Source organism: Protomyctophum parallelum (genome assembly GCF_964188405.1).
Source record: "Protomyctophum parallelum genome assembly, chromosome: 14".
NCBI classification, from domain to species: domain Eukaryota; kingdom Metazoa; phylum Chordata; class Actinopteri; order Myctophiformes; family Myctophidae; genus Protomyctophum; species Protomyctophum parallelum.
Window position 1 is genome coordinate 11,841,750 of NC_139709.1, and position 132,463 is coordinate 11,974,212.

Genomic DNA, 132,463 nt, shown 5'->3' on the forward strand with positions numbered 1-132,463 from the left:
GCCTCTCGTCTGTAGCGAAAATATAAAAAACGTTTTTGCTACTCACCAATACAATGGCGGCTTGTGTTATTAGAAAGGCTACTTTCCTTAGTGGACACATTCTGAGCCCCCCACCACACATATAAAATGCACTTTTTGGCCAGAAAGAGATTTTCTTTTCACCAGAAGAAAAATACTATATGTGTCTCCACTGCGCCCTCTACCAATACTGCCAATTAAGAGAAAACCTCATAGACAAGATGTTTCCTTTCGCTGAAAAAATGTAAACGCTATTTCTATGTACACATAGAAACGAAACATGAGGTGCAATTGTGTGAATAAATGGATGGATGGAGGCTAATCATTGCCCATCTCCATCTGGAGGCTAATCCAACATCTCATCATCATCATCATCATCTCATTATTTTAACCCATTTAGGCCTCATGTTGAAATTTCCTTATAGTTAAAACTGGTCAGCTGTGTGTGTGTCCCTGGAGTGGGTGCGGTCTAACTCTGACTGTGAGGGTCTCAGAGGTCAGAGCAACGGTCACCTATGCTGGACAGTCACCTGCTAACAGCTGCAGGTGCCAGACGGGTCCTCATGGATGTACACCAACATAAGCAACAACAACACTGGACTGGACTAAAACTCCAAGGGAATCTTCCATGTCTTCCCTATGCTGATCACTCCATCTCGCACGCATTCATTAGGAACACTGCACTCAATGAGGACATTATCACATTCACAGTTAAAGACAGACTACTAGTCCTTCCAACCAGACTCAATCTTTCCATCTGGTTCCCCAGCACTGAGGTTCCGCATTGTTTGCACCACACCACAGAACAGATCACTGAACCACTGTCAAAGGACAGCACGCCATGATAGAATAGTGGAACTCATAACCAAAGGACATATCAACATATCATGCATCCTCAGTGAGAATGTACAAACATTCCTGTGTCATTCCATCCATGTTCCAACTCTGTGTCATATATGGCAGAGACATGTTACATTATACCCCTAGAGTACTGATAGTGACATGCCTGTTGTGCCTTGGAAACACATATGCCATGATTTTGTAAATGTAACATCTCCTTTGTGTGGACCATAAATGGTTAAAGTGTGTGTGTGTGTGTGTGTGTGTGTGTGTGTGTGTGTGTGTGTGTGTGTGTGTGTGTGTGTGTGTGTGTGTGTGTGTGTGTGTGTGTGTGTGTGTGTGTGTGTGTGTGTGTGAGGGTGTGTGTGTGTGTGTGTCAATACTCTCAATAAGGACACCTGGCATGCCCTCTGGGTGTTTACTTTAGCACACACGCGCACACACACACACACACACACACACACACACACACACAGTGACCAGTGACCTTTGTATATTGATGTAATCCAGTTACTTTGTCTGTTGCTGTTGCTTCAGGCAACGCACTTTATCTGTATCAATCTAAACTCCATTAGCAAACACACACACACACACACACACACACACACACACACACACACACACACACAGCCAAATCAAACAGACACACCCGAGTCTTACTTGATTAGACTTCAGTGGAAAGACAGGAAAACACATAACACAGAGAGAGAGAGAGAGAGAGAGAGAGAGAGAGAGAGAGAGAGAGAGAGAGAGAGAGAGAGAGAGAGAGAGAGAGAGAGAGAGAGAGAGAGAGCGAGAGCTGGAGAAGGATGCCAAATGGAATACAACCACCTTTAGGAATACAAATCATTGTGTACCCCTGCGCTGTTTACACCAAATGACCTCGGTACATAGAAATACTGTTCATATAATCAGAGCAAGTTGCAACTAACTTTAATTAAATTATACTTGGATACATTGCTGCTACTTGGAGTAAATGTTTTTAGACTAAGTAAATGCAAAACACTGACATACTGCTGTTAACCCATTTAGGCCTGAGGCAGATTCTAAAAACGCCTCTATATCCTGACCTAAGTTTTCTGAAAAACTTCAAATATTTATATAGCAGCTCATTTTTTTAAATGCAAAACACTGAAATACTGCTGTTAACCCATTTAGGCCTGAGGCAGATTCTAAAAACGCCTCTATATCCTGACCTAAGTTTTCTGAAAAACTTCAAATATTTATATAGCAGCTCATTTTTTTAAATGCAAAACACTGAAATACTGCTGTTAACCCATTTAGGCCTGAGGCAGATTCTAAAAACGCCTCTATATCCTGACCTAAGTTTTCTGAAAAACTTCAAATATTTATATAGCAGCTCATTTTTTAAAACATTTTTGAATACTGTACATACTGTACAGAACCCAAAAATGGGCCCGGCCTGACGGGGTAAAACACCAAAAGGGGTTCCCAAAAACAAAAGGGCAGTCCATACTCTCTCCGACCACCGAACCTTTCGTCGGAAAGATCAGACTTAATTTTTTTCTCTGAAGTAGAGTTCGGAGAGTCACAACATCTGGGAGTGCAGCTTTCAGAACAAAAATTCGGAGGAATGCGTTTCAGAAGTTGCGAGTGACGTCATGTTGTAGTTGTACCGGAGCTTTCAGACGAAAAGTTCGGTGGTCGGAGACAGTATGGACTGCCCTAAAGTCTATAACAAGCTACAATCTCTGACAGCAAATGCACAATCCTTTTTTTGTTTTCACAAGAAAGCATTACTCAGTGTTAATGTAACACAGCTCTGTTTACACCTATATTTGATTTCTATTTACATCCAAAATGTATTGTACATGAATTGCTATATCTTCATCGTTTCGTTCCAGTTTTGCTTTCACTTTTGCTTTGGCAATGTAAATGTATACTTTCTCATGCCAATAAAGCTCCTTCAGGACTTCCTGCAGACCTTTATTTTGTGTTTTAAATATATCAAGTACTATTTATTGGACATAGTATTAAGCCGAAACCACACCAAAGGGTCGGGGTCCAGTGGTGTCATGCTCGTAGAACGCAGTAACACGCCATGGTACCAAAACAATAAGGGCCTTTCTCGGCCCCACTCCTTTCCCATTGTTTATATTGTGTTTAGTTTCCAAGATGGCCGCAGCGGGCGGAGGTGAGTGGGCTGGGTCGACATATGCCCTTACTGGGCTGCATTCAAAACACTTGCCTTGTGTCTGACACCTGACTTGTGTCTGACTTTGATGGATGTGTTCTGCCACCCCAACCCCCATCAAACAAAATGTTTGGTCAAACCATATGGGCTCCCATTGGAAATGCATTGGAGCGGCCATTAAACACAGACACAAGACAAACGCAAGACAGGTGTCTTGCGTTTGTGAATGCTGTCCAGTAAGGGCATATGTCGACCCGACCCGCTCACCTCCACTCCACCCCCTCCTGGTGCTACAGCCATCTTGGAAACTAAACACAATATAAACAATGGGAGAAGGGTGGGGCTGAGAAAGGCCCTTATTGTGACATGCACACGCAGGTAGGGAACGGAACGGTGCAGAGGGTGCACGCTACAACGCATATTCAAGAGAAGACGCACCTAACCTCGGGTCAAGGGACTTGACACTACAACATGCACCAAGTACCCAGTGCTGAGTGGTCTAGGTTTACTGGCAGGTTTACTGGTCTAGGTTTATCAATGCAACTCCTTGAGTTGCAAGAAGTTGCATTGGTGTGGTTGACCTTAAAAAATGTTTTGTCCCGAACACAACCCTTTGGCATGGTATACGGGCTTACCCAACGATCCAACAAACTATTATTCTCTTGGGTCTGAGAGGCCGAATGTCATCAAATGGTGGTCCGTGCCTCAAATGAAGAATAAACAATGGACCTTGATGTGAAAAGGACTGAAAACCACTGTGTTAGGGCGTTATCAACATTGTTTGGCTGGGAACCCCCGGAAATGACCCGCGTGTGTGCGTGCGTGCGCTCTCACCATCTCCGTAAAGGAACAGACCAAGTACCATGCACAGAGGGTGAATGTTGAACTGGTGGGCGGAGCCGTCCCAGGAGAAGCCTCCGCGGTATTGGCCCATCCACACGCCCGTCAACACCACCATGGACACGCCCAGAGCCTGGGACATGCCCACCAGCCAACCCAACGCTCCCAGACCTTCTGATTGGCTGACTGACTCCATGACGGTCTGGGAGAGAGAAATAGACAGAGAGAGAGAGAGAGAGAGAGAGAGTTATGAAGCTATTTCACTTAGTAAGAGACCACACATTCGCTCAAGATTAACGGTTTATTGAAACAGAATGAGATGAATGCATGGAGTGGAGTGAGGAACCCAAGGTAGGGCGAGACTCAGGGTGGGGGCGTAGTCTCTGGAGCTGACGGTCATCTTTGCTCTATACTCGGAATGAGCGGCTGGTCGTCTCTGCTCCGTCACTGCCCCCCCTGGATTCCTAGAGAATCGAGGCGGAAGGAGGAGGTTGGGGTGGAGGAGGATGGCGATTTTGAAGAGTAGTGAAAATAGCCGATCTACAAGTGCAGTACTCACAACCCATGTTTGGTCTGTCGTGGAGTAGAACAAACAACTTGGTTGAGAGATCGCAGGTGTATTTATGCTGTGGTGATTGCACCAGGGATTGGCTGGGTGATAATGAAAGGCAGGTGAGTTGATGAGGGAGGAGTTGTTGATAATGAGGGAGGAGTGGTTAAGGTCAAGCGGAAGGAGGTCTCTTCTCCCGAAACTACGTTGTATAAATACAACTTCCCTTAATCACCAGCACTGAGTGACTTCATGACCGTCTGGGAAAAGTAATTTAAAAAAAAGTTAACAAAAAAAAGTACATAAATTAAAAAAACGTATTTAACATATTCGTACCCACCAGCTATGGGACGTTATCAGCCAGGTATACGAACATGTCCGTACCCCCGTAAACTCCAAAGTGGTTGAGCCCTAGAGCAGAGCCATGAAGAGTTGCGATATTGAGGGGGCAGAAACCGAGCGATCGAGCGCTGCTCATGCAGCCTGAATTGAGACAAGCTGGAGTTGGAAATACATTGTTTTCAACGAGGACGGCGCAAATAAGAGCTATTTTAAGCACGTGTGCAACATGACAACTGTTTTAAAGTATTGTACAGTAGCAACTAAAGTTTATGTTGTACGATTACTACAAAACAATCTAAAATAAAGTGATTGAAGATAATTACAGCTGGGATGTGGCCTGGGTCCAATGCATTTCTGCCTACTTCCAGTCCAGGACTTGTCCTAGTTGGTTGTCCCCATTCTCAATAAAAGTCTATGTAGAAGAGCCGCCATTGCACTGGCCCCATGAACATGAAGTGAACGCAGTTTGCGTAACTCTGTCTATATCTAAGGCTCTTCCCCAGAGCAGCTTTTAACATTGATCCCGGTTGCTATGCAACGCCTCAACTACAACAGCTCTCCATTTACCTCCATGGTTACAAGCGGGATTTTCAAAACTCCATAACTCGGAATCTATATGAGCACTGTCCTTGGTGATCGTCATCCATCCAAGGTTCGGATGTCATTTGTGACTGTGCCTCGCATCGCTCCCGACATGTAAACGTTTCTGGCTAAAGGTAAACAGTGTGCGCTAATCAATGGTTGCAGTGAGCGTGTGCAGGGGGCGGGCTAGAGCTAGGGGGCTACAGCGGGGAGGAAACCGATCCTCTTAATTGAACGCAGGCGCTGGCACAGGTTATTTATTTATGCTACCAGCTAGCAGCACAGGAACAATTTAAATTGAGTTTAACTTTGAAGTTATAGGAAGGGGGTGGGGCAACAAAAAATAATATCAAATATTTAGAGCAGGGGTCCTCAACTAGAAATGATGAAGGTCCACAAATATTTTTTTGAATAAGACCGAGGTCCGGTCCCATGCGCGGCGTCCATCGGAGAGCGGGGCTCTATGCCCGTTTAGTATGGTCAAGCCAAGCTTAAACAACTCCAAATCAGGCCGGGAGTTATACGCCCTGGCAGGCCACACTGCGCGCAAGAATTTTGGGGGCCCTTGGGGGACATTTTGGGGGCCTTTGCAGAAATTTCACATGAGAAATGTACCATCTGATGTTATTTATATTATTAACTTCTTCCCTCCATTAACATAAGACACACAATGTAGATGTGCTGCAGCAACACTGCCTGAATTGAATTGAAATTGACTGTGGCTGGCCTGGCCTGAGCTTAGGAGAGTTTTTTTTTAAATATATAATTTGCCTAGGGTCCGCAGAGAGGTGGTCCGCGGTCCGGTCGTGGACCGCGGTCCGCCAGTTGAGTACCCCTGATTTAGAGCAACTTAAAAACGGTCTGGAGTGTTCACATAAGCTTGAGTAGACGGTAAAATGACCAAACTTGAAACCCTTTAAATAAATACTTTTTGAAATGTCTATGGGAAAAATGCATGGGGAATTATTTCCTGGACCTCTCGTCGTCATGAAAGGGGCGGGACTGCGAGTGCGACGCTCTATAAAAACATTTTGAGCTTTTATTTGGGTAAAGTGATGCAAATATAAGGTCCCCAGACCCCCTCGGGGTCTTGCCAGACCACAATTGAAACAAATGCCATTTGTCATGTTAATTAATGTTAAATAAAGTCCTTAAAGAACAAGTCTGCAGGGGTTGTGTGCATGCATGTGTGCGTGCGCGTGTGCGTGCGCGCCCCCACCCCCCTCTCTCAATTCAATTCAAAGGGCTCAAATTGGCATGAGAAAACATACGTTTACATTGCCAAAGCAGAAAGAACAATACAACAATACAGCAATACAATCAAAACAAAAATGATGTACTTTGTCAGAATCTTCAATAGATCAACTTCTATGTACCAAGATCACTCGATGCAGGTATAGTGCAGGAATATACACAATGATTAGTCTTTACGGTGGTTGTGTTCCATTTGATATCCTTCTCCTATCACAGCAACTCACAAATCTTGCTGCTGTGTTTGCACATTGTTGTACTTCGCCCAGCAGATATGGGAGTTTTTTGTCATTGGTCATGTTTTCAAAATCTCTCTCTCATAATGGGCGCGTTCGGAAATACCACACCGGAGCTCAGCGCACACGCCTATTAGTTTGCGTTGCACAGTGGGCTCAGTCTCAGTGCGCTATTTCCGAACGCGCCCTCATCATATATCATAGTATAATTGGTGACAGCCTGTCACCAATTATACTATTATTATGAGATGATAGATAACTCTCTAATAGTGTTTATAAGGTAACTGTCACTGACAGTTACCTTATAAACACTATTAGAGAGTTATCTATATAGCCTACTGACGCACGGAACGGGAGCAGGTTGGCGCGCTGCATGCGTGGAAAACACTATATAGGCGCTATAAATTAACATAACTTAACTGTTATAACAGCACAACTGGGTCTTGGTGACGTTCTGACGTACGACGTGTATATGCGGAACAAATGGACAGTAGTATAACATACAGTCATATAGGCTACGATACCGTTAAAAATATAAACAAACACACAGACCTGCTGTTGCTCTGATGTGTGCGAGACTCCACTCTGATAGATCCGCCTTCTGAGAGAGAGAGAGAGAGAGAGAGTGTGTGTGTGTGATAGAGAGAGAGAGAGAGAGAGAGAGAGAGAGAGAGGGGGGGGGGGGGGGGGGGCAAGAGAGAGAACGCAATCGATTTGGATGGAGAAAGTCAAGATACTGCTGCTGTTGCCTGCTGACGATACAATCACGTCACAATGACGTCTTGTGATTAAACGTCCTGTCTGTCTGTCTGTCTGTCTGTCTGTCTGTCTGTCTGTCTGTCTGTCTGTCTGTCTGACTGACTGACTGACTGACTGAACTTTAAATTAAAACATTGATCTAAATAAATAAATACTGTTCAGCACTGTCTTCAATGTTCTGGCTGACTTTGTTTATCTGTTTTTATTCAACAGCCTTTGATTGCCCTCATGTGGACAAACGTTTAAGTCGACAATTTGTTCACAAAATATTAACAAAGAAATCACACCCGTGTGAAGTGAGGGGCGCTCTTATCATATCGTACGTCATCATACATCATCTCATTTCGGCCAATCAGAATTTGCGCCCTCACCTTCGCGTCTTCAACGTTTGTGTTACACAATGTTTGTGTTTACACAAACACTCAAAATTGTCCGTTCATTGTCAATAGCATTTAATGTTTGTGTTAGAACAAAGTTTGTGTTAACACACACACACACACACACACACACACACACACACACACACACACACACACACACACACAAAAGATATCGCCCCTCAAAAACGAGATGACGTCACGCCGCTAGTCTATACCTTTAGCAGTCTATACAAATAAATATGCAAGCTCACATCACAGTGAGATCATTGAGATGCATGGCAAGCTTGTATATCTGCTATTTCTGGCACCCCATACTAAAGCATGCAGAGCATAAGATATTAAACTGTTTTATTGTTAAAGACGGAGCTGAAGCGCTCGCGTTGCAGTCAGTGTGAAGCATAGAAAAAATCACACCCTTGAGTGAGTGGCGCTCTTGTCATCGTACAAATGTATGTCATATTTGGCGGACATTTGACCCAATTGCTCCTTTCATTGTCAATGGCAAATATGAGACGTGTGGGGACAAGATTTATGTCATATTTGGCGGACATTAGACCCAATTTCTCCTTCCATTGTCAATGGCAAATATTGAGACGTGTGGGGACAAAAGCTGTATTTAGGAGGGGAAAAATCAAACCCGTGTGAAAAGCGAGGGACACTCAATTATTGACCTTGTACCAACCTTGAAACATACCGTAGTTGCATCAAGAATGGTGGTCCCTTATTGGCCAAGGGTTTCCACCGACATACCGACAGCCGATTTGCTCAGACACATGATATAAATTCTCCATTCATTGTCAATGGCATTTAATGTTTGTGTTAAGACAGAATCTACACTACAGCTGCTTATAGGAAAAAAATAGATGCCTCATTGGTCCCTGCAGTGCGTTGAAGCAACCGGTCTCCAGCGTGAGGCGGAAGTCTCATATGTAAAACATATGGATGGATCCACAGATTTATAGAACATGGGGATGGGCCTGTAAAAGTCCATTCCAGGAGCTCTGGTAATGTTGCTACAGGTCTGACATTCTCTGTTATCACCAAAAGATGGCAGCAAACCTATATTTTGGGTTGTATTGTACATTCGACCTCACGTAGAAACAATCACAGACATGTAAGTATTGCTATTATAGGTTGCAGATTACTATGAAAACCTGCAAAACATGTCAGTCAGTCTGTCCGTCCGTCCGTCACGCCTCGTAACACGCTCATAGGGCCGTCAGTCCATCACGCCTTTCACGCCTTTCACGTTGTTGAACGTCGTTCGAACGATGTTTGAACGACTGGGTAATTTACATTTTACTCAAAACACTATGACTTTAAAATGTGATGTCTACATTAATACTGCTGCTGTGAAGTTGTCCGATGAACACTAATTATATGTAAATGCATAAACAGTAAACAACCTAAGGCAACGGAATCCACACTAAACAGCATGAGATTATCTTAAAGTCACTTTATTGTTTATAAAACATGACATTTATATATTAATAAATACATTCAATATATGTATAGTATAAAATGTGACATTTATACTGTACTATTTATAAAATGTGACATTTATACAACATCAAAAGACAAAAATATCAAAATATATGTAAATACAAACAGTGGCTGATGTTCAGGTCGATATAGCCTAAAATGTTACTTTAATCATCATCACACTGACACGGAGAGAACAGCTGCAGAGTTGCAGACAACATGATGTTTAAATGTTTCTGTTTAAATGCTTATTGTATACTGTATCTGTGTTTAAAACCCGAATTTCAAATTACAGTTGTTGAGATATCATTAAGATGTTATATTTATTAATGCATTGATGTACTACATAACTACACCATATGATACGTGGTTGTGTGTGTTTACCGTTGTCACAGACAGACAGACAGACAGACAGACGGACAGACAATTGGCACTATATGGTAACTGAGGAATGTCCACTGGAAGCATGTTAGCATTTTGTAGCAATGCTAATGGAAATTAATGGGGTCAGGTCATGGGTTTGCGTAAATGGTCACTGCAGTCAGATATAGCATGTTAACATATAACATTATGTTTGTTGTTTCTTTTTTGTATGTGTGATTATACTCAGGATCGACATCCTTGCACAATAGAGTATGCTCTCAATGTTCTTCCCACATAAAATAAAGGTCAATAAATACATAAAAATGGAAATGAATGTGGTCAGATACTAGCATGTTAGCATTATGCAGCAATGCTAATGTGAATTAATGCGGGTAGCAGACCATACAGTATCATGATAAATAAAAATAAGGTTTATCGTCCCATAGCTCGATCTGTTGTCGGGCAGAAACCAACTAGGTATGTCCAACATATTAACTTTCCAGGAAATTATAAATAACACAAAACAGTAGGCCTAAAAACACTGCCTCAGTCATCAAAGGGTTAAAGCCCAAACCACACCAATGGGTTGCCATGCAACTCCTTGCAACCAAACGGTTGCGAGTAGACGCATGGAGACGCATGTAGTTGCAAGCAACCATTGCATTGAATCAGTTGGGTCAACATGCGCCACCATGCGCCGACGTGCAACAGGACATATCACACCGTCGGGGCGAACGCTAAAAACGTCTTTGTTGTGTCTCGACCCATTGGTGTGGTGTGGGCATTAAACGACACGATACTGCCTCATCAAAGTTCCTATGGTGACTTTATACATTGTCAGATGGTTTAATGTGTTTTTCCACCATTAGTGTGAACATGGTTGTTTTGACTAGAATGACAATGGCAGGTGTCAGACAGAGTATTGGAATGTGGCCGGTAAGTATATGTGTAATCAATCAGCTCTCAGACCAGGTGGTGATCCATTTGTTTTTCGTCCTGTTCCTGTTTGCGGAGGAAGTGATGTCATCCTGGATGAGGAAGCCGTCCGCGGTGCAATGACTCTTCTTCCTGTCCACCGTGCCCTGGTGATAGGCCACGCTCCTCTGGAAGAACCCACACTGACACGCGCACGTGTGCACACACACACACACACACACACACACACACACACACACACACACACACACACACACACACACACACACACACACACACACACACACACACACACACAGGATATTGACTAAACATTATGTCAATCTAGTGAGGTGATTCAGAGAAAACAAATGTGCTATCATGCTTTCTTAATGTCACGCTGGTGAACATGCAGTTATGGCCTATTCATACTACAGATGTGTTTGGGTGATATCACTCCCCAAGCTGATTTCACATGTAAAATGGGTGGCCAACCAAGATCTATTGCAGAGTTTGGCTAAAGCTTTGGGAGAGTGAGACCCCCACCTGCTGGAGCTTTAGTAAAAACAGAGAGATGTGTTTGGGTGAGTCCCTTATCACTGTGGCTCAGTGACTTCATAAAACTGGACTATGAATAGGCCTTTAATGTCACACTAGTGAACAGTTTTGTCAGACTAGTGAACATACTGTAGCAGTGAACATGGTGAACATACATAGCACTATAGCAGTGAACATAGCAGTGAACATATTATAGTAGAGCAGGCTGTTACGTTGGAAGAAAAAGATAAGGCAGTCGGTTAGAGTTAAACGGACAGTCAATCCAATGAGCTGGGAGCAGCTAGTGAGAGAGCAGCCAGCCAGCCAGCCAGCCAACTGCCCAGCCAGCCAGCCAATTGCCCAGCCAGCCAGCCAGCCAGCCAGCCAGCCAGCCAGCCAGCCAACCAGCCAGCCAGACAACCGCCCATCCAGTCAGCCAGCCAGCCAGTCAGCCAGCCAGACAGACAACCACCCAGCCAGCCAGCCAGCCAGTCAGTCATTAAAGCAGTGCTTCAGGCAGAAGGGTGAAATCAGACGCAAACGGCTTCTGACATACATATGGGGATGGGTAGGGGCATAGATATATATTAAAACAAAATAGTTGCCTCATAGGCCACTGCTGTTCGTTGGAGCCATGTGTGTCGAAGGAGGGGCGGAACAATTATTCAGATGGTATTTCTTTTAGAAAGGCAGTTACCAGACTGCTATTTACGTCAGAAATACATTTATCACACTGTATTTATGTCATAAATGCATTACTCACACTGTATTTATGTCAGAAATGCATTAATCAGATGGCAATTCTGTCAGAAAGACACTCAGAGTGAGAGCCGCCGTTAATGGCGGCTGATTTATTTCACCCCTGTGCGTCATTCAGTCCTTACAGCAGACGTCCAGTTCAGCCCAGCCTCAGTGCTCATTGGTCAGCTGCCAGCTGGTTCAGCCATTCAGCCAATGGGATGGCTGGCTCTTCAGTCTGGCTGTATGTTCATTGGCCTCGAACATCTCCCTGGTGTGGACTATCTTGAAGAACCCACACTGAACAACCAGGAAAAAAGACCTTGTGGATCAAGACAAGCACGTGCGTGTGTGTGTGTGTGTGTGTGTGTGTGTGTGTGTGTGTGTGTGTGTGTGTGTGTGTGTGTGTGTGTGTGTGTGTGTGTGTGTGTGTGCGTGCGTGCGTGCGTGCGTGTGTGTACCTTCCACAGCAGCCACCAGAGGGCAGCCAGCAGCAGAACTCCACACAGGACAGACAGCAGGTAGATCCACAGGGGGGCGCTATTCTCCACCACACCTCCACCCTCCGGCTCCAACAGTACACTGAACTGTGGAACAATATAACAATATAACTGTAACAATAAAACCATACACTGAACTGTAGAACAATAGAACAATAGAACTGTAACAATAGAACCATACACTGAACTGTAGAACAATAGAACAATAGAACTGTAACAATAGAACAATACACTGAACCGTAGAACAATGGAACTGTAACAATAGAACCATACACTGAACTGTAGAACAATAGTACAATAGAACTGTATTAATAGAACCATACACTGAACTGTAGAACAATAGTACAATAGAACTGTATTAATAGAACCATACACTGAACTGTAGAACAATAGTACAATAGAACTGTATTAATAGAACAATACACTGAACTGTAGATCAATATAACTGTAGCAATAGAACAATACACTGAGCTTTAGAACAATATAACAATATAACAATATAACGGTAACAATAGAACACTACACTGAACTGTAACAATAGAACACTACACTGAACTGTAGAACAATAGAACAATATAACTGTAACAATATAACAATATAACTAACAATAGAACAATACACTGAACTGTAGAACAATATAACTGTAACAATAGAACACTACACTGAACTGTAACAATAGAACACTACACTGAACTGTAGTAAGAGAAATCTATGAAAATCTGGGAACTAAATCGTTACCAAGAAATTTGTTCACCAACGTGTTTCGAAATGTGTCTAATAACATGTACTAAAAGTTTGAAATTCAACTCCTGTGGGGAATTGAGTTATTAGCATAATATGTGACCATACCCATAACATCCTATATAAGGCCAAAAAGTCAAAATTTCATCATTCTTTAAGTAGCATGACTGTGACATATGAAACTAGGGGTTTTTCATGATTCTGAATCCATTCCAAGCATTAGTTTTGCACAAAAAATACTTCTTGGGCTAAATTAGGCCATATCCACTTGACCAAAATGTGCTGACCTCATCACGTTTGTGATGACGGCTATAGCCGTTTTTTGTGCAAATGCTTGGAATGGATTCAGAATCATGAAAACCCCCTAGTTTCATATGTCACATGCTACTAAAAGAATGATGACATTTGGACTTTTTTTCTTTATATAGGATGTTATGGGTATGGTTCCACAAGCTGCGTCCAAAGTAGAGATATGCTCATGGACTCCGCTCTATGCTATGATCGAGGTCTGCTTCGGGAAACTGGACGACGTGGCATGAGGGAGGCAGGGAGAGAGGCAGGCAGGCAGGCAGGCAGGCAGGCAGGCAGGCAGGCAGGCAGGCAGGCATGCAGGCAGGCAGGCAGGCAGGCAGGCAGGCAGGCAGGCAGGCAGGCAGGCAGGCAGGGAGGCAGGGAGGGATGGTTACCTGTGTAGTAATGGTTTCCATGGTGATGGCAGGTTTGCGTGTGACCAGTTTAAGAGACGCCTGTCCTCCTATTGTCACCTTCCATGACTCAGCATAATCCTGCACACACAGACATGTCAGAGCAGGAGGGCATGGTGTTAGATATGGTAGTGGTCTGTTTGCAGTGACTCATTTATTACATAGGCATATATATATTACAAATAAATAGATGCCTCATTGGTCGCTGCAGTTCAGTTCTATGCTTCGCAAGGAATCTCGAGGTATGGTATAGGTATAGGTATGGTTGAAAACTAAAATAATTGAGGAGATTTTTTAATTATGTTACTATTGGGTATACTAAATAACATACTAACAATTTAGGAAGAAATAACTTCAGTCATAATTAGTCAAAAAGAAAGAAAGAAAGAAAGAAAGAAAGAGAGAAAGAAAGAAAGAAAGATGTGTGCAGACAGACAGACAGACAGACAGACAGACAGACAGACATACCTCTATTAGGGTAGAGTTCCAGAGTCGAGCGCTGACAGACAGGTTGGCTGAGTTCTTCATGTTGACGAGAGGACAGATAAACTTCACACACCTCACTGTCCCCTGAGCACAGTCCTACACACACACACACACACACACACACACACACATGCGCGAGCGCACATGCAGCGTATAGTTAGCACCTTTAGGTACCTATAGCCTAGCTATACGTTTATAAACGTAGATAGCAGCGAAAAGGTTTACCAATGTGCGCACGCACGCACGCACACAGGATAGATTAACTTCACACATTTATACACACAAAAGTCCACAGGTTTAGCTTCAATTTCCATTCGGGGATTAATAAAGTATATCTCATCTCATCTCAGGTTTGTGTACTTTTTTATTTGCATTGTAATCCTAATTTTACCTAATCACCTCATATGAATATGAAGATCAATCAACTGACTGTGAGAAAATGTTACTGCTGCCGAATTAGTATACATTTTCGCTAGAAACGGACTGTATCAAATATGACTGACGATACAGAGACACCTTCACGACAATATAGTTTATTTTTGGACCACAATTCTTATATGAGATGATTTTAAGATTACCTGATGTAATTCTCCATAGAGAAAAATGTGTGTGTGTGTGTGTGTGTGTGTGTGTGTGTGTGTGTGTGTGTGTGTGTGTGTGTGTGTGTGTACCAGTGTGTGTGTGCTCTTGGGTGCCCCCCGCAGGCTAACAGAAGACTTGGTTTTCCTCTTCTCTCTCCTCTCTTCCTCCATACTCCTTCTGACCCTGTTCTGTTGTTTGACCTCTGATGACCTCTGGTTGACCTCTGATGACCTCCGGTCGACTTCCGATGACCTCTGGTTGACCCTGCTCGGCCCCTCTTCTTCCAACACCTGGGGAGAAAAATATGCGCATTGATAAACTTTTACGTTTATAACCGTAGATATCGGCTACGTTTATAAACTACAGGTACCTATAACAAAATACATACATAAATGGATGCACCTGGGACGTATCCTCAGTGATGTATCCCAAGGTCATCGGGGTTTCGGGTCTCGCAACATCATACCCCTCACTCAGGTGACCCAGCCGGGAGTGATCAAGTCCCGACTTACGTCCCAGTAGCTACCCTCGATAAGTCCCATTAGGGAAAAACCAGGGCCACACAATCCGTTCCTCCTGAACTACTCTGCCGGGACTGGGAGGTACCATTCTGGCACATGGAAGGACTAGGCTCTGTGGGTTGACACCTGTCCGGGCCCCTCCTACGTCTCACCAGGTCCACTCCTGCTCTCACCAGGTCAGGCCCTGTGCGTTGCACCAGACTCCCAGCACCAGGCACTTTATTCAGGAATGGTGGATTCTCAAGCCGCAACGGTTCCGCAGGCTCCACCTTGCCCTTGGTGGTGCCGCAGGCTCCGCTTGAGGCTTGAATGGCCCTCCTAAAGGCCTCACCGTGGGTTTGTTGGGCTTCTTCCTCACGGAAGACACAGGCTGGGGCGCTAACCCATACTGCTCCCGGGTGCCGTCTAATTTCCGGCTGCCACCCGTCTCTCCGGTGGTCACCAGACTATTCCTGGTTGTCACTTAGTCTATTCCTATGAGTCACTATAAATAGAATAACTATAACAAAATACATACATAAATGGATGCACCTGGGACGTGTCCTCAGTGATGTATCCCAAGGTCATCGGGGTTTCGGGTCTCGCAACATCATACCCCTCACTCAGGTGACCCAGCCGGGAGTGATCAAGTCCCGACTTACGTCCCAGTAGCTACCCTCGATAAGTCCCATTAGGGAAAAACCAGGGCCACACAATCCGTTCAAGGTTAAAGGTGCTAACTATACAGTACGTATATGTTCGTAGACAACCCTATACTCCATATGAAAGTGGCGACCGTCAATTTACCTTTTAGCTTTGCTCCGGTTAATATGGAGAGCCTCCGTCCCCACCAGCTATGGGATTTCTTAATCCAGATCTATTGAGCCGCCATTATAACAGGATTCCCGCGCGCATCCCGACGATCGTAAATCATTTGTGAGTTTGTATCGCATCGCTGAGCACATGTAAATGTTAATGATAGCTAAGGGGTATGAGCTACTGCTAACGATGACTGTGCTCACAACAACAGCCCCCACCACCCTGAATAACCCGGAACTAACCCGGAAATGAAACAAAGATAGTAGAGTTAGAGCGGATGGGTGGCATTCAGTAGGTGTGCTTATGCTGCCAGTAATAGAATGATACATGTAATTGGCCGCCGACCCCCATCTGAAAATATGCCGTTCCAGGCACCCCCCCTCCCGAAACAACGTTCCTTGTGAAAGAATATATATTCAAAGATTTGTGCTACATTTTAGCAGATCTACAAACTCTAAGAGCTTGTAGATCTGCTATTTTTCAACAGCAGTGGTTAAACGCTAAATACACAGATATATAGCAGAGCTAGGCGGGTGCCAGCATTGGCACAGGGGAGGGTGATCAGTGATCACTGGCATTTGTGTGAGAGAGAGGATTGTTTTTTTCTTAAATCCGGTGGTGAGGTGACCACCGGAGCTGTAATAACGTGAAGCGGTGGTGAGTAAAAATAGAGAGAAGGGCTGGGGAGAGCAGTGGTTTGCTCTTCGCCGCGCCTTCAGTAATGTCATGTTGTAGTTTGGTGGTCACCTAACCACCGAAAATCCAGACTATGAATAACGCTTTACCAGCAGCTTCAGAGGGTTGATGATGTCACCCGGCGGGATGCAGCGCGGCTCCGACGTCCCGTCCAATCGTATCTCTGTCAGGTACAGCAGCCACTTCCCATTGGATGACTCCCATGGCCAATCAAATTCCACCTCCAGCTGGCCAAGGTCACCCAGCGGCTTCCCCGATAGGTCCACCTGACAGGAAACACAAGACACACCCATTTCCTGTTCATACAGGAAACATAAGCCACACCCACTAACTGTATCAGGACCTACTTCCCGTTTATACAGATACAAGACACAGCCACTTCCTCTTCATCAGTATCGCACCGGAAGTGACATGTATACAAAGCAGTGAATGGAGCAACCTGGACCAGCTAATAACAAACATTATTTATGAACCATTGAGACCTTTGTCATATAAAAGGTTCAGGCACATGAAAGAAGACTTATCACAGTTTGCTTTCAAATCAGTTGCTTTCCGATGTGCACAGAGTGCACAGTACAACATTTTATTTGAGGATTTAAACAGCAGCAGCTGGTATCGTTTCTGTTCCGAGGTCTCGCGAAATTTGGCTGCCAGACAGGAAACGGTGGCATACTTGGCAGGTTCAGAAACGTACTTTTTGCTCTTTAGATACCTGTATACAATTACACAGTAGGCTAGTGTACACATCGAAAAGCAGCCCAGCAGACAATAATGTGTTGCATGCCTTCTGTTATTTGCCAGAAGTGATTACTTTACAAAATATCTCATTCATTCAGAAATAATGTTTGTTCATGAGCTGGTCACTGAGCTCTCATTGACTCCAGTGCAATCTGCCGAACTTCCGGGTGCAGTTTGGTTCCAATGGGGCGACGAATCTGCCGTTTGGAATTGCCTGATATATCGAAAATGACGTTGGTGACCTTACCTCCATTTAATATACCTTGGTATCACCAGGGAACACTCTGTCTGTCTTAAAGGTGAAGTGCTGCAGAGTGCCCAAACTGCCCATCTTAAAGGTGAAGTGCAGCAGAGTGCCCACATCACATGGTGATGTTTTTACAATTTAGGCATTTCATCAGACACTAAATCCAGAGCGATTTACAGTAAGCAACAACCCATGATAATACATCAAAAAGAGGAAAAGACATTAAGAATCATAAGTAAGCTAAGAATATAACAGTATAATATCTATATAATGAAACTATGATGAGTATACACTAATAAACAGTATAGAGTGCTATGTCTAAAATAAATGCTATCTAAGTTAGTATAAGTTGAGCCTTTGCTTACGCCTGTAAGGTCATCGAGGCTATAAGGGCAAGTGCTATATGGCTAAGATTGAGTCTGAACTGGTCGGTTTTCAGACTTTTTGTTACAGAGTTACACATTTAAAGTCACAGTAACATGTTTAAAGGTACAGTCACACATTTAAAGGACCTTAAAGGTGAAGTCCAGCGGCGTTCCTACATCGCTGGTTGTCTTCATGGAAGACTCCCCGGTCACATGACCTCCGAAATGGGCGTGGCCTGGCTGCTTGATTCTAACAGCACAAAATAAAAGTAGGCCTAATTCATCAATCGAGCAGTTGAGACGAATAACTGGTACCATAGAATTTTAATGATCACGTGCACGCATGCGCGTGTGCATGTGCGCATTGTGGCATGCACACAGAACAGCTGCTATAGCCTAAGCCTATTGTTAAATAGTGTGTGAGAGTTTTAGACACAAACACAAAAGTAGACAATAGTCAGAGAAACAACTTTACTGCACACTAGCGAAACTAAATGTTTGCTTTGGACGAATGAATCTTAAGGAGGAGGAGGCATTCTTCTTGTGTGTAGCCTACTGCTGTAAGTGTGCATGCTTACTGACTTTAGACTGTTATTCGTCTCAACTGTCAATCATCCATCGATGAACCAATGAATAAACCAATCCGAAATAGAACATATTTAAGTAATATACACTTACAGGGTAAAAACAGGTTGCAGAGAATATTCCACCATCATGATGAGATGTAATGGAGAGAGATCTGACTGTTCACTGAGACTGAAAATACATTCATATAATCATCAATATTAAACACATCAATCTATAATTAATACATTAAATAAAATCATTATATCAATATGAAACATATGATACACATTCATACATTCATATTATGCGTGTGTGCGTGCGTGCGTGCATGCATTTACGTTGACAGTGACAACACGGTGTGAATCTCTCTGGTCTTCAGACTGATCTCTGATGCCTCAAAGATGATTGACAGTTCCACCTGAGGACAGACAGAGAGACATGAATTTTGCTTTAAGGAGTATTCTCATAGCATCATTATATGGAAATTGCAACCTTTGCATGTAGATTTCTTGTAAAATGACCACAGGTGGGATAGAGCGGTGTGCAATATGCCTTAAATAATGACACTTTCAGTTTAGTTGAACAAAACTTATAGGAAATAGTGTTTGCTTGAGCATACAACTTTCGACATTGTCTGTATATATCATCATCATCATCAGTCAGTCATTTGATCAGTAACAAAATGACCAAGATATATATTTTTTATTCCAGCCCTCAAGATTATTATAATTTGAACACAGGAAAGTTAAAGGAATATGTCCTCTTTGGTTCTACATAATTATTAGAACAGTGCTTTTTGCTGGTATCGTATTTTATGTCATGTTGCACGGGAGGCGGTCTTTTTTCCGACGGGATAATGGTCCGAAACTGTCGGACCATTGTCCCATCGGCTATTTAGGTGTCGGAAAAAAGACATGCACCCATGTTGCACACCATACAGAATAGAGAAAGGGTCGAGCGCCACCTTCTGGTTGTTTCTGAACGGTGCTCCCAGTTCACACAGCAGCACTCTGCCATCATCTGAGCATTCTACTGGAGGCCCCGGACCCTGTATAACAATATAATACATTATACCATTATCATCTGAGCATTCTACTGGAGGCCCCGGACCCTGTATAACAATAGAATACATTATACCATTATCATCTGAGCATTCTACTGGAGGCCCCGGACCCTGTATAACAATAGAATACATTATACCATTATCATCTGAGCATTCTACTGGATGCCCCGGACCCTGTATAACAATAGAATACATTATACCATTATCATCTGAGCATTCTACTGGAGGCCCCGGACCCTGTATAACAATAGAATACATTATACCAGTATAACATAATAATAAAGGTCCACTTCACCACTTTTCAACCTATCTTCATATAATAGGTCCTCACTAATAATCATGATAAAATGGCACGATTCTTTTCTACTCTGTGTCTGTGTCTCATAGGAGGGCTGTGGGCAGTTTAGAAACCGTCCTCCAGTTAAATCATCATTAGGCAGATTTTTTTTTTTAGGATGGTTTCTGAACTGCCCACAGCCCTATATGAGACACAGACCGAGTAGAAAAACATTGCGCCTTGTTTTCATGATTATTAGTGAGGACCTATTATATGAAGATAGGTTGAAAAGTGGTGAAGTGGTCCTTTAATCGTTGGACAACCCTAATATACACACACACACACACACACACACACACACACACACACACACACACACACACACACACACACACACACACACACACACACACACACCTTGGTCCTGACTCCAGAGTATTTGAGCGGTGCAGCGCCCTCTCTGGTGACGTTGATAACTGCAGCGTGAGCCTCTTCGGCCGGTCGCCCCGGCGATGCCTCGTTGGTTACCATGACGACCAGGAGAAGCTTCCTGACGGTGGCGCTGTAGCGGAACACCTGGACACCCTGACGACTGCACGCACGCACGCACGCACACACACACACACACACACACACACACACACACACACACACACACACACACACACACACACACACACACACATATATATATATATATATATATATATATATATATATACCAAATGTCCCACCTCCGGCTGCCGGACTATAATGATTTTTCTCTCCATTCCTCCTCAGGCTCATATAGGCCACAGCAGAGCAACTTAACTTTGGGTTTATGTTGTTAATAGTTGGGCAGCATGTTCCCTGCCACTTTGAGTTGGAACTTAAAATGCATTGATTAATTCTATTTCCTTAATTCCATGATATGTTAAAGCAGCTATAACATGCATTTTAAAACTGTTTTTTAATATAAAATATCATATTGTCTATGTCCCTCAAAGTTATTTCTAATGGTTTGAGCCTCAATCACCACTCTGATATAACCAGTTCTATAATAATTTCTTTCTGGACTTTGAAAGCAGTTTTAGCTGCAATACTGTTTAATAATGTCCTGAGGTGGTGGGGGTGCTGATATGCAGATTATTTTATATTTGAGTCATTATAATACTGATGCTAGATAAAACCAGGCTTGTCCATTCCATTCCAGCTTGGAAAATACACATTGTAAACAAAGTGGAAATGCAAATTTGGAACTGAAGACTGAAGAAGTAGGAAAACACAAAAGAATTTTATGTTATAGGTCCTTTAATAACGCGTTATGTTTGAGCTACCTCCGGTCTGGTCTCCCCCTTTTTTTGTTGTGGCCTCAGAGCCAGGCCATAACAGTACGGATCAAGTTCATCCGCACCCTTTGTTTTCATACTACATATTTTTGAGGCTGCTTTACAAATTGTGCTTCTGTGTGTTAACAGTCTCAGTGGAAAAACAGAACCTCTCCTTTTATTGTACGACTTAAGAGTGTGAAATGCCTTGTTATAATGCGCCAGCATAAGGCCAATCTGAAACATTTACTGGCCTACGGACGCACGTGCGCACACACACACACACACACACACACACACACACACACACACACACACACACACACACACACACACACACACACACACACACACACCTGGGGAAAGCTTGTCCATCCTGATTGGTGAACTGCGCCATCATCTGCAGGTTGCTATGGCAACGGTTATCAGAACCACACGCCTTACCAATATGGATCTGAAGAAAGAAAGAAAGAAAGAAAGAAAGAAAGAAAGGTTTGATGGACAGACAGACAGACAGACAGACAGACAGACAGACAGACAGACAGACAGACAGACAGACAGACAGACAGACAGACAGACAGACAGACAGACAGACAGACAGACAGACAGACAGACAGACAGACAGACAGACAGACCTGTGTGGTGTTGGTTCCATGTTGCCATGGTGATAGAACAACAGGTTGGTTCTCTTCCAGAGAAACAGACAGGACAAACTTCAACGGTTCAACCTGATCTTTAACTGGAGTCTGAATAATAGAGAGATATTATGGAGAGAGAGAGAGAGAGAGAGAGAGAGAGAGAGAGAGAGAGACACATAGCACACATTTATAACCTGATCTAACCTGAGCGTTTTGGGCATAACTGTACTAGTTATGATTGACAGACAGGTTTGCTTACGACAACATAGCCTGCCCCAGCATGTGTGATTTCTGGCCTAGAGGGGCGGATTCACAAAAGACCTGGTGGATCCTATTGGTTCACGTGCGGTATGTGCGTTACGTGCGTGCATTGCATGCGCGAGTGTGTGCATTACGTGCGTGCGTGCGTCTCACCAGCAGTCTCAGTCGGAGGATTCGACAGGAAGGCATGGACAGGAAACCGGTGTACACTTCCTGTCCGTTTTCTTGGAAATGGAGGCGGGGTTTCTGCCGCGTCACGTCGGCCTGTACGGTGAACCGCAGTCCTGCCATCATAAAAACACATCAACACTACATTAGGGTTAAAGTTAATAAAATAACGTTCAATACAAAATAAAAAAATGGCTGCTGGATGCAAGGGGTTAGGCTACGATGTCTGGAAGATATCGTTGGCTGATGATTTGTCCCGAGTGCGTTCTTTTTCCATATGCACCAAATCTCTTCACCCCCCAAAAATAGCAGATTTGTAGATCTGTTATTTTTTGTTGACTATATGGTTGCTGCGGTTCAAGTGGTTAACACACTCGGTGCTGTGAGTGCTGTCGCCAGAAGGTCCTGGGTTCGATTCCCGCTCGGGACGCTGTGGCTGCTGGTGCCGTGTTTCCTCCTCCGTGTCATCAGTGCCCATACCCGAGGCGGGGGTTGGCGAAATGGCCTTTCTGTGTGGAGTTTGCATGTTCTCCCCGTGTCCACTAGGTAGGTACCCTCACAAAAAATAGTAATCCTGGTCTCTAAACTGCCCCCCCCCCCCCGCAGTTTTTATCTAGCATCAGTATTATAATGACTCAAATATAAAATAATCTGCATATCAGCACCCCCACCTTGAGAGTACAAGAGTCCCTTCCCCTCCTGATGGAGGGGGAAGGAATAAAGTGTTCCTTCCACGCGCTACGTCCAACCAGGGAAACTCCCCCTGTCAGGTGTAAAGGAGCAACTTGGACACTCATGAATTCAAGTCCGTTGCTCTCCCCATGTCCCCCATATATGGGGACTAGGTTGGCGGAGGGTGTGTAGAGCCCGCAGGATCACATTTGATAATTGACACAGGGGTGAAAAATGGGTTACAAAATTGTGGGATAAAAATTATATAAAAAAAAAAACACACACTCGGTGCCATTGCCATAGATGTATGGCAATTAATAAATAGTATCACGCTCCCTCCCGTCCATTGACGTATAGATGTATACGGCAATTGGTCTTTTATTGTGCTTATAATCGATCAAGTCATAATGCTACTTACACATTAGCATTGGGTTGCTATAGGTGACGTTGTCAACAGCAATGGAGCGCACTTTGAATATTGAATCTTACCCGCAACAATTCTGGTCAAAACAAGGTTTATTCGGATCCGCAGCCCATAGCCGGTGCTCGTCAAGCGCTACATCCGGATGTGGTCCGACAACACACACAGTGTACGTAAGTAACAAAAGAAACATCCGGTCGCGGGTTTTAGCTCGGCACAGGTCTCCACCAGGGCAGGCTAAATCGGCCTCATGGTGGCGCTATAACATGCCGTTGAGGAATATTTGGGGCAGAGGTTCATCGTTGGCATCCAGGGAGTATGTGTACAAACTGCAAAGTTTGGCATGGATCGGGCCAACGGTCCTGGAGATTAGCTGATAACGGACGGAAGGACACACACACGGACGGACGGAAGGACACACGGACTGAGTGCAAAACATACTATCCCCCTAGGCCATCGGCCTGGTGGAGACAATTAATTAATTTATATGTCCTATACTAATGGACACTGATATTCTATACGTTTTCTTCGTGACATAAATTGACTGTATCTTAAATATTTACATATTTATTTATGTAGCGTAGAGACAAAACCTAAATAATAACTAGAACTGCACTCTGTCGAGTGCATACTTGCTTGTTGCACACTAGTAGGCCATAAATGGCCAACTAGTGCGCAAGCAGAGCGCGCAAGTCCTTTCGACCGCTGTAAACTGTCAAATCTCAGTATCTCTGTGAAGGAACGTTTGAAATGATTAATGTTTAGATGTAACTATTTGCTACCTACTTTATACATATAAACATCTAGTATTATTAAGTATGATTCAAGTTTCTATCTATATAAGAAATACTGTTTTATCGTTGTAGATATATTCTGGATCCCTTTTTAGTTTTTCTAGTCATACACATACACACCACGTACTCTGGTCCCAGCAGATTACTGATTATGTATATAGTATACGTATGACTAGCTCTAAAGATGACGTAAGAAATATATATAGTATATATATAGTATATAGGCATATACTATATACGTATACATATATACTCTATACTCTATACTGTATAAAGTGTGTAGTTGTAAGTTGATTAGCGGTATACTGTGGTTACTTTGCGCCAAAAACCGTGACAGCTGTTCCGCCATTTGAGGCTTACGCAGAAAAACATCAAATCTGTGCCTGTGTTGCTGGACCAAATGACCACAAATGACCATATTTCTTACGTCATCATTAAGAGCTAGTCATACACATACACACCACGTACTCTGGTCCCAGCAGATCAGGCACAATTTGCTATTTCATTTTTTACTGATTATGTATATAGTATACGTATGACTAGCCCTAAATGATGACGTAAGAAATATATATAGTATATATATAGTATATAGGCATACTATATACGTATATACTCTATACTGTATAAAGTGTGTAGTTGTAAGTTGATTAGCGGTATACTGTGGTTACTTTGCGCCAAAAACCGTGACAGCTGTTCCGCCATTTGAGGCTTTCGCAGAAAAACATCAAATCTGTGCCTGTGTTGCTGGACCAAATGACCACAAATGACCATATTTCTTACGTCATTATTAAGAGCTCGTCATACACATACACACCACGTACTCTGGTCCCAGCAGATCAGGCACAATTTGCTATTTTATTTTTTACTGATTATGTATATAGTATACGTATGACTAGCTCTAAATGATGACGTAAGAAATATATATAGTATATAGGCATATACTATATATGTATACATATATACTCTATACTCTATACTGTATAAAGTGTGTAGTTGTAAGTTGATTAGCGGTATACTGTGGTTACTTTGCGCCAAAAACCGTGACAGCTGTTCCGCCATTTGAGGCTTACGCAGAAAAACATCAAATCTGTGCCTGTGTTGCTGGACCAATGATGACGAAATGACCATATTTCTTACGTCATCATTTAGAGCTAGTCATACACATACACACCACGTACTCTGGTCCCAGCAGATCAGGCACAATTTGCTATTTTATTTTTTTACTGATTATGTATATAGTATACGTATGACTAGCTCTAAATGATGACGTAAGAAATATGGTCATTTCGTCATCATTGGTCCAGCAACACAGGCACAGATTTGATGTTTTTCTGCGTAAGCCTCGAATGGCGGAACAGCTGTCACGACGAAGGAGACCGGGCGAAAATATTACTTGCGCGCTCTGCTTGCGCAAGTAATAATTGTTGCGACTGTAGGTTGCAGATTATATGAAAACCTGCAAAATCTGCAGTCAGTCAGTCAATACGTCCGTCACGCCACTATATATGGCAGTCAGACCGTCACGCCTCGTGACACGTCACGCCACCATATATGGCAGTCAGACCGTCACGCCTCGTGACACGACATGCCACCATATATGGCAGTAAGACCGTCACGCCTCGTGACACGTCACGCCACCATATATGGCCGTCAGTCCGCCACGCCTCATGACACGTCACGCCACCATATATGGCCGTCAGTCCATCACGCCACCATATGGCCGTCTCCATATATGAAGATCACGACAATGACCTCATCAAACCCTGGATAGCCATACATGACTGGATCATCACCTAGATCTGCATATATGGAGCCGGCCAACAACTCTACATCTGACCTCAAACCTCAAACCCTTAGATCTCCATATATGGAGCTGACCTGTTCTGATATTCCATGTTGATCTGACCTCATCAAACCCTGTACACTCAAGACACACTCCATATATGGCCAGTACAGAATTAATTCCATATGTTGATCTGACCCCCCATGCCAAAGCGCCAGGGCTCGCCCAGCAGTCTGTCGTCACCCAGGCGGATGTGTGCATGCGACCTCGCTTCTCGCCTTCAGGTCATCTTACTGGTAATAATAATAATAACCATTTTCATCTTGTCATGTGGTTGCTATCGGTTACCAAAGACATCCTTCTTTAACCTCGATTCTGATTGGTCAATTACCAATGACACAAAAAAATAAGCTCTGTGTGTGTGGGGGGGGGGGGGGGGGTGAACAGTCAGACAGATGCTAGTAACATCACTTAATGTGATTTATCAATTTGAAGTACAAAGAACACACGCACGCACGCACGCATACATGCGCGCACACACAAACACACACACACACACATACACACACACACACACACACACACAAGGGCGGGAGGACACACAAGGACAAGGCATGATGTCATCTGACTACTGACACACATGTCTGGAGGTCTGGACGAGAGAGAGAGAGAGAGAGAGAGAGAGAGAGAGAGAGAGAGAGAGAGAGAGAGAGAGAGAGAGAGAGAGAGACAGACATGAGACAGACAGACAGACAGACAGACAGACAGACAGACAGACAGACAGACAGACAGACAGACAGACAGACAGACAGACAGACAGACAGACAGACAGACAGACAGACAGACAGACAGACAGACAGACAGACAGACAGACAGACAGACAGACAGACAGACAGACACCAGCACGAATATGACAACCTGTTGTTCTAGTTCATTTTGTCGACTAAAACTGTGACGGAAAATTTATGTTGGTCGACCTTTCTGCCTGATAGTGTACAGCAAACTAACAGGGAACAGGGGGAGAGGGACGAGGAGTGACACACATGCAGCAAAGGTCGTCGGGATTAGGAGTCGAACCCACGATACGCCGTCAGGCTGGAAGACTACGTTTTACTGTACACAAGATGGAGCAATAATTTACAACCTTGAACCTACAGAAAGCAATATGCAAGAGAATGAATGGAGAATGCAAAGCTGATATATAATGACTTGAGTCATGTCTTCTTTCACCAATAAGAGGCGAGCGACACAACACTATGATGAGACACACAGCCACAACACTAGGGGGCTGGTGTACGTACGCGAGTGTGTGTGCGTGCGTGTGTGAGTGCGTGTTAGTGAGTGTGTGAATGGGTGTGTGTGAGTGGGTGTGTGTGAGTGGGTGTGAGTGACTCACTGATGTTCTCCTTGAAGCCTCTGTCTCCAGTGCTGAGGATGTAGGACGCACACACCTCCACCTGCACACTGACATACAAACAGACACACGCACGCACGCACGCACGCACGCACGCACGCACGCACGCACGCACGCACGCACGCACGCACGCACGCACGCACGCACGCACGCACGCACGCACGCACATACAGTGAGTGAGGAGCCCCCACCGGGAGGCCGTACCTTTTATACTTTTATACCCTACTCACTGTGTGTGTGTGTGTGTGTGTGTGTGTGTGTGTGTGTGTGCGTGCGCGTGTGTGCGCATGTGCGTGCGCTCCAGTCTCACCAGTGACTACAGTTGGCGGGATCGATGACCTCTGGAGTGACGGTCAGATTTCTGGTGAGGTAGACGACACCATGTGACCTGAAATATATAATGGTTATTATTATGATATTTATGCGACTGTAGGTCGCATTTACTATGAAAACCTGCATATCCTGTCCGTCCGTCCGTCCGTCCGTTTGTTCGTTATAGTTAGTCACCCACGCCTCCATATGCCTCGTGACATCACCGGCCAGCAACTCTACATCTGACCTCAAACTTCAACCCTTAGATGTCCAAATATGGAGCTGACCTGTTCAAACATTCCATATGTTGATCTGACCCCCCCATGCCAAAGCGCCCCCTGCCAACACCCAGGCGGATGCGTGCTCGTGACCTCAGGGTGTCTTACTGGTATGATATAATATAATATGCTGTTACTGTCAATACAATATAATTACTGTTATTAAATACCATGTGACCTGAAATAAAACTGTTATAACATTTACAGGTGCTGCTGTAGAGCGCCCTCTATCGTAAAGCACTGGAAACACATTGTGATGAGAATCTCGTCATTGGCGGTCAATGAGTTTTAACACCTCCCCCTAGTGGTGGTGTGGTGTATATATTTATATTTACCTGAGCAGAGCCACCTGGTCGTCCAGGGAACCAATAAGAAGGTCAGGATATTTGTTGCCGTCAACGTCCGATCCTCCAGACAGAGAATAACCAAACGTGCGGAAGCCTGGCGCCACCTGGTGGCCGAATATCACCTGTTTTATATACACGCACGAACACACACAGACACACAAACACACACACACGCATACACATAAATGTACTGAAGCCTGGCACCAGCTGGTGGCCTTCTATCACCTACACTCACGCACATACTCAGAAAACATCAGAGGAGTAGGCGTACAACAGAACAGTTCTTCTGCAGAATCAAAACCAAAAACATTCAAGTGCGTGTGCAGATTGATTGTGCGTGCAGTGCGTGCGTGCGTGCGTGAACTCTGACCTGGCTAGGTTTCTCCGAGATTCCTTGGGCACTTCCTGTGTAGATCATCACACTTCCTGTTCCGTGGAAAGGAGCTCCTATCGCCACATCTGTCAATCAATCAATTCCACCATCACAATTGCACCAATCACCCACAGGTGTGTGCCATCAGCACTCTGGGCTGATTGCCAGTCAGTTCAGGTGTGCTCCCCTACACACACACACACACACACACACACACACACACACACACACACACTCCACACACAGTTCACTCACACAGTTCTCCACTACTCCAGACCCAAGCCATGTGTCACCGACCACATGTAAGCTCTTGTTTCTTTATTGTATTATTTACTTACTACTGTACATATATTATGCTATTGATATGCTCCATTTTTTGTGTCAGAAGAACCATTGTTTCTGGAAGTGTGGAAATAAAACACCAATATCACTTTGAACCTTGATGTCAACACTTTAACTGGAGAACTTTTGGGTGGTCAGCAATTTAACTGAACAACAAACAAACTTTTCAATAAATCACATTATAATGTGTTACAGTAGATCCCTCCATAATAATATACATTTATGTTGTAATTATTATTATTATTATTGTTATTGTGGTCAGGTTTGCACCTTGGAAGCCATCTTGGTCCAGGTCTCCGGCGGCGACCAGAGCCATGCCGAAGGCGGAGCCAGGAGGCCCTCGCAGTGTGCGATCGGCCCTGGCTCCGAACATCCCCCCTCTGTTCATGTACACATACACCCCTCCCCCCTCCTCTCTGGCCCTGTCAAAGTAGTATGGAGCTCCCACAAGCAGGTCATTCCACCTGGAGAAGATATGAGGAGAGGATAGAGGAGGGGAGGGGAGTTAAACAGCACTTCATTAATCTGATCCTAAACCAGGCTAAAACATCACACAAGTTAAACAGCACTTCATTAATCTGATCCTAAACCAGCCTAGGATAAACGGCACTTTATTGCGTCTCTCTTTTAGACGGGAGGCATACTTTGGTTAGACATAGCATTGGTCCGACTGGATTAAGGTTGGTGAGGGGTGCGTTATGACGACCGGATTAAGGTTGGTGAGGGGTGCATTAAAATTACCGGATTAAGGTTGGTGAGGGGTGTGTTAAAACGACCGGATTAAGGTTGGTGAGGGGTGTGTTAAAATGACCGGATTAAGGTTGGTGAGGGGTACGTTAAGGGTTGGGAGAGGGTTAAGGTTAGGTTTAGGGGTTACTATACTTTGGTCACACATACCATTGGTCCGATCGACTACCTACCCCAAACCCTCACCCTCACCCTAACCACAGAAGCACGGGGCAGCACACCTAAACCTAACCCCAACCCTCTCCCGAGTCGGACCAATGCTCCTTCGAACCAATGATATGTCGGACCAAAGTATGCCTCCCAGGTTTAGGTGTGCTGCCCAGTGGGAGGTTAGGATGAGGGTTTGAGATATCTGACCAATGGTATGTCTAACCTGGATTCCAGGCTTATTCGCTGCATTGCATGGATTGGTTTTGTCACTTCGCTATAGTCAGTCTGGAAAGGGTCCTATCTCCAAGGTAGGCGGGACATGTAAAAGGTATAAATCGACCCGTGACTTCTGATTGGTCTGTGGTGCGGGTTGGGACAAAAACACCAGTTTGACGTTGTATCAACGCTCACTGCACAGCTACTGCACTGCTGTTGCCCTGCAACGTCCCCTTATCATTGACGAAACTCTCCCCACACAGCCGTCAGTTTTTTTTCTTCTACTACTGAATCTGACAGTGGACTACTGAATATAGTGTTTACCTTTTACTGTAGGTTTTACTCTCGAGTCTCGAGTGAGAAAAGCATGGGCAGAGGGGCGCTGGCTGATGACGTATCAGCAACAGTGTGGCTATGTAACGGGTGACGTTATGAAATAGTCAAACAGGAGGCTGGTCAGAGAAAACCAAACCACGGAACGCATCGAATTAGGCTGGAACCCAGGCTATATACAGTACGTCTCTCACCAGTGTAGCGTTGTTGCGCCATGCACGGTCACACACATGGTCAGACAGTAATACGGGTCTTCTGGATCCACTCGGGCATTACACACAATGATAGATAGATGCCGAGTTCCGCAGGATTCAGATTCAGACATACGGCATCCAAACTTAGGCCCTAAGTGATTATGATAAAACACATACGGATCCGACCCGTACGGGTCTCGGGTCCTGCCGGGTATTTTATTTTTTATCGGTGGCCCGTGAAGATCTCTATAGTGTGCGTGCGTGTGTGCGTGTGTGTTTACCCATCGTTGTCGAGGTCGGTCACTGCCAGAGAGTTTCCGTAGTAGGATCCCATCTGCTCCCCTCGAAGCCTCAGCACCGGCTGCAAGGTGTGCGTGTGCGCGTGCACTGTATGCGCTGTGTGCTGCGCGTGTGTGTTGCGTGTGCGTCTGTTTGTCACGGCCAGAATCACCGACCCGCGGCCGTCCTCCTTGCTGTCTTTAGGAGCACCTGGTGAGATCAGATCAGATCAGATCAGATCAGATCAGATCAGATCCTCCCTATATACATATTACACTGAAATTCTCCCAATCAGGGGTCATCAACATGTCCTACAGAGGTCAGCGGTCACCAACATGTCCGTATACACGGACAACTGTGTCTGTGGCAATGTTTTTGATTTTCTGTTTTACACACCATTATAATGTTCTTGACCCACTTACTATCTTAATGTCACGTCCACTAATACTAGTGGTTCTCAAATGTTTTATTTGCAAGGACGCCTGGAACTCTGAGAGTGTTCAAATGGAACCAAGCGGACCCTTACAGACCTGTTATTCAGGCTATGTGTTGTCTATCTATGTGTTTTTGTTGATATTATTGTCATCTTGTATACTGTCCGTGGCAAAATAATTATGTTGACAATAATGTCCACCACAAGCCAACGATGATGACCCCTGCTCCCAATAGACGGCGATGGAGGGGCGCCGTCTCAACCGAACTTGAGCAACGAGAGCCACTCGCCGAGTGAGCTGAAGCGAGCGAGTTGCCGTGGCGAATGTTGCAATGTTCGATTGAGCCAACTCAGCTCCGTCCAAGTTGCAACCCTATAGGCACAGAATTGTATAAGTAATGTTGTGGGTTGAGCACATTTGCCCCAACTGAGATAATGGGGTGAAAGCCATGCCTCCGTTGTGGTCAAAACAGTAGTAGCAGTAATTACTGTATAATATGTAGGGATTTTTTCTCGTAGTGTATGTACAGAATTGCCAATCCGTGTCATTTCACCGTATTTGGGTGAGACCGGCTCTCCTACCTGTTACGATGGTCACAGAATCTTGGAACAGCAACCGCGTAGCTTGAGTCACAGAGTATCCTACACACGCACGCACACACACACACACACACACACACACACACACACACACACACACACACATACGCATACACGCACGCACGCCACACACGTAAGTGGAAAGCAAGATGCTGTCATAAACTGAAAGATTACACCAACCATCATATTAATAATAATAATAATAATAATAATAATAATCATAATAATCATAATAATACCTATATAAATATGTCGTTGGTTCAGGTTGGCGAAGGAGGTTCTCTGAGTGTCGTACAAAACATCTGGATTCATCCAGGATACGTGCACATTACCTGTACACACACACACACACACACACACACACACACACACACACACACACACACACACACACACACACACACACACACACACACACACACACACACACACACACACACACACACACACACACACACACACACACAGATCCTCTATAGATGTCTAGACCACATTTTAAATATGAATCGTATGTATAATATTGATTCTAAAATATTACCTTGCTTTAATAGTAATAATGATATATCATCATCATTATTATTATAAAACGTTACCTTGCCATTCATAGCTTCCCGGAGAGCCGACGATGATGTCATCATCCTGAGACATGAACGCTGAGATGCCCATGTTGCACATGACCTCACCGCTGACATCACCAAGATGGCTGTCCAATCACATTACATGTTACTGATGACATCACCAAGATGGCTGTCCAATCACATTACATGTTACTGAGGACATCACAAAGATGGCTGTCCAATCAGAACAGAGAACAAATGACCTCACCGCTGACATCACCAAGATGGTTGGAACAACAACCAATCAGAAAACACCTTACACACCTCAAAGAGCTATAGCATCTAGTGGGTAACAATGGTACGTGCATACGTGAATACCTGCAGACTTGCTCCATGTTCTGCCAGTGAGGGTCGTTGGGGTCATGCTCAAGGTCGTTGCCACGGAGATAACATCGTCCAATCATGTGTCTCAACTTCTGAACACCGTACAGCTTCATGAACCTGTGACCACACACCTGGTGCACGCACACACACACACACACACACACACACACACACACACACACACACGCACGCACGCACGCACGCACACACACACACACACACACACACACACACACACACACAAACGTCTTTGAGTTTGACTACCTTGACTAACCATACCTAACCCTAACCCTTTTGATTATTAACATCTGAATGTGAAAGTTATATTGAATGTGAATGACTCAAAATCTAATCAACGTCTGAATGTTGATTGACAGCAGAAAAGTCTGTTTTCACGCTCCATTGTTTGTGTGAGTGACTGACAGCTCTGCCGGCCAATGAGAAGAAAGGCTCACCAGCACACGCCCCCTGGGCTGCATCTGACTGGCTACGGTCACACCCAACCACATGTCCTCAACCAGATCTTCTGATTGGTCCAGGTCAGAATCTGAAACAACAGAGACGTAGTATTAATATCTGGATAGGAGGATAGGAGTGTGTGTGATGTTTGGAGGACAGGAGAACAACAGGAGGATAGGAGTGTGTGTGATGTTTGGAGGACAGGAGAACAACAGGAGGATAGGAGTGTGTGTGATGTTTGGAGGACAGGAGAACAACAGGAGGATAGGAGTGTGTGTGATGTTTGGAGGACAGGAGAACAACAGGAGGATAGGAGTGTGTGTGATGTTTGGAGGACAGGAGAACAACAGGAGGATAGGAGTGTGTGTGATGTTTGGAGGACAGGAGAACAACAGGAGGATAGGAGTGTGTGTGATGTTTGGAGGACAGGAGAACAACAGGAGGATAGGAGTGTGTGTGATGTTTGGAGGACAGGAGAACAACAGGAGGATAGGAGTGTGTGTGATGTTTGGAGGACAGGAGAACAACAGGAGGATAGGAGTGTGTGTGATGTTTGGAGGACAGGAGAACAACAGGAGGATAGGAGTGTGTGTGATGTTTGGAGGACAGGAGAACAACAGGAGGATAGGAGTGTGTGTGATGTTTGGAGGACAGGAGAACAACAGGAGGATAGGAGTGTGTGTGATGTTTGGAGGACAGGAGAACAACAGGAGGATAGGAGTGTGTGTGATGTTTGGAGGACAGGAGAACAACAGGAGGATAGGAGTGTGTGTGATGTTTGGCAGAATGTTTAGGAGTAATATAAACATGATTTGTTTTTGTTTTTTTTGTTTTTTGCAACAATTTTCTTCATTTTGTTGAGGAAATGCAGAGCCAGATCACTCATAGCATCTCTGAGGATAGAATTCTGGATGAGCAGCACATGTGCAGAATTCTGTTCAAAACGGGCCACTCCTGAAAACTTTGAAGGCAATCTTAGCCAATCAGTGTAGAATCTGAGAAGTCCAACAGACGCGTCTTGATCACATGACTACAGAGATCATGTGTACCGATTTGCGTGAGATTTGGATGAAATCTGTGCACTAATTTAAACAATGTGTTTTGCGGAAATCGTCCTCATGGTGGCGCTATAACCGGCAGATGTGGAGGGATGCAGGGAAAATGTTTTGCCATGGCCTCGAGGGAGTGAGCATACATACGTTATACAGATCGATGCAGTTATTAGGTAAAAACAGGAATTGCCCTCTCATAGCGCTACGGTGAGGCTGATTTGACGGACGGACGGAGGGATGGACGAACGGACGGAGTGCAAAACATACTCACTCCTAATATAGAATTAATTCCGTTCCACCCATCTGTCTGTGACGTTTTATGCCCATATATGGAGATTTCTGTATCTGTCTATCTGTGTCCCTCTATTCCTATATATGGAGTTCGGTGTCAGGCATGCCCAAATATGAAGTGTTGTGATGTCAGAAGAGGCCAGCTCCATATGGAGATCAGGTCCAGAGCGGGGCAGAGGCTTTTGTTCTGGACAACAGTGTATCCGACGGACTCGACACCATGGCACTGCACTCCCTGTGGTGGTGTGGAACGCGTGTGTCGAATTTGAAGCCGGTGGGGCGAACGGTTCTCGAGTTACGTGGATTACAGACGTACGTACACACACTTGTAGTAAGTACAGAGACTTGGTGAATTTATAGATAGATAAACATCTAATTAACATCAACAGTCATTTACATCTAATTTACATCAACGCTAATTAACATATAATTAAAATCTAATATATATAATGAATGTTACAGTCATTATATTCACATTAAATATCTAATTTATTAAAAGGCAGTTGTGTCTGGACTATGGGGGTGCGTTGGGATATAACGCACTGAGCACACTGTGCAACACAAAACAAATACGTGAGTTCGCTCCCGGCGCGCACATCACAACCGCACCCATTACGGATCAGTGCATGTGACATCATTTTCACCTGAGCCAATCAGGTTCATCCTGGAGCAAGCCGGTTGGTCGCCTTCGGTCGTGATGCGACAGCTGTACACACCTCCCGTTCGATTGGCCGACACGCCAGGCTCCGCCTTGTCCCTGGGAGCACCGACCAATAGCCTATGAGGAGAAAACGGGAACACGTGAACACGTGATCGATGTGTAATACTGTATGACACGCCCCCACATGTACTGAATTGTGCACAAAGTCAAGGTTTTGAATCATCCCGAAGGGAGTTAATTCTCAATGGCCATCAATTATCCCACTTATTTTACGGCTACTTTATTAATAAATACAACAAAAAACTAAAAAAAAACAACAAAACAAAGTATTTCCTTGGTCACGGTAATTGATTGTGGACCCCAGGAAGTCTACTTGTTTAGGGAACAGCTAATCCTACCAAATAATACAATACAATAATGAAAGTATTAAGTGTTGCGCTGGGCGGACGCGGCCACCTTGGGGCAAACAAGGAAGTGTTGATCAAAATATAATATATTTTGTGTTTACTGGATCGTCAGTTTCTCACTTCAAATGTTTTCGTTGAATTTTGTTGTCATTGTTCATGTCATGTTTATGAATTGAATGAATAGGACCCGAATGGAAACAAGACCGCAGGTACTTTTTTGTTGACTGACTGTCTGACTGTAGCCTACTCTGTTGCTGTTTACATTTGTCCTTTTATACCAAATGTCTGACTGTATTCTGTTGCTATTTACATTTCTGTCTAATAAACTATTCAATCAATCAATCATGCTAACATATGAAACGGTATCCATGGTAACCATGTTGTCAGTGTCATTGAAGGTTGACAACAGTAATGAACGAGGCACCGTTTGACCCCCATTTATAATGCACGCACGCATGCACGTACAAACACACACACACACACACACACACACACACACACACACACACACACACACACACACACACACACACACACACACACACACACACACACACACAGTATATTCAGTGAGGTCACAGACAAATAGAGGGGGGATGAAGGACAAAATGCAGACGAGACAGAAGGTCACCTTTCTATGTCTCTCTCTCTCTCTCTCTCCTGTCCTTCCTTCCCTCCATTAATCTACCCCCCCCCCCCCCCCCCTCTCTCTCTCTCTCTCTCGTCATCCAGTTTGGTTTGTAATTTAATTGAATTTGTCTCCTCCTCCAATAGTACACGACCCAAACCAGACCCGACCAGCTGTGTGTGTGTGTGTGTGTGTGTGTGTGTGTGTGTGTGTGTGTGTGTGTGTGTGTGTGGCTGGCTGCGTGAATGCTGGAAAGTAAAAGCTCTTAACCTAAACAAACCTTATTCCTAAACGTAACCTCAGTAAGACTATGTCTAAACCTTATTCCTAAACGTAACCTCAGTAAAACTATAAGCCTAACCTTATTCCTAACCTTATAACCTCAGTAAAACTATAACTGCTAAACTTTTTCTAACCTTATTCTCAGTTCAGTCAGATAACTCACAAATAGATTTACCAATATTTATTATAGAATGAGGATACAAGTGTGAAATGTGCATATAATATTTTATCTTTGCATTCGGCTCTGCTACATTTGACTCCCTGCTCGGCACAATTAAACACCATCATTAAACATATAAGAGCAGGGAGATAGATAGATATACAATAACAACCCCCCATGGGGATCATAAACACACCGGTGGTGCTGGGGTGGTGGTGCGAGCAAACATCACATAACAACAACCAGGAACGTGTGCAGAAGGAAGGCAGGCAGAAGCATGCAGTCTAGGTGAGCTTAAATACCTCACCCAATTGGTCAGATGACCTCCACATCAGTGAATGACATGTGGATCTTGCACACACTGAATACACCCACATATTAATGCTAATGATTTAATACGCAAATTACGTCTCTGTCCATAAGGGGGTTAACCCCTTGAGTATGCGTCCTTGAGCACAGCATGACACCACTCGAGTATATCTGACTGAACTACCTCCGCAAGCTCTTTTGTTGTTGTATATGTCACTTTCTTCCCTCCTACTGACTGACACATGGGTTAATGGGTAGTGGGTGCTCCCAGTGGCTTGGCACACAGTGCAATTGCCCAGCATTGACCAGCGCAATAACCGGCCCTGATGACCGGCCTTGGATGCATATGGGAGAACTTGAGAGTGTTTCACTCTCAAGAGTTAAATTATTGTTAACCATCTGCATTAACATTTGCCTGTTATCTCTCCTAATGGTATACCAACATCAATACAGCATGCAACTGTGGACCAAATCTTATCCAACGACAACAATGTCTTGGCTTTGGTGGTCCGTGGCTCAAATGCTGAATAAATAATGGACTTTGAAAACCACTGGTCTAAAGAGTTGGAGAACAATGGCTGATGCATTCATGACATACTTAAATTGCAGGTGGTGACGTTTGCAAGGTAAATGCACAATTATGACAGCACTAAAGTTTGCCCATTATGCAAGTATAAAGAAATTTGATATACATAATAGTGTGGGTTGAAAAACTAGGTCTACATGTAAGAGGTTATTTCAAGCGCGTACACGTCACACGCGACATAGCCCCATTAAAATCCACAGCACATCCCACCTTACAGGTAAACCAATAAACTAGCATGTGTCTGTGTGTGTGTGTGTGTGTGTGTGTGTGTGTCTCTGTGTGTGTGTGTGTGTGTGTGTGTGTGTGTGTGTGTGTGTGTGTGTGTGTGTGTGTGTGTGTGTGTGTGTGTGTGTGTGTGTGTGTGTGTATGTATGTATGTAATTGTATTAGCAGCAATAAGGAGGTCATGGCTGAATGGAGACGAGAGGAGACGAAGAATGTGAGTTGAAAAAGAAACTGTGACCTTTCACTGACCTCACAACCACACACACAGTGCACGCGCGCCAAGACGCTCTGGTTGGCTTATGATCAGCTGACATACAAGGCAAGACAAGACAAGACAAGACAAGACAAGACAAGACAGACAGACAGACAGACAGACAGACAGACAGACAGACAGACAGACAGACAGACAGACAGACAGACAGACAGACAGACAGACAGACAGGTGTCTTACATACATGTGTGAGTGGTCTCGTTGATGGAGAGAGACAGACAGTCCGAACAGACTTCCTGTCTGTCCTCGTCGGAGCATCAGGGGGCGTGGCTCCACGTTGAAGCCGCAGACAGACAGGCACAGCCAAGAGACAGACAGGCACAGGCAGATAGACAGGCAGGTGGCTGGCCGAGACATCGAGAGAGAGACGGGTAGATTCGATGAAAGTGTAAAAAAGAATGAAAAAAAAGAAAAATCTATAGATATATGGCCATAAAGATTACAAAAAACTCCTAGGCCTATTGATAAATATCGGAAACATCGAGACGCAGATCAGAGGAAAGTGTAAAAAAAAAGAAAAAGTAGAAGAAGAGAAACAAATATAAAAATAAAAAGTAGTTTGTCTGTCCCTGCTTCTCTATATCTCCTTTGTTTGTCTCAGGAAAAGAGAACTCTCTTTCTCTGTCTCTCTCCCTCTCTCTTCTCTCATATGCGTCTCTATGTCTCTAATTCCTCTCTCTCTGCTTCCTGCCGTTTAACAAAAATATGCTCTTTTGTCTCTTCTGTTCGTCCCTCCCACTGTTCAGTCTGTCTCTATATGTCTCTACCTCACCCCCCCCCCCCCCCCCCCCCTCTCTCTCTCTCTCTCTCTCTCTCTCTCTCTCTCTCTCTCTCTCTTCTGTTCTTCCCTCTGTTCAGTCTGTCTCTATATGTCTCTACCTCCCCCCCCCTCTCTCTCTGACTGTCTTTCTCATTTTCATTCTACTGTTGCTGCTCGTTCAGTTGTTCATAAATGAAATCATCCCCCTTTCACACACGTGGGCACGTGTTGCGTGCGCACACACACACACACACACACACACACACACACACACACACACACACACACACACACACACACACACACACACACACACACACACACACACACACACACACACACACACACACACACACACACACACACACACACACATGCACACGCGCACGCACACTATCAAAGTGTAGACCAGAAAGAAAACAGGCTTACAAGATTACTGCATTAATTGTCCACATTTATCATTCCATGGTGACTGTCTTTTACTTAGATTTACAGTAAGCAATGCGGACATGCGGTAATACATCAAATACATAGGAATATAGTCATCTAGGATCATACATAAGGTAAGAACCGTGATCAGTGGAATATCTATGAAACTATACGTATACAATATAGAGTGCTATGTCTACATATTAATGCTATAAAACTACATAATTTGAGCCTTTGCGTATATGCCTATACACACATTATTGCAACTGTAGCTCGCAGTTTACTATGAAAACCTGCACGAGGCATCTGTCACGCCTCGTGACACACTCCATATATGGCCAATACAGAATGAATTCCATACGTATGTTTATCTGACCTCATCAAACCCTGTAGAGCCAGCCATCCATCCATCCATCCATTCATCCATTCATTCATTCATTCATTCACTCACTCCATAAACGTTTATCTTATACCTACCAGGACCTGATGGTTTTATCTACCTCATAGGACCTCTAGTACTGATGGTTTTACCTACCAGGCCTTTGCTGTGACCTTGGTAGAGGTCGAGATCGTCAATTAATTGCATATTGTGTTTATGTGTGTGCACGCACGCACGCACGCACACACACACGCACACACACACACAACAAAACTGTGTGTCCTTCGCGTGTTAGTGTGTGCTTGCATATGTGCATTTGTGTGTAAATGCGTAGTGGCTGTAAAGAAATACTTAATTGTTTTAGCCTACTTAAGTAAAAGCATCAATATGTTAATGTAGAACAACTACAATATGTTAATGTAGAACAACTACAATATGTTAATGTAGAACAACTACAATATGTTAATGTGGAACTGCTACAATATGTTAATGTAGAACTACTAAAATATGTGAATGTGGAACTGCTACAATATGTTAATGTAGAACTACTACAATATGTTAATGTAGAACTGCTACAATATGTTAATGTGGAGCTACTGCAATATGTTAATGTCAAACAACTACAATATGTCAATGTAGAACTACTACAATATGTTAATGTAGAACTATTACAATATGTTAATGTAGAACTACTCCATTACAAGTAAAATTCTGGAATTCAAAAAGTACAAAAGTATTGGCATCAAAATGTAGCTTAAATTGCCAAAAGTACAATGTATTCATTGCATTGCGACACATTGCAACTTGCAAGCTTGTAGATCTGCTATTTTCAAATGGCTGAAATTGTATTGAGTGCGGTACTTAAGTAAATGTACTTATTTCTACTACTGTGTGCGTGCACGTGCACGTGCATGCTAGTGCGTGAGTGCGTGTGTATGCGACAAAGTGACATTTCCTGTTCTCATCAGGGAAGTCAGAGGAAGTGTACAGGAAGCACTGATTACTGTTTGTGCGTGCGTGCGATCGCGCGTGCCTGCGTGAGTGTGTGCGTACGTACGTGCGATCGTACGTGCGTGCGTTTCTTAGTAGAAAACAGAACCAGATTAACATTAATGGACTGTTTCTGTTTCTGAGACCAAAGAGGAGGCGAGTTTATGATGTTACAGCATCGCCATGGTAACACACACACACACACACACACACACACACACACACACACACACACACACACACACACACACACACACACACACACACACACCTTTAATGGCAAAATGGGCAGATCTTAGATACAGAGAGAGAGAGAGAGAGAGAGAGAGAGAGAGAGAGAGAGAGAGAGAGAGCAGAAACTCTCAATGTTTTGATCATAACAAGTTAAATATTCAGCCTGATGCATGAAATAATTAAACGCAAATCTCACTTGAATAATATAAATTCATTAATAATAATAATAATTATTAATAATAATAATAATAATAATAATATTGCAATATTTCTTTACAATTTCTTCATTAAATAAGTTGCCCCCCCATTACACATTTAAGTTGACAATTGACTGTCACACTATAGATTAACGATTTAATCATGTTTTTTTGCATTGCTTTTTTTGCAACTATTTATGCTGCACTTATATTGTCAGGACCTCTTCATAAATAACACTGCTAAGAAACTGGCACTTCTCTTCATCTCGAGCAAGAATACGCAGTCTGCTTGATTTGCCAACCCTACTGGCCGCCACATATAACTGGCCATGACTGAAGAAGTCTCTCGTGCAGAACACCCCAAGACGGTGTAGTGCAGTGGCGTTTCCAGGAATTACATTTTGGGCAGGCAAGAATACAATTTTGGACAGGCAATATGTGTTAATTGTCGTCTCCCCTAGCACAATCAGTAGCACTAAAGGTTTTCAAAGAGATATACCTGCCAGACAGTATAGGCTGAAAGGCCGATTGAGAAAACCGATTGAGAAACGCCACTAAAAATAAAATAAAACGCTCTGTGTGCGGGGACCTTTAAGGTCCTGCACACACAGAGCGCAAATTCTGATTTTTAAGCAGCGTTTCTCCATCGGTTTTCCGAAAAACGCGGCCGATGTGCAACCACCTTAACGCTCCGGTTCGGTCTCTATCCTTTTATTACTCTATGGTCTGTCCCTGAGACGTATTGACATGTCAGAAGTGATGTAAGCGTATACCCTTTTATGCCCATGTATAGAGTTCTTTGTCCGGCATGCCCAAATATGGAGTCTATATGCAGATGTCAGAAGTCGGTGGGACAAACCCGTATTTAGGCCTGCCCATATGTGCATATATGTGCTGTGGCCCGGGCAGAGGTCTTTTGTGGCTCCGACCAACTCGACACCGGGCACTGCACTCTCTGTGGGGGTGTGGAATGTGGAACCATGAATGCCTGTGTCGAATTAGATATAGGTGGGGCGAATGGTTCTCGAGTTACGTGGATTACAGACGTACAGACGCATGTACACACACACACACAGATCATTTATAGTTAGATATTCCACTGTTAGGTTCTTAGTTTACATAACGATTCATGATGGCTGACTATGTATTTGTCTATTTGAGGCATGCCTATTGCAGTGACGTAGAGTCTGTGGGGGCCGGGGGGCCAGGGCCCCCATGACGAATTGGACCAGGGATCTCGGCCCCCATGAGGAATTGGACCTGAATATATATATTCACATCGGTTCGTCCCGTTTGTGCCGCACCAGGTCGTGCCGCGCCCGTTGGCGCAATTCTCGTCTTGCATTGACTTTGTATGTAATCGCGCCGCTCTAACCATCCAAGTCTGCTGGGTCGGTTGGACGGGCCCCCTTGACGATTAACATTTCGTCTCTGGCTTATTGCCATGTTTTTTGTTCTTGCTTACTGTAAATCGTTCTGGATTAAGAGCGTCTGCTGAATGCCTAAATTGTATGACATCAAAATTGCTTTCAAAATTACAATTATGTTAAATAATCAGATTTGAACATAGTGCTATTTGCCATTGAAGCCAGCAAGAGCTGTATAAAGATATAACTACCATTAAATAAGATGGGTGTTTTTATTCTATGTTGCTGTCCCCATCTACTGGTGAAAGTGTTTCATTACAATTTGAGGAGCATGATATTTTTAATGACCACGCATTCACGCACGCACGCACAGACACGTAATTTGTCTAAAAACCCTCTCTCTCTCCATACGGTTAGGCCCCTCCCATCTGTGTTGACAGACAGACATCAGGACATTCTCTTGACTCTGGACGATACAGCAGACACAATAGACCTCCTGAGACACCGGCTGACACTGTAAGGTAGGCCAACAAACTATAGATCCAATAAATGTATACTTGTACACTGTGTTGACCCACATCACTTTTGTTTTGTGTTGATGGGTCAGTGACGTGACACCCCAAAAAAAGTGTTTTTTTAAAACCTTTAAATAACAGGGATAAAAATGATTTACTTTTGTTCTACTCACTCTCATCTTTATGGAAACATATTTAGTTTTTAGATATTTTATTGGAATCCGAATTTATTCAGCATTTTGTTGTACCTGTGCCTAAAATCTTCATATGGTGTGACATGACAATAATTGTTTATAAAATGAAAATGGAGTACACCTTTCTTAAGTTGCTCACTTTATCAAAGTCCTTTATCATAACTAACCAGTGATCCACTATAGTTTTGTGAAAATGTATTAAATCTGTATATTATTTCCGTAATCAACACTCAATGTGAGGCCCATGTTATCGGTCTTTCAATATATTTTGTATTTATTGTGACAAAACTTTCTCTAAAATTACACAAATATTTGTGACTATTTGCTACGTAATCCATGAACATTAATGGTTGCATCATTAATAAAGGTATTATTTTTTCACTATAACGTCACACCAAATGATCATATCTTCATTTTTCAAAGCAAACTTTAACCTACTTATTAGTGAGTACTGAACTTTACAGATTGATTTAACAATTACTCAGGAAAAACAGCAACAGGAAAATTGCTTTAACACTGAATAACATGGCAATGACTGAATAAAACTAAATTAAACACAATTTATTGTGGATAGTTGCAGATTTTAGGTGAAAATGTTTAAAACAAATGTTTAAATGGACAAAAGAAACATGGGACTTTGTTATTTATTGTTATATCTGTAGGAAAATACAGTTTGTATCATATGGCGTGACAGGAAAACAGTCACACCATTATGATAAAGTGTCACACCATCTGCACTTAACATAACATTGAGGCTACTAGCTACACATTAGCATGCTACCAACATGCTAGCTATAACAAAGCAACATAGATTTACATGTAAATATGACCAAAAAATCTAATACCTTTAGCTTTTTTAATGAAAAAGGTGTCACAGACACTTGGAAGAGTCGCATTGGTCAGCGTTCCAACAAGATCATATTTCATGAAAATGTTAAAATGATAATTCACCACAGACACCTGTCATGCTATTGTAATGCAAGTGCTGAACAGCCTTAATGAAGAAGTACCTCTCTATCCCAATGGGTGTCCAAACAATTGCCTTTTGAAATGTCCCAAAATGGTGTCACACAATATGATTTTGGTTTGGGGGACAAAATCTTTTTGATCAGAAATGACTGAAAACATTATGCTTGGACTTTGAAAAGATTAGGCTCACAAATAGACATCTATATTATATTTATGGAATTTTTAAAATAATTTTAGCATTTTTTTCCTTAGTTTTATTTAAGTTCCTACTTTGAGACCCACCCACATGCATACTGTATGTTCACTGCATTTTACTGGATTTTGATAATTGACATTCTCTTTACAATATGAATTTTGTTGCACACTAAGTAAGTGCACTGAATGATGTTTGTATGTAATCCTTTTACCATGAATTTTAAAAAAAATCAGAGTTTTTTTACATGATTCAAGAATGAGTCTCCTCAGTTCAAAATAGCAAGATGTATTGGCCATAATAATGTAGGGCAATATCAATATCAACTGTCCATTTTCAGGAACTCAACAGACAAATAATGCACTTTAACAGCCTGGCTGTCGCCCGCTGTTAAAATGTACTGTTATAATCTCTGTTGTAAACATTGAACACTTTACAAACCTTTACAAATGTAATTTCCAACAGTGATCAAAGACCGGGTCAAAGTTTAGGCTGTATTTTAATTTGTATTTGATATTTCTATTCTAACTCACGTTTCTATAGGCGACACAGATGTTGCTTTGCTGTAAACCAGTGGTCCTTGAGGGGGTTCCAGATATGATGAGTTGGTAACCATCTGGACCCCTTAAAATGAAACCAAACAAACTATCAATAATGCAATAATAATGCAGCTTCCGCCTATACCTTTTCGATCATGTCAAATGAGTTTAATACATGATTGTTCTTGTGATGTTCCAATGGCATAAGATCGAAATAAACCATTCAAACAAATATAGAAATACTCAACTTTGGTGGCAACAAAAACAAGTCAATGTAGTGCACGTCCAACTATGGCCAGAACATCTAGATCAGGGGTGTCCAAAAGGTACATGACATCCTAAAATATATATATAATTTAAAATAAGAGCTTTTCTCCTGTGTTGACACGCTGGTGTGGGAGCGTACCTATGTTCCCCAGGTTCTATATTCCCAACCATGCAAAAAAGGTTCTTTGTTCCCCAATTAGAATAAACATAATTCTAGTAAGACTAGAATAGACTAAAAGTATTTTAGCAACTTAGTCTTAGTGTTACTCTTTGAACAATTAATTTAACTTTAAGCCTGCCTAGGCTACTTAAACTATCCAGTCTTAGCCAACTAAATATGAACACTGGCATAAAATAATGTATTTCTATTCCTAACCCTAATCATAATGTATTTATACATACAATTGTATAGTACAAAACACTGAAGTCCTTAAACCAGAAACCTAACGCTAACCCTAAACCCTATAGGTAAGTGGGGAACATAGAACCTGGGGAACATAGGGATGACCCCGCTGGGGTCTGTTCACATTACTTGAATGCCAGAAACTCTTGTCACAATGTTTACACTGAAAAGGTTTTTCTCCGGTGTGGACTAGGGATGGAGCTCGTTCATTTTGTATTGATAATGAGCAGTTTATCGATCAGGCTCATCGAGCCCACTATCAAGCATGTTCTAGCAGCTATAGATCAGTTAATTCGTTATTTTCAGAGTATTTGTGCCAGGCGTGGATGATTACACTTATTTATTGATCACCTCCTGTCTTGATTGTTTAATGTTGCTTAATGTAAATCGCTCTGGATTAAGAGTGTCTGCTAAATGCCTAAATTGTAAACACAATGTCATGGGTCGCTATGCTCCATAACAGGCTTGATCAAGCTCAATCCCTAGTGTGGACATGCTGGTGTGTCTTCAGAATACTTGACCGACTGAAACTCTTGACACAATGTTTACACTGAAAAGGTTTTTCTCCAGTGTGGACATGCTGGTGTGTCTTCAGATGACATGACTGACTGTAACTCTTGTCACAATGTTTACACTGAAAAGGTTTTTCTCCAGTGTGGATACGCTGGTGTCTCTTCAAAATACTTGACAAAGTGAAACTCTTGTCACAATGGTGACAGTGGAAAGGTTTTTCTCCAGTGTGGCCACGTTCCCTTTTCTTCCCCCAATCATCACTGGCTTCAGTGAGTTCAGTGTCAGATTCAAGTTTAAGTTCAAGTTGGTGTGTCTTCAGCTCACCTGACTGACTGAAACTCTTGTCACAATGTTTACACTGAAAAGGTTTTTCTCCAGTGTGGATACGCTGGTGTGTCTTCAGATGACATGACTGACTGTAACTCTTGTCACAATGTTTACACTGAAAAGGTTTTTCTCCAGTGTGGATACGCTGGTGTCTCTTCAGGTTATTTAATAAATTGAAACTCTTGTCACAATGGTGACAGTGGAAAGGTTTTTCTCCAGTGTGGATAACCTGGTGCGTCATCAGGTTATTTAATACATTGAAACTCTTGTCACAATGTTTACACTGAAAAGGTTTTTCTCCAGTGTGGATACGCTGGTGTCTCTTCAGATCACCTGGCTGACTGAAACTCTTGTCACAATGTTTACACTGAAAAGGTTTTTCTCCAGTGTGGATAGGCTGGTGTCTCTTCAGGTTATTTAATAAATTGAAACTCTTGTCACAATGTTTACACTGAAAAGGTTTTTCTCCAGTGTGGATACGCTGGTGTCTCTTCAGATCACCTGGCTGACTGAAACTCTTGTCACAATGTTTACACTGAAAAGGTTTTTCTCCAGTGTGGATACGCTGGTGTGTCTTCAGATGACATGACTGACTGTAACTCTTGTCACAATGTTTACACTGAAAAGGTTTTTCTCCAGTGTGGACATGCTGGTGTGTCTTCAGATGACATGACTGACTGTAACTCTTGTCACAATGTTTACACTGAAAAGGTTTTTCTCCAGTGTGGATACGCTGGTGTCTCTTCAGGTTCTTTAATAAATTGAAACTCTTGTCACAATGTTTACATTGGAAAGGTTTTTCTCCAGTGTGGATATGCTGGTGTCTCTGCAGTTCACCTGACTGACTGAAACTCTTGTCACAATGTTTACACTGAAAAGGTTTAACTCCAGTGTGGATACGCTGGTGTCTGTTCAGATTACTTGACCGATTGAAACTCTTGTCACAATGTTTACACTGAAAAAGTTTTTCTCCAGTGTGGATACGTTGGTGTGTCTTCAGATCACCTGACTGACTGAAACTCTTGTCACAATGTTTACACTGAAAAGGTTTTTCTCCAGTGTGGATACGTTGGTGTGTCTTCAGATCACCTGACTGACTGAAACTCTTGTCACAATGTTTACACTGAAAAGGTTTTACTCCAGTGTGGACACGCTGGTGTGTCTGCAGTTCACCTGACTGACTGAAACTCTTGTCACAATGTTTACACTGAAAAGGTTTTTCTCCAGTGTGGATACGCTGGTGTCTGTTCAGATTACTTGAATTTTCGAAACTCTTGTCACAATGTTTACACTGAAAAGGTTTTTCTCCAGTGTGGATACGCTCGTGTGTCTTCAGATGACATGACTGACTGTAACTCTTGTCACAATGTTTACACTGAAAAGGTTTTTCTCCAGTGTGGATACGCTGGTGTCTCTTCAAAATACTTGACAAAGTGAAACTCTTGTCACAATGGTGACAGTGGAAAGGTTTTTCTCCAGTGTGGCCACGTTCCCTTTTCTTCCCCCAATCATCACTGGCTTCAGTGAGTTCAGTGTCAGATTCAAGTTTAACTTCAACTTCAGGGCAGTGTGAAGAGATGTCTTCATCAACTTCACTTTTCACTGCTAGTAATGTCAACATTGACCCAACAGGTTCCTCTGGTCTTTGAAGTAGTTCCTCCTGTTCCTCTTTAACGTGTGGAGGCTCTGGTTCCTCCTGGAGCAGACTGGAGCTCCTCTCCTGTTCAGGAGAAACTTCCTCTTTACACACAACCATGTGTTCAGTTGAGGTGCTGGCCAGAAGCGTCATTCTGTTTTCATCATCTTCATTTTTTACAGCAACTAATGTGAACATTGACCCATCACCCTCCTTTGGTCTTTGATATAGCATCTCCTGTTCCTCTTTAATCAGTGGAGCTTCTAGTTTCACCTGGACCAGACTGCAGCTCCTCTCCTGCTGTTCCTCTTTAATCTGTGGATGTTCTAGTTCCACTTGAACCAGACATGGGCTCCTCTCCTGCTGTTCAGGGGAAACCTCCTCGAAATCTGGAAGGAGGAGAGGGGAGGTAACATCAGCAGAGAGAAACACATTGTGTTTTCTGCCACTCTCCGTGATCAGCATCTCGGTTGCTAGTAGATGAGATACAGCAGCATAATGTGACACATAAATACCACTGCATGAAATAGAATGCTACAGAGTACAATAGACACACACAAAACACTACTAGTACATACTACACACAATACCTACTACACACATTAAAGGACCTGAGCCTCCTCAGGAGGTACAGTCTGCTCTAGGGGTGTAACGATATAGTAACGAAAACAGCAACATTGATTATGTATTGTATCGTTTTGCTATGCAAATAATCGATTGTATCAATACTATATTTTTGTGCACGGTATTTAGCAATTTTTAGAAGATAAAAGGGGATTAATTACTCAGTTTAAAATAATGTAAATGTATTTTAAATAGTTACTGTATCGATTTAAAAAAATGAAATCATATCGGATCACCATAATGAACCAATATCGTCCATGTATTGTATAGTCAGCCGTGTATCGTATGTATCGTACGCTGTTGAAATATATCGTTACACCCCTAATTTGCTCTGTCCCTTTTTGTAGACGGCCTCTGTTGTCTACAAACAGGTTTTTATTCAAATGGACAACGCGTTGCTTTTTTGGGGGCTTGTTTTAAAAACAAGCCCCGCCAAGAGAGCTAGCTCCTTACTATTTTCTGGTTATCATATGCATTCTACTTATTACCTTTTTCTATAGCCACATGGTCGGCACCAAACATTTTGAATGCTACGTCCTATGCTAGCTACGTATGCAGTGGCGGAACAACATTGGGCCGGGCCGGGGTGTGAGACAGCACGACCGGGCCTCACCGAACATGACTCCCAACAGCACCCCCCCCTATCGGGGGAAAAAAACCATTTACGCTAACAGTTGCTGCTAATTTGAGCAGGCGTGCATGAACGAGAGAGGAGTTGTGTGTGTGACGAGATGATCACAGTCACAGATAGAGGGAAAGTGTTATATTTTGCCTGTTATTTATGCTATATATTATTGATCGCGTCTGTGTCTGTGACATTGCGCAGCAGTGCACACACACGAGAGAGAGAGAGAGACGTAGAGAGAGACGTAGAGAGAGAGAGAGGTGCTGCGTGTTAAAAAAATAAATAGGCTACTACTCATCTTTGTGTTCTGTTTCACCTTTGCTGAGTGATTGCACACAGGGAAAAGCAACAAGAAGGGGTTTAGAATCGAAACAGTCCGTTGTGGAATCACACAGAGTGATTAGCCTACTAATGAGTGACAGGTCTTGCCACTTTTGTAGCCCTGGCTGGACCGCTCACAGCGACTCTCTCGGCAGCGCGGTAAATTCTCATCAGACAGACATGATATTTTGTTAAAGTGTAGGCTATTATAGGCTATATAGGCTCTGTATCTGGTTAATTCAAGGTTCAAGATTAAGATTGCTTTATTTGTCATTCTTTAATTCCAACTGCAGCAGCAGAAAAAAACGAAATTGCGATGTGCTGAGTGCACGGGCCGCAGCAGCATGGGTCGCGGCGTCGCGCAGCTCGCGCTGCCACAAACTTCTCTTTACATCAGAGAAAAAAAGAAAAAGAAGAAAGCGACCGGCGACTTCTTCAGAAGCAAGAGGAGTTAGTTAGTTAATTGCGGGAGCCTATGCGGGATTCGCGGGGGCCCGCTGGTTTTATCAGTCGTGAGTGACTGTGTAAAAAATCGTCCATCGATCATCTGACAGCCCGGGCCCTCAGGAGGTCCGGGCCGGGGTGTGACCACCCCCCCTACACCCCCGGTAGCTCCGCCACTGTACGTATGTATTCAGCTCTACAGTTCCCTCGTCAAAAGGTACTGCTTTAGACTGTTTTCCTTTTTCTTGAACTGTATATGTTTGGACAGTGGACACCTTCCTTGCATGAACAAAAAAACAAATCTAAATGTTTCGTTGTCCATTTCTGTACACCTAGCCCTCATCCAAACAAACTCATTTGCAATGACCTACCAACAGTGAGGAAGAAGTGTGTGAAAACATGTAAGGTAGGTGATGATACCAATTTGTTCAGTGGCATAGCAGGCACTACCCCCATATGTTTTACAAATCTTTGTTGTATAAACACGTTTGTCATCTCGTCTCTGTTCATTTTATGACGCACGCAGTCACAGTAAGTAACCTGAAACTGGCACGCGTGTTACAGCGGAATGTATGGGCCACGTGTCGAAAATAGCAGATCTACAAGCAGGGGTGTGCTGAAGACGGCGCGCTAGTTTTAAGGAACCCATTGGCTTGAGAGACGAGAGTTCTGAAGCTTTTTTTTATTTCCACAACAGCTACCATATCACACGCCATGCGCCCCTTAATGCTGACGCCACGTTGCCAGGCTCAGTGGCAAAGATTTCAGCACCTTTTGAATCCAAGGTACAACAGGACAGTCAGAGAGGAGCACATGTTTAACTAGCTGTAAATAAAACGGTACCTACCCATCCTGTACAACTTTACTACGGGTTGCAGCGTTGCATCAAACAGTCCATGTCCCTGGCAGTCCATATCCCTCTGTTCCTCTGACCGTGCTGAATGACTTTTGGAGGCCATCTCTCTCCTGATGGCGTGAGATCTCCTCCTGTGGTGCTCTGTGGAAATCACCAACAGAAAATAATGTTTAGTTATCATTCAGCAACCTGAATGATCACAGCATCCTGACATGCTGTCTCCATCATGGCCATCGGATATAGATGCCACACACACACACACACACACACACACACACACACACACACACACACACACACACACACACACACACACACACACACACACACACACACACACACACACACACACACACACACACACACACACACACATGTTCATAAAGGAGAATGTATGAATGAATAGTACGGCTACTTAGGGACAATTTGATGTTTAAACAACGTGTCCACTGGAGCCAAAGTGAAAACATTCACCAACAATAGCAGATCCACAAGCTCAAACAACGCATCAAGTTGAGACGTATTGTGGGCTTGTAGATCAGCTATTTTAGGTGTGGTAGTCCATATTTTAGGTTTGGTGGTCCAAGTATAAAGGGTTTAAGTGGTTAAACTGAAGAGACAAGAGATACATTCCAAATATGAAAGTATTCTGCAGCACCACTGGACCAGCTGGGCTAGTCACTGTAGGCTCATCATTAACCCTAACCCACCCACTGGGCTAGTCACTGTAGGCAGTGTTGTACCCGAACGCGTTCAAAGAACCATCGTTCACGAACTCGTTCATATTCAGGGTGAACGTGAACGGAACGTACTGTATTTCTACTTGATGAACGTCATTGTGAACGCGTTCATTTCTGGCGTGTGTGAACGTCACTTTGGCACATTCAACTTCGTTCAAGAGTGAGTGAGTGTTCCATAGAGCCTTCCAGGCTAAATCCCAGACACTAAAACATGACGTCACTGAGCCGCGGTGAAGAGCAAACCACCGCCACCGCTCCAGCCCATCTCTCTGTTTTTACTCACCTCCGCTCAACGTTATTTCAGCTCCGGTGGTCAGCTCACCACCGTAAATCCAGACTATGAATAGGCCTTTAATATCTAGCGAAAAATCCACCAATAAGTCCTTATCAGACACAAATTAACTAATCTTTCTCAGCCGTCACTGGAGCGCGCATCTAGCTACTGCATGATGATCATGCACTCATGCTGCATGCACACAGCACGCAGACAGACAGCACACTGTCCCAACTCCCAACACAAACACTGAGGAAACTTGTTGTTTGATTGAACATAAAATGCCACGAAAAAGCTTCCAATAGCTTAGTTGGTTATTATCGTGTCGAGGAGGTACGTGTCCATATCGCCACGAACGGCCAACAAAAGACATCTCTCTTCCACAGTGAGTGAAGCGCAGTGATGCCTGATATATTCTTCGTCGTACAATGTGTTCCGTGCTGAAAATAGCTGATATACAAGCTCACAACGTGTTGCGAGCTTGTAGATCAGCTATTTTCATCATGCAGAGAGATACAGGCTCTGAGAACATGCAGAAACGTTGCGTTCACAATAAAAGCATGCAGCTTTCAAAAGTGTGCCCATATAGACATGGAAAATATTTAAGAATTCGGTGGCATTCACAAAAAACATGATAGAGCCCTAAACTTAAAAGTTCCTCCAACAATCCCCTCAATATAAAAATCTAAGAGTGCATTAATACAAACTGAATGACCAGACATAGACGTCTGCAATGATAAGTTCAGGAAAAAAGAAAGAAAGAAAGTTACTATGTTTACCCAGGGTAACTGGACTAAGCTCAAGACCTTGTTTACAGCCAGGCCCTGCTCATAGAACATTTCATGGTAGGGGTTCAAAGTTTGAACCCCTACCATTATGGGTTTGTTTACCTGGGTTTGTACTTAAAACCCAGGTAAACAAACCCATAATGTTTATAAACAATTACAAAATGTGTATAAACAAATCACAAATATATGTAAACAAATGTAAAATATTTGTAAACAAATCATAAATGTTTATAAACAAACCCAAAATATTTGTAAGCTAAGCACATGTTTATAAACAAGCCCAAAATGTTTGTAAACACATACCACATGTGTATAAGCAACCCACCCCCCAAAGCAATGTATATGAACAAATCCCAAATGTTTGAAACAAATCCCAAATGTTTAAAACAAATCCCAAGCGTTACTCTTTAACCTGCTTTGTTCACTAACATTACAAAGATGCCCAAAGAAAAGGAAAGGTAGGCCTACTATGTTTACCCAGGGTAACTGGACTAAGGAAAGGAAAGGTACTATGTTTACCCAGGGTAACTGGACTAAGGAAAGGAAAGGTACTATGTTTACCCAGGGTAACTGGACTAAGGAAAGGAAAGGTACTATGTTTACCCAGGGTAACTGGACTAAGGAAAGGAAAGGTACTATGTTTACCTATAAGTCTATGAACAGTCTATGAACAGGTTGAAAAGTATCTTGCCTCTAATAAATTGCTGTACGAGTTCCAATCTGGTTTCAGAACATCCCACTCCACTGACACATGCCTCCTCTATTTGAGCGATCACATCAAACACGAGGTGGATGCTGGAAAATACTGTGGCATGGTCATGCTGGACCTCCAAAAGGCTTTTGACACCGTGAACCACTCCATACTGGTTAACAAGCTTAAAGCTATTGGTTTTGATAACACATCAGTGAGCTGGATGCAATCCTACCTGGAGGGGAGAGAACAGATGGTGGAGGTGAACGGAACACTGTCCCCTCCCCTCCCAGTGAGCTGTGGCGTCCCACAAGGAAGCATACTAGGGCCTTTACTGTTCCTAATTTATGTTAACGACATGACTTCAGCTTGTGACTGCAACTTGTTCCTGTTCGCAGATGACTCAGCACTGCTAGTCTCGGACAGGAACAAACTGCAGGTTGAAAAGACCCTCAGCTCTGAACTCGGTAGAATCTGCACCTGGCTCGCTGATAACAAACTATCCTTACACCTGGGAAAAACTGAATCCATCCTCTTCGGATCAAATAGTAAACTCAGCAAGGCAGATGGCTTCTTGGTTAGAGTGGGTGACAATATTATCACACGAAAAGATCAAATTACCTACCTAGGTTCCATCCTGGAGGCCAATCTTTCCGGTGATAAAATGGCCACCAACGTAATCAAAAAAGTCAATCAAAGAACAAGATTCCTTTACAGGATCTCCTCACTGGTCAGCAAAAACACCTTGAAGACCTTAACAGGAGCCCTCGTACAAGGTTTCTTTGACTATGCATCCACCTCTTGGTACCACAGCACCTCAAAGGCCCTTAAAACAAGGCTCCAGACCTCCCAAAACAAACTGGTCAGGCTCCTACTTGGCCTCACCCCCCGAACCCACCTCACCCCTGCCCACTTTGACAGGCTGGGATGGCTTAGGGTCGACGACAGAGTACAGCATCTTGCAATGGGTCTGGTCCACAAGATTCAATACACCACCAAGATACCCATGTACCTGTCTAAATACTTCCTTAATGTAAACGAAGTCCACACCCACAACACCAGAGGGAGTGCAACAAACCATGTACAACCCAGATTCGGCACAAACAAGGGACTAAATTATTTTCGCTCCTATGCCACCAAAATGTGGAACGCCCTACCAACAGTCATTAAGACATGTGAATCCCTTGACTCCTTCAAAACCGCTCTCAAAGGGCACCTACGGATGGCTGCAATTCGAAACTGGCCTCTGTAAAATCTGAATCCCCCCACCCCCCCCCCCCCCCATTTTCCCTCACTGTATATTGTATCTTTTCCCTTTTTTGCTTCCCATATGATGAATTCCTGTTCTGTACTTTAGCTACATAGAAATGTCTATTTGTATGTCTCTAAATGTTTGTATGTCTTTAAATGTTGATGAATTGAACAATGTGGACCCTGTTGTAAACAAGTGTAATGCTTAATTGGGTCGTCCACTCACAGTTGACAGTCTTTGTATTGAGTTTGTGCTTAAAATGTACTGTAAATTCTACAAACTGTTAATAAATATTTCAATCAATCAATCAAACCCAGGGTAACTGGACTAAGGAAAGGAAAGGTACTATGTTTACCCAGGGTAACTGGACTAAGGAAAGGAAAGGTACTATGTTTACCCAGGGTAACTGGACTAAGCTCAATAACTTGTTGACAGCCAGGCCCTGCTCATAGAACATTTCATGGTAGGGGTTCAATGCCTTGTTCAAGGGCACTTCAGCGGTGGTTTTAACGTGCCGGTACAGGTGACAAAGATTAACGTGAAACCAGATCAACTTGAAATGGCGTCTCCGTCGTCCTAGTAACGGCTGATGTTCCATTGTGGTCCTACACGGACCCTACACTGCGTAGCTGTCCTTGTCAATGCCAACTTATCAAAACATACCGATCTGATTCTGGTTTGGATTAAGAAGCGTCGGGGAGACGGACGGACACTCACATTGCGTTGTGGTTGCACACCCTTTAGCCCTGTGTTTTGTTGTTGTGATTGTTGTTGAGAAACAGGAAGACACTCTTCTTCCTGTGACTGTCTATGTACAACAATTCGTTTTATAAATGCAACTATGAGTAAACATATGTGTCACATACATTAACTATGCAGCCCATGTAATGCGTCAATATAAACGCATCGATGAAAGAATAAATACATACCGTAAATAAATGAATGTTTTTTTCTGACGGGGTTCGAACTTGGTCCTCCGTTTGTCGGCATAAAGTTCCCCAGTCATGGAGCATATGCCTACTACAGTGAGCCATTCTAGCCATGACAATTTGTAATCGTAATCAAATCATAGGTTATAAAAGCAGCCATCACAACTCAAAACGAACTGGGAATTGGATCAACTTGAAATCTCAGCAGATTCACACCGATTTCCAAAACTGTTTAATAAGCCTACAGATTGTTTTTAACATCACCATCTCACCATCATCACCTATATAAGTTCACCTTATGGTAATTAATGTTATACAGGCCACATAGAAATAGTAAATATGATGCATGATAGGTTAAAGTAACAATTTCTTTATAACATGACCTAAATATGCCCAAAAGCCACATTACACTGACGTGACTTGGTCAGTCAATGTGCTCCAAATTATCAAAGCGAATGGTGCTAATGTTTCAGTTTCACACACAATATTCTGCCCATTTAAAGCGTCAAAATAAACGCATCAACGGATGGATGAATATAAATAAAAGGCTCTCATCATGGGATTCGAAGTTTTGAACTGTCAGCACCTGTGCACCAGTCAGAAGCAACGTGCGCCATTCTATACACACTATCTGTTATCGGCACCTCAACAGGGCCAATATGGGTATACTGGCATAGGCTACTCAGTGTTTCAGTATGTGATAATGTCACTGATGTCAATGACGGAGGCGCGCCGTGTCTGGTGGCCTTGAGCCACGTGAGGCACCGCCGAGCGAGGCGCTAGCCGAGCGAGTCGCCGTGCCGAGCGTTGCGACGGCCACCAGACCCGACTCAGCGCCGTCCGAGTTACGTCCCGATAGGCAGAGAATAGTATATATTAGTAGCCCTTAGTTTCCATGCGCCGACAATAGAGTTGGAAATGACACATTCAGCCAAACTAGGCTCCAGACTTCCCAAAACAGGTCAGGCTCCTACTTGGCCTCACCCCCAGAACCCACCTCACCCCTGCCCATTGACAGGCTGGAATGGCTTAGGATCGACGACAGAGTTTCTGCAAACTGTTAAATAAATATTTCAATCAATCAATCAATCAGAAAGTGAGAACAAATAAAATATTTAAAAAAACATGGTAGCCTACAGAATCTTGCTTTTTGAAAACAAAAACGATGCCAAAGACCAAATAGAAATTGGGATAGAAGGAATAAAGGTAGGCCTATAGACAGAGGAGCCAGGGGCCTCAGTCATTCAGTGGTGTTGATATCTCAAGTTAATCTATTCTGTTGTCTGTTGTTTTGAGTTGTGATAACTGGATTTGTACTCTATGAGTTATTTACTGTTCAGAGATGAAGTGCACATAATGGCACACTGGGCTATGCTTCAGACTGGTGTGCTCCTGCTGACATTGGGAGGAGTTCGAATCCTGTGAGATGTTGACAATTATTTATTTATTTATTTATTCAGTCATCCGTTCATGATGCGTTTATTTTGACGCTTTAAATGGGCAGAATATTATGTGTGAAACTGAAACATTAACACCATTCGCTTTGATAATTTGGAGCACATTGACTGACCAAGTCACGTCAGTGTAGCTTTTGGGCATATTTAGGTCATGTTATAAAGAAATTGTTACTTTAACCTATCATGCATCATATTTACTACTTCTATGTGGCCTGTATAACATTAATTACCATAAGGTGAACTTATATAGGTGATGATGGTGAGATGGTGATGTTAAAAACAATTCTGTAGGCTTATTAAACAGCCGTTTTGGAAATCGGTGTGACGAAAGAGATTTCAAGTTGATCTAGTTCCCAGTTCGTTTTGAGTTGTGATGGCTTCTTTTATAACCTATGATTTGATTATGATTACAAAATGTCATGGCTAGAATGGCTCAATGTAGTAGGCATACGCTCCATGACTGGGGAACTTTATGCCGACAAACGGAGGAGAAAGTTCGAACCCCGTCAGAAACAAACGTTTATTTATTTATTCATTCATTCATCGATGCGTTTATTGTTACGCTGCTTACGCATTACATGGGCTGCATACTATAGGCTACTCCAACAATGGTGATAGGTGCATTTCTAAAATGTAGCCAGGCTATAGTATTGTTGGAGATAGACAGTCACAGGAAGACGGGGTTGTCTTCCTGTTTTAATAACAACAAAACATACGGCTAGCCTGAGTAGCCTCGGTCCCAGGCTTATACTGATCTGCCGCTATCGCAATGTGAGTGTCCGTCTGTCCAAGAATCGGATCGGATAACGGATTGGGTATGTGTTGGCATTGTGAAAGAAAAAAAGTGGCATTTGCGAGGACAGCTACGCATTCTGTCGCCGTTAGAACATCTGCCGTTTCCACGGCGACGGATAACGTCATTTCATTTTGATCTGATTTCATCCAAATCGGATACACCGGTCCGGGGATACGAACTATAGCGACCTTCCGATATCAAGACCGCGCTCCGCAAACCGTTCGGCCACCGCTGCCCAAAGACATGGACATGTAGTCAGTGTTCTGCGCTGGCTTTTCAGACGCCTATGTAAACATTACATTGATCTGCGTTACAAAAGAAACGGTCAAACTATAAAGTCTGACACAATAACTAATACAAAACGACTAATCCACACAATTATAAGCGACCACTGTCACGTGACAGTGTGCATTTCAACAGATCTTACGTTTAATAGTTTCAGGCTACTATAAACAAAGCAAAAATAGTATAACTTACTTTATCAGAGAAACAGCAACGAGGGACTTAGCTTAGCTACTAGCACAACTGTTGTTGTTGTGACTGGAGCAGTGTGAGAGAAATAAGACGTTTGAGTGAATGAAGCCCTGGTTGCTCAAAGCTCTGGGTTTTCCTCTGTGTGTCTTCAGGTTGAAAAGGACCGACAGTCCCTCAAAACGACCAACTGGTCCAAGTTTGTTCAACTTCAGCTACAAAACGTCTGTTCACTTGGAATGGACCGACCCGGCGAACACACATGGTTGTTGTGCACATGCGCATTAGCGCTGGAGCCAGTGTTGCCAACTCTCGTGAGATAAATAAGCCAACCCACCTCCAAAAACAAGCCAAAACAAACCCAATAACATCCCCATATAATCCTAATATAAAAATTATTTGATGCATTTATCATTATACATACTATGTATGTCTATGATAATTAATGTTTTAGTAATTTATTATACTAACAAGTAAGACGCGCAAACGCGGGAAGCGAACGCAGTGTGTGTGTGTGTGTGTGTGTGTGTGTGTGTGTGTGTGTGTGTGTGTGTGCGCGTGTGTGTGTGTGTGTGTGTGTGTGCGTGTGTGTGTGTGTGTGTGTGTGCGTGCGTGTGTGTGTGTGTGTGTGTGTGTGTGTGTGTGTGTGTGTGTGTGTGTGTGTGTGTGTGTGTGTGTGTGTGTGTGTGTGTGTGTGTGTGTGTGTGTGTGTGTGTGTGTGTGTGTGTGTGTGTAAAATCTGAATCCCCCCCCCCCCATTTTCCCTCACTGTATATTGTATCTTTTCCCTTTTTTGCTTCCCATATGATGAATTCCTGTTCTGTTCTTTAGCTACATAGAAATGTCTATTTGTATGTCTCTAAATGTTTGTATGTCTTTAAATGTTTTGATGAATTGAACAATGTGGACCCTGTTGTAAACAAGTGTAATGCTTAATTGGGTCGTCCACTCACAGTTGACAGTCTTTGTATTGAGTTTGTGCTTAAAATGTACTGTAAATTCCACAAACTGTTAATAAATATTTCAATCAATCAATCAAAAGTGTGTGCGTGTGTGTGCGTGTGTGCGTGTGTGTGCGTGTGTGTGTGTGTGTGTGTGTGTGTGTGTGTGTGTGTGTGTGTGTGTGTGTGTGTGTGTGTGTGTGTGTGTGTGTGTGTGTGTGTGTGTGTGTGTGTGTGTGTGTTTGTGTGTGTGTGCTACAGCTAGCTGCGCCCTCTGGTGGCGGGCGGGTGGTGTCACAGAGCGTGCACGTAGCATAAACAGTCGCTAGGGGGAGCCATGGTACAGCGTAATACTATGCAGCATAGGAATTATGGCAGCGTCTAGTGAGCTAATCTAGTGAGCTAATTTAAGACTTCCGGTGGACGATCTCTTCAAAATAAGAGTACCCTCTAGAGTATTGAAAAAAAGGTTAATTTGCACATTAAAACTACAAATTAAGCATTTAAATGATGCTATATGATGCTATAAGACACACATTATGTTTCTGTGTAAGAATAAGTAATTAAATCATTATAATAATAATAATAATAAAGTTATCTAAATGGATAAATGCTATTCACTGGAGTGCATGGACTTTATAAAGTGGACACTGGACAAAAGACGGCTCCGCGAGGCAACTATCTGGACATACCCACGCGTTCGGGGAGATGTCCTCTACCACAAACCCACTCTCCGCTAAGCGGGAGAGATGTAAAATTCACAGCAGCAGACCTTCTACTGGGGTCAAGGCTGACAAAAAGTACCGTTTCCGGACCCAGAATGGACACTGGACAAAAGACGGCTCCGCGAGGCAACTATCTGGACATACCCACGCGTTCGGGGAAATGTCCTCTACCACACCCCACTCTCCGCTAAGCGGGAGAGGTGTAAAATTCACAGCAGCAGACCTTCTACTGTGGTCAATGCTGAAAAAAGTACCGTTTGCGGACCCAGAATGGACACTGGACAAAGAGGCCTCCGCGAGGCAACTATCTGGACATACCCACACGTTCGGGGAGATGTCCTCTACCAAACCACACTCTCCGCTAAGCGGGAGAGGTGTAAAATTCACAGCAGCAGACCTTCTACTGTGGTCAATGCTGAAAAAAGTACCGTTTCCGGACCCAGAATGGACACTGGACAAAAGACGGCTCCGCGAGGCAACTATCTGGACATACCCACACATTCGGGGAGATGTCCTCTACCACACCACACTCTCCGCTAAGCGGGAGAGGTGTAAAATTCACAGCAGCAGACCTTCTACTGGGGTCAAGGCTGACAAAAAGTACCGTTTCCGGACCCAGAATGGACACTGGACAAAAGACGGCAAACGGTACTTTTTGTCAGCCTTGACCCCAGTAGAAGGTCTGCTGCTGTGAATTTTACACCTCTCCCGCTTAGCGGAGAGTGTGGTGTGGTAGAGGACATCTCCCCGAACGTGTGGGTATGTCCAGATAGTTGCCTCGCGGAGGCCTCTTTGTCCAGTGTCCATTCTGGGTCCGGAAACGGTACTTTTTTCAGCATTGACCACAGTAGAAGGTCTGCTGCTGTGAATTTTACACCTCTCCCGCTTAGCGGAGAGTGGGGTGTGGTAGAGGACATCTCCCCGAACGCGTGGGTATGTCCAGATAGTTGCCTCGCGGAGCTGTCTTTTGTCCAGTGTCCATTCTGGGTCCGGAAACGGTACTTTTTTCAGCATTGACCACAGTAGAAGGTCTGCTGCTGTGAATTTTACACCTCTCCCGCTTAGCGGAGAGTGGGGTGTGGTACAGGACATCTCCCCGAACGCGTGGGTATGTCCAGATAGTTGCCTCGCGGAGGCCTCTTCTGTCCAGTGTCCACTTTATAAAGTCAATGCAGTGAATAGCATTTATCCATTTAGATAACTTTTATTATTATTTAATTACTTATTAGTTATTTAATTGCTTATTTTTACACAGAAACATAATGTGTTTCTTTACAATAACTGTAATGTAATAATAATACTAATTGTTATAATAGGTGTATTATTGCTAGGAACCTTTATTGCTTAGATATAGGAACCTTGCTTATACAGGTGCGTGACGCACGGTACGCACGGTACCTGTTGTTGGTTGCACTAGACTGAGCTGACAGGTTGTTTATTACTACTCTGAGCACGGGACTTTATAATAAACTATTGCCCGGCTGGGCTAAACTACAATCCTTGTTGGGTGATTCTTAACGAAAAGAACACACTTTTACACTAATAATGTAATGTAATAGTTATTTAATTAACGAATTAAAAATCTTATTTTATTCTGAAGGCAACCGGATGTCTTAAATTAGCTAGCTCTCAGACCGGAAGTTCTAAATTAGCTCATAAGACGGAGCCCAGGATAAGGGAGCAAGATAAAGACTTCCGGTGGCCGAGCTCTTCAGAATGAAAGTGTCCACTACTAAAGTAAACAAAAACGATTAATTTGCACATTAAAACATTAAAAAAACATTCAATTATTAAAGCATTTAAACGAAAATATACAACACAAAATATCTTTCTGTGCATTTTATAACAGTTAATAGCCTTAACAAATTAACTAAATGCTGTTCACAAAGTGGCGTTTCCAGACTCTACGCTCGACAAAAAAACGGCTCTTTGGGGCAGCTGTTGTGACATTAATAAAAATAAAAAATAAATGAATGTCTCTTATTCTGAGGGCCTCATCCTTGCTAGCTCACAACACGGACGTAAACAGGAAGTCTAATCCTTGTTTACTATACGGAGCTCTATGAGCAAACCGCGATAGAATCAGTCCTCAAATATTTGGAATCACCACTAGATGGCGTGGAGGTAGTGCTCCCTCAAGCCCTGAGCCCTGAACCCTCATTGTCTCCACCAGGCCGAAGGCATGGGGGGAGAGTATGTTTTGCACTCCGTCCGTCCGTCCTTCCGTCCGTCCGTCCGTCCGTCCGTGTGTGTGTCCGTCCGTGTGTCCGTGAGCAGCTAATCTCGGCCACCGTTAACCCGGTCGATGCCAAATTTTGCACACACACTCCCTGGATGCCAACGATGAACCTCTGCCCCAAACTTTCCAGAACGGCCTGTTATAGCGCCACCAGGAGGCCGCTTTGTGCAAAACAAGTTTTTGCACAGTACACCTACAGATTTTGTCCAAACATCACGCAAATTGGTACACAGTCTCTCTAGAGCCATTCAACGAAACCGGTCTTTCAGATTTCTCACACTCCATCCTGATTGGTTAAGATTGGCTTCCAAAGTTCACAGGAGTGCTCAGTTTCAAACAAAATGCTGCAAATCATGAACACATCGCGTGATTTCCGTGAAATTGTGCACCCACATTCCCACTATGCCGAGGACGAAATGCCACATGAACAATTTCAACTCAGCCTCAAGGTGGCGCTATAACTGGCCGAAAAGTGTTTTTATTTAGCCTGTAGAACTTCCTGTCTCCTCATGTCCCCAAGTAACACTGTCCTCTGAAAGGCCATCTGCAATAATTCACCATTCACCTTTGCAGCGAAGGGTCCCTTTCTCGGACTGCAACTGTACTTACTGTATAAGACCCATTTATTGAAATCCCAAACATGGAATATACTTGGACCATGCATTATGCCACATATAATGCCTGTCTCAGGACGGCCACCTGCCAGTATACAGTGGATAACTTCCCAGTCTTGCTGGGTAAGTTAGTTGGGTAACTATATATCTAACTACTTTAACCCTGACATCCTGATTTGGGCATGTCATTATAGGCTAAGAAGAAAGAACAATTGCTGATCTACAAGGTCACAACATGCCGTAATGTGTTGTAGCTTTTCCCCAAAAATAAGTTGACTTATTTTAAGAGTCTGTTTAATTATTTAATAATTTCGTTTCATGAAGGTTTACAATTAATACTGTGAATTAATTGCACTAGCAAAGTGTAACATGCAGTGAGGACGGAACGTTTGTTCTAGCCCAGGTTCTCTGGGGTCCCAATATAAGGAGCGCAGCTTCCGGTTCCTCTCAGTTACATTCTGGAAAGAAAAGCAACACTCATTGCTCCGTCTTTATCCCCGTTTATTCAGGTTCAGTTTTTATTAATGAGGTACTCAGCAGCCCTGAGACCCGTAACAGAGGCTTGTCATGTCAGCTGTCAATCAATCAACTCAATGAAGGCCAATGGAAGACGATTTATTGGTCTGTAAAACAATATGCCCATTTTGACCTATTTTGTTTTTCTCGCAAATATTTGATGCTGCTGCTTTAGATTCTGCCAGCAGAGGCCCACAGTAGAGCATACCCTGCTCTACGCAGGGTATGGCAGCATCCTGGGTCCTAAGGCCTTCAGGAGGCTGAAACCCTGTACTGGCATAAGCCAGCTGGATGGCCTCCTGCACAATACACCGGGAAAGCCATACTTTAGTAATATGGGTTTCCTTTAGCTCTGGTACCCCATGTCACCAATAAGGACCCTCAGGGGTTCCTTAGAGTTCCAAATGGACCTTTACAACTCTGAGAGTGTACAAATTGAACCAAATGGAGTCCTATGGTCGCATTTGGTTCCATTTTACATTCTCAGAGTAATGGGGGGTCCTTGAAATGAAAAGGTTTGACGACCACTACTCTAGATGTGTTGAGTCCAGTTACTTTGACGTCGACACGGACACATAGGGAGTTGAGAGGCTTGTCCGAAATAACAAATTTAGCAGATCTACAAGCTCAAAATGAGCTTTGGATCCGCTAATTTTTCATGCTTTTGTGTGACGCTGTAGTATGATCAACTAGGGCGTTCATTTATGAAATAACACAAAAACACAATATGCTGAAAGGAAGCCAAATAAATAAATGAAACATGTATTTTTCATAGACATAGCCTCAAGCTGTGTCACGAAACAGCCGTGACAAGTAGGCCCAGTCATTTATTCTCTTACATTGAAATGAAACATTCATTTTAAAATAATACTTTAATCGCAGCGTGTCATATGATTTTGACATGACTGCTAATCACACGAGGCGACGACACTCTCTTGGGTGCGTCACTGCATTGCACATGTCTTCAAGAATTAATGATCAAGGCTGGTTATTAAAGATGTCTTTGCACAGCACTTGTTAGCAGTGGTGTGCAACTATACTCTCGTAGTTGTAGAAATTCCAATAAGCTAGAGCAGTGGTTCTCAAACCTTTTCAGTTCAGGGCCCCCAAAATGTATTTGACCGCAGAGCCCCATCTGAAAGAATATTGTGGGTTACTATTTTCAAGTAGCCATATAGGGTTATAGTGGTTAAACTAATTATTATGCTATGACTCATTTCACTGGGGGACCCCCTGGGACCCCCTCAAGGACCCCTGGGAGCCACTGAGATGGAAGGACAGGAGGGACAGGTGCGGGGTTGACGTCATCGATATGACATCATCAACAGCACTCCACAGGGAAGCCACGCCATTGTTAGACCCTGTCTTGTTTACTGTAGGCCTACCTTGTTCAGACATTATGCACACGTAATTTTTTAACAATCAATAAATTGTACAGCCATATATTTACAGTTTTGTCCTGATTTATTGATTATAAACTGGTATGTGTATACCGGAAGCACCATAGAAAACAGGGAAGCATAGAAAGCAGGTACTCAGTTAGCACCATAGAAAATAAGTAACCAAGCAGCATAGATATCAGGTAAGCGCCATGTTTGGTATATTAATTACAGAAAGTATGGGACTCAAACAAGGAATGTCTCTGAGATAGAGCACTCACTGCACTATACCTTCAAGCTTAACAGCTCTCCCCGAATGTTTTTCAAGTGTTCTTTTGTATATTGGCCTCAAATTGTAACTGTTGTAGGCCTGGCACTAAAATATGGAAACAATGTTTGTGTGGGACTGCATTCACACCAACACACTGAACAGTGGTCTCCTAGTGCTTTAAAAGTGTTGTTGTACTGTATTAGCTTTCCAAATGTAAAGGTACTCCAACATTTAGCTGCTGGAGGACTGTAACTCCAACACTGAACCTCTAGTGCAGTGGGCCAGTATGTGTGCGCGCACTCACACACACACGCACACGCACACACACACACACACACACACACACACACACACACACACACACACACACATACGAATATGACTACTATAGTGCTTTCAACTAGACTCAAATTAATTAATTCAATACCTTATATACATATAGCAGTCTTTTACCTAAAACAAAACCTTGAACAATAGAGAGGTGGATTTGAACATGGGATCTTCATGCAAGTGTATGATGCCATACACAGAACCATATGTTTCTCTATTGACTCCAGTTACTAATTAAACAGCCAATAATTCAATACTGCAAGCCATTCTATACGTACACAGTACAACTGAACTAACCACATCACTGAGTGCCTAACCAACCATTGGATTTTTTTGCTTATTCCCAAACTCCAATTAATTGGAACCCACAATCACTCAAACCCTTCACAACATACGCCCCACCCACCCCTCTGATATAGAGGAAAATAGAATTACACCGCCTATAATGAGTTAACCCGTCAGTGCTGAATTATTCTAGCCTAAACCGTCACTGTGGATGTGACATTCTTGATGCGGGCGTATGAACTATATTCCACTGACATAATGTGCAACTTTGACTAACGACAGCCATGTCTAATTGGCAAACAGATATCATGTCCCCTTCCCCTTTATTTGGAGAGTGCTGTCAATGGAATGGAGTGTGAATGCAGCATACGATGCTAAAAATGAGAAATACAATTCAATAAAAAGCCAGTGTTGTTGAGATGGGTTTCCTATTTCATTAGATCTACCTTCATAGTCCCTTAGCACCAGCTGTACCAACTCCTCTACTGGGTACAACATCTGAACCCATCAATTGCACCGCCAATAGACCAATAGACCCAACCTGTGGCCCAGGGACCACTGGTGAGCCGTGGGGATATTGCAAGCAGGCCCTCAAATAATTGGCAAACTATACTATTGGATATTGGATATTGGATATTGGATTGCATAAGAATTATTATTTTTATAATAATAATACAATTTAAAATTAATTACATTTATTAATCAATTACTCAACCCTCTTCACAAACGTGTGCCTTAAAATAACGCAATCAAATGTCCTAATATTCCACAATCTCCAGTGACAACAAGACCTCACAGACCTGGACTACGCCCATGACATCTGCCTGCTATCTGACCACGTAAGGCAGGCACAGGCTCTCCTGACCAGAGTGGAGTTGGAGTGCGCTAATGTTGGCCTCAGGCTAAATGCAAAGAAGACTGAGGTCATAACATAAGGTCAAGAACATCTGCCCCTAACAACAATAGAGGGTACTGTCCTAAAGGAGGTCAGTGACTTTAAATACCTGGGCGCATGGGTCGACTCCACAGAAAAGGACCTTAAAGTGAGGAAGGCATATTATGCATATTAACATATTCTTATGAAAAATACTGGTTACGTATTGACACAACCCAGTTACACCACTTGACACTGTTGCTTCCATAGTCAACTAATACATTTTCAAATAGTGAAAAACTGAAAATAACCAATCTACAAGATGGATCCACAATGGCCTAATAGAGGGTATGCGCGTGACATCATCATCATACCAGGAAGTTATGCGTGAACGCCTACTGAGTGGCAAAAAACTATACTTTCTGGTCTTGATAGCCCATACATCCAAACAGAAAAGTCCTATCTGATTGCATTAAAATACATTAAACTCCCTTTGCCAATCGATTTTCCACTCACTTTATGCATGCCGCATATTGTCACGGTCTGGCTGTGGCTACACTAGGCAGGCGTGAAGCGTCAGAAGTCCGTCGCGTCAGGTCTCACTTTAAATCCTTCCGGGGCTTTGGGCGGTTCCTAGAGGAGACGCACACGGAAGCCTATTTAAACGCCTGTAGTCCTCTATTTCTTCGTTAGCGAAGTGGGCGTGAGAGGGACGTTTGAGTGACAAGATGTTGACACAGACAAAGGCGCATTCTAGTGTAGGCTGTATGGTGCTGTGTTGCTACTTGGCTATGGACTTAAGACTGTCTAGTCGACTGGTTAACATACGTGCCTTTGGAACGGGGGACCCGGGTACGCCTCCCGGCCGAGGAGTTTTAAAACTAGTTTTGTTTTCGCCGACGACTTGCGGACGGACAACTTACATCTGACGCTCTCCTCCGCGCGGCGTCAGATGTAAGCTGCCGACAAGCGTGTGTCACCCGGCGGTGAGAAGGAGAAGGAGATTTTTGATTGATTGATTTAAATATTTATTAACAGTTTGCAGAATTACAATACATTTCAAGCACAAACTCAATACAAAGACTGCATGTTAACTGTGAGTGGACGAACCAATTAAGCATTACACTTGTTTACAACAGGGTCCACATTGTTCAATTCATCAAAACATTAAAGACGTACAAATAGACACTTCTATATAGTTAAAGAACAGAACAGGAATTCATCATAAAACAGTGTTCCCTGACCGGGAATCGAACCCGGGCCGCGGCGGTGAGAGCGCCGCACCTTATCCACTAGACCACCACGGAGATGGATAATGATGATGAGAAGAGCAGCACATGATGAAGAGAACGGGCTATTTTATAAAGTATAAAAAAAAGTTATTTTCAATGTCATGGATCAGGGTTACAGTAAATGACAATGTAATTCAGCCAGGGGTGCCATGGATGAAAAGATTACAGGGGTGATCTGAAGCAAACATGAGAACCAATGCTTTACTTTATTTCTTCAGACGATTTTTCAATGTTTTGTTAATAATTTGGACATAATGTTACTTCGAGCAGTTCGAGCTGCCCACTGCCCAGATGTCTTCCTGTATCCCTTGACATGGCTTCACAATTCCCTCCCAGGGGGCGTTTGACAGCGTGAAAGAAGACAACTACAAGTATAACTCCTCCCAGTGGACGGGCTGCAGGCTGCATCTGTTCCATTGGCTAGTGCCTATCACTGCCGGGTGACGCGCTTCATTTTCACGCTTGTGCGCGGCTTCCATTTGAGTCTGTCCGTCGCGTCCATTTGAGACTGTCCGTAGCGTCCGTCGGACGCGGAGGTGGAGCTTATTTTCCATCCACCAGCTGTCTAAAAAACCCACGAAGAAGAAAAGTTGAGCTTCAAGTTCACGCCTGCTGATGGCTAGATGTGCTCACAGGGACCGCAGACCATATCTCCCCGTCAGCCACTCCCACTCTCCATTCCTACCCTCAGTCCTTGCCACACACCTGCTCACAGTCCCTCATCAGCCCAGCAGTGCTTCCCATTACAAACCTGTGAACACTTTGCCATTAACCTCCTCCCTATATAACTGGACTCCCTGCTTACACTCTTTGGCAGTACATATGTTGTTTTCCCCTGAGCAGTCCTGTATGTTCCGTTGTTCCTGGTTCCTTGTTTTGTGCTCCAATCCTGTGAAGGTTTGATTTTGGACTTGTTGATTTTGGACTATGTTTTCTGTGCTTTGCATTGTGCTTCTAAGTTTTAGCATTTTGGCATTTAGAGCATTTGGACATTTTTGGATCTTCTGAGTTTTGTTTGTCACTGCCTCATGCTTTAATAAATAAGTTTATTTTGAATCTACTGTCTTGAGACTCTGCATTTGGGTTCAGGCTTCCCGGTATCCTGACAGTATGTACTGCCCATATTGAACCCAGCAGAGCCAAGCTTTTTCTTTTCTCTCCGGTCTGACCTGCAGCAGACAGCGGTTTTTGTTTTTTAGATTTTTGCCAGTGTTTAGCTAGCTGCTTAGCCGTCCACCATGGCTGATCTGCCCTTTTCCTATGGGGACTTTGGGATTACAAGGGATGTCTTTGATGAAGATCCTCAGTTCCTTCACCAACTGGCTATTTATTGGAGGCTGAATCGCGTATTTGCCCAGTATATGGCTTTTTTCAGGTGGGAGAGTAGGGGTGCACCTTTTCCTCAGTTACCTTCTGGAGAGGTCGCTCCGGTCACCCCTGCTCTTCAGTCCACTTCCTCACCCAGCCTCCCCGGCCCTCCGCTGCCCGGCCCTCCACTGCCCGGCCCTCCGCTGCCCGGCTCTCTGCTGCCTGGCCCTCCGCTGCCCGGCCCTCCGCTGCCCGGCTCTCTGCTGCCCGGCCCTCCGCTGCCCGGCTCTCCGCTGCCCGGCTCTCCGCCGCCCAGCCCGCCCGGCTCTCCGCTGCCCGGCTCTCCGCCACCCAGCCCGCCCGGCTCTCCGCCGCCCAGCCCGCCCGGCTCTCCGCCGCCCAGCCCGCCCGGCTCTCCGCTGCCCGGCTCTCCGCCGCCCAGCCCGCCCGGCTCTCCGCTGCCCGGCTCTCCGCCGCCCAGCCCGCCCGGCTCTCCGCCGCCCAGCCCGCCCGGCTCTCCGCCGCCCAGCCCGCCTGGCTCTCCGCTGCCCGGCTCTCCGCCGCCCAGCCCGCCTGGCTCTCCGCTGCCCGGCTCTCCGCCGCCCAGCCCGCCTGGCTCTCCGCTGCCCGGCTCTCCGCCGCCCAGCCCGCCTGGCTCTCCGCTGCCCGGCTCTCCGCCGCCCAGCCCGCCTGGCTCTCCGCTGCCCGGCTCTCCGCCGCCCAGCCCGCCCGGCTCTCCACTGCCCGGCTCTCCGCCGCCCGGCCCGCCCGGCTCTCCGCTGCCCGGCTCTCCGCTGCCCAGCACTCCTCCGTCTGCAGCCCTGTCTGCAGCCCCGGCTCCTCGACCTGCAGCCCCGTCTGCAGCCCCACCTCCTGAGCCTGCAGCCCCGTCTGCAGCCCCACCTCCTCGACCTGCAGCCCCGTCTGCAGCCCCACCTCCTGAGCCTGCAGCCCCGTCTGCAGCCCCACCTCCTCGACCTGCAGCCCCGTCTGCAGCCCCACCTCCTGAGCCTGCAGCCCCGTCTGCAGCCCCACCTCCTGAACCTGCAGCCCCACCTTCTGAGCCTGCAGCCCCACCTCCTGAGCCTGCAGCCCCTCCTGCGGCCCCACCTCCTGTGTCTACAGCTCCGTCTCTGTCGGAGGCATCCCCGGCGTCTCCTCCAAGGTCCTACGCATGGTCCCAGCTCCCCGACCGTCCTCCAGACCGCGTGTCCTCTGCCTCGTCCCGCCCACCAGATGACATCTCGGTTTCGTCTCAGCCCCCAGGCCGTCCGCCAGATGGCATCTCTGCCTTGTCTCAGCCCCCAGGCCGTCCGCCTGACGCATCGGCTCAGCCCCCAGGCCGTCCGCCTGACGCATCGGCTCAGCCCCCAGGCCGTTCGCCTAACGCCTGGCCTCAGCGTCCTGGCCGCCCACCTGACGTCACCTTCGCTGCCTCAGTCTCCCTCCTCCAGACCCCCTCCACCCACCCTGCTCTGTGTTCCGGGCCAGCGTGGTGGGACGTCTGGAAGCCGTCCCTTAAGAGGGAGGTACTGTCACGGTCTGCAGACCATATCTCCCCGTCAGCCACTCCCACTCTCCATTCCTACCCTCAGTCCTTGCCACACACCTGCTCACAGTCCCTCATCAGCCCAGCAGTGCTTCCCATTACAAACCTGTGAACACTTTGCCATTAACCTCCTCCCTATATAACTGGACTCCCTGCTTACACTCTTTGGCAGTACATATGTTGTTTTCCCCTGAGCAGTCCTGTATGTTCCGTTGTTCCTGGTTCCTTGTTTTGTGCTCCAATCCTGTGAAGGTTTGATTTTGGACTTGTTGATTTTGGACTATGTTTTCTGTGCTTTGCATTGTGCTTCTAAGTTTTTGCATTTTGGCATTTAGAGCATTTGGACATTTTTGGATCTTCTGAGTTTTGTTTGTCACTGCCTCATGCTTTAATAAATAAGTTTATTTTGAATCTACTGTCTTGAGACTCTGCATTTGGGTTCAGGCTTCCCGGTATCCTGACACATATACCCTCTATAGTTAGATGAGTATGCTTGTGACAAGTTGGTTGCCACTTGTCAAAAAACACTCAAGCTAAATGTACTAATTTACTGTCCACCACTGGCGAGGACACAAATTGCATGCCGTCAAGTGTCTACTTTATGAGGTTTTGGTTAAATTGGTATCTCTGAGGGCATTCCTTCTTCGGGCAGACGGCAGACATACAGTATGAGCTTCTTAATCTTAACCATCAAATGGCGTATGGCTCTTCCGTTGTACCTTCATAACTTGTGTGCTGCCTCTGGTATGGCTATTGGCTATGTAACATACAAGCTTGGGACCGTGACTTTACTAGATCAATCTGGGCACCTCGAGAGTGAAGCAAATACTGTAATCAGAATACAAATAGGATAGGCTTGAATAATTTCGGCTTTATATTCCTTGGCCAATTAAAGAGGGTGAAAACAAAGGAGAATAACTTCTGACTGGTGCCGTTCAGTTGCGGCCGCGAATTATAGTTAAGTTAAAGGACCACTTCACACATTTTCAAACATATCTTCATATAAGTGGTCAACTCATCAGTCCTCACTAATGCTCATTATAATATGGCACCATTTCAATTCAATAACATGCCAGGTATAGAAAGGCTGTACTGTAGTTTCTATTAGCTTGGAATCCTTATCAATGACATCATTGGTAGGTTTCAGAATTGTCCATATAGTACACAAATGAGGTAGAGTTAGTAGACAGAAATTGTGCCATGATTGCCATCTTATGAGCATTAGGACCTTAGATGAAGATGAGGTTAAAAATGGGTCAGTGCTCCTTTAACCTACATGTAACCTATAGTTCTCATTAAGCAGGGTCTCATTAAATATGCAAATTGACAAAAAAGATCATTTGAAGCTATTCGTTTAAGTTATAGCTTCAAATGAAAACATTGTCAATTTGCGTAACCTAATTGTACACAATGTCCAAACTACAGTAAAGATATCCAGCGTTCAATACCGTGTAATGTCTACTTCATAATAACATATTATCTAGGCACTCAACTCGTGATACGAGGTTCACGATACGATTTTTCACGATTTTTTTAAACACAACATTATTTTCCAGACAAATGACCGATGCTTTTGTGGGACGCTGTAGAATGATAAAGTAGGGCATTCATTTATACGAAAAAATCCCTAAAACACCGTTACATTATGCATAGGTGTTTGGGCGTTACAATAATTAAACCAATCATTGTGCCACATGCCTTTAGAGATCCCTTATCCGTATGCCCATGTGCTATTGCTTCATAGCTTTACGGTCTCCCATGGAAGAGTGATGCGTTGCTTGCCTTGAAGTCTCACTTGTGCTGGTCCTTTACTGACCAGTAGGTTTCCTGCTAGCCTGGGTTCCAGGCTGCTGTGTTTCCTGCTACCTGACACCAGGGTCTAAATGCCTCAATGAGGAGACCACCTCCAGATCTAAATACTAAATAGTCTCAATGTAGAGACCACCTCCAACCTCGGTCTAGTGGGTGAATTAACATAGGTAATGTTTTATTCATTCCAATAACTCCTCATTTAGGAGTTTAATTCCAAAATGAGATAAGTCACCATTTCAGTGTTTATACAGCTAGGGAGAAGAATGCATGCCAGTGAAGGGATGTTTGTAATTAGTGGAGCTCTCCCAGGGAGGTACAGAGATTTTTTTTTAATGATGCAATAATATTTTGGTTGAATACCCTGAGGCTTCTTTGGGCAATGTTATTATATTTTATTATTGTTATACTTAATGTATTTGTTTTGAGGTTTTGCTGTTCTGTTTGGCTTCTTTTATTCTCCTAAATGTTCGTCATGCCTTTGTTTGTTGTGCTTTTGTGTGTGTGTGTGTGTGTGTGTGTGTGTGTGTGTGTGTGTGTGTGTGTGTGTGTGTGTGTGTGTGTGTGTATGATACCGTGATACATTTTGTAAAAACTGAAATCAAATATCCCAATCATAACCACTACACATTTTCAAAACATTTTCTCTGTATAGATGGTAATGCCCTTGGTTAATTACTTGCTTGAAGTTTGTGTATTTTGTATTTGTAGCGATTTTCCTTTTTACCGGTTAGCATTGTAGAATCCCAGCCTATAGACCAGAAGCCTAATATTATCTCCAAAGCCTGATATAGATGCCAAAGGGCTTCCCCTTTGGCATAGCAGTGGATGCTTGGTCCTCGTTGGCATAGCAGTGGATGCTTGGATCTCGTTGGCATAGCAGTGGATGCTTGAGCCAGACCAGGCTCAAGGTTAAAGTACACTGGGGGCTCGTCCAGATCAGGTTTCGCAATTGGGGGAGGGGCAGTACCATGTTTAGTATAATAGTGATAGTATGGTCAGGACAACTCAACCCTTTTCCATTTTCCTCCCGGAATTTCCCCCAGTGAGGGGTGGGAGAGGCTGGACGGCAGACAGCTGGACTTTGAATTTCTCTAACTATAAACTTTCACGACAGCAGACAGCCTAAGTACAAATATAATTTATGAAAAGGCTACTACAGTGAAGTTGGTTTATAGAAGTTGTTGTATGCTATGTGGGGATTATCTGACCAGGTACCATTTGAGTGGGCAAAACCTTACATATACTAAATTATACTAAATTGTTTATAGGGTCAATATAAGTAAAATTATATAGCCTTTCCATAAGAGTATCTTTTTATATTTTTCCAAAAAGAATACAAACAGCCATATTATAAGTTATCCCCCTCACTGGGGAAAATTCCGGGAGGATAAAACGGGCAAGCACCGGGGTGAGTTGTCCAGTATTCGATAGTATATATGTCACTATCGTGGTCAGTATGTCAGTATATGTTCAATATGGTCAGAATCATAGTCAGTATATGGTCAGTATCATGGTCTCGGTTGGATTCAGTGTCGTGGTCAGTATCATGGTCAGACTCAGTATCATGGTCAGTATATGGTCAGTATCATGGTCAGTATCATGGTCAGACTCAGTATCATGGTCAGTATATGGTCAGTATCATGGTCAGACTCAGTATCATGGTCAGTATATGGTCAGTATCATGGTCAGACTAAGTATCATGGTCAGTATATGGTCAGTATCATGGTCAGTGTCGTGGTCAGTGTTATGGTCAGTATCATGGTCACTGTCGTGATCAATATCATGGTCAGTATCATGGTCAGTATATGGTCAGACTCAGTATCATGGTCAGTATATGGTCAGTATCATGGTCAGTATCATGTTTAGTATATGGACAGTATTGTGGTCAGTATATGGTCAATATTGTGGTCAGTATATGGCCAGTATCATGGTCAGGCCTATATGGTCAGTATATGGCCAGTATCATGGTCAGTATCATGGTCAGACTCAGTATCATGGTCAGTATATGGTCAGTATCATGGTCAGTGTCGTGGTCAGTGTTATGGTCAGTATCATGGTCACTGTCGTGATCAATATCATGGTCAGTATCATGGTCAGTATATGGTCAGTATAATGGTCAAGTATATGGTCAGTATCGTGGTCAGTATCATGTTTAGTATATGGACAGTATTGTGGTCAGTATATGGTCAATATTGTGGTCAGTATATGGCCAGTATCATGGTCAGTATCATGTTTAGTATATGGACAGTATTGTGGTCAGTATATGGTCAATATTGTGGTCAGTATATGGCCAGTATCATGGTCAGGCCTATATGGTCAGTATATGGCCAGTATATGGTCAGTATCATGGTCAAGTATATGGTCAGTATCGTGGTCAGTATCATGGTCAGGCCTATATGGACAGTATATGGTCAGTATCATGGTCCGTATCGTGGTCAGTATCATGGTCAGGCCTATATGGTCAGTATATGGTCAGTATCATGGTCAGTATCGTGGTCAGTATCATGGTCAGTATCGTGGTAAGTATCATGGTCAGGCCTATATGGTCAGTATATGGTCAGTATCATGGTCAGTATCGTGGTCAGTATCATGTCAGTCATGATTTACATTCTCATCATCATGTGATTGTAACCTGTGTGAAGCCCATAGAACATGAGAGACCATGCAGGGTTTTAACCCAGTTGGTTTCACACAGGAGTATCTATATGCTTACGTATCCTACTGGGGTTGAGTACTTTGTCCACCACTGATAACAGGAATCCCAATGTGCACAACTTTGAGTTTAACCTAATTCTAGAACACCTTTATCTCTCTTAAAATGTCAAGTACGTTGCATATGCTGATTAGGGCATGAAAGTACTCATACATTATGTCCCCGACTCCTGGCGATTAGAATTTCCATTTCAGGCTGAAGTCGCCTGAAACGAAACAAGGCATGCTGAGTGTAGAGCGTTGTAAAGGTTACTCAGCCTTATCTGTGAATATGCATAAAGACAACGAGATTTTGCTCAAACCATGGCCACTAGTACAAAGGTAAGCTACAAAACCTCTTGATGTTGCACTGCAGCTTTTGCTGTGGGCATTCTGCTGGAATGCACAGCACACAGCACCTCCTAGAGGACAATCCACGCTACAACATCTAGTCATATTACATAGAATGGTCTACTCTACACTACAAGAGTGGTTCTCAAACATTTTCAGGATAAGGACCCTCACATTTATATGTTATTGGCCGTGGACCCCCATCTGAAAACGCTTTGTGCCAGTGACCGCGTATACGATCCTTTTGGCCCCTGGGAGTCACCAGACCCCATGCAGTTTGATAACCACTGCCTACAAGTGTGTGGCTGTCCATCCTTAACATTTTCAAATGATATATACTGTAGGCAAATACTTAACTTCATGCAATATGTTTTTCTCCAAATGTTTATTTTCTTTTTACCAACAAGTGCAGATTTGGTTAAACACTCCTTTTTATTGCTACATAAAGAATCTTTTTTTATCTATCCTTTTCATTCTAACAGCAAAAAATCAACCATCATTGTGCAAAAAAGAAAAAAGTACAATATTAATATATACTGGTTATGTTTCCTTCTCTAATGGCTTAATTCATCCACTGACACTGACACTGAACTGTTTAGATGCTTAAACCAACAAAATAAGAAAATTGCTTAGAAAAACAACAAAAAAACAAAACAACTATATGGTTATCTGAACACTTGGGATTATAAATAGTAGGCTACAATCGAAAACTGCTGCAGCTTCACTTTACACTGCTGTGTTGTCCATCTGAGAGCAATGGTGCCCCCTTGTGTACAATTGTAATGAACTGTTTGACACATTCAAACAGCATAGCCTTAAAAATACAGAAAGGCACACGCATTCCAACAGAACTCATGCACAAAGGTTTAAAACATAGGAAGGGATCTTTGTGTCTGTTAAATACTGATTCCACGGCAAGCACTGAAGTGTGTTGTATGACAAGTATGTGTATTTTAACACAGTAAAATCCTGTGTTAATAATTATATATCCATACAAATGTAACCAAATGGACCTGTAAGCATTGTAAAGTGTTGTTATAATAGCTCTATATTCCTTGTCTGTTCAGTAACAGGGGTCTGCCCAGAAATTGGAACTGGAACACTATATATTTGAACTTGAAGCAGACACATTTTCTCTGTGGGGTTCTCTCTCCTGATTGGATGAAATTTGTATCCCGACCTGAAAGGTATTTTCTGTTTTCTAAAGAGCTCAGTGGCCTTGTGGTTAGACTAGAGTGCCCTGAAACTGGGAGATCAGGGTTCAATCCACCGGGCCGGGTCATACAGACTATACAAAAGGGACTGAGTGACTCCCTGTTTGGCACTCAGCATCAAGGGTATGAAATCCCTCCCTGGTGGTCATGTCCACTGTCTGGGTGTACTTGTTCATCATGGCTGGGGGACATCAAGCTACATCACACTACAGAAACAGGAGATAGGCTTCAAGGTTACTTAAAGAGCTGGAAAGATGGGGAGACCACTGTCACTGAACAAACACTCTATGGCAGTGGTTCTCAAAGTGGGGTCCAGGGACCCTCAAGATTCTTTGAGGTGGTGCCAAATGGACCGTTACAGGTCCATTTGGTTCCATTTGTACACTCTTTAGAGTGTTACCACGTTACCACCACTGTTCTACGGCCATGAATACTATTGGAATATACAACTTTAACCATTGCAACAAAACAAAACAAAAAAAAGTTTTGAACAAAAACATAATGTGCTCGTCTCTTGAAGGGACATGGCGAGTGCCATCAGGTGTGTGGGACCACAGCCAGCCAGCCGGTGGCTCTACCCTCCGCTGTCTGAGTTCTGGGCGCTCTGCACCGGTCTGGGTTTGATCAGACGATTGTACGACAGCGCTGTCATCACCTGCGAACCAAAATAGCATCACGTGTGTGGGAGTCATTTGCACATTATGCCACCCTGCGGGCTCTGGAGAAACTGGACCCCTAAATGCTCCGGGTCGGTCGGCTCACGTCATCGTATGTTTGACTGTCAGGTCTTTCCTTTCAGTGCGGAGAAAAGTTCAGAAACGCAGGAGATCTTTAAAAAGTTAAATTTTTAGATGTGTGGGTGGATATAAAGCTTTGTTTGATTGGCTAGGCGCCATGGTTTGAACCGGAAACACACATGACACCTTCATATCGTCAAGAAAGCACTTAACTCCGTATATATTCTAACTTTTTGTGTTTTTGTTCGTTAAATGAATGCCTCATCATACTACAGCGTCACACAAAACTAAAAGCATCAAAAGTAGCAGAATATTGAGGTGACACGCTTTGAGCTTGTACTACTTTTGCCGTTTTTTAATTTGAATCCTGACAACATCCTGAATCCTGAAGTAACAGTTTTGGACACGTGAGGTTTCCACGCGACAGTGTTTCCAGTTCACTATTCACAATGTAATGGATGTAGATATGTATTGCTGGTGCCAGAAAGGCCCGTTCCTTGAAAACAACAAAAGCAATCATAACTAGAAATGCACTCTGTCGAGGTGCCAACTTGCGCCTTGCATACATGGCCTACTTGTGCGCAGGCAGAGTGTGCAAGAACTGCTACTAACTAATGTCTATTACACCTGCTGTCCTAAATCCTTTAGACCCGTTATTGACCTTATACCAACCTTGAAATGAACCTTAGTTACGTCACCATGAACAGCAATAATCAACAGCCAATAATGGACCACCATTCTTACCCCGACATACATATACACATATACCCAGCCGATCACCATAGTACCTTAGTTATGTCATCAAGAATGGTGGTTCCTTATTGGCCAGTGGACAACACCAACATACGGTGGACAACACCGACATACGCAGCCGATCGCAGGATTTGCGCGCTCTGCTTGAGCAAGTAATAAAAATAATACTTAACTGTCCTTTTAAACGCATTATGTTAACATGTTGGCTATTAGAAAGCTGTGTTTGTTTCTTCTACTTACTGTGATCATGGTGAGCAGGGCCAACATCATGCCCAGCATAATATACATGTTGTTGGTCAGACCTCCGGCCCATAGAGGACCCAGGATGGTGGCCAAGCCTCCCACTGACCGACGCACACCTTGACTGAAGCCTGGACACACACACACACACACACACACACACACACACACACACAATGTACAGTATTTATGTCCACACAAAGGAAATTGCATACAAGGACAGACATACGTCACGATACAACAAGCAATGAGTAGCGTAGGCATCCTAAGTTCGAAACCCCCTCCAACAACCAGTCCGCGGGCATTTCCACCAAAGGAAACAAAGTTCCCAGTCCACTCCAGCATTGCCGCCCACTGTCAAATAGCTCTCCGTATATATCGTAGCTGATCCCATGGGCCCAAAATCCACCCACTGTTGTTCTGACAGCGGACAGACACATCTGTAGAAGGCCAGGTCCGACGCCTCTCTTCCCAGCCTGTAGGTATACTCACGGGAGGGGCCGCCAGGCAGAGTCAGTATACTCCATCGGTGAGCAGCACCTTTTGTATGCAAGCTTTCAATCGTGTTGAAGCACACAGTCCAGAGGTTGCAAATGCATCTTAAATCTGCACCCACTACATTAACGGTGGTAGTTACAACGGAGCAGTTTAACGTCGCGCGCGCACACACACGTGCACACACACACACACACACACACACACACACACACACACAAAAGTTAAGTGTACCCCACCTTGCGTTTTCTCTGCCGTGACCTTGGAGAAGAGGGACACCTGCGACACGGCCACGAACGGGAGGCCCAGCAGCTGCAGAAACACACCCACGATGAAGGCCGTCAGCTCCCACGTATAGCCACCTGAAGGAGGAACCAGGAAGACTGATATAAAAATGCTAGGGCTGTCAAAGTTAACGCACTATTAACTAGTTTTTTTTTTCAATAATATTTTTATTGATTTTTACATTTTATGACAAAGACAAGACAGGAAAAACAAAAACAAACAAACAAAAACAGACAGCTCAACTCAGGCGCGTTGTGGAACACAGGACACAATTATACACTTATACCAATAAAAAACAAAAGTGCAAAAACAATATACAAATATGGACACATTCGCAGTTTGGTGCTTGAAAGTTTAGATGGGTTAACTCCAGAGAAAATAAAAGATATGCATTATACATACATACATAAATACATACATACATACTGTACATAACAATATCAATAACTTTATCAATCAAGGTTAGTGGCATCGCTTCTGTCCAGGAACCCTATGGTCAAGGTGGTAGCTAACTGAGGGCCAACAAATCTCAAATATGGGTCCCATATTTTATAGAAGGTATCTGTGGTGGAGCGTAGCATGCAGGTTAGGAATTCCAACGGCATGCACTGCATGATTATTTTGTGCCAGTCTTTTTTTGTTGGTGGTTTCTCATTAATCCAAGACAACAGAATATTTTTCCTAGCAGCATAAGTTAAGAGATTAAACAGACGTGTATGGAACTTGTCAACAATCTTGTCATCAGGCAGCCCAAGAATCAAACACATAGGGTCAAGTTCAAACTCTATATTAAAGATCTCATTCAACTGCTGCACGATACCCAACCAGTATCGTTTAATCTTATGACATGACCATATACAGTGAATATAATTTCCCTCTTCAGTTTTACACTTAAGACAGAGAGGAGATAGAGTAGGATTCATTTTATGGCGAAGGCTAGGTGAGATCTGTAATCGGTGTATGGTTCTTAGCTGAATCGACCAAGCTCTATTACACACAGAAAGTTTTTTGGCATTTTCAAATATTTCCCACCAAACCTCGTCTGAAATTTCAACCTCAAGATCACTTTCCCATTTCCTCTTAGCATCTTGTGTGTCAACAGTTGTTTTGGATCTCAATATGCCATACAGAATACTTATAAACCCTTTTGTAAAACCCATTGTCAGCACTCTCTCAATTGGAGAGGTAGTTGAATTAGTTGATAGTGTTGTGCGTCTGAGAATGAAATCCCTCACCTGTAAAAATCTGAAAAAATGACTGCGATGTAGGTCATATTTTTGTTGTATTTGATCAAATGACATAAGTGTAGGACCGGTAAAAAGATTTTCTAACGTTGTTATACCGCTATCTCTCCAATAATTAAACCCAAGGTCAGTAAGGCCAGGAGGAAAGTCTGGGTTCCCCTGAATTGAGGTAAGAGGTGATGTTACTTTGGCTCGACCCTCCAAAAGCCTTGCCACCTTCCATGCCTTTAGTGTGTTGGAAACAATTGGGTTTTTACAATATTTCTTTGCTGTTGTAGGATCTCTGAGAAACAAGAGATTCCGGAGAGGACAATCACACTGTGCAGTTTCAATATCTAGCCAAATTGAAGGTTGATCTTCCTCTAACCATGCTGCTACAAATCGTAGTTGTGCAGCTGTTTGATACCATTTTATATTGGGGAGGTCCAGCCCTCCTTCAGAGACAGACAGTTGTAACTTTGCTAGCTTCAACCTGGGCCTTCTCTTGCTCCAGATAAACGAGCTTAACCAGCCCTCAATAACCTTGACCACCTTACATGAGAGGAAAATAGGGACCATCTGGAGTGGATATAATAACCTTGGTAGTATGTTCATTTTAATAAGTGCCACTCTACCCAACCAAGACAGTGGCAGTGAAGCCCATCGATCAAGGTCAGACTTTATGACATCTAGCAGTGGAGTAAAGTTGGCAGTGTACATTTGTTCAAACAGGGGAGTTATATGTACACCCAAATAAACAAAGCCAGTGGGGGACCAGCGAAATGGGAACGGATCAGGGGCGCTCGGAACAGTTTGGAGGATACCCAGTGGCATGGCCTCTGATTTGGAGTAGTTTATCTTAAATCCTGAGAAGGATCCAAATTTAGTAATAGCGTCCATGACACCGGGAACAGAGGTATCTGGTTTAGTTAGGAACAAAAGGACATCATCAGCATATACATTTATCTTATGCTCCCTCTCCTCAACCATAACCCCAGAAATAGCAGGTGATTGACGTATGAACTGGGCAAACGGCTCTATGGCGACGGCAAATAGCAAAGGACTCAATGGGCAACCCTGCCTGTTAGAGCGTTGTAAAGAGAAGTTTTTAGACCTAAGACCATTTGTAAGAACTGCTGCCTGGGGGCCATTATACAGAACTTTAACCCATTTAATAAATGTGTCACCCATACCGAAAATACTCATCGTATGGAAGAGATATGGCCATTCTATTCTATCAAAGGCTTTTTCACTGTCGAGGGAGAGCACCAGACCGGTCCCCTTACGACTATGCATGTACTGGATAATATTAAGAAGCCTCCGTACATTGTCAGAGGAGTTTCGGCCCTTAATGAAACCTGTCTGGGCGAAATGTATGATATCAGGAAGAAACCGTTCGAGACGTAATGCCAATATTTTAGAAAGCAACTTTAAATCGGAATTCAGTAATGCAATCGGCCTATAAGAGGCACACTCTTCAGAGCATTTCCCCTTTTTAAGGATTAGTGTGATATTGGCCTCCCTCAGAGATTGGGGAAGGGACCCTGTTTCAAATGAGTGGTTTATCATGGCTAAATAGGGATCAGTAAATAGATCTTGAAATTTCTTTAAAAATTCACTTCCAAAGCCATCAGGGCCTGGGGATTTACCAGATTGAAGTTTTGTGAGGGCATTACGGATCTCCTCTTTCGTGATGGGGGCATTTAAAATAGTCCTCTGCTCATCTGAGATCACCGGCAGGTCAATGCTGGAGAAGAAATCTTGCATTTTTTGGGGGGCGTCATCACTCTGTTCTGTAGTGTATAATTTTTTATAAAAGGCAGCAAACACATCATTAATAATTTGAGTCTCATAGGTAATATTGCCACTAGAATCCTTAATTGAAACAATAGTCTGTGAATTCTCCCTCTTTTTAGCCAAATGGGCCAAATATTTACCAGGTTTATCCCCCGATTCATATATGCGTTGTTTGGCAAATTTAAGACTCTTATCTGATTGCAAGGACAGCATGGATTCGAGAGCAACACGAGCAGCGGTCACTTCCTTTAGCTTGTCAGCAGTGTGGTCTGTCAGATAGCTGTGCTCTGCCTCTAATAGCCTGTCTTCCAACTGTGTTTGTTGTGCTATCCTCTGCCGCCGCCTACTGGCCGTGAAAGATATGATTAAACCCCTAGAGAAGGCTTTGCATGTTTCCCATAAAATGGTTGGGTTAGATGCAGACCCAGCATTTACCTCATAAAAAACCTTAAATTGAGAAATAAAATGAGAAGTAAAAACATCATTGTTCAAGAGTGTGGAATTGAGTCTCCAGGATCTGGAAAATCTATTTATCTCACGGAAGGAGATTTCTAAATAAATCGGTGCATGGTCACTCACAACTATACTGCCAATTTTGCATGATGTTACAGAGTTAAGCAGGCGTTTGGGTGCAAAAAAATAATCAAGTCTTGAGTGACACTTGTGGGGATTGCTGAAGAATGTATATGCTTTAGAAGAAGTGTTAAATGTCCTCCAAACATCAGCAAAGTCAATATCATTGCATATCGACTCAAGTGTTTTAGCCCGGCTACTAGGTGGACCTACAGAGGGGGGGCATTTATCCAAAAGAGGGCTCATAATCACGTTAAAATCCCCCCCGATGTATTGGTAGTCTGCACTCAATTCCACAAACTCTGAAAATACTTTAGTTAGAAAATTTGTGGGATATCCAGGGGGGCAATAAATATTCATAAAAGTCACAGATTTACCAAACAAAATACCCCTTACAATAACATATCTACCCTCCCTATCTTTTATAACATGTGTGGATCTGAATGAAATGTTCTTATTAACTAAAATAGCAACCCCTCTAGTATTAGAGGCATAGGATGTCATAAAGACATCGCCAATCCAGGTATGTTTAAGTTTAAGCAAATCCTTGCTTTCCTCCAAATATGTCTCTTGTAAAAAAGCAACATGAACATTTTCTTTTTTGATTGGACAGCACTGTTCTCCGCTTAACCGGTTTATGCAAGCCCCTGACATTCCAAGAACATATTTTAAGATTATTTAATGACATCCGTCATGGCAAAATAAATAATGAAAAATAAAGGAAAAAGGTCCCCTTGGCAATGAAACAATATAAACATCAATATGGCACCACAGTCTCTTTGAGTGTCCAAATAGTAGGCGTACGGGTTGGCCAAAAGTGAAACAAAAACGTGTCCAATCCACATGCTGAGTGAGCAACACACAAAAAAACAAACACACAAAGCTATAATCTAAAACAGCTGAGAAAAAAGTAAAAGTGCTCTTAACGCTAGCTGCTACCCATATAAAATTGGGTCTAGAAAAACTAACCATCCACCAGAAAAAATAAACCTGATGCAGAGCTTCCTTAGTGAGAAGCAGAGAGAAAATAAAACCCCACAGGGCAAAAAGCACCAGTTTGTTGTGCTAACTATCCCGAGCTGTAGCTCGCTTCAATATTCACATAAAAAATAAAAATACATTTCCCATTTATCATAATAAAAGAAAAAAAAATAAGGCTCTGTTGCCTCATAAAATATCTTGTTTTAGCTTAGAGGCATCTGTCCCCAATACAAAAAATACAAAATAAAATAGTGTGCATTGGACTAGAGCTCTAGGCTACATGGAGCGGAGAAACTCAGTCGCCTTCTCTGGGGTGTTACATAATGTTACCTTGCCATTGTGTTTTATGCGAAGCACCCCATTGTGTAGTGTAGAGTATTCCACCTTCTTTGCTTTCTGATGTCGCAGACATTGTCTTGCAATCTAGTTGTTATAGTACTCATCTTTTCAAACGAATCTGGCCAAAACTGCTCCAAGGACATAACACGGCTGACTCACATCAGAAAGAGCGATTTAAAACAAGAAAAAATACGTTAAATGGGAATAATAATGCAGCGAGCTACGAGGCACGTCCTCCCTCTACGTCTGCATACCGGAAGCCCCCACTATTAACTAGTTAACTCACAATCCTTTTAACGGCACTCATTTTTTTTTATGCGCGATTAACGCACTGTGAAGTTTGACAGAATGGTTGAGAGACGCATGCATGTGAATGCAGGCAGTCAGTGAGCCCCGCCTCTCTCCCCCTCTCTCTCTCTCCCAGTGAGTCTACACAATTATAAAACTTTGAAAACATGTTATTTTGATCAACATGGCCTGTTATCTCTCGTAATGGTACCATTGGCCAACATCAATACAGTTCTTTAGTTTGGGTCTGGAAGGCTAAATGTCATCAAATGGTGGTCCGTGGCTCAAATGCAGAATAAATAATGGGCCTTGATATGAAAAATCTTGAAAACCACTGATTTAAGGTATATTTAGAACGTATACAAAATATGCGATTAATTTGCGATTAATCACAGTTAACTATGGACAATCATGCGATTAATCGGATTAAATCTTTTAATCGATTGACAGCCCTAAAAAATGCATCTGCTATCCATTTTCCAATCCATGTTTGGTCACCCATCAGCCATCACCCAAGCACAACATGCATACATTCACACCATCTACCCAGTGCCCACTTTAACTGTCAGTTAAAACAGCAATGACTCCATCTCTTTGTCTTTTTGATTTGACATCTTTATTAACCCATACATAGGACGGGAACTTCTGGAAGCCCTTTTGGGTTATTTTTACCTTTCAGATGGGAACCCCTTTTGGGGTATAGTTGTTGCTATGCAGGCTACAGTTTATAGCAACATAAGTTTGATTTTCAGAAAACTTAGGTCAGGATTTAGATATTTATTTATTTTTTGAATCGGCCTCAGAATCGGACTCAGGTCTAAAACAAATACATGGAAATAAATATAACTGTACATCTGTAAAAAAGGATAAAAGCACAATGAAGCTCAAAGAGCTTATTCCCATTGTGGTCCATGTATTGCTCTTCCGACTTCCTTGGGTCCTCAGCAATACTGTACATCTCAAATGTGTCAATTGCACGAAGTACATACAGATGGACACACACAGATTCCTGGTATTTACATATCATTGCTGTCGAGCAGAAACCTCTGATCTCACGTAAATTAACGCCGTATTTGATCAAACTACAGCGTCACACAAACGCAACAAAAGGAGCAGCAGATCCACTAGCTCAAGCTCCTTACTGGCCTACCAGCATGTGCACTTAAGCCTCTCCAGCTGATCCAAAATGCCGCAGCTCGCTTGGTCTTCAACCAGCCAAAATTCTCACATGTCTTCCCCCTGCTCCGCTCCCTCCACTGGCTCCCGGTCGCTGCCCGCACAGAATACAAAACTCTGATGCTGGCATTCAAAGCAACCAAAGGTATGGCTCCCCCATATCTTGCAAGTATGATTGAACCCTACAAACCCTCCCGCGCACAGCCAACGCAGGGAAGCTGGAAATACCCTCACTAAAAACGCCGGGACAACGCTCCACACGTCCCAAACTCTTCTCCCTTCTGGCTCCAAAACTGTGGAATGCACTTCCCATTGCAGTCAGAACTGCAGCATCACTCCCAATCTTCCGCCGTAGCCTGAAAACCCACCTTTTCAGACTCCATCATGGCCCATAGCACTTACCCTACCCCCTTAGATAGCATTTCTGTTGACTTAGATAGCATTTGACACAGACGACACTTATAGCATGTTATGTAGACAGCACTATAATTGCATTGTATATAGTCATACAGTAGCACGCCATAGTACATATGTATAGCATAGTAGTAAATATGTATAGTTTATACGTATAGTGTATGTATAGTTTCATTATATAGATATTCCACTGTTACTTTCTTAGCTTACGCATGTTTCATGATAAATGCTTTTATGTGATGTATTCCCATGCTTTTGTTCTTGCTTAATGTAAGTCGCTCTGGATTAAGAGCGTCTGCTAAATGCCTAAATTGTAAAATTGTAAATTGAGCATGTAGATCTGCTACTTTTGCCATATTTGTATTTGAATCCTGAAAAGTAACCGTTTTGGACATATGAGGATTCCACTTGACAGATGGATTATCATTGTGATCTACAACCACAATGTTTGTGTAAATGTTTGCCTGCACAGTAAAATGGACCCAGGTCCATTTGGTTAAACTATAAGCAGCAAGCATTCCAATTTCCAACATTCCCACCACAAAAATGCAATTTTAACAATGTTCCGAGTAGTGAAGCAAGCATATTATAACAGTACATGTTTCAAAGGCACCTGTAATCAGTTACCATTTCACTGTAATTAGATTACTTCCAGTAATTATTTCACATTGTATCAAGTTTCTCCCCAGAAACGGACCACTCAACGAACGCCTCCTGTCCAGTGCCTGTCACTCATAATCGTGATGGTAATATAACACACACGCGAACATAAACATGAGATCATGTTTGGCAGCTTTATTGCCTCCTGCTGTTCAATGACATAATTTGCAGGAGACACTCAATTCAACAAGAGCGTAACCTTATATGACTCCCCAGTAGTACCACACAAGCATGCGCACTCGCGCAGGCAAGCATGCACGCAGGCATGCACGCAAGCACGCACACAATCTGCAGTCACCCATTTTCAACCTCAAGTGGTAGAGGAGGCTGAACGAACAGCCAAAAAGACAGCCAAAAAGAACACGCACAAGTATGTCACAAATCAAGAAGTGAAAAAGATTCGCACACCATTTTCTGCTCCCAAATAATTATTTCTCAGAAAATGGTGTACAGATTTGTTTTATTTCTTGACCCATTTTCAACCTATCTTGAGTATCTTCATATAATTGGCTGTCACTAATGCTCATTTCTGTGTCGCAGGCTGTGGACAGTGCAGAAACAAGAACAAAGATTTGTAGTTTTATGTTAGAACAATGGCTTCTATTTCAGCATGCTAAACTAACTTCTAAGACATGACATCATGCAATGATGTCATTGGTTCCTGAGCTGTCCCCAGCTCACCAATGAGATACAGAGTGAGACAGAAATGGTGGCATAGCATAATGACCATTAGTGAGGACCAATTCATGTATAATTTGTAGCCACACGGACCGACATTAAGTAGTTGGGAGTTAACAAGTAGTTGGGAGTTAATGAACAAGTCACCTCGGGGGTCCGTGAGGAAGATGAGGCACCAGACACACGCCACGCAGCAGATGAGCAGGCCGGCGGCGAGCACGGCGCGGTCCGCCACGCGGCTGCTCAGCCAGCGCACGAAGAAGAAGCCCAGGATCACCTCTACGCCACACAGGCCGTACATCACACTGTTCCCCAGCTCCCCCCAGCTGAAGTAACGCTGAGTCATAGGAGTCACCATGGTCTGAGAGAGAGAGGGGGAGAGACAGAGCAAGGAATATTATTTGCAGGCATCTTTTAACTAAACTCAGCAATTTATACTATATACGCCGTATACCTTTCCATATCGTTGCCGTCAGGCAGAAACCTCTTCTCTTCAAATTTTAACTTTTGGGGCTCTCCATCTTATGCCATATGCCATGCCAGTAATAAACATTTTCCGAGAATTACGCATTTAGGAGCTTCCACTATATGCGTAAACGTTATCTTGCGGCCACAACCCACTATTCATTTTGCCAACTCCTATATTTGCGGGTGGAGGTGTGTCTGTAGGCGTGTTGATGCCCTATATTTGCTATCTTTAGCCACAGGTTTAGGACAATGGAAAGTGCCTCTTCAAACCACCCGTAATGCGAATTCTGTTTGATAAAAGAATGCACTCCTTAATGCGCTCCTCTGAGACGGTGAGACCCGAGTTGGAGATGCCTCGGCTTGAGTCATGTAATGTTGCACAACAGCTCAGAGGTCTCGTTCTGTCTTAATTCTCCACAAATCTCTGTGATTGGAATTTTACTATAATCAGCAGTGGCAATTCCTTGTGCTTATTGTGTTTAATTGTCTAGTCAAAGAAGTTATTAGATTTGCACGAGGCTGTGTTGGAGCTACTGGGCACAAAACAACCCGGCCTCTGTATCAAATATAAATATGCTATATTTCAAGGCAGCAACGTGTGTCGCTCTTCCTGTGTAAATCACTGGGCATAATGTTAAAGGTATATTCAGTGATTTCACTTAATTCAAATATCACTTATTTTTTTGTTTTGTTGTGATAATCCTCCCTACTATAGAGTGTGCTGGCGATATAAGGAGTTCCTTCCTGTCCCCAGTTAACCCCTGAGGGTCAAAAAACCTTAGGTTTCGTTTTTGACTCTCTATCCTGATTGGACGAAAGGCTGGGTCCCACAGCCAAAAACGAAACCTAAGGTTTTTTGAGTGAAATCACTGAATATACCTTTAAATGGAGAATGGATCTCTTAAAGGCAATGGCAGGTGGCACGGTGATTGGTGTAATCATTGTAACGCCCACCTATGCATAATGTAAGGGGTAATGGAGGTGTTTTAGGGACTTAGGCTCTGGCACAAGATAACACATTTTACGGGGCCACACCTCTCACACTATACTAAATCCCCAAATTAAGGAGCGAGAGAGAGATGGGGAGGGAGGGACATAGGGGTGGTAAAAACAGGGGTGGGAAATCTTTTGGGGTATGTGATCTACAACGCTTGACAGTTCTAATGGACCACCGTCACCAGCCAAGTCTGATTAGTTATTATAGACTGCTAATGAGGATAATGCACAGAATAATGAATCATGATGTTAATAATAAAGTCTGAATATCTGCAGAGGAAAGTGCTATCGAAATAAATAAATGAATGTCTTTGTCTGATATAATCATAAACACACGTTTCCCCACCTCTGCAGTAAAAGTATCTTTTAATCTATGACTGAAACTTATATACTATTTCAACATTAAAATATCCTCACAAGCCAAGATGAACTGATAGACCTTTATTGATTGAATATCGACCAGCTCAGAGGCCTTGTGGTTAGTGTGTCTGCTCTGAGGGTTGAAAGGTCAGGGTTCAATCCCCCGGCAGAGTCATACCAAAGGACTATAAAAGTGCTTGCCACTCAGCATCAAGGGTTGGACTGAGCGTTAGTCCCTGAGACATACTGGCGTAGTGTAGCCTACTTGTACATCAAGCTGCCTCTTGTGTAGACAGACTAGACACCATCTAGGACCCTTTCCTGCTCTACTGTGAGTGTCCATGTCTCATCCTCGTTCAGCAGTACTGATTCTACTGCAGCCACATGCAGCCGCCTCTTGCGGTCATCTCCCAATATGCCAGATTTCCACACTCTCCTCATTCAATACAAAGGTATTCCAAGCACGTGCCGCAGAGACTTTCAGAACCTGTTCCATTGAGGCAGTCCAGGCACTCAGACATTTGAAGTCGTTGACTATCTCAAGGTGTCTCTGTCCTCCATGTTAAAATGCCATTATTTTGGTTTTCATGTCATTAAAGCTTGAGAATCTTCCTGCACTCCTTTTCTTTTTATTCCTTATTTTTTCCCCCTTAAATTTAGAGTAGCCAATTATTTTACCCCCCTCTTGTTGTTGTGCCAATTAATTCCTCCCCACAACAGATCCAACAGATTTACCTGCCAGTGAGGAGCCCCCACCAGGAGGAATACTCCCCCCGCACGACACTCCCTGCGGAGCCTGCCAAGACTACAGAGTATGTGCAATGACCAATTTCAGCCTCCCCGCCTGGCTTCCCTCCCCTGAACACGGGCCAATTGAGTTTGCATAGACGCCCGACAAAGCCGAATGCACCACGTTGGATTTGAACCCACAAACTCTGCAGTGGTTAAGCCAGGGACTTTACAACTGCTCCACCCGAGTGCCTTGTCCTGCAATCCTTTTCTACTGCTACTAGCGGTTCCCATTATTTCTCTGCTGTGTCTGAGGCTAGGGCGATGTCATCATCTGCATAGTCGAGGTCAGTAATCGTGACAGTATATGCGCTCTCTTAGCTTTCCTCAGGACCAGTGTAAATTCCTGCTACCTGCCACTGATTGAGAGTCTCATGGCATGGTCCATCGACACAATAAACACGACTGAAAAGTCCTAATCTGTGATGTGTGAAACAGCATGAAAGGAGCCCCCACATACTAGCACTGTGTTTTACTAAACTATTAGCACAATGTGTAAAACGATGTCATATTGTTGTCAATCTTGCTCTTCTACATAAAGCCAAACATGGAATAAGAAATAGAGGCTTTAACCTTTGTTTTAGTTTTAAATATTCCAGATATTGGAAGATGCTTCTGAACTCGTTTAACCAATTAAAATACTCATTAAACATAAAATAATGAATAACCAAAAATAGCCAATCTACAAGCTCACAACGTGTCGATGTGTTGTGAGCTTGTAGATAGGCTATTGTCGGTCCATTAATGCTTGCATAGAAGACATGCTGACTTCTATGGAATCCAAATGATTGAAGTCTGCCGTGGCAACAGAAAACTTTAATCCATGTAAACAGCAGAATCTGCAGAAAGAAAACAACTTGCCTGGCCCACACTGGCCCTGGCCCAAGCTAAGACTCACACTTAAGCATTGGCTTAAAGGGGAGAAAGGGTTGTCATTATTTACCGTAGATGTGATGCAGGCAGTGAGTGGATATCATGTTCCCATTACAGTAATTAGTAACGTGCAATAACAAGAACACAATATCGACTCGACTGTATTCCTCTGAGTCTCTGCCAGCTGTTTAATCAGTGTTGTTCTTTTAAAGTGGCAACTTTAAAGCGGCCTTGGGGGTAAGTAGACTCAATTTTGAGGTACTTAGTGTATACCTACCGGTACTTGAGTATTTCAAATGTTTCCAATTGTTTCAATCGTTCTCCTCCAGTACATCTCAGAGGCAAATTCTGTACATTTACTCCAATAATGATTATTTTAATTTTAGTTGCTAGTTAATTTGCATATTTATATTATTGTTACAAAATATACATTATTCAATTAAGCTCTGAATGATTGACCAATTTTGAAAACCTTTGTCCAAAACTTAATTCATTCAAATAAAAAGAAAGTAGCAGATCTGTAGTGGATGTGGTACTTTTGAGTGACACTGTAGTCTGATCAAAGGCATTAATTTACCAAGATTTAGAATAGGAGATAAGAAGTTTCTGCCTGGCAACAACAACGACTTGTAAGAGTAGTATTTCTACCACTGTTTTTGGACCCCCCCCCCCCCCACACACACACACACACTCACACTCACACTCACACTCACACTCACACTCACACTCTGCACTCACCTCCAGAGCAGTCTGGTTGAAGAGAGTAATGAACTGGGCCGTGAGCAGAACCACCACCTCTTCTCGAAGCAACTCTAACACACCAGAGGAAAGATGGAGAGAGAGAGAGAGAGTTTAGTACAGTGATTCTCAAGTGGGCCCAGTGATCCAGAACAGGTGGAGAAGCACTGGCAGTGAGTGGCTGAGATTGAGAAGGCTTCCATGCTTCCACAGTTAACAGTTTTGTATTGGGTTGTGCTTGAAATGTACTACAATTCTCCAATCTGTTAATAAATCAATCAATCAAACTTTCCTACCTAATCTACCTACCTAGATACAGTACCTACCTACTGTACTTACCGACAGTATCTATCTACCCATCTATGATATATTCATTTTTCTCTCCTTTGCAATTTCCCCCTAGCGGCCCTCATAGGGGTCATGTGCCGCACTTTGAAACCCTGTAGTTCATACAGTAAGGCAGTAAGTACAGCAAAACTCCAGCTAGTAGGAGTGAAAAAAGAAGGCATGAAACGGACCTGGTCGCTGCAGATCCGCCAGGGGCTTTTAATCCTCACTCAAAACGTCAGGCATGATCAATAATTCATGGCTATCTCCGCCACTCACTAGAATGCTCTATTATGTGCATTCCAGCATGCTGGAAGGTTCTTCTCCACTTTGAATTGGAGCTACTGGAGTGTACGTTGCCAGCTCTCCTTCAAAGAGCCGACAGAATCAATGGGCAGAATGTTTTGCTACATTATGAATTCTGTATATATTACGTCCGCCAATGTCGACTACGGCAGTCATCCATTCTTCCCCTTCAAAGAGAGTGGGAATCAATAGGACAGGTCTGACACGCACGCACGCATGCACACACACACACAATCCAGTGCTTGTTCATCAATATTGGAACACACACACTACTGGTATCTGATACAAACTTCCCTCGACACTAATCCAATAGGACGCTTGCCTACATATGTATACACACCCTGACACACAACAGACACACTCTGACACTCACTAACACACATCTGACATACGACGGACACACACTAACAAACACTGGAGTTACCTAAGAATACATTTACATAGATTTTTGTATTCATGCCGAAGCTGGAGATTGTGTGTGCGTGCGTGTATGCATGTGTGTGTGGGTTAAATGACTAACAGTGAATATTCTACTACAGTGCATCACAGCTCATGAGCATTAGTAAAACCTCTTCCATCTCGTACACCTGTACCAGGCATTCTCAAACCTTTTAATTTCAAGGACGCCCAGTTTGATATGCATGAGGCTAATCACTCCGATCTGTGTGACCCCAATGCAAGGCCCACTCTCAGGACCCTTTTCCACCAAAATACACTTTGGTTCCAGAACAGGTTCCGTTCTGGAGTCTTGGAACCTTGGTGCTTTCATGGAACTGGCGGCCATTTTTTGGGGTTCCAGTTCCGAACCAACTTTTAGGGTTCTGAACCAATTCATTTTCAGTGGAAAAACTCTGAACTAGTTCAATTATTAGGCAGGAAAAAATAACTGAACCGGTTCGACCTCGGTGGAAAATGGGCCTCGGCGTTACAGACCCTGAAGGACCCCACTTTGAGAACCACTGCTCTAGTCTAAATCATGGGGACCCAAATTAGTGAAAATAGCAGATCTACAAGCTCACAACGCGTCGCTTCATTATCGTGCCGCGATGTGAGCGTGTAGATCGACTATTTTCACTACTTCTTAAACATTTGTTTTCTAATTTATAGAATTTATTTTTATTTTATTTTATTTCTTCATGAAATTATTAAAATTTAAATTACTTAAAAGAAAAAAGTATAGGGACCAAAAACTATTTGTCCGCGACCCACAACTGGGTCCCGACCCAGTGTTTGGGAACCATGTGGTACTCTAGACTAAACCACCTGAGTGTCTGACCGTCTGTCTGCTCACCACTACTGCTGATGTACCACCTGACTGAGTGTCTGACCGTCTCTCTGCTCACCACTACTGCTGATGTACCACCTGACTGAGTGTCTGACCGTCTCTCTGCTCACCACTACTGCTGATGTACCACCTGACTGAGTGTCTGACCGTCTCTCTGCTCACCACTACTGCTGATGTACCACCTGACTGAGTGTCTGACCGTCTCTCTGCTCACCACTACTGCTGATGTACCACCTGACTGAGTGTCTGACCGTCTCTCTGCTCACCACTACTGCTGATGTACCACCTGACTGAGTGTCTGACCGTCTCTCTGCTCACCACTAGAGCTGATGTACCTCCTGACTGAGTGTCTGACCGTCTCTCTGCTCACCACTAGAGCCGAGGTGTTTGAAGACCTTGGCGGCAGACGGAGGCTCTGCTTCAGACGACGTGGACGTGGTCTCCTCGTCGTCCGAGTTGACGGCGCTGTAGGTGTGCACCGCCTCCTCGTCGGAGCCCACCAGCGGCACCTCCTCCTCCTCCACCTTCAGATGCGCCAGCATGACGCCGCCGCCGCCCTCCGCAGCACCGATGGGGGGGAGGTCCCAGTAGAGACCCAGGATGACAAACTGGAGCAGGGTCCACATTAGGCACATGAAGATCTACAACGAGGGAAGGGAGAGAGAGATATGTAGTTCAGAACTCAAGTCTCGGATTGAATGAATATAATTATTTATTGAGCATGAATGTAAACATATTGAGCATAAATATTTATAAGCCTATTTAGCGTCAAGGCTCTGTCTCGTTTCATTCATTCCCTGTAAAGCGTGAAATATGATTTGAGTTGTCTGCCTGAACTAACTCTGCATGTACGTGTAAGGTATAGATTAATTCAACCAGAATGTATTTTCAGGGAAATACACTGAGGGCAGGACCCTTATTTTCAATGATGCCGACGATTACAAGAAGCATAACACAATAGAATCATAATATTGAAATAAGAACAGGATAAAAACAGGTACCGGAAAAGCAAGCAAGGAACAAGGAGTATAGAAAACAATAAAATAATAATAATTAAAAAAACAAAACAATAAGACAAAAAAACAATTATCAATAAAAACAACAAGATTAGCCAGTAGATTTCCCTAGTTCAGTGTAGATCCTGTTGCGACAGAAAAGGACCTTTTCCAGCAAATCTCTAACACCAACATTGTTTTTTTAAGCATTTTGTTGATGAGACCTGTCACACTCAATGTACGAAATATACCGGCAGTCGTATGTATCGTAAATTGTGAAAAGTAAACATGCAGTACCAGTACATTATACGCATTTCAAGTGAGTGGGAACATAATATTTTTGTTTCGTTTTATTCATTGAAATAAGTTCCAGGTGGCAGCTTTAACTCTGAGTTTAACTGCAAGTGTATATGTTATCTCCAAAAAGGACAGCACAGCTGTAGGAAATGAGTAGCACAATAGGCATAAAGACCACAAAAGCATTATTATTATTATTATTATTATTATTATTATCATCATCATTGGGGAACACAATCGCAATACAAAACATGCCATTATAAACATGAGTTAGACTATAATTATTATATATCTGGATTTACGGTGGTTAGGTGACCACCGAACTACAACATGACGTCACGAGCCGCCACCGCTCCAGCCCTTCTCTCTGTTTTTACTCACCACCGCTCAACGTTATTTCAGCTCCGGTGGTCAGCTCACCACCGGAGCGGTGGTCACCTCACCACCGAAAATCCAGACTATGATTAGGCCTTAAGTACGTAAGGTGGTTAATCAGTTCTTTCCCGTCCCATGCCCAAACAGTTCACAAAGTTTCATGAAAATATTATTGTTGAGGGTTCTGAAAATGTAACTTGTAGCTCAGAGATATGGGTCATACACATTTGGAAAAGCTGTGATGTATACACTACAGTACGTGTGGAGACTGTGAAAAGGATTTGTTACGCACTGTCTAGCTTGTGTCCATATTCTGGTCATGTCATTATAGGCGCATATCTTCAAAAAGTTTCAAAAACGCTCGGGTGACACTATAATACAGGACAAATTAATAATAAATTAATACATATTGGTATGTATATATGATACGTGTGTGTATATGTACGTAAGTATATATGCAATACTGTGCATAATAATGAAGTCTAGGTTTGTTTATAATGCACAATGTAAGTAGACATGAATGTAAAAATGTATAATTTGCTGGTTCATTCAATATGAACAGTTGTAAATGCAAAAATTGCAAAGAGACGATCTACAAGTTCCACAACGCATCATATTTGAGCAATTGTTCCTTACTTGGAGATAAACTTTCAACAAGATCAAACTTTAAAAGACACAGGATTATCAATCCTATAGGTGGTTGATCTTTAATCTGACAGTGCTTTAGAAAAATATTAAATATGTCTCATCAGAAACCACAGGCTATATGAAGAGAGAGAGGATGGAAAATGGATATGTGGAAATGGATATGGAAATGGATATTAGTGGAAGATTTAAGACACATTTGACTTCAAGTCATGATGCAGAGAAACCCTTTGGCATGGAAGTACCTTAGGGTCATAGAAAAAGATTTATCCAAAGACACGAGCTGAATCACCCTTCATTACTGAAATATACACGTTTTTCAAAATGGCCGCCGACAATGAACCACTATTACACCAGACCCCATATATTTGCTTCTTTTAGAGCTATAATAATAATATTGTTGTCAAAGTATACATTTTTAGGGTTCAAGGGATCCAATTAAATAGATTTCAAGAATGAAAAACCCAATAGTTTTCTCGTTACCATGACAACAGGGGTAAAATATGCAAATTCATTTCGAAAAGATACATTTTAACAGGGTAACTTTACACCCCCTCACCTGCTAAAACCTTCATTTAGTTTTCCCTTTGGCATGGAAGTACCTTAGGGTCATAGGAAAAGATTTATCCAAAGAGACGAGCTGCATCACCTTTCATTTCTGAAATATACACGTTTTTCAAAATGGCCGCCACCATTTACAGCAATACAGCATAGCCCATATCTTTGCTTCTGTTAGAGCTATAATAATAATATTTATGTCAAAGTGTACATTTTTGGGGTCAAGGAATACAATAAATCTATTTCAAGTCTAAAAACCCCAAATGTTTTCTCGTTACCATGACAATAGGGGTAAAATTTGCAAATGTAATTAAGAAAATACGTTTTAACAGTGTAACTTTCCACCCCCTCACCCCCTAAAACTTTAATTCAGTTTTACCTCTTGCATGGAAGTACCTTAGGGTCATAGAAATTACATTATCCAAAGAGACAAATGACATCACTCTTCATTTCTGAAATACATGTTTTAAAAAATGGCCGCCGCCATATACAGCAGAGCCCATATCTTTGTTTCTGTTAGAGCTAAAATTATGAAATTGGTGTCAAAGTGTACATTTATGGGGTCAAGGAATCCAATTAAATAGGTTTCAAGACAAAAAAAATCCAATAAGTTTTCTCATTACCATGACAACAGGTGTAAAATATGATCATTTCATTAGAAGAAACCTGCTTTAACAGGGTAACCTCCACCCCCTCCCCACCACCCTAAAACTTGTACTTAGTTTTCCATTTGGCATGGAAGTAACATTGCAAAGAAATTATTCAAAGAGACAAATAAGATCACTCTTCATTTCTGAAATATATGCATTTTTAAAAATGTCTGCCGCCATTTACAGCAATACAACATAGCTCATATAATTCTGTTAGAGCTATAATATTGGTTTCAACAAAGGAATTCAATTGAGTAGTTTTCAATGCAAAAAATAAAAAATCACTAATTACCATGACAGCGGGTGGACAAATATGCAAATTTAATTTAAAAAAAATACATTATTTACTTTTACTTTTGGTATGGAAGTACCTTATAGGGCAATAAGAAAGACATTATTCAAAGAGACAAATAAGAACACTTCATTTCTGAAATATATCGTCACCTTATTAAACTAATGGCCTAAGTAATTTTTTGCTATGTTGGCCTGTCGCGTGTCCTCCCACTGTAGTGTGTGCATGTGCACATCTTGTTACCGGGGCGGACCGGGGTTTTTTCCAAATCACCCAAATCACTGAATGCTCCTTTAAAGATTCCATATTTGTGGTTTCAATAATTGGGTCTTATCAGTACAGTTAGTGCTTCCATCACACGTTACATAACATGAGAAAAGGGCCACTTAGTTGCAGAGGTGAGTGTGTGCGTGTCATACGGTTATTAGGGGTTGCTTGCTTTTCAGAGGACAGTGTTACTTGAGGTCAGGAGGAGATCAAGTTCTACCAGTTCTACCTTATCAAACCCAAACTATTTGGTTTGGTACGGTAGCTTCCATAGTTTGTGACATCTTGATGAGACATCCTAGAGACAGTCTTAGACCTTGCATAGTTGTGATGTCATGCATGAGAATGGACAATGGAAACAGAAAGATAAGAGTCAAAACCATCATGTGCATGTACGTACATGATGGGTGATTAGATAACGATAAAAAGAGCATGCCAGGATTTAAAGAAATGCACCGTCACACCTAGTTCCATGCTAGGGCTACTAACTTTGATCAGAGGTGAAACAAGCTTCTAAGTGGAGATTGTGGACGCCCAGGCTGCGGATCACTGGTCTCCACGGATTAGGATTGTGGAGAGTTATTATAGTTATGTATTGTTACACCACCAAGATCCAACTCAGTGAGCAGATGGAGGTTCTGGGTCTTTAAGCTCAGTGAGCAGATGGAGGTTCTGGGTCTTTAAGCTCAGTGAGCAGATGGAGGTTCTGGGTCTTTGCTGTTTTTCTCAAAGGCTGTATCTGCCTAAGCTTAAGAAAAAAGAAGGAAACACTTTCTCTCAACGGTGAAATCGTTTTTCAGCAAATGTATTTGCTCAGTACTGCCATCATTTGCTTTTGTAGCAAATAGATCCTTCTGAATAGAAGTGTTTTTGCTGCACCATTTTCCACTGTAAATAATACATAACAATAGGCTACAGACACATGTTGATGACCCCTGGTCAGGAGACTGATTATAATAATAATGTTGAGGCTGAGGTTGTGATTGATGTGCACTTTGAGATCAAAGTTAAGAGACTAGGGGCTCCATTTCCGTCACCGCTAAACCCCTTATCCCTAAACCCCTTATCCCTAAACCCCTTATCCCTCAACCCCTTTGCCTTTTTTACTATTTTGAAAAACATTTTTGAATAGTTCAACTAGCCAATCTACATTGACACGTTGTGAGCTTGTAGACTGGCCATTAATTTTAACTATTAAAAAATGTTATGCAAAATAGTAAAAAAAAAAGGCAAAGAAGTTTAGGGATAAGGGGTTTAGCGGTGACAAAAATGGAGCCCTATATCTCTAAAGAACTACACACACCATATTAGATTATGATCATCTTTACAGTGCTAGCCTATTACCAACTGCAATCAATGGCAAACCACTTCACCTGTGGGCAGTGTGCAATTTGCAACTTGCATTCAACTGCATGTGGCATATTATCAAATTATTCTGTTGTATCTGTTGTGAGATCTTAATTTTAATGCATATTAAAATAATAACTCTAGTTTTTGGATAAGGCAGGTTTGGGGCCACAATGCATATAGTAAAACAATAGCTGATCTACAGCTCAAACTGTGACGCGTTTTGAGCTCGTAGATCTGCAATTATTGCAATTATTTTTTATTGGAATCCTGAATAATTGTTCAGCTATTTCTGAATTAGAATCCTGAAAATGAACGTTATTATTTAATTCCAAATACATTTATATGAACTTAGATGCAAATACATTGGACATAAAAGGGCAGAAGTAATTTTGCCTAAATAAGGTTTATAATTGCCTAAGTTAAAATAGCATGTTCAGATATTGGCGTAAGTCATTCTATCCTTACATGTTACATGATTGACATACACCATTATTTGTATGTCAATAGGTATATTTTTTCATATTTTTTGGAATTGAATAAATTAAGAAATATAATATATTATACATTTGGCACAGTTTTTTGTGTTTCCTGAAAATCTTGAAAAAATGACTTAGGCAATTAGTTTAATAAGGTGACGATATGCGTTTAAAAATGGCCACCACCATTTGAAGTAATACAGCAGAAGCATATGTTATCCCGGGAGACTCAGGCAGTTGCAGGCCTGACGGGAAGCAGCCAGTTAGGCAACTCCACAGTGGCAAAGCCCGGTTGGTGAGATCTGTCGAGAAATGCTGAAGGCTCTGGGTGTTGAGGGGATTGGTTGACACTTGACACATCTTTTCAACATAGGGACAGATAGTGTGAGAAGTTCAGTCACGCGAGAGACTCAGAGTAGAGTCGATGATTATTCGCCTGGAAAGGAGCCATCTTAGGTGGTTCGGGCATCTGGTTAGGATGCCTTTTGGGCGTCTCCCTATAGGGAGGTCCTCGATGCAAGTCCCACTGGGAGGAGATCCATTCATTCACAACCATTCATTGGCCTTGGAACACTTGGAAGTTACTAATGTTGCTCTGGAGAGGGAAGTCTGTAGCTCTCTGGTGGGCTGTTGCCCCTGTGACCCGACTACGGATAAGCGGTTGAAGATGGATGGATGGATCTTTTCAATATTGCGTGGAAGTCTGGTACTGTGCCTAAAGAGTGGCAGACTGGGGTAGTTGTGCCATTCTTTAAGAAAGGGGACCAGAGGATGTGTGCCAATTTTAGAGGTATCTCATTGCTCAGTCTCCCTGACAAAGTTTACACCAAGGTACTGGAAAGGAGGGTCTGGCCGATAGTCAAACCTCAGATTCAAGAGGAGCAAGGTGGATTCCGTCCTTGTCATGGAATAACTGACCAGCTCTTCACTCTTGCACAGATCCTGGAAAAGGCCTGGGAGTATGTTATCCGGTCTACATGTGTTTTGTGGATGCAGGGTGCAGGAATATGGGGTGAGGGGGTCCTTGTTGAGGGCCATTCAATTTCTGTACACCCAAAGCGAGAGCTGTGTCCGTGTGTTGGGCAGTCAGATTTGTTTGTGGTGGGGACTGGGGGTTGGCCTCCACCAAGGCTGCGCATTGTCACCTATCCTGTTTGTGATATTCATGGACAGGATCTCGAGACGCAGCCGGGGAGGAGAGGGTATACGCTTCGGGGAGCTAAGGGTTGCTTCACTGCTTTTTACAGATTATGTGGTCCTGATGGCACATTCGGTCCGAGACCTTCAACTCTCACTGGATTAGATTGTTGTCGAGTGTTTGGTATAGGAAGAGGATCAGCATCTCCAAATCTGAGGCCATGGTACTCAGCAGGAAACCGTTGTATTGTGCAACGCTGGGGTAAATTTAATGTCACCTTGTTGAGACTTATTTGATTAATTATGTGCATATTTTACCACAATTGTGATGGTAATGAGAAAAACATTGTTTTTTTGAGCGGCACTCCTATATGAACAGCTTTGTGTGTACGTGTGTATGTATGAGCACGGAATGTGCTCAGCTGATTGGCTGATGATGTATGATGAGTGGAAATGAGCAAAATTTTATAACCGAAGCAAAGATATTAGATCTGCTGTATTGTTGTAAATGGTGGCGGCCATTTTGAAAATGTGTATATTTCGTAAATGAAGGGTGATGCAACCTGTCTCTTTGGATAAATCTTTTCCAATTACCCTAAGGCGATTCCATGCCAAAGGGAAAACTAAATAAAAGTTTTAGGGGTGAGGGTTGAAAAGTTAACCTATTAAAACATATATTTTTTCGAATGAAATTGGCATATTTTACCCCTGTTATGGTAATGAGATTGTTTTATTTGTATTTATTTATTTTGCCTTGAAACCTATTGAATTTGATTACTTGGCTCAAAAATGTACAATTTGACATAAATTTTATTAGTATAGCTTTAACAGAAGCAAAGATATGGGCTATGCTGTATTGCTGTAAATCGTGGCGGCCATTTTGAAAAACGTGTATATTTCAGAAATGAAAGGTGATGCAGCTTGTGTCTTTGGATAAATATTTTCCTATGACCCTAAGGTACTTCCATGCCAAAGAGGAAACTAAATTAAAGTTTTAGTGGGTGAGGGGGTGTAAAGTTACCCTGTTAAAACGTATTTTTTCGAATGAGATTTGCATATTTTACCCCTGTTGTCATGGTAACGAGAAAACGATTGGGTTTTTTATTCTTGAAATCTATTTAATTGGATTCCTTGACCCTAAAAATGTATACTTTGGCAACAATATTATTATTATAGCTCTAACAGAAGCAAAGATACGGGCTGTGCTGTATTGCTGTAAATGGTGGCGGACATTTTGAAAAAGGTGTATAATTCAGAAATGAAAGGTGATGCAGCTTGTGTCTTTGGATAAATATTTTCCTATGATCCTAAGGTACTTCCATGCCAAAGAGGTTCTCTGCATCATGACTTGAAGTTAACGGCGAAAAAATCGGCCTTAAATCTTCCACTATATGTCTGGAATGGATACAGGGGACCCAAGCGCAGAAACAAAGCTGCACGTCAGATATTTCAGTGGATTGGGTCAATAATCAATAAGCATACGACCGGGCCTGACGTGCGAGAAACCACAGGTTTAAGGATGATCTTTTACCCCAGGAGCTGTGTACTTGTTCACAACGAATGGCCCCAGGTTGAAATCACACAGTCGCAGAAACAGGTTGAATGCTGGGCCTGGGCAAACACAACAGAGGAAAGGAGAGATTCAATGAAAACCCATAAGGATGGATGCACCTATAAGCAGAGTCCCATCATACATTATGCAGGTCTGAAAACCGATGTCAGTGCAGAAAATAATTCAAACTGCACAATCTCTTTCAATACATGAGGTTCATTTTTATAAATTGTGGCTATAATACATTTCATTAAAGGTATATTCAGTGATTTCACTTAATTCAAATATCACTTATTTTTTTGTTTAGTTGTGATAATCCTCCCTACTATAGAGTGTGCTGGCCATATAAGGAGTTCCTCCCTGTCCCCAGTTAACCCCTGGGGGTCAAAAAACCGTAGGTTTCGTTTTTGGCTCTCTATCCTGATTGGACGAAAGGCTGGGTCCCACAGCCAAAAACGAAACCTAAGGTTTTTTGAGTGAAATCACTGAATATACCTTTAAATAAACGATAAAATAGACAATGCTACATCATGTATTATCGTCTATTTAATAAAATGTATTAATAAGTACCAGTATGATCAAGTATGGCGTTAATTTAACTCTGGAGTTATAGGGGTCAATGCCCTAATAATCAATGCATGCCAAACTGGGGGTACTAAATGTTTGAGAACCACTGCTAAAGTATAACGGGGTTACAATGTTTCATAAATGGATTAAAGCAAAATAAAATCTCACGAGTGAAAATTTGTGTCCTAGAGTGTGTGATTTGTGAAACATTGTGAAGGGAGCCCCCACGCTGTTTCCTAAACAATTAAGGCAATATGTAAACTATGATGTTTTAATAATATTGCTCGTGGTGTTCTACATACTGCCAACCAGGTGAAGGCTTACACTTTCATGAAATATCCCAGACCATTAGGATTTTATGCCAGTTTGAGCACTTCAAATGCTCTAATTTAAAAGTAACACAAAACAGCCTATCAACAGCTCTCAATGCGACACAGATGCATGGAGAGCTGTAGATGCTGTAGAGAGCTGTCTTCGCTTCCACAGAATGACATGCTGGCTTCTATGGAATCCAAGTGACTGAAATCGGTCGTGCCAACTGAGAACTTCAATCCATGTCAAACCACTTCAATAAAATGGACAGATTGAACAACATTAATCTATTTTAGATACTGTATACTGACCAATGAGAAGGCCGGCCTGACGACAGGCCATTATAGCAGCGAAGACGCCGGCACGCTCGTCTGAGCGCGTGCACCGCGTCAGGAAACCAAAGATGGAGGAGCCGGCTCCTGCACCAATACCTGACATGCATCGCAAGAACAACCATCAAAACCACAGAAAATCACCTTCATTGATTATGAATTTATTTACAAAATGTATGAATGTGCGTGCATGTGTGTTTGTGTTTGTTGCGAGCTTGTAGGCCTGCTATATATTGCTGGCTTTTAGTGTAGGCCTAAGGGTTAAAAATGCCATGAATTTTTTTTTTTTTTTTTTATAAAATCACTGTCCTAAAATGTTGATGTATAGTAGTGCGTGCGAGCGTGCGTGCGTGCGTGCGTTCGTGGTCACCTGCTACAAGTCGACTGCTCAACAGCAGCCATTTTGAATATCCCAAGAAATACATGAAGTTACCTGAGGATTTAAAGAAAAGACATATCAGATGGCATTTTCGAAGCATGAGGTCATTCCGCTGCCCCCCCCCCCCCCCCCCCCAGGTTGGCAGAGGAAGTGTAGCGCCCAGGATTACATTAGATAATTGACACTGGGTGAAATCAATGTAAATTATAACCTTTATGCCTTAATGCTGTTTTCATTTAAGAATATTCAGTGTCCACTAGTGTGTAACAAAATACTGTTATCTTTGTAAAGAATGGCTGAACTTAAAATACAATTCTTAGTTTAACCTTGGTAGTAGCATCCTCTTCCCCCGCCCCCCCCCCCCCCCCCCCCCCCCTCTTTTCTCTGTAAATAGAATACCTTTCGATGCTACTGAGGTTTTTACAAATATATATTGTCTTGTACAGTATGTATGTATGACCAATACATTTATTACAATAGACCACGATGGAAACAAGCCCGCTATACAGGTAAGTGTTTCATGGTGTTATCCTTTCGGCATAACCTTTGACTCCTGTACTGTTAACAAACACATTGATAAAGTAGTCAATCAATGAATCAATCCTATTTGATCTGGTAGTGGTCATATCCTGATTTCAGGATACCATCCCGAGAACATCCCGAGAACATCACGAGAACATCACGTTCTCTAAGGTTTCAGGTACCCTCCATAGTGGAAAAGAGGTGGCTCAGGGGTAGAGTGGCTGGAAACCACAAGGTTGCCAGTTCGAACCCGGGCTCCCATAGAGTTAGTGGCGAAGTGTCCTTGAGCAAGACACTGAACCCCTAATTGCTCCTGATGTGCTGGTTGGTGCCTTTCATGGTTTCCGCGATCATCGGTGTATAAATGTGTGTGTGTGAATGGGTGAATGTAATGCACAATCTATGTAAAGCACCTTGGATAAAGGCGCTATATAAATGCACCACTTACCATTTAGAGTAGCCAAATGCTGCTCCCCAGCAGACTTATAAAACTGCATTTTATCCACACTTAAGCTATATAGCTTAAGTGTGGATAAAGTGCACAGCAAGCACCCTATGCTTTGGCTTATTCGGCCCATCGCATTATCCACACTTGATCCACACTTGAACGCTTGGCACTTAAAGTGCTCGTTGTTCTGAGTCCACAAGAGTGTCCTGATTGTCAAAGCAGTGCACTCCATGTGCATTATATAGACAGACATATATGAACCTTATTGCTAACTGAAATCCTAGCATTACCATTCTCAATGTACTGCAATTTAAAGCTCTATATTCTGATAGTACTCATTGTTTTAGAAGAGTGTTTGTTCAATAACAGAAAATTAAACAGAACATGCATTTTCAGGTCGGCATACCAATTGTATCCAATCAGGATGGAGAACTCAGTCAGGATACAGAACAAACAAGTAAATTGGAAGTGATTATATTGAAGAGACTCCTAGTGCTTTAACATTTTATGTAAATGTTGTGTCTAACCAAAGAATATCACTTACCCTAACTTTAAATCAGCATAACTTTTCTCTTCTACCCTGGATTTGAAACTGGTTTCCTGCTTACAGTAAGTGTAAAACTTTTATCATTGAGCAAATAGAGCCTGCCTGCTTGGTCAGGGGATAAATTGGTAAATGGTAAATGGTGCATTTATATAGCACTTTCATCCAAAGCACTTGACTTTACATAGATTTTGCATTACATTCAAACAACTCATACACCGATGGCGGAGGAAACCATGTAAGGCACCAACCTGCACATCGGGAGCAATTAGGGGTTCAGACTTCATAATTGCTCAAAGACACTTTGACACTATAAACTCTGGGGGAGCACAGGATCAAACTGGGAACCGGCCTCTCTACCTGCCACTCTACCCCGGTAGAGTCTTGACCAACAGGTCAGTCTTGACCATCAGAGAACCAACAGGTCAAAATTCGTGTCAGATCCTGTGTCTACAGTATATGTGAGACATGACCAAGAAATGTGAACATTTTGGAATACATTTTTACTCAAATCAGCAGCGTGCTCACCGGCAATTTCAAAGAGGTTGGACAAAAGGATGATGGTCTTTGTTTTTCTGGTGCGGTCCGACCAGAAGCCAAACAGCGGGCCGATCAGCAGACCACTTAGACTGAAGGCCGACAGACCCAGGCCCAGAAAGTAGGGAGGGGCTTCCAAGATCTGGAGGTACCGCCATATTGTAGGCAGAATGACGGCTGAGAACAGACAGACAGAGGGGGGAAAGAAAGTATTACCAATGCACCGTCTGGCCATCCTCTTGAGTTAGATTTAAAAAAAACGTAGCAGCCCAATAATGTCTCCTTAATTAAAATCAGGTGCAAGTGGAGGAACGTGAGCTGTGGGAATTAAACAGGTGAATGACATTAAGTTATTTATAAGGGTCTGTCTATCCATGTCATCAAGCAGTACGTTTGCATTTACAGTAAGTAATTACAATTCTACAGACTTCACAATATATTATGACTTTTCACATAAGAATAATTATTTTTGAGTCTAAAAGTGTGAAAAACTTGTTTCACCACGTCTTTAAGTAAAAGTAGCAATGCCACAATATACATATCTGTTCAAAGTAAACGTCCTGTATTCAAAATCTCGCTGGAGTAACAAAAATATTGGCCTCAAAATATAAATAAAGTACCAAAGTAAAAGTACTTTTTTCAACATCTGTCATGGCATGGTTAATGCATGTTTTGTAATCCTAAAAAAATATCTTCAAAGTAACTCAGTTACTAGTTACACATGCAAGTGTTCAAATAATTGTAGTGTCGTAATAAGTATAATATTGGAGTACCAAAGTATAGAAAATTGGAAAGACTCAGGTAAAAAAAGAAAACATACCTCAAATTGTATACAACCTCAAATTGTACTTCAGCACAGTAGAATACTCAAGAAAACACATGTACTTCATTACTTGCCACCACTGATGTGTGACGTGTGTGTGTGCACGTGCACAACAATGCGTATGTGATCAACAAAAAACCCATGTTCTCTGCAATGAGTCAACGAGTCACGATGCCAGAATATAACTCCACACATCGCCAGTATCACATCTATAACAAATTCAATACTACGTAAAAGCAGATCAAAATGAACGTACCGTACTCGATGCCACTCAACAGGAATATAAATCCAATGGTGAGGAAGGTGAACGTCCGTTTTTTGTGGTTATCCATTAATACGTTCAAAGACTTCCCGGCTATTAGGCATCAACGTCTGCCTCCACATGTTCCAAGTCACTTCCAAGACGACCTCGTTCAGAGGAGGAAACTCAAGAAAATAGAGAACACTGTGCATCCAATTATAGAGAAGTGCTGTTCATACCGTTCCTGAAGGGAGATGTACAGTCTGAATATTTCATATCTTTTGTCAGGTGTGCGCAGACAACAAGTCTGACTCAGCCTTTTTACACATTACCACATTTAACCAGACAAGGAAGGTAAAAAAAAGTAACTGAAAAATGATACTCTGGAAAATCAAAACAATAAAGTTCCTTTAAGGACAGTTCCGTGGGCGCTGGTATTGTCTTGTTTAACAGGTTCTTCCCAGACCATGCACCCGATAAAATACTGTATAAAAGAAGTGTAATGCTTGTGGAGAACAGCACTCGTGTCTTCTTCCATCACAGAATACAGTAAGTCATGAAAAGTAACTATAAGTAGGCCTACATTTACTACAGTTTTGAGGTATTTCCAAATGTCTGTATCTCAGAGCCAAAATTCTTACTTTTATTCCACTATTGTTTGAAAAGTTTAGTTAGTTACTTTGGAGATTAAAATTTTGATTAGAAAACATACATTAACCACTTCAACCCTATATATACATTTTGGCCATTTGAAAATGAGCTTGTAGATCGGCTATTTTTTAAGATTGTGTACACATTTTGAACTTGTGAAATGGATCATTCTGCAATATGATTACTTTTAGTACTTATTTATATACTCAACTATATTTTGATATTTTTTATTTTATTTTATTTTATTTTATTTTATTAATTTTATTAATTTTATTAATTTTATTAATTTTATTAATTTTATTAATTTTATTTATTCATTTTATTCATTTTATTCATTTTATTCATTTTATTCATTTTATTCATTTTATTCATTTTATTCATTTTATTTATTTTTTATTTAAGTAAAACATTTGAGTACTTCTTCCTCCACTGTAAGTCATCATAGTAGAAAGTTCCTCTAATCGATCTGCAGGGAGACTCTTCTCTGAGGAGTAATAATATTTATTTAATGTGTATTTTATGTAACCGTTTAACAAAAATCTTGTTGTTTTAACCAAAAAATATCACATAGCTGATCTACAAGCCAATGTGAGGCATTGTGGGCTTGTAGAACGTTTTATTGTGGACACAAAGATAAGACCAACGTTTTGGACATCAGACAAGCAAGCTGTCTGTTTGTCTTTATGGAGCTGGTGTGTGTGTGTGTGTGTGTGTGTGTGTGTGTGCGTGCGTGCGTGCGTGCGTGCGTGCGTGCGTGCGTGCGTGCGTGCGTGCGTGCGTGCGTGCCCTAAGCATTGCCCTACGCATTGTGAGCTTGTAGATAGGCTATTTTAACTAATTCAGCTCCCAGGAAGACAGGAAAATGATCTTTTGGGTCTCAAGCTAAAACATTTGAGAACCACTGCTTTAACATTTGACAGTAATATGAAGGCACTATTGCATGTGTGTATAACTGAAGTGTCTCTCTTTTCTGTTCAGGTGACTTTTCATCATTCCTCAATCATTCAGCACTTCATTCACGAGCTGCAACATCTCTACGTTGAATGCGATCGAGTAAGTACCAGTCATACCTATCCACCTTGGTAGGAATAAACACATTACTTAAAACAAATAACAGAGCAATTAATAATATGTAGGGGAAAAAATCACACCTGTGTGAAGTGAGGGGCGCTCTAACAGTTTTAAACGGAGTAGCTGCAGCAACAGTTAGGTTTTTAAAGAGCAATGACCCCCTTCCCAGCTTATACAGATACAATAGGCAAACAACAAATGGCCTGAAATGTTCAAATCAAAGAGTGGAATAATAACTGTTAAGTAGCAACGTAGAGTATAGGACATTTCCCAATGGCCTGCCTGCATGTGCACTGATTTAAGGCATGATTTGAAACATTTTGTTCAAAATGCTCCACAACAACACAGTGAAACAGTGAACAGTGAAACATTCCATTTAAATCCTGACATGCATGGCCTTCATGAATCACTCATCATGTACTTAATTATCTGTTTTGAATCTCAGGTATGTTTCCATTGCATAGTTGTCTCATCAACCTAGAGTACACACCTTAATGAACTGACACCAACTATTTAAGCTACGTTGACAAACAAAACTAGTTTAGCCTGTAGAACTTCCTGTCTCCTCATGTCCCCAAGTAACACTGTATATACAAGGAACAAGGAACTGAAAAATTATACTCTGGGAAATCGAAACAATAAAGTTCCTTTAAGGACAGTTCCGTGAGTGCTGGTATTGTCTTGTTTAACAGGTTATGTAACCGTTTAACAAAAATCTTGTTGTTTTAACCAAAAAATATCACATAGCTGATCTACAAGCCAATGTGAGGCATTGTGGGCTTGTAGAACGTTTTATTGTGGACACAAAGATAAGACCAACGTTTTGGACATCAGACAAGCAAGCTGTCTGTTTGTCTTTATGGACCTGGTGTGTGTGTGTGTGTGTGTGTGTGTGTGTGTGTGTGTGTGTGTGTGTGTGTGTGTGTGTGTGCGTGCGTGCGTGCGTGCGTGCGTGCGTGCGTGCGTGCGTGCGTGCGTGCGTACCCTAAGCATTGCCCTACGCATTGTGAGCTTGTAGAGAGGCTATTTTAACTAATTCAGCTCCCAGGAAGACAGGAAAATGATCTTTTGGGTCTCAAGCTAAAACATTTGAGAACCACTGCTTTAACATTTGACAGTAATATGAAGGCACTATTGCATGTGTGTATAACTGAAGTGTCTCTCTTTTCTGTTCAGGTGACTTTTCATCATTCCTCAATCATTCAGCACTTCATTCACGAGCTGCAACATCTCTACGTTGAATGCGATCGAGTAAGTACCAGTCATACCTATCCACCTTGGTAGGAATAAACACATTACTTAAAACAAATAACAGAGCAATTAATAAAATGTAGGGGAAAAAATCACACCTGTGTGAAGTGAGGGGCGCTCTAACAGTTTTAAACGGAGTAGCTTCAGCAACAGTTAGGTTTTTAAAGAGCAATGACCCCCTTCCCAGCTTATACAGATACAATAGGCAAACAACAAATGGCCTGAAATGTTCAAATCAAAGAGTGGAATAATAACTGTTAAGTAGCAACGTAGAGTATAGGACATTTCCCAATGGCCTGCCTGCATGTGCACTGATTTAAGGCATGATTTGAGACATTTTGTTCAAAATGCTCCACAACAACACAGTGAAACAGTGAACAGTGAAACATTCCATTTAAATCCTGACATGCATGGCCTTCATGAATCACTCATCATGTAGGCCTACTTAATTATCTGTTTTGAATCTCAGGTATGTTTCCATTGCATAGTTGTCTCATCAACCTAGAGTACACACCTTAATGAACTGACACCAACTATTTAAGCTACGTTGACAAACAAAACTAGTTTAGCCTGTAGAACTTCCTGTCTCCTCATGTCCCCAAGTAACACTGTATATACAAGGAACAAGGAACTGAAAAATTATACTCTGGGAAATCAAAACAATAAAGTTCCTTTAAGGACAGTTCCGTGAGTGCTGGTATTGTCTTGTTTAACAGGTTATGTAACCGTTTAACAAAAATCTTGTTGTTTTAACCAAAAAATATCACATAGCTGATCTACAAGCCAATGTGAGGCATTGTGGGCTTGTAGAACGTTTTATTGTGGACACAAAGATAAGACCAACGTTTTGGACATCAGACAAGCAAGCTGTCTGTTTGTCTTTATGGAGCTGATGTGTGTGTGTGTGTGTGTGTGTGTGTGTGTGTGTGTGTGTGCGTGCGTGCGTGCGTGCGTGCGTGCGTGCGTGCGTGCGTGCGTGCGTGCGTGCGTGCGTGCGTGCGTGCGTGCGTGCGTGCGTGCGTGCCCTAAGCATTGCCCTACGCATTGTGAGCTTGTAGAGAGGCTATTTTAACTAATTCAGCTCCCAGGAAGACAGGAAAATGATCTTTTGGGTCTCAAGCTAAAACATTTGAGAACCACTGCTTTAACATTTGACAGTAATATGAAGGCACTATTGCATGTGTGTATAACTGAAGTGTCTCTCTTTTCTGTTCAGGTGACTTTTCATCATTCCTCAATCATTCAGCACTTCATTCACGAGCTGCAACATCTCTACGTTGAATGCGATCGAGTAAGTACCAGTCATACCTATCCACCTTGGTAGGAATAAACACATTACTTAAAACAAATAACAGAGCAATTAATAAAATGTAGGGGGGAAAATCACACCTGTGTGAAGTGAGGGGCGCTCTAACAGTTTTAAACGGAGTAGCTGCAGCAACAGTTAGGTTTTTAAAGAGCAATGACCCCCTTCCCAGCTTATACAGATACAATAGGCAAACAACAAATGGCCTGAAATGTTCAAATCAAAGAGTGGAATAATAACTGTTAAGTAGCAACGTAGAGTATAGGACATTTCCCAATGGCCTGCCTGCATGTGCACTGATTTAAGGCATGATTTGAGACATTTTGTTCAAAATGCTCCACAACAACACAGTGAAACAGTGAACAGTGAAACATTCCATTTAAATCCTGACATGCATGGCCTTCATGAATCACTCATCATGTACTTAATTATCTGTTTTGAATCTCAGGTATTGTTAAGGAACTTTTCAGCATAGTGTGAGCATCATAAATCGAGAGGAGAGGAGTCTGGTCTGATGATGTTCAATTTATTATAAAGTAATTAAAACGTGCACGAGTGATGAGATCACGACCTCTCAGAGGGAGAGATCGGGGTAACATGAGGAAAGATGGACTTTCATTGCATATATAAAGACATGAAATCAGCAAAGGGGTGCTGCCTGACATGGCAAGTTCTGAGATACTGGGTAGCAACTGGTTGAAACCAGTTACGTTGACTGGCCCATTTAATGACTGTAGCAGTGATATCTCCAAGCAGTGTCTCGACCTTGTAGAAGGCAGGGTTAAATCAGGTTAAGCAGAGGAGTGTACACAGCTGCGCAGCCTGTGCAGGCCTCTCACAATGTAACATGTTAAAATGAAAAACAAGGGGGATTGTATATGAACAGAGAATATAATTATTCCCTAACAATCCTCCCTTTTGTTTATTTAAACACATTAAATGAAACAACAAATCAAGAAAAAACGTGAATATACAATAGCAACAGAGACCCAGTGGAAATAGCATACGAGTATAACTTCAAACAACACAAACATCAGTCTTATACTTCAGTTGCGGGACACACACCATGTTGCATATAACACGAGGGATAAATGCACATTCATTCGTATACATGGTTTGAACAAAAAACAGAAGTGGGTGTGTCTTCCGGCAGAGTGGTAAATCTCACGGTGGGTAATGCCAGCGAGTAACCAGCTCAAACCGGGAGACAGGTGGCCTTGGCATCTTTAGGCCCTTAGAGCAGAGAGAAGGAGTGAAACCACAGCCTGGTATGCACGTACAGGACTTTGATTCACACCCTCCCCTACTTGTACTTATGCTCAGCCGAGCATACACATCCTGTAGACAAAGTAAATTCCAAAGCAAATTTAAAGTGTGTATATATGGACCAACTAAGGGAATAAGAAAAAACACTCCATCAACCACAGCCAAAATAGACCTTTCAGGCGGACGTTACCAAGAGAGAGAGCACCTGTGCAGCTAGGCATTAAAAACAACAAAACCAACCCCAAAAATGGAACGCAAAAGACAATACCGACACATCTTGTGCAAAAGTGCAACAGCAAAGTGCAACAGTTTTCCTATGTCACATGAAATCATCTCCCTTTTAGCGTATTGAATAACCCAGCAGCAAAGTACCAACAAGGTCGGGCATTATCAACATCATACCATCACTCCAGAAGGCAACAGACTTCCCTAAACTCGCTGCCAGCACTTATCACAAATCCCCTGTTGGACCGGAAAACCTGTGGGAGGCGACAGTTAGGATTCAGATTAAGTATAGAAGTCCATTGTGGGTCTCCACTGGGAAACAAACCCTGTTACAATTCAGACACCGTAGATATCAAACAGAGATCAGAGATGCGGCATTGTGAAAACAATGACCTCTCTGTCTCGTGTGCATCACCCAGGAAAGAAATAAAGCATGAAGTTAGACAGTAAAGAAATGTAGCATGAAGTTAGACAGTGAACCAACATTACAGGAAGCATCGTGTCGCCTGTGGAAAGAAAGGAAACAAAATGATACGTGGTTAGTGGGAGGGCGCCCATTAATCTGTCCACTGTGTGAAATCATTTTGAAGTAAAAACCCAAACACCATTTGTGGGCCACACCTTTGACATAACCCAGATGAACAAAATACCTAGTTTCAAGCAGAGGCCGCAGTCGGACATGTGACATGTATGCATACATCAATGAAAACAGTAAAAGTTACACCATTCATTCATCGCAGTGATATTGTTCGATTCGGTCAGTCCGAGTCGCCAGGTGGGCGTGCTTCCGTGTGCAACAGGGGCTTGCACCTGTGTGTGTGCGGTAGAGCAAGGTGTGTGCGTGCGGTCGTGCGCACGTGTGTGTGTGTGCGATCGTGCCAGTGGGTGGACAGTGGGGGGAGTGTGTGCACGTGTATGCATGTGCGTGTATGTGCCAATTGCACAACTGGACGTTTCTTCCGTGTTGCGGTTTTGGGCACAGGCTGTACCCCCGCTCCTGCCTGTGGGCATCTCACTGTGTCTATGCTAAGTGCAGATACGTGTGTATGACAAAAAGGCTCCACCGGCGCATGCTGGAGGCAATGACAAAACCTCAGCAGATCGTGTCGCTCCTCGCAGCCTAATGGCAATGCAAACTATACCTCGTCGTCGAATCAGCCTCCTGGCTGCTAAAAGGTGTCCTACTCTGGCCCTCCGTGTCAGGGAGCCCGCAGCCAGGTCGTTGCTCCCTGGCTGGCGAGCTGGTGGAGCTGTTGCCCCCGCAACCCGAGTACGGACAAGCGGTTGAAGATGGATGGACGGATAGGCAGGGATCTGTGTCAGATCCTAGTAGAAACGAATCTCCACGTTGATGACGTCGTCAATCACCAGAAGGCCTGGGTTGAATCTTTAGCAGAGCTTGGCATGAGAGCACGTCTCCCTTTGTTGGATTTGTGCTGTCGACGGGCTGGTCAACAGGGAACATGGAAGGTGACATCCTTGAATACGAGATCCTCAGGCTGGAGATGCAGACGGTTGTGACCCCTCGGTGGGCAGGGCCATTTTCACTCTGAAAAAGCTTTTAGTTATATTAGAACAAATAGTTTACGAGCTCCGAGGCCAAGGGTATGGCCTCTGCTCCGGTGTTTCCTCCTGTGGTCGGCTCCAGAGGGATGCCTATGGAACAAATGTGAACGCTTGCGCATAACTCACCTAACGAATACCTACCTACAGATATTGGATGCAGTAGGTTTCTTCTGCTCAAGCAGAAAGTGAGCATAAGGAGTTAAGCCAAGATTTGATAGAGAAAGAAAGTCATTTGAAATCATCACAGCTGTCCCCCAAGTAGTCACAAACGGACAAGGAGGGCACATGTCGCCTGCATCAGACTTGTAAGCGTTGGAGAATTAGAAAATAATTAAAATAAATGGTCTAAATCCTAGTATAACCTGCCAGTCAGTCACGGCTGTGCACGGTCGTGCACGCTCGTCTCCTCAGTCAGTCCAGTCCTCCTGCAGCTCACAGGAATGCGTGGGGGCCTCTCCACTCCTGGTACCAGCAGGTGGGGGTTTCCTCCTATGAGATAACAGTCGATTCACTGCTTTGCAGGCGGACAGTACACACAGGCAAGGAGGAGAGGCCCTATCTAAAAAAAAAAATATATATATATATATATATACTAACAATAATACTAATAATATAGCCCGGGCTTAATACAAATGTAACAGTGTTTAAGCTAATTTAGAATCGTCCAGCTGGAATTGATATGAATTTAGCTCGACACATTGATAGGGGATAGCAAGAGCCCTATCACAATGGGGCATTAAAATGTGTCTTGAATCAGCTGTAGGCCTTCATCTGTAGTTGCAACATCATACATGTAACTTTACTAATTACCTAAAGGCACAGTGGTCATTATTTATTAAGTTATTTGCCCCAGTGGGGGTAGAAATCACACTCTGATCACCTACATTCCTGTCTACATTTAAACCACAGCTTCACTAACTTGAGCAGGCCTATTTGCATATTTCAATACATCTATTCTAACCCTAATATTTCACTACCAGGGATATTTCCCCAGTCCGTAGCTTCATAGCATCGTGAAGCCATCAGAGGCTCTCCGCACATGAATAGACCAGTCAGTGGTCTATCACATCATTCTGTCAACTCTCGTGTAAATTGGACAGAGAGGAACACAGCCGTTTCTGTCCAATAGAGGTATTCAATGAATAATTCGTCTCTCTCATCTCTTGCCTGGCCAAACCAGCTAGGCATGAACACTGTCCTCTCATCAATGTGGACATTCTCCAACCAGACATGACAACTGTCTAGTTTTCACCCGTTCGCTCAGTCTAGAGTCTAGACTGATAGTTATACACTTTATGCATGTTGGGTCAGCCAGTACGTCTTTGTACCAACTGTGATGCATCACTTCCAGTGGGATCACACTCACTCGGTACAAGTGATGCATCACATCCGCCACGCGCAGTGGCGTGCTGAATTTCTCCTTTGTTATTTGGCCTGTTAACTTCCAGATCCGTATTTATCACAAAGCGCAACATATTATAACCACAACAACACATTTAGGACATTAGAAGCTCATGTATAAACCATTTGAAACTCAAAATGAGACATTCTACATGAGGAGTAGATTTACTTTCTCTGACTTAAATAAACACCATTATAGCAGCTTCTGCTGCCTTTAACTAATAGACTGGATGTCTTTCTTAACACTCAGGTTTTGGCTATTTGAGAGCTTGTAGATCGGCTATTTTGCACACTCATTTAAGTGAATGGAACAGAAACTACACATGTTCAGCCGATGCTTGTTAATATTTCTCTTATTCAATCCATCAGCCCCCTTGGGTTGGAGGTTGTTTAGCACACAGCAGTAACAAATCAGGTGGATACGTTCTGTGCATATCACTGCATTGACTCAGAGACTGCTCGCTACCATTGAAACTTGATTCTCAGGATGTAGCGCAGCAGTGCCAGTGTTATATGAAAACACCAGAGATAACACACCAGTATCATACTGGCATATAATGAATGAATGTGGCCCACCGAACTGTGCATTCTTAAAACACAACGTCATATTTCATGCACATAGTCACCTCGCTGCTGGGGGTAGCTTAACTTCATCAATGTCCATTTGCGACAAGACACAGAAGTATCGATACTATTACTTTAAACATTTGAGTACTGTAGTTGAACACTAGGTCAAAAATTACGTGGGCAGTTTATAAACGAACACTGTGGGGCATATGTAGTCAAGGGACATTCTAAAAACAATAATAATAATAAAAACAATCTGCTCTTTGTGTGTGACCTAAGTGGTGGTGTCATGCATTGTCATGGCACGGGGGTGTATGAATGAGTGAGGTGTGGGGTTGTGATTCATGTTTCAGAGGGTGTTTGTTCGCGTGCAGTGCTTTTAGGGCATGATTATGGTCTGTTTGACTGCAATTTAAGTGTGGTATAGTGCAATGGAAATGGCTCAGAGGATGTTTGTTTGCGTGACAGCATGGGACATGTTTCATTTCTCAGGTGGTGTGTGGATGCACGTGTCGCCTTTTGGAGCGTGGTCATAGAGTGTTTGAGTGGGTGTATGGAGTGCATAACTTAACCTGTGACTGAATCGACGTCTGGACGCACAGTGCAGGATCGGCCCCAGTTCTCTTATCCGCCACACCCTCACCAGACAATCCGGCCCAGTGCCCGTCATCTCCTTCATCCCTGGTCACCCTCAGTTGTCTCCCTTGGAGTCGCCCGACCCCTCCCCGTGCGGCCATGACCTCTGTTGCCGCTTCTCCAACGTTGTGGCCTGCTGTAGTTGAAACAACACCCATCATTCAGCTGTCGGTTCCTTCCACATCTCCTGCAACCACTCTTGCTGTCGTCAGATGTCTGCATTTCGGGCGGTGGTACGTTGGTTTCATCCTCTTCGCCTCGCTGTGCCCATGAGTCAGGATACAGTTAATTTGAGGCGGGCACAGCGCCTGGCTGTTGGTCGAATATGTTGGTGTGCTCTTTCGTACTGTCACTGTTGGACAGCACTGCATCTGAAATGTCAGTGCAGGACGAGCGTTGGACGTCGTCTGCGTTATTGAGTTGAATCAAGTCCATAGGCTGGGAGCAGCACACATCTTGTGCATACTGTGTTTCTTCCGTGTGGGCAGAGCCGTGGATATGGCTGAGGCGCAGGAGGCCTTGGGGTCGCAGAGGTCACAGGCATGTGTGTCGACAGGGCTGCTGCTGGTGGGGAGGGCTGTAGGCTCTGTGCGTGCTGGAATGCTGGCTGCTTCGCTGGACGGGGCAGGCAGGGCGTAGAATGACTGGTATGGGGGGGAACCAAGATCTGGGTCGATCCGCAGCAATGCCTGCAGAGGTGACACAGAAAAAACATATGCGAGTAGGGGCCCCCGAAACATGTAAATAATAATGTAAAGAGGGAGGTTATGAATTCTCATCTACACTGTAAATCCCTGGAACATGTGACACGTTTAAACCTAAACACCAGTGTGTAATAATAAAATGCCGAAGTTCACTCAAACACCTATATGACTGACTTTGAACACGTTTATGTGTTTAGAAAGTGTTACTGGCGATTAAACATGTTCTTCTGTTTATAATCTAAACACTGTGACACGTTTAAAAAGTGTTACAAATACATGTTTATAACTTAAACACTGATTCTATCTTAGGCATCAGTTTCACGTCGCTGCCAGCTAATACCCATGTAAACCTAATTGCCATTAGGGACATTAATAAAACCTTGGATCTTGAACCTTGAACCTTTCTGTGTTGCGCACATTTAGTCAGACTCTTTTTACTTAATTAACTAATTTACTGTGTGTGTCAGTGTCTCGGTTTCATGAACACTCTGACCCTAACTCTAACCGTAACCCTAAACCTTTGTGCTTTCCATTAAGCACACAGAGCTTTCGGAGGAAGGAGGCAGCGGGCTGCCCTCTTCTACACGCCCTAGTCATGTTATTGTTTGATATTTTATTATTAGAATATTTATTTATTTAATTTATTTTCCATTATTATTATTATTTACAATCCTTAGGTTTACCAATACTATTCATATCTTAATTTCTATTATTTTATTTTATTTTACCATATTGTTGTTATTATTTTACATGTGCAAATAAACTAACCTAAACTAAACTACTTCCCCAGAAAGGGAACCCCATTGAACACCATTCAGGGAGACAGCTAACAGACTCACGGCCATGCTTGGAGACCATATATTTCATAACTGGGGTAAAGTATGCCTCCTCCATGTGGGGTGCAGGCATGGTAGAGGAATGGTTTCCCATTCCGACCGCAGTTTATCTCTGCTTCGTCACTAACTCGTGACCACGCTCTATTACACAAGCGCACCAGTCTACCGTTAAAACGTCTTCTAACGTGGCCTTTATTTTTCGCGGGTAAAAATATGCACAAAAACCCAGAGTAAGCTTGATCTTTCGCAGGCCCCTTGCTCTATGTCATTTCATGTGCGCGAATGAAAGCATTCACACATCTCTCGATGACACAGACAGCAAGCGACAATCAAGGTTAAACAACTCTCTCAGACATGGAATAGGCAGGGCAGCCTCCTAATCTTTCGCAGGTCCCTCAACACGGGACAATTAGGTCCATATAATGTCCAATGCAACACATGGTGGTCAGCCTCAATACCCTTTACTTTACCTATTGTACATCAATACATGTCACCCAAGCATGGTCTTAAACAGTGAGTTAATACTCAGAATTTAACCTTTACATGATTCCCCACCCTAAATTCCCAATAAAGTTAATTATTTGAGTTTTTAGAAAATATCTCACCGTGTGCTTAAATAGTTCCTGGTTCTTTGGAGGTCTTGTCCACGGCCGCCCCCCTGTCTCCCTGGGGCTCCCAAGCGATTCCTCCTCACTGGGTCTAAACGTGGATGCTTGAGGCTGGCCGTATCGGCCAGGATTGATCAGTCAATCTTCCCTGGGAGTCCCAGACAGGAGGTGAGCGGCCGCTAACAGACGACCCTTGCTCGCCGCGCCAATTGTTAAGGAACTTTTCAGCATAGTGTGAGCATCATAAATCGAGAGGAGAGGAGTCTGGTCTGATGATGTTCAATTTATTATAAAGTAATTAAAACGTGCACGAGTGATGAGATCACGACCTCTCAGAGGGAGAGATCGGGGTAACATGAGGAAAGATGGACTTTCATTGCATATATAAAGACATGAAATCAGCAAAGGGGTGCGGCCTGACATGGCAAGTTCTGAGATACTGGGTAGCAACTGGTTGAAACCAGTTACGTTGACTGGCCCATTTAATGACTGTAGCAGTGATATCTCCAAGCAGTGTCTCGACCTTGTAGAAGGCAGGGTTAAATCAGGTTAAGCAGAGGAGTGTACACAGCTGCGCAGCCTGTGCAGGCCTCTCACAATGTAACATGTTAAAATGAAAAACAAGGGGGATTGTATATGAACAGAGAATATAATTATTCCCTAACAGTATGTTTCCATTGCATAGTTGTCTCATCAACCTAGAGTACACACCTTAATGAACTGACACCAACTATTTAAGCTACGTTGACAAACAAAACTAGTTTAGCCTGTAGAACTTCCTGTCTCCTCATGTCCCCAAGTAACACTGTATATACAAGGAACAAGGAACTGAAAAATTATACTCTGGGAAATCGAAACAATAAAGTTCCTTTAAGGACAGTTCCGTGAGTGCTGGTATTGTCTTGTTTAACAGGTTATGTAACCGTTTAACAAAAATCTTGTTGTTTTAACCAAAAAATATCACATAGCTGATCTACAAGCCAATGTGAGGCATTGTGAGCTTGTAGAACGTTTTATTGTGGACACAAAGATAAGACCAACGTTTTGGACATCAGACAAGCAAGCTGTCTGTTTGTCTTTATGGAGCTGGTGTGTGTGTGTGTGTGTGTGTGTGTGTGTGTGTGTGTGTGTGTGTGTGTGTGTGTGTGTGTGTGTGTGTGTGTGTGTGTGTGCGTGCGTGCGTGCGTGCGTGCGTGCGTGCCCTAAGCATTGCCCTACGCATTGTGAGCTTGTAGAGAGGCTATTTTAACTAATTCAGCTCCCAGGAAGACAGGAAAATGATCTTTTGGGTCTCAAGCTAAAACATTTGAGAACCACTGCTTTAACATTTGACAGTAATATGAAGGCACTATTGCATGTGTGTATAACTGAAGTGTCTCTCTTTTCTGTTCAGGTGACTTTTCATCATTCCTCAATCATTCAGCACTTCATTCACGAGCTGCAACATCTCTATGTTGAATGCGATCGAGTAAGTACCAGTCATACCTATCCACCTTGGTAGGAATAAACACATTACTTAAAACAAATAACAGAGCAATTAATAAAATGTAGGGGAAGAAATCACACCTGTGTGAAGTGAGGGGCGCTCTAACTGTGTGTCTTCCCTAAAACAGTTTTAAACAGAGTAGCTGCAGCAACAGTTAGGTTTTAAAAGAGCAATGACCCCCTTCCCAGCTTATACAGATACAATAGGCAAACAACAAATGGCCTGAAATAGGTTCAAATCAAAGAGTGGAATAATAACTGTTAAGTATCAACGTAGAGTATAGGACATTTCCCAATGGCCTGCCTGCATGTGCACTGATTTAAGGCATGATTTGAGACATTTTGTTCAAAAACAGGCCACTCCTGTCAATCTTAGCCAGGATGGAATATGAAAAATGAATGCAAACAAAGCGGACTCTGATACTATAAGATCATAAAACCCAGTACTTTTTTTTTAAAGACGAACGCCAACTTCAGGCTTGGACAATAACATCAACAGGAAGTATCCCCCCCAAAAAAGAGGCCTACTAGGTCGTGTGATGTAATATAATGAAACAATCTGAGTTGACAAGTAAAAGATAAAAATAAATAATAATAACCATGTTGTGCCATCTTCTCTCCCTCTCTCGCTCACTCCCTTTTCCCTCCGACCCTCCCCAATGTTTATTATCAGGATGGCCCTTAAAGATTACCCAATTCCAGATCTGGATGTGACCATGCAGGAGGCAGGCCGTGTCCTCCAGCTCACTCTGCATCCTGACCTTTACCCCCAGTTCATAAACACACTGGGTCAACAGGGAGATGTCCTCCAGGAGGTCCAGCAGAAACTACAAGTCTCAAACTCAGGCAGGGAGAACTGGGTGACCGACCAATTCAAGAGTGGGATCCTGTCATCGACTGCCCCCCTGCCAACCTCCACAGCCCTCCCTCTGGTCTTGTCCCCCTCTAGGGCAAGGAAAGCGTGTACTCAACTGGAGCGGGCGACCACTCTGCTCTGGGCAGTCGCGAAACTGATCAGCGAGCCCTCGATGGTGGAGAGCAATGTGTCAACTGAGCGCACGCAGCAGTTTGAGGTGTTCGCTGCGAGCCGCATTCCTGGCAAAAAACAAGATGAGATTAAGGTATGTTTTCTTTTTTTCTTTTTTTTCATTTGGGAACTCAACTGCTGAGTTGTTCTAAGCTAATATTCACATTGATATACAGGTATGTTGCTAATCACTTTATAATAACTTTATAAAACACAATTTCTAGGTGTACCCAGACAGCCTCCATGCCATCGTCATCTGCGCTGGAGGGGTGTTCCCTATCGACATACTCTGCCGGAGCAGCGCTGAGGGGCCGATGTCAGCTCTACCATTCCTTGATATCTACAACCAGGTTGCCTGCATGATCAATAAACCCAGAGAGGGGAATGGGAGCAACACCTCAGCCATCTGCAACCTTTCTGCCCTGGAGCGCAAAGCCTGGGCTGCGCTCAGGGATGAGATCTTGGAGCAAGGAGGGGCCGCTGCAGCATCTCTAGGGGTGATGGAGAGCGCTGTTGTGGCTCTTTCCCTTGAGGACTGTAACTCGCCGACCGGACTGGCCGATACTCTGAACACTGTCAGACTGGGAGGAGGAGATGGGCCCTGTCTGAGATACTATGACAAGGTATATGATGAGACCTTATTGCTCTCTCTCGCTCTCTCTCTCTCTCTCTCTCTCTCTCTCTCTCTCTCTCTCTCTCTCTCTCTCTCTCCCGTGCACACTCACACAGAATCTGAATTATTTGTATTATTAGGAGGCATGTTTGGACATACAAGGGATGAGCAGCAACAGAGACACGCTAACCTGTTTACTGTTCTCATGACAGGTGGTGAACCTGGTGGTGTTCAAGGACGGCACTGCAGGCATGCTGTTTGAGCACAGCGCTGTGGATGGAGTGGTGGCTGCGCTCGTCTCTGAGTGCATTTATCATCTCTCAGAGACTCTTGACCTGAACCTCATCCATGCTGACACAGGGGGTGTTGTTATAAATAAGTGTACTTATATTGTCCCTTCTCCTCTACCATTCCCCTTAAAAGGCATTAGCATCCCCAACCCAAGCCCTGCCTTAAAAGTGAGCAATCCAATTGTTACTTTCGATCTTAATTCTTTCCCTGACGTCTTTTCCACGATCCGTGGACAGAGAGGCCTCTATGAAGCCTGGATCAACTTCTCTTTGCAGCTGTCCTTGAGGCAGACTCTTGGGGATGCCAACAGTCATATTCTTATCACGCCCACCCACATGCGCCACTACAAACATGGCCGCTGTGATCCGACATATTCTGTCACCATGTGTTCCCGTCAGCTGGTCGATGCTTTAGCGTCCTGTGTAGGCACCGATAATATGCCTCACTATACCACTGACCTCCTGTGCTTGTTCCACGCTGCCTTCCTGGAGCATAAGAAGCTCATCAAAGCCACCAAAAGTGGACATGGAGTTGGTCCTCACCTTGCTGCCCTGCGTTCGTCCATCACTTCTGACAACCCACTGAAGAAGTTCCTGGAGCCGTTTAGCTGCCCTTCTGTTTACCTCACAGGTAAAGACTTGGTGGAAAGTGTCGACTGTGGAGTGGGGAATGTCTATGCTAAAGACCAGCTGGCCGTAATGTACATAGGGAGGAAAGACAAGGTGCGGATGGTTCTTAATGCAAAAGGAAGCTTTGCCATGATTCTAGAGAAGCTGCAAGAAAGCCTGGAGATGAACATGAAGCTAGTGATGCTCCTTGCCGTTAGGTACGCCATTGCATGCCAGATGGGGGCCCTAGAGTGTCTACTCCAACCAGGCCAAGAAGGGCCAATAAACAGAGACAAAGACCATCCTCTAGTAGGCCAAAGACCAGCTGAAGCAACAGCCAATACTGATACTGCCTCCACCATGAACCCAAAATATACTCTGATGATCCATGGTGGGGCTGGAGAGGAGATGATGCTGAATGCCAAAGTGGTAGGCATTATTGAATTTGCTCTTCAGACAGCACTGGCCCTTGGGGCACAAGTCCTTCAGAAAGGTGGCAGCAGCCTGGATGCAGTCCAGAGGTCAGTGGAAGCCATGGAGGACTGTTTCCTCTTCAACGCTGGAAAAGGCTCTGTATTCAACAAAGATGGCAAACATGAGATGGAAGCAACCATAGTAGATGGCAATGGCATGAATTCTGGATCTGTGGCTTGTATGCAGAGTGTCAAGAACCCTATAAAAGCAGCCAGGCAGGTAATGGAGAAAAGCACACACTCACTCATAGTAGGCGATGGTGCTGAGAAGTTTTTGCACGGCTTAGAGGAGATGGGGAAGCCTATGGAGCCTGATTATTTCCACACTGATGTGCGTCACAGGCAGTTAACTGCAAAGCTCAGTGGTAGCAATACCACAGACAACCATCCTCAGACAGTTGGAGCTGTGGCCTTGGATTGCTATGGCAAATTGGCTGCCGCCTCATCTACAGGTGGGTTAGTCGGGAAGCTGAAAGGGCGAGTTGGGGATACAGCAGTGGTTGGGGCAGGGATATTTGCTGATGACAAACTAGCTATTACCTGCTCTGGAGATGGAGATGTGTTTCTGAGGCACACGGTTGCACAGAAAGTGGCTAGTCTCTACCACCACAAAGGCTATGGGCTTAGGCAGGCGTGCAAAGAAGTAATGACTGAAAATCTGACAGGGAGCTGTGGAGGAATCATTGCTGTGGATGCCAAAGGTGATGCCGTGATTGAAACCAATGCCAGTGTGATGTTTGTGGCCTCCATGATTGATGGCATTTCCCGAGTGGAAGTGCTGAGACCCAGGACAACCTTCTCTGACGTGATCTGGGAGAATGATGAGCTAGTAGCCTACCTACATGCCAACCCTTGGACACCAGGAGCTACCATTTTGACTAGAAAGACTCTTAATGGGCCAAACAGTATCTTCCAGTTGGCAGCACCTGATTTTGTGGCCATGCTCAAAGGAGCAAGAGTTGTCTCAAACCTGCTATGTGAGCGACTGGGAGTACAGCGCTGTGCGCTAGTTTTCAATCCAATGCCTGACCAGCCAGCCCAGATTAGAGTGCTCCCACTTCATGGCCTTGAACCCAGTTGGCGTCCCCTTCTGGCTGGAGAGGAAGATTTTAAGGTACATAATCCTGGCTTCTGCAGCTCAAAGAGTGGACCTCGCTGGGATGATGACATACTGGACCAAGTTCAGGCCAGGATGAAGAGCAAACTGCCAACTTCAAAGGCATCGCCTTGCTATGATTTCTTAGGAGATGCTTCCCACGACGGCCTGTTTGCTCGAATTATACGTGGAGAGGAGCAACAGTGGCGAGTGTGGGAGGACAATGAGCATGTTGCGTTCCTCACTCCCTACCCTAACACCCCTGGCCTGACTGTCCTAGTGCCACGCACACCACTAACCAGTGACGTCTTCAGACTGGAACAAGAAGACTACGTCGCACTGATCCTTGCCGCTCATAAAGTGGCCCGGCTACTCGAGGAGGGGATGAGGGCTCGAGGTGTTGCAATGATCTTTGAGGGCTTAGAAATTGACCATGCTCATGCAAAACTCATCCCTCTGGCACCTTGCCCAGATGGAACTAAGCCAACTCCATTGCAAACGGAATACTTTGAAAACTACCCTGGTTATGTGTCATCCCTGGATGGCCCTGCAGCTGACCCTGAAGCCCTTAAGGAGATCCACTCTAAGATCACCCAATGCAGAGCTCCTCGATCATGGGAAGACCCTCAGACCCATTCCATGCTTGCCATCAAGAGCCAGTGGTACCGCAACTTGTTCCAGATTCAAAATACTCTCTTCCACAGCACAGTGGAATATTTCCACAACATCTGCCACTTCTCCTATGCTCTGACTCCTCTCACCACTGATACTATCTCCTCCCCTATGGGTTTGGGATCTGATTCAGAGCCTGTGTTAGTAAACATGCTGGGCCAGGATGTCTACCTAGCTGACTCCATGCAGTTTGTGCTAGAGTACTTCCTTCGCTTCCAGGAAAACCTGCCAGGGACCTACTACATATCTCCAAGCTTCAGAGGGGAAGACCCTGACGCCACGCACCTGAACCAGTTCTATCACGTTGAGTGTGAGCTGCTGGGTGACATGAACAACGCCATGCAAATTGCAGAGGGATACGTGACTCATCTTACCACTGTCATGTTGAAGAAACACTCTGATATCATCCTCAACACTGCTGGAACTCTGACGCATGTCACAGACATGCTGGGTAACCTGGATGGGAAGACACCGCTACCAAGAGTCACTCTGGACCAGGCTATTCCTATGATGCCCTCTGCTGACTGTGTGGAGTGGGTGCAGGAAGGCCAGCCCCGATTTGGCAGGAAGCTAACCCGTAAAGGTGAGCGTGTCCTCATAGAGAAGTACGGGGGCGCAGTTTGGCTGACAGAGATGGACCACCTGGGAGTTCCATTCTACCAGGCATATGTGGAAGGCACAGAACGATGCAAGGCCAAAGCGGCTGACCTTCTGCTGGGACTGGGAGAGACTCTGGGTCTTGGCGAGCGCCATTCCTCTCCACAGATGGTGCAGGAGGCCCTCAGACATCATGCAGTTCCAGAAGAGACTTACAAGTGGTACATTGACATGCGCCAGGTCATACCACTCCTTACCAGCGGCTGGGGCATGGGCACAGAGCGCTACCTGTGTTGGCTGCTTCAGCATGATGACATCAGAGACATTCATATCATTCCCAGGATGAAGGCAGTGAAGTATTTGCCCTGAGCCACAATACTTTGGGCAAACCCATGTGTCCCCTACGGTGACAATGGGAGATGAATGAGTTGGCCTTTGAGTGCTTCCATGTGATTATGTGATTACTCACTATTATGCTCCACATGTCCAGAACATGCTTCAAAATCAATATACAATATACAATTGTCCACATTAATCCCACTGAGTCGTTAATTTGTTTTTATTTGAACTATCATTGTTTTTAGATTTTCATTGATTTGAGCAGAAATTTCATGAATGTTATTTTTATATTTGAGGGGAGCTGGCCCCTCCTATGTCCAGCTTTGATTGTCCTAACACTAAATTCCATTGACAATGAATGGCCAGGTTTGAGTGTTTGGGCAAACACGAACATTGAATGCCATTGACAATGAATAGCCAGTTTTGAGTGTTTGTGTAAACATAAACATTGTGTAATCACAAACATTGAAGACGAAGGTGAGGACGCAAATTGTAATTGGCCGGAATGAGATGATGTATGATGATGATGATAAGAGCGCCCCTCACTTCACGCAGGTGTGATTCTGGTTTATTCAATAGCCAACATCTATATTTGTGCATGTCTCCATTGCTTCATTGAAAATTAGGGTTGTCCCTCATTGGTATTACTTTTTCTACCATATGTTATGAATGTAACACCTATATGTCCTTTGATAAACATCCGATCATTATAACCTGGCCAAAAGTAAATAATTTCTATCCACCCCTGAATCTATTCATCGTCACTACAAAATGCTGCTGCTCGCCTGTTAACTGTCTCCAGGAAATTCGACCATATCAGCCCCCATTTTAGCGTCCCTGCACTGGCTCCCAATCTCCTTCAGAATCGATTTAAAACTCCTTCTCACCATATACAAGGCCAGGTCCCGTCTCGCTCCACCCTACATCACCGATCTAATCTCCCCCTATGTCCCAACTCGCTCCCTGAGATCCTCAACCAAAGAGCTTCTTGATCCTCAAACTTGTTGGCTAAAGTCCAAAGGAGATCAGGCTTTTAGCGCCTAAACTTTGGAACACACTGCATTTAGAGATCAAGCGAGCTGAATCAGTGTCCTCTTTTAAATCCCTTTTGAAAACACACTTTTATAGATTAGCCTTCACTGCCAATCTAATACTTTAGTATTTTTATTTTCTCCCCTGCTGCTTATTATATTTTGTTGTCTATTGAAATGTCTTCTGCTGCATATTTTGTTGTTTGTCTATGTAAAGCACTTTGTAATGCAAATTTGAAAGGTGCTATATAAATAAAGTTTTATTATTACGTATATAAATCATTGTAACCATCAGTGCAATAAAATGTTATCATACTAATTAAATAAATTGATGTTAAAAATACACCTAGTCTCATTCTCAAAAGGTCATGGAAAACAAACATCTTCAAGTTATATTTGAGAATGTCATCTCTGGCAGTAAAAACCTCATATGTCCAAAACAGTTGTACTTTTCAGGATTCAGCAAAAAGCTGAGGTCATAGATCTGCTATTTTTGTGTTGATCTACTATGTTTGCTACTTTTGCATAACACAGATTTTAGTAATAAATAAATAAATGTGGAGAAACAAGGTTTGTTCTGTTCTTTAGCTACATAGAAATGTCTATTTGTATGTCTCTAAATGTTTTGATGAATTGAACAATGTGGACCCTGTTGTAAACAAGTGTAATGCTTAATTGGGTCGTCCACTCACAGTTAACAGTCTTTGTATTGAGTTTGTGCTTGAAATGTACTGTAAATTCTGCAAACTGTTAATAAATATTTCAATCAATCAATCAATCACTGAAGACAGCAGTCTCAGAAGACAGAAGAACATTGGGCATAGACCATGCACAGGTCTGACTTCAGATTCATAAGTGAATGAGGACAAAGAGAATGATCACTTGATCAAACAAAATGTTCCTATTATTCCAGATGTAGCATTTATTGGGGGGAAAATATGTTTATATATCCATGCCAACAATTTTTGCCTGACATTTTTACAGAATTGTTTCTCTATTTTAAAGTCACATAAAGGTACAAATGTAAGACCTCCAATCTTAGTTACTGTAGGTATAAAGTTCCAAACTGAAGTAGGGTTATTAAGGAACTGCTTAATCCAATTAGCTTTGAAGGTATTATTAACCCCACCAGCATTACAAGTATTACACCAGAGTTCTTCACATAATGAGTATTTTCTTCTATATAAAATTGAACTGTAATTTGTCAATTTGTCAAACGGGATCTGATGTAAATCACAGTTTACATTACGTTCATTCCTACAGTAGTATCTGATGCCATTTGTGTCCTCATTACATAATACAGAATGCAATAATTCCAAAAAGCGTATCTTATACTATTAAAGCTTCGCTAGCATAGAACACAATGATTTGTATAGGGTGATGCTAAAATGCCTCACCAAATGTTAATGGGGGGACAAAATATAATATATTTTTGAGAAGAAGTATACTGTAAGTATCACTGTTTAATTCGCCTTTTTATCAATGTTTATTGCTTTACTGATGTGGTAAATCAGGAACATTTCCACCCTAACTATAGAGGAAATTGATACATTTTTTTAAATGTTATTGATAAATAGGTATAGTCTGGTGTAGTCTGGTGACCACCAGAGAGACGGGTGACAGCCAGAATGTAGACGGCACCCGGGTGAGCAGAATGGGTTAGCGCCCCAGCCTGTGTCCTCCGTGAGGAGGAAGCCCAACAAACCTATAGGTGAGGCCTTTAGGAGGGCCATTATAATCCACCACTCCTGAATGGAGTGCCTGGTGGTGGGAGTCTGGTGCAACGCACAGGTCCTGGGCCTAGTGAGAGCAGGAGTGGACCTCATGAGATGTAGGAAGGGCCCGGACAGGATTCAACCGACAGAGCCTAGTCCTTCCATGCGCCAGATTTTGGTTCTCCGAGTCCCGGCAGAGTAGTTCCGGAGCAACGGATTGTGTGGCCTTGCTCATTCCCTGATGGACTGATCGAGGGTAGCTACTGGGACGGAAGTCGGGATTTGATCAAGACCCGAAACCCTGTTGACCTCAGGAAACATCACTGAAGATATGTCCCAGGTGCATTTCTTTAGTCAGGGTGCAAGTAAAAAAGCGACAAAATTTCGTTGTATCAGTCACATCTTCAGTCAGGTCATAGCCTGAGGGGGCAACACAGTAAGGCATAAAAACATAGTACAGGGCAAGCCCTTCAATTAGAAGTAGAAGTAGTAGAAGTAGCCTGGTGGTGACACTTGTGGATGTCTAGAGGGAAATTAAAGGAAACAGGAAAGTTTCAGTTCCTCATTAAGGCCCAATGTGTTAAGAGTACCGGTATCCAATAGGGCTATAAAATAAAGCAGCAATCTCTCTCCACCTTTTAGATTAACATTTGTCAAGCCAATAACAGCCAACAAAGTAATATTACTGTTTTGGCAGAGTAATCAATACTCATTGCTGGGTACAGAAATATATTACTATAACTATATGTGAACAGGGCACTATGGCCGTAGGAGTTTTAAAGTTGTCTGCGAATCATCAGATCGTTATGTATTTCACACTACAGCAGGGGTTTTCAACTGATTGTGAACCAGGGACCACCACCCTGACTTAGAATCAACCTGGGGACCACTATTGTGTTGGGTGGGGATATGGGCTAAGATTAGTGCTTTTGTAAGTTAACACTTAAGTTGCTACTGTATGCATCCCATGTGTATACATCCCACTGTTTCTCAACTGTTGACTACTACTAGTAAAATGTCCTAATAATAATGACTCAACCAGACAATCCGGTGCACACCCCTTCTTGAGATTCTAACTATTCTTTTCTGTTGAATTTCTTGAACTTCAATTTATCAGTAAATGACTACATGGATGGACTCATCATAGGTCACCAGGTCATTCACTTCCCCCTTCTTGAGATTCTAACTTCCGTTTTCTGTTGAATTTCTTGAACTCCAACTTGTCAGTAAATGACTACCGGTACATGGATGGACTCATCATAGGTCACCAGGTCATTCAGTTCACGGTTTCTCAACTAGTTTTCTAGAAACATGGTTTATTTTCTCAACGGAAAGAACATTTAAAGCAAATCAACAAATCCTACATTACTAAATGCATGGTCAGGGACCACATTCAATTGCTCCACGGACCACCAGTGGTCCACGGACCACCTGTTGAAAAGGAGTCTTTAAAAATAAATCGACTGTCATATGTGTGGCTTTCACACTAGTCGACGACTAGACATCACACACACTGCAAGAGTTCACCAAGATGCGATCCAGACACGATACGTGCAAGTGTGAGACCGAGACAGCTACTCTGTTGGCTGGGTGTGGCTCCCTTTTATTCAGTCAGCAGCCAGGTGTCTCAGCTGTCCTGAATATGGGTGATTGGACACTTGCCTAGTGTGGGTAGTGTGAAAAACCCCAGTGGCCTCCCACAGGCAGTGGGAGGCCTCCCTACCTATAAAGGCTAAGCCCCTCTGACTGGAACATACCACCCCGAATTGATTCCACAATTTACACCAGTACTTCATAATGTCCAGGGACAACACATATTCATCACATTATTAGTATACATCACTTATTCAATCAATTAACCATATCTAAACAATGAGAAAACAGGGTACTGCCATACTGTCAAACCCTCATACTGTTGGTATCAAGCATCAAGCATCAACCCATATACATACACAGCCAAAAATAATATAATTCTCTGCAACATACACAATAAATAATAACTTTAGCCATTCAGTCTCAGTGGCAGGCTGAACTGCCACAGTGTGTGTGTGTGTGTGTGTGTGTGTGTGTGTGTGTGTGTGTGTGCGTGCGTGCGTGCGTGCGTGCGTGCGTGCGCGCGTGCGTGTGTGTGTGTGTGCACTCAGCGAAACCCGCTTTCATGGAGAGGACTCTCTAACAGAGGCCGGAGAAGGATACACCTTTTTCTGGAAAGGGCTTCCACCAGATTCCCGCCGCCTTCATGGAGTAGGCTTTGCTGTGAAAACCTGCCTGCTTAAAAAACTCCCAGAAACTCCAACAGGCATCAGCGAAAGGCTGATGACATGGCGCATTCCCCTCATGAGAGGCCGACATGCAACTCTCATCAGCGCATACGCACCAACCCTGGATGCCAATGAAGAAGTGAAAGACTGCTTCTACAGCACGCTGGACACCATCATTCAGAAGACTCCACCCAACGACAAACTCCTGTTAATGGGCGACTTCAACGCTCGCGTGGGCTCTGACTACAGGCTCTGGGAAGGCGTACTTGGCAAACATGGCATCGGCAAGCTGAACGACAATGGTCTCCGACTACTAACACTCTGCTCGGAACACCACCTTGTCATTACCAACACCACATTTCAGCTAAAGAACAAACTGAAGACCTCCTGGCAGCATCCAAGATCCAAACACTGGCATCTGATAGATTTTGTAATCACCAGACAGGCTGACCAGAAAGAGTTTCAGATCACCCGGGCTATGCGGGGGGCAGAATGCTGGACGGACCACAGGATGATTCGGTCAAAAGTCAACCTGGAAATCCTCCCGCAGCAACGCAAAAAGGCTTCCAGCAAGAAGCTCGACTGTGCTGCCCTACAATCCCCCTCAGCCACTGAACATCTAAGAGGCCGACTCGCAACTGAGCTGTACAACGTTCCAGAAAACCCTGCCTTCGAGGACACAAATGATGCCTGGAACACAATGCGCACATCCATCTACCGTGCTGCCGAAGAATCCGTAGGATTCGCCAAAAAACGTCACCAAGACTGGTTCGACGAAAATGCACCTGGCATCCATGACCTCCTCAAGGAAAAGCGCAAGGCACATACCATCGCTCTAGCCAACCCGCAATCAGCAGCCCTTAGAAAGCAACTAAACACCATCAAAGCAGAAACACAAAGAGCTCTACG

At 43.2% G+C, this 132,463-nt stretch overlaps 3 protein-coding genes across 4 annotated transcripts in view; all 3 read right to left on the minus strand.

The window, feature by feature from the left end:
- The window catches only part of cyb561 (cytochrome b561), a 12,727-nt gene extending 5,337 nt beyond the window's left edge, over positions 1 to 7,390 (minus strand). Inside the window, exons 1-2 of the mRNA XM_083781850.1 lie at positions 7,367 to 7,390; positions 3,848 to 4,055 (exon numbers count right to left, since the gene is read on the minus strand). Of these exons, the coding sequence (XP_083637976.1) occupies positions 3,848 to 4,049 (202 nt within the window). The 5' untranslated portion in view covers positions 4,050 to 4,055; positions 7,367 to 7,390. The remainder of the gene's footprint in view (positions 1 to 3,847; positions 4,056 to 7,366) is intronic.
- A 3,034-nt stretch (positions 7,391 to 10,424) lies between these two features.
- LOC310870590 (integrin alpha-3-like) lies at positions 10,425 to 39,321 on the minus strand. 2 transcript variants are annotated; one of them, XM_083781836.1, is made up of 28 exons: positions 38,792 to 39,321; positions 35,723 to 35,856; positions 33,732 to 33,823; positions 33,271 to 33,407; positions 32,929 to 33,038; positions 32,575 to 32,667; positions 32,318 to 32,377; positions 31,305 to 31,512; positions 29,654 to 29,847; positions 29,039 to 29,127; positions 28,657 to 28,790; positions 28,042 to 28,119; positions 27,714 to 27,781; positions 22,633 to 22,763; positions 22,216 to 22,326; positions 21,937 to 22,034; positions 20,691 to 20,865; positions 19,898 to 19,981; positions 19,272 to 19,351; positions 19,045 to 19,122; positions 18,514 to 18,616; positions 17,106 to 17,282; positions 15,091 to 15,291; positions 14,402 to 14,515; positions 13,916 to 14,014; positions 12,450 to 12,575; positions 12,135 to 12,288; positions 10,791 to 10,916 (listed from the first exon to the last, which is right to left on the minus strand). In XM_083781836.1, exons 1-27 carry the CDS (start codon positions 38,962 to 38,964, stop codon positions 12,190 to 12,192), a joined length of 3,246 nt encoding a protein of 1,081 aa, XP_083637962.1. In that variant the 5' UTR covers positions 38,965 to 39,321; the 3' UTR covers positions 10,791 to 10,916; positions 12,135 to 12,189. The 2 variants fall into 2 exon arrangements, with proteins under 2 accessions (XP_083637961.1, XP_083637962.1); XM_083781835.1 differs by lacking the exon at positions 12,135 to 12,288 and having other exon boundaries at positions 10,425 to 10,916.
- A 38,402-nt stretch (positions 39,322 to 77,723) lies between these two features.
- LOC310870595 (major facilitator superfamily domain-containing protein 8-like) lies at positions 77,724 to 107,349 on the minus strand (the record flags this gene model as incomplete). Its single annotated transcript, XM_083781845.1, has 11 exons — positions 77,724 to 77,833; positions 78,909 to 79,039; positions 79,643 to 79,765; positions 87,965 to 88,178; positions 92,042 to 92,115; positions 94,330 to 94,600; positions 102,533 to 102,612; positions 103,744 to 103,863; positions 104,135 to 104,197; positions 106,186 to 106,371; positions 107,274 to 107,349. The coding sequence occupies 11 exons, from the start codon at positions 107,347 to 107,349 to the stop codon at positions 77,753 to 77,755; spliced, it is 1,419 nt and encodes a 472-aa protein (XP_083637971.1). The 3' UTR covers positions 77,724 to 77,752.
- Between the last annotated feature and the right edge of the window lie 25,114 nt (positions 107,350 to 132,463).

Excerpts from the sequence above, each read along its gene's own strand:
- LOC310870590 (XM_083781835.1), bottom strand. The coding sequence starts at position 38,964 with ATGTCTCGGCCAGCCACCTGCCTGTCTATCTGCCTGTGCCTGTCTGTC. Across the intron at positions 19,352-19,897 it reads CGTTCAGAAACAACCAGAAG|GTGGAACTGTCAATCATCTT; the intron begins GTGGCGCTCGAC and ends GTCTGTCCTCAG. Across the intron at positions 15,292-17,105 it reads TCAACCCTCTGAAGCTGCTG|GTGTTGGAAGAAGAGGGGCC; the intron begins GTAAAGCGTTAT and ends TTTTCTCCCCAG.